This window comes from Callionymus lyra, chromosome 4 (assembly GCF_982586985.1).
Source record: "Callionymus lyra chromosome 4, fCalLyr1.hap1.1, whole genome shotgun sequence".
In the NCBI taxonomy this organism is placed as follows: Eukaryota; Metazoa; Chordata; class Actinopteri; order Syngnathiformes; family Callionymidae; genus Callionymus; species Callionymus lyra.
The window spans coordinates 16,753,615-16,875,510 of NC_141821.1; the positions used below are offsets into that span (position 1 = coordinate 16,753,615).

General features: G+C 38.9%; 1 protein-coding gene across 1 annotated transcript; it reads left to right on the forward strand.

Annotated features, from left to right (window-relative positions):
- Window positions 1-29,505: 29,505 nt before the first annotated feature.
- kcnb2b (potassium voltage-gated channel subfamily B member 2b) lies at window positions 29,506-114,772 on the forward strand. The gene is made up of 2 exons (XM_087788975.1): window positions 29,506-30,165; window positions 112,785-114,772. The coding sequence occupies exons 1-2, from the start codon at window positions 29,569-29,571 to the stop codon at window positions 114,723-114,725; spliced, it is 2,538 nt and encodes an 845-aa protein (XP_087645101.1). The 5' UTR covers window positions 29,506-29,568; the 3' UTR covers window positions 114,726-114,772.
- The last annotated feature ends 7,124 nt before the right edge of the window (window positions 114,773-121,896 follow it).

Sequence of the window (121,896 nt, forward strand, 5' to 3'; positions counted from 1 at the left end):
AAATCTACGTCACCAGGACATACAGGCAGGATCTTAGCTGACCACTGTGACCCAGAACTCCCGCCCGGCAAGAGACTGAGACCAGAACATTCCGGTTCAAGAACTCTATCTACCCATCTGCTGTCCGGATCATGAATATTGTGAAATAAAAATTTTTTTGTTTGTTTTTGTTTTATTTATTTATAAGACGTTTTATGGCTTCTCATTTTAATTAAATTTTATTTGAACAATTTAGTTGTAAAAAGGCCTATTAAAACGTTACAATACAAGTCATGTTCTTGTAAGGGAAAGTTAGCTTGAGTTTTCTGTTTTTTGAATTGTAGAAGAGATTTGTTGAGATTTGAAGAGTTCAACTTTTTACCTGCAGAAGATTTAATTTTCTCTTTCCCTTCTCTTTTTTTTTGCAAACATTGTTTATTTTTCTAAAGTGCAACAATTTTTTTTCTGTGTCTTTTTGTCTGTGAAGTCATCGATGACACACCGAGTTTTTTTGTCTGATTTAATTTTTTTTTTTTTGAAAACTGTTCGTAACTATATAATCAAAGCTAGACATTTTTTTAAATTGATAATCTTTTCTAATTACACATCGGAAATTGTAAAAAGATGGAGTCTTTTATCTTGCGGGTCTCTAGCAGCACAGGGTTAAAAAAAAACAACAACATCTATTTAAGGATGGATTAAAGTATATTAACTTTCGATGTTTGCATGATTTATTTTTGTTTCTTGTTTCAACTTTTGAGGTGAACTCACCAGGGAAAGTAAGGCGATAGATGTAGTCTCAATTTCACTTGTGTGTGACCAAGATGGTCTCAGTAATTGTTTCAACATAATTGCTTCATTTATCAAAGGTTTGGGTGCATTTTGCATTTACAGAATTGCTGTATACTTTCAAAAAGTCACACTTGTTTATACATGAACCTTTTACATATTAAAATAGAACATTTACATGTCTCTGAATTTGCATATTGGATGGAAATCATCCTCGGGCAACACAGACAAAATATTTGTGAATGATTTCACCCTTCAGAGCTGTTAGAGCTATTCTCAGCTCTAGACTAATGCTTGATGACGTGTTGAGGGGAAGGAAAAGTGCAGTCCCATGCAAAGTGCATCAACTTCAGAGCTGCCAGTCACAAGTTCAAGGCAGCCTGAACCTAGTGTGTGTGTGTGTGTGTGTGTGTGTGTGTGTGTGTGTGTGTGTGTGTGTGTGTGTCGCAATGAACGTGTGTGTGTCGCTAAGTAATAATGGTAACATGTGGCAGTGCGCTGGTGTTTCATCATTTATGAGTGTGTTTGCTTCCTGACAGCCTCAGAATAGAATAGATGTAAAGTACTTTAAGAAGACACTACTTTTGCATGGAATTTCCCAAAGGAGACCTCCTGAGGGATCAATAAAGTTTTACCTTACCTTTTTACCTTACCTTAATTTCACCATTAAATTAACAACAGCTGTAGCTGAGGCGTGTGTTAAAGCCCAACTAGGTAACTTTTCTTTTTTCTTTTTTTTTTTCAAATTTCCAGTAATTATTGGTTTAATTTTCACTTGTGTAGTAAAACTCTATGGCCCTCATTCTAAGAATGTTTTCGCCAATTTTGGGAAAATAACATAAAGTTAATTTATATTCATTTTTGCTGTAACCCAGTAGTGTAAAGCATTATATAGAAAAACATATATAATATATCAATGGTTAGAACAATAAAGTACATTCTATTTCATAAAAAAAAAAATCAAACAAATTCATCAAGCAAAAGAAGCTATGGAGGATTTAGGGGCCCTAATACATTTAATAAAATTGCTACTAAGATTGAGGACATTCTTTCTAAATATGGCCTGAGCAAAGACAAAGTTACTGCAATGGTTACAGATGAAGTTACTTTGTGAAAGGCTTCAAGAACTTTACGTTTATAGAGTCTAAAGAGTGGGTAAGTAAGTTTCAGCAACCTTGTTAGCTGCGCGTTACATCTGTGACATATAACTTTGATTTCCTTGAAGAACTTTGTGTTCATTTTTGCCTCATTCAAAGATGGCAAATGGTTAATTTAGGTTTTCAGTCTTCCTTTGAAACCAAGGACTAATCTTATATTTTTGATGACGCACTAACTGTCGTTTTGCTTTGAATTCTCTGAAGAGAAAAGGGAAAGTGTAAAAGGTGTTGAATACCTTATTTGAGTACCTTATTATTATTACTCAAGGACTCAAGGACTCATTCATTCCTCGGGCTATTAGATTGTACAATTCTGAGTTCGGGGGCAGGAGTGGAGTGAAAGAATCATCTTGTTCTGATCTATGTTAATCTTTGTATCCTTTGTCTTTGTTATTGTTCTTTGATCTATGTTCTTTATCTCTAGACTTAGATTGTATCATCTTGTTCTTTCTCTTTATTTCTCTTTGTTCTTTTTTTTATGTATAATTGTTGTATTGCTGTGGCTAATTGGAAAAAAACATTTTCCCGAAGGAGACCTCCTGAGGGATCAATAAAGTTCTACCTACCTACCTACCTATTTTGTTTTTTAAGATTTATTTTTCTCTCTATCCTCATTCACACACACCTTCTTATTCAAGTCAGAAATGTTTGAAATAAACAATAATAAAAGGCTGTAGCTGTTGAGTTCATCAAATTGCATATTGTCAAATGAGGTTTCCGTTGCACAAACACGTTTCTGACACTAGGGGGAACCAAAAACGATCTTTTCAATCTTTCATACATGCGTCCTTCATTGGCTTCATGAAGAACTTCTATCTATCTATCCATCCATCCATCCATCCATCCATCCATCCATCCATCCATCCATCCATCCATCCATCCATCCATCCATCCATCCATCCATCCATCCATCCATCCATCCATCCATCCATCCATCCATCCATCCATCCATCCATCCATCCATCCATCCATCCATCCATCCATCCATCCACAATAGTAAGTATCTCATACGTTTCATTCCTGAACTCTTTGGATTCTAAAGGCGTTTTCCAGTCTACATCATTTAATGATTGAAATAAAAACTTTCCATTTCCAGTATTCCATTGCATTAAAACCTCCGATTTGACCTGATGATATTGTTTGTCTGTATCACATACCAACATAATGAGCTCAGTGCTAATGATGAGTAACACAATCTTATTTCTCTCTCTCTCTCTTTTCGCATCATCTCTGGACCTCTGCCTTCCATCTTCTAATAAACAAAAGGAAAACGAAAATGTTTGCAAACCTTTATTGGGGTGATCCTGCACATCTCCACATATTGGTTTTTAACTGACAATTTTTCCATTTCTGGCCAGTAAAAACTGTGAAGGGTTTTTTATATTGAAAGGAGCCGAATCATTGAAATCAGTGTGGGGTGATCTGAGTGATTATTTAATGTTGGTTTAGCTACAATATTTCTCTTGTGTCCGTCGTCCAAAGCTCCATCTGAGCGGATCTAAGCCGAGGTGGGCTCCACTGCCTTGTCTTGAGACTGATGTGGGCATTATGTCGGCTGAAACCACCAGAGGTCTAAATCCCTGATCCTGGCGCTGGTGATTATCTGCCTGGACTCACACAGGTCACACTAGAAAAAACAATCATGAAATCATGAGCTGCACAAGCTGCTGATGTCCGGATCACTTTGAGCTCTTCCTGGCTGCACCATCTGCTCTGACGCAAGGGTCGAAGCCTTTCACTCTTTTTTCTTTACTCCTTGTTAAGATGTACTCTCTGTTCTGGTATTGACCTGTGCAGAATAAAACTGTGAGAAGGACAGCCACTTGTGTGCCACGATAAATCAGCCTTCAGTGCATGATACAAGTATATTTAGTGACATCTAGTGTTGCAATTGTGCACTTTTTAATTTAGTATTACTCACATTATTCTTATAATTAACGATTTTAACAAATTAAATTAAGTAAAAAAAAAAAAAACCTGGGTTACAAAACAGCAACACACACATTTGTATTCCAGAAATATTTAATTTAGAATGAATAACTCTTTGATCTGATGTAGCTGCTTGAGTTTCATCTCGAATATCAGCTTTTATTTCATCTCCTCTGCTGCATTTAACGTTCCTTTTTTATGTATCCTCGGCTACCACGGGATATAAAAAAAAAGAAAAAAAAGCCTCCTTGTGTAAGTGAGGTGTCTCTGCATCGATTCCACCATCACTCGTCTTCTTGATTTACCTGAGGTCCTCGTCCCCTGAGCAATAATCTCAACCATCTCCTCACCCCTTCTTGTTCAACCTTTGACCTGCTTACTGATTTCTTACTTTATTCATATATATATACAATTGCAAAGTGAATCAACTGAAATACATGAATAGAATCCAAACATTGACAGAATGTCACTGCAGTGTGATGAAGGTGTCGCTGGGTTTCGATCTTGATAAAAGATTTCTATGGAGCTGAAATTGAAAAATGAAAGGTAAATCCTCTCTATGATTGATCTTAAGTGCACACACCTTCTGAAATCTTTTTAGAGCCATGTTTGCCATTGAGTTACACAGAGACTGCACTGACATGAGAGACGTGTGAACAAAGTATTAGGAGGTGGATGATCTTCTCTAGAAAGGAACTGATGAGACGAAGCTTTTAAAAAGGTTCAATGGAGTGTTATTGAGAATGATAGCATTAAAAAATGTCTGGGTTTTCTGTGTTGGGTTAATTCATCAATCTTACGACGTTGACTTGACGCTGTCGGTATTTAAGTGATGCATTTTTAACCCGCCAATGGTGTACCCTCCCTCTCACCCTAGCTAGCTGGGTTTAGATGCAGACCAGATGGATAGAGATCAACAAAATGACTGAAGAATGTGTTTCACTTACATGCAGGCCAGTTGTTATTCATTTATAATCATATATTTCTCAACAATTACTACAATTGAACATTTAAACACTTATTTAGTCAAAGTTTCCACAAGCGAACAGAATTTTTTAAAACTTATTTATCAATAGCAAAAATAATTCTGATTCTGATTCTTACAGGTGAAAAAATAATTCAACTTAAGTCCAAATTATAACCAATAAATAACCAAATTATGACCTGATAAAAAACCTATTTTCACAAACAATTTACTGCTGGTCAGACAAGATGATTTTTTAATTCAAAAAGTGCAGAGAGATAACAGTACTTTTGATTTCTGCACATTATTCATACTTTTCTATTTCATTGGACATATTATTAACTTCAGAATTTGTTGATGTCTTTATATGAAGTCCCCTTCTCAATAATAGATGATCAATCCTTTACAAATAAATCAGCAGCTTGTTTCATCAAAGATGTGAAAATCTTTCCCTCAACACAATTGCTTTTCTGCCTCCGGGTCACCTTGACCCAGAGATAACACATCCAAGATAGCAAAATTACATGATGGTTACTTTTGATATGATATATATATGACAACAAAAAAACAGTGTTAGATTTTCAATCAATTCAGAAACAATATTATAATCAACATTGAATCAATGTTGTTTCAACTATGTTATTATCAACATTGAAACAACATTGAATTCATAACCAATTCTAACAATAACACAACATGTCATTATATAAAGGACATTTTAACATTTTCATTCATCCTCTGTATGATTCTAATATTCCTTAACTAAAAATATTGTTTACACTATTCAAGCTTTAGTTAAACGAGCAGCGAGCCAAACTAGTCAGTGACTAAGTGATCTCACTACCATCTGCCTAACAGACAAGTTCAGAGCCATCCTAACATATTACAACAAAATACACACAACCACCAAAGCTGTTTTACTTCATGGTACATGAAAATACATTATTCGTTTAGTTATTTACTAAGTATTTAGACAAAATATTATTCTGAATAATTGTTAATACTTCATTTTTATGAAGCTGATGAGAAAATGATACTTGCCTTGCTGCAGAACAATATAATGAACTTTTATAAGAACAACAACTCTAGACAACACATATCCATAAGCCTAAAATGCAAGAACGAAAATGTTATAACTTGGATGACACACCTAGGAAGTGAAGTGACTCACTAACCATTATAATGCTGGCCAAAGTGCGGAGCACTTTCTGAGCACTTTCCGTAGGCTAAAGAAAGACATAAAAACTGTAAATGCTTTTAAATTATACTAATTGTATACATGTACTTGAATCAGGGATTGGAACTTTGTTTGACACTCCAAGTACTGCAATAACAAGTAGGCATTAATACAAAAGTAAGCGTAGCAGTTAAGGTCACTAACTGACAGTGTCACCACTGTACCTGTAAGGTAAGGTAAGGTAAAACTTTATTGATCCCTCAGGATCAATATCAGTATTAATACAAAAGTAAGTGTAGCAGTTAAGGTCACTAACTGACAGTGTCACCACTGTACCTGTAAAATAAATACCTGGCAAATCGTCTCTTTGCAGTACTGGATTCTGACTCCTCTTCTGACTCCAAGTACACAGGATTTGGCCTTGTGAATAAAAATGTAATGTTATTATTACATTTTTAAGTATCTATTTATTTATAAAATCGTGTCACTTTTGGTCTTCTATATTATTCAAGTCAAATAATCAACTTTTTTTTTTTTGGTGCTCTTGGTCTTTTTGTTTCTGATTTCGATGGTCAACTGTGATCATTTAGAGGAACTTTTATAGTCAAAACGTGCCACAACTCAAGAAGAAATAAAGGAAAGATGCTATAATAATGAGCTGTTTTAGCTAACATGTTATTGGATAGTGATGCTATCAAGCTAAACCTAAGAAAATATGAATTCACGGTACAGTAAAATGCAAGTTATGAGTAGAATAAAAGTACTAGAGGATAGTAATAAATATTTTACATAAATATAACAATAAATAATATGTTAAAAAGGACTTACCAGTTGCTCTCCCTCTTGGATAAAATGTCCGCCGATCGCAACTTGCCACAGATATCCAAATTCCCGCCACAATTTTCAATGTTAAAATGGTGACAGTAATTGTATCAACAATGATTGATCAACGTCAAACAAAAACAACCAATCTGACTAAAATGTAACATTGAATCAATAAAGTTTGCTATCTGGGATGGAGTTAACAAGAAGGAGTCACTCTCTAGGTGGTTTATAATAAGTGGGATGAGATAATAAGAATAGAAAATAAATCAAATGTTTGAGTGGACATGACTTTTATACAGATCTTTGTATTTTATTCTTGGTGTGGAATTATTATTTTACTTATTTTTGCATGTATTTTGTTGCGATAGAACCATAAACAGAGATACTTGCAGATGATTTGACGAACATGAGACGTAGAACATGTTCCTTCCACCTCACTCGCTCAGCTAATGAACCTGACACCACCTTGTGGAGACGACACACATTTCTGACTCATGCAAACAATTCGGAGAGAGTCGCTGCACAACAGACTTCACTTGACAAATATGGAGCTGGGACTCCGAAGGAAGCTGACTTCTCGACAACATGTCGCAGCCCAGAGCCTCGAGAAAATGCGGTGAATCGTGCCTCAACGCTGCTGGTTCAGCAACATGGCTTTGAAAAGTGGATCAGTTTAGTGTGACTGAGTCGACCCTCATTTAAACAGACACGTCCCTTCCTCCGATCATAAGCGATGGAATTTGAAATTGATGGCAAATCTTTATGAGACACTGACACGGGTGATGACTGCCACTGACGAATGAGAGGGTGATGAGAAAGGGGGTGGGGGGGGGGGGCGAGAGGATGAGCCAACAGGGATCTAAAGATACTCGATTTATGACTTCTAGCTCGGAGCAAAGTGCTGAAACAGACTCATAAATGTTTTTGATGGTTCGTTGATAAATAACTCAACCTAGTTTGTCTGCTCAGCACCGAATAAATATTCGGTGAAGCTCAATCAACAGTCACGGTAGCAGGCCGCAGGTGCTCGCTGATGGTTTGAGTCATCAGTGGTTTTGACTGTAGTTTATAGATGCATGGCTTCGTGACACACCATGGCTCCCGGCAGGTCAATCAGTTCCTTACATTTGCTCAATATAGACGGATGTTGGGAGTGTGTTTTACTTATCGATTTAAAATTGTAATGAGTTTTCACGAGAGAATAGCACAACGTTAAGAATCAGCAACAAGTGTGACCACGTGTACGAATAATAACACACATCCACCTACACATATTTTGTGTAAAGGTAAAACCTATATTCTCATACATGTTTTTGGATAAACAACTACACATGCATGTAAACTTTTCTTAAACTTAAATTTTGTGTTCACAAGAAAAGCTCTCAGAAGGTGCAGAACTATTATATAACTACTTTTTAATTTTTTTTTATTTTTAAATATATGTATAGATGTTTTTAGTTTAAATCATTGCAGTAATAAAAACTTCAGCTGCCTATGTGTGGTTTGAAGTAATTTAACATGATTTATTGTATACCCCAAAAAAGCATTTAATTAATAGTGAATTCATATAATTTTGAAGGCAACATTTATCTTATGCTGTAATAGTTTTGCTCCACACTTCAATTATACTTCGGGTGCTCATTCAATACACGTTCGTAACTGTTTAAAATGTATTGAGAGTTTAGTACATCTTGAATCAAAGTAACGTAATTTAATAATACTAAGCATACTTGAAGTTTTGCTATTTCAGTACATATACATACACTAAATATATTCAGAATCAGAATCAGAATCCTTAATTTGTCCCGCGAGGGGAAATTCGGTTTAAACAGCAATATACAAAAAATAAAAAACACCCAGAAATAAAAATAAAATGAAAAAAAATCTAAATAGAATAGAATAAAAATCTGCCCTATATTATATATATACAGTAACATATATACAAAAATAACAAGAAGAAAAGGTGCTGTTAAATATTATCTTGGTGTGTTCTTGTTGTGGAGTCTGATGGCAGCAGGAAGGAAGGACCTGCGGTACCTCTCCCTCACACACCTGGGATGGAGCATCCTTTCACTGATGGAGCTCCTCAATGCCCTCAGTGTGTGCTGGAGAGGGTGAGACAAGTTATTCCTCATGGAGGCCAGCTTGCTCTGTATCCTCCTCCCAGACACTTCCTCCCCAGTATCCAGGGGGCGCCCTAGGACGTAACCGGCCTTCTTAATAAGGCTGTCCAGTTTAGCCCTATCCTTTGCTGTCATGCTGCTCTCCCAGCAGACCACACCGTTATTATAAAGAGCAGCAGTGTTATCCACCCAGTCCAGGCGGTTGTTGAGGTGAACACCCAGGAACTTGTAAGACGTGACAATCTCAATGTCCTGTCCCTGGATGTTCAGTGGTGAGGGGGAGATGGAGGGACACCGCCGGAAATCCACAATCAACTCCTTAGTTTTGCTGGAGTTGATCTGGAGGTGGTTTTCCAGGCACCAGTCAACAAAGTCCTGGACAAGTCCCCGGTACGACCCGTCATCCCCGTCCTTAATGAGGCCGACGATGGCGTCGTCCGAGAACTTTTGCAGGTGACTGGTGGGAGACAGGTGTTGGAAGTCTGCAGTGTACAGTGAATAAAGGAACGGTGCCAACACTGTTCCCTGGGGGACCCCTACACTGCACAGTACAGTCTTCGAAACACCATCCCGGGTCAAATAGTTCAAGTACAAGTGTGCTTTAGGTACTTAAAGGGCAATTGAATAGATGTTAGACTCTATTGTACTCATCAGTATGTGTCTGTTTGTACAAAACTCTCTTTTCATTTAAATAATTACATAAGAAAATGTGCTTAAGTCCTGTCTACTAAAAACAATTTGTTTTTCTGGAGATGAAATCCTGTTTACCATAACCACACCCATTCTGCTGTAATAGGTCCAACATTGAGGTTTGTCACCATGTGTCATTAATCCTGGAAGTCTCCACCTCCAAGGGACTCGTTGTATAAACGAAGCAGGAGGTGATTACAGCTGGCTGGACTCTCGTAACCTCTAGATCGCCCAGATTTCAGACGGAGAAGAACCTAATAAAGTAATAACATTTGAAACATGTGAGTGAGTCAGGGGAGTTTGTTTTTTCACATTAGTTGCACTTCAAAGTTGTTCCAAAGTAATACATTTAATGTAAATGTGAATACACTTTATTCACCAAGGTGGTGAATTGAACCACCCCAGTAAGGTTCTTAAAAGACAGCAGAGTAGTTTGCTTGTGGTGTGAATGTTTAAATAATCGGATTAAATAATATGCAGGATTAAGAGAGAACCCATATGCAGTTACATTTGTCACACTATGCGATGCAGCCCTGACATCTTCTTGCATTCAACTAGCTTTGCAAGGTTGGTATCCCCCCTAACAGGTTATCTTGCAGAAGATATGCTTAGTGGGTGTAGAATATTCATGAATGAATAGGTAATATTTTGAGGGATTTTTCAAATATCTCTCTGATACATTTTGAACAATCATGAATCATGCAGTAGATTTCTCCAGTATTTAAAAAATGCTCCTTTACTTAAATTTTTCTGGGCAACCCGGAGTTTTTAAGTGTCATGTGACCACCAAACTGCTTTATAGCCGTGGGTCAGAGACCTTTTAAAGTTACTACAAAGATAAAACCCAGGAACCGACCCGACAAGGGGCTTTGTCTTGTTGTCACTTTAAAGATATGTTTGGCATGGCAGTTACATCTTCTGACTGGTGGGGGCGACAGAAACAATATTTTTATTTTGCGTATTGTTGCTTTAACAACAGTTAAACGCCCTGTCAAAACCAGACAGTTGAATTAATGTAAAAATATTTATCTGACCTTTTTGTCCACACAAAACAGCTGTTCATTTTTAGACGAAGTGAAAGGTCTTCAGATCATGTTGAACCTGCAAATGTCACTTTTTCAGTTACTGAAACAGCAACCTTTAGAAAGTTCAGCATCTTCAGCTGCAAACAAATACAACTTTTTTTGGACTACAATGTGTCAGCTGTGTATCTTTTTTCTTTCAAGCCACATCGTCCCTTCACAACATAAAATGTGGATTAAAGTAGCGCTTACAAAAAATATCAACACACAATCTTGTGTTAATCATTCGTTATAATAAACAAAAAAGACTGATTGTCTGAGAGTAAAGTATTTTTAAATCTTGAAATATCGGTATCTTGTGATATTCTTATCTCGTCACACTCGTATCTCATGATATTTACATCTCAACCTTTCAAGTGGTTCATGTTAATAACTGTAGTTATTCAAGTCAGCCACTAGGTGAGGTCGAGTTTTGTTTTATATTTAAAGAAAATGTTGCTCTTCTTTCAATAATGACGACAGCGGTTCTCCAGGTGTCAATATCTTATCTTATCTTATCAAAAATTATTAAATATGTATGGCTCTTCTCTTCCTCTTTGCTGCTACTTTAAAAGTCTTCTACCAACAGAGTCATCTCCTTCTCTGTACACCCAACTACTACCACCTACAGGCAAAGATTATTATCACCGTTTATGTTAATACGATAAAAGAAGAACAAATATTTATGACTATTTAATGAAATAAAAGGAAAGGCTGCCACAAAAATGCTGATAAACATATCTATTAATGAGGTTAGTGGTACTTGGAAGATGCATGAACATATATATTATTATCTATAACAGATCCAATACGAATATCTCAAGATACTGAAAACCCATGATTTTTCAAAATGACATTCATCTCACCTCCGAGGCTTCATAAACTTGTGCGCCTTCCAGAGGATATAAAAGTCTTTACATGTTGAGACAGCGAAACTTATATTGCTCTTTTGGGCCACATAAAAGGATTCAGCCTCCAGTTTGACAGACAAGCAAAATAACAGCTTGTTGTTTTGTGTTTTGTTAGGGCACCTGTAAAAACCCAATTTTTTTTCTTTTTTTTTTAAATTGAATGAAGGAGATTAGATAAGGTCGAAAACGCAACATGGCCATAAATGTTGGGGAAATCTCTGTTGTAAAAGAAAGAAATAGTGTCATAAATACCTCCAGGACTTACATCTGAGGGGGAGGAACTAAACTGCAAAACATAACTGTCATCTTTTCATTCATGCCATTGTACTGGCTGCGTGAATATGATCATGTTTACCATGATTTTGGGGGGCACTTGTGGACCGCTGTGCTGTGGTTTCAGAGTATCTGCTGAGGGCCATTTTGTAAATAAATGTTTCTGATTTTAAATATGCTCAAAGTTGTCAATCAAACAAGATATCTGCTTGAGGCTGGAAGATATTTATTCTGAGGCTGATGTTGTAAGCGTGTAGAAACTGACATCCATGGTGTGTGCTCTGGTGTTTGTCCAGGTCTCCCATGAGTAGAGAACGAGCCTCGCTGACCTTGCGGTAAAGAAAGACAATGTATTCCTCGTCATGCACACATTTTCTTTATCGTCAAGTAGATGTTTATTTTGTGTCTCAGCTGTTTCAAATTTTACTTTGACACAGATCAATGATTTTCATTGTTTTCCATCACAAATGTTTATATTGGGATCATTGTAGATGATGAGGTCCATCTAGTTTTATCGTGTTGCTTCACCTCGATGCATCTTTTAATTAAAGGGCTCGAGGATTCACTAATCTTGCTGGTTTGTGTATTTTCTTACCCCGGAGCTTAATCTGGCTGTAAAAAAATGTCTCTTATCGGGACAGTGTCCAGCTGGCAGAGTCCAACAGATGGCTTTAAACCCTCAAGGCTTTTCATTCAGAATGAATGAGTCCAATAAAATACCAAGAGGGCACTTCAGAAGCAGACAATGAAACACCTCGCCCAGGACACAGTCGCAGTATTTCAAACATCTGAAGGTGTAAACTGAAGAATGCAGCCGTTAATAAGATGGATTTTTATACCGTTTCCTTAATGGGCAGTAAACACACTTCAGCATGAGACAGAACGAACATTCATTTCACCAAGATGAGCTTTAATATTTTCAATATAATCTGGAAAACATTCTATTTTTTCAACACTCTCCACCTCAGTCTCCAACTTCTTAAGTCATTCTCTTTTTTTTTAATGTGAGAGCGAGTCCTCAGATCGCTACCACCTGCTGTGCCATTGAGCAAATAAAAATTTGACTAATGATATTGGTAAGATTAAAAAAAAAAGGAGCTTAATAAATTGATAAAATCTAAATAAACGGAATTCATTTTGGTTTTACTATAACTGGTCATTTCCCGTTGACTCCCTTTCTCTCCCCAGGAACTGATGGCACACAACTGGAGCTCGACAATAAATTGCAGTACATCTACCACCAGAATGTCATGTGTTTGGTAATTAGCTGCACTACCTCTGGTTATATTCCGTGTTTTTCCTTTAATTCAGCATTTTGCCTTCCTGAACCGGGGCCTTCACATCGTTGTTTATTACTTTTGCAATGGTTTTGGACATTCCCTGACAAATTGGACTCTTTCCTATTTTCATGAGATATTGGACTCTTTATTGTTAATGAGATTGTGGGCTGAGATTGTACGACTTGTTCGACTTGTCTTTATTAAATTGTATTTATGTTCTGTTATATTAAACTCTCGCTTGGATTTCGCACCATTACCGTGACATATTTGGAAGTTAAGCAAACTAAAATATAAACATTAATTATTATAGCAGGGCCTTTATAACAAAATTGAAATAAAATGTGTTTCCAAGCCAACTGTACACAACAACACCATTGAAACATGCTGGTCTAAAAGGTATTTTGGCACATTTAAATCACACTTCTCTGACACTGCAGATCCCAGTCAGTAACTGAGACCCTCAATAAAAGATTAATTGATTCCCACTTGGCATAATTAATCTGTATTAACTTAATTACTTCTTCTTCTGTCACAGTAATTAAATAGATTGAGTTCAGCCGAGTGGTAACCTTCCCCTCAGGTGTGAATTACAGAGCACTCTGGAGAGTTTGGTTATGGCCCCGGACTTCACACAGAAGTCTCTCTATCCTGTGGTCCAATGGGTTTTTTTTCTTTGCCCCTGAAGAAGCCAGAGATGATTCGTAAAATACCCACAGGAGAAGCGGAGAATGTATTCTTAGCTCGAAGACAAAGATCTCTCGCGAAAACAATCTCATACCTGATGTGTTGTCTCAAAGGTTAATGTGGAGCAATGATCCAAGGACCACCATCTGTCCTCGTCACCCGTATGTTGAGAGCAATAACTCATTTTGGTACTTGTCATCATCGCATGGCTCGTGGAGGAGAGGTCCGACCCGTGCCATGTGGCGAGGGGGAACCAGTCATGTGCAGGGCCACATCGTAAGCTCTGAAACAAGAGGGACATTTGTCATCGAACAAACCCTCCTGCCAGCACCTTCACAGTCATCATCACATGTTTATTAGTGCTGTTGACCAGATCTGACACACACTGTGTCCAAACCTCAGCCACATATGAACTAAAATGAATATATATTTTAAAAGGGCATGGCATTGTGGAACAACTGAGTCCGGCTGGTGAAGATTTAAACTTTATTTACATCAATATTTACATCATCTCTCTGGAATTTGGAATCAAATATGTGACTATTATGAGAAAGCATATAAACGAAACACCCAAGAAGATACTAGCCTCGCCAATATCAGATACTCTCAACAGTCCATAAAGATCCCGTCATTGATCCAACAGGCCCTTACAAAAGAACGACTGCTGCCAAAAAGCTGATCCTGACTGTTTCAACATTGGCTGACTGGAATCCCAGCTGTCATGCAGCTGCACAAATGGATTCAACAGATACAACATCACCTTTTTATCTAAAAAGAACCTGATCATTCACGCTGTACCTGGTAACGTTGAGCACTATTCTACGTTCCATTCATTTTCTTTGTTTTATACGCTGGTCTGTTTTGTTGTTTCTCTTTGTTTCTTTATCTAAAAACACCTTAGTAACTAAAAAGTGTTGCCATTTAACAACTTTTGGCACCCTCTATTGATTCTATTATTTTATTTTTAATGATACATAGTACTGGCAAGATATTTTGACAGAAGATTTATAGCATAAATTCCTTGTAAGATTTTGGCTCTGGTTTGTGAGCTTGCATAATAGCGAGAGAATAGAACGTCTTAAAAAAAAAACACCGTTGACAGCTGCGGTGTATCTTCATAACTGAAGCGTATCCTGAACTATTAAAACATGCTATTAAAGAAAGTGGATATTGAAGACCGCTGCAACAGTTGCAGAACTCCATCAGCTTAATACCTATTGACTTTTTTTATAAGCAACTTTTAGGAATGTCAATTTAGCACCTCCTTATTAGAGGAATAGAAAACGATGAACCCCCCTGGTGGCCATTTAAATTATACTAGCACTAACCAGAGACCACTGAGGTGTCTTGTGTGTGAATTTCCGCAGCTCTGCATGTTCTCTGCTCCGACATGAGGTGTCAAGGACGCAACCTTTTTCATAGAGGGGTATAAATTAAACGCTGCCTCGGGTCATAAACCAGAGTACATTGCAAACCTTGACATCTGCTGCTTGTAGCATTATCGTTAAGGCGCAATATCTACGTCGAAGGACACATTCCAAATGATGCCATATCACTAGTGGACATTGATGTTGATAAGTATCAATCTCTCAAACAAATCAACAGTGTGTGTTGTGCTGATGCATCGGCGGTGGCGGTAACAGGTTTGCCGTGGCAAACATCCAAGGTTATCTGTCACAACTTGATTTGACTGACAGCCATTCAGATCTCAGTTCGGAGGTTCTTCATTGTTTGTCCTTCAGGGCTGGGATCTGGGGTAAGCCTGTGTAGCATAACAGGTTCCTGCACATAGTATCTAATCTTGCACTGACATCATATGCCCACACTCTCCTCGGCAGTCAGTTCAGGGCAAGGAAAAAAAAGACCAGCTTGAAAGTGCATTGTCACTGAGAATCACCCATAGAATATTTAGGAAGTAGCCTTCAGCTTTTTAAGCTCAATACCTTCTATTTGCCACAAAGTGACACAATGATCAGTTCAGTATCTTCCAATTGCTTGTTCTCTTACTATTGTTTTTGTTCTATAGTAAAAGTTGCTTGTGCTTTATACATATAATTGTATCTCGACCCAAGACCAAACAGGTTCATGAGTCATCTTTAAATGCACATGGTCTGGTAGGGTTATGGGTTGATGGGGCTGATTTGGTTTCATGATACAGTTTCCTCATAGCAAGGCCACTGAAAAAAACACAAATCTTTGGCTCTGAATCATTCAAAACCTTAGCCCATAGACCTTCACCACAACTAAACTCTCCAATGTCGCCCTATTCTGGGTCCTCTTTTCTACAAGCTTGTACCTACTTTGTGCACTCTGTCTGCAAACGTGTCTATATGTCCCGCTGATAAACTGATTTCTGATCTTTTCCTTCCTGGTCACTCCCAATGAAAATCTTAGTATCTTCAACTCTGACTCTAATAACTCTACTTCCTCCTTCCATGTCAGTCTCTAAACCATACATCATGGAAGGTCTCATTAGTGTCCAATAGGTCTTGTCACCTATCACAGATCACTCTTTGTCCCCACCCATGCAATCCTGCCTCCACTCGCCTCCTCACCCCCCTTGACCTCTCTCCTTGACTATGTAGAGCGGTGAAATCATAGCTTCATTCATTTCATTTATTGTAAGATAAACATTTAAATGGATCACATGAACTTTTATTGTAATTTTATTCATACATTTTCTGCCGCATATTCCCAGTTTCTTCAGGAAAGAGGCGGGGGACACCCTGGACAGGATGCCAGTCTGTCCCAGGACACATAAAGACACACAAACATTCACATACACACTCATACCTACAGTCAATTTCCCCAAATTCCCAATAAATAGGAAACCAGAGTGCACAGAGTTATACCCAAGCAACAGTGGGAGAACATACAAATTCACAAGTTGCCTTCCTCGGGACCTGGAAGTGAACCTGCAACCTTTCTAGCTGTGAGGCGCCACCGTGCGCCCTCGTAATTTCACCGATCAGCATGAAGGGGGATAGACCTAACCTGACCTCAGACCTGGATCAGTATCAGGGAAAAGAAGGATATACAGAATGTGTAATGCTCGACCTGAGAAGAAACTTCCCTATAAGCTGTTAAATCATAGTAAAACAAAGTAGATCATCGCAGCAAGCCAAGAAAGTTTCCACCGAGAGATGACATTAGCATAAGTGCACTTTCAAGTACTTCTCAAGGATATTTCACCTTAATATAACGTTTGCCCCATTTTTTTTTTTCTAAGATCTTGTTCCATTCACTGCTGATTTTATTAACCAGACATTTAATCCAATAATTGTTGGGAAATATCAAAACTATTTCTGGCATTTACAGCACTATTTGATTTCTTTAACATCTCTTTTTTAGTTCCTGTCAAAATGATAAATCTCTCATATTATTTTGGAAAACCGCCTGTGTGGACCCAATTATACAAGCAGCAGCGGCTCCAGTGTGAGCTTCAAAATGACAACAGTAAGTTTGGGTTATGGTTTTAAGTGACTCACAGAATTCCTTTGCACATCTTGTGGCGTCTTGAGATTGTCAGGCACTTTAAGAGACAAATATCTCACTATGCCGAGACTATTGCCTTGTAGTATCCTTTTTTAAAGAAAATGACTGAAGTTCTTCATTTTTGAAACAATGGTACCATTAAATGAAGGTGAAATCTGGATGTTGCTTATCAGAAAACGTGTTTATACAACGACTAGCACCGTCATCGCTGAAACATGAGAGAAAGAAGCTTCTATAAAATACCGTATTTGCTTTTTGGAAACACCGATATGAAGAAATATAACATTTGAGGGTTCTGCTCTGGTGATTGGGAAGATATACTAACTTAATAATCAACCAAGTCAGACTGGTACTTTCTTTTCCAAATAGATGAGGACAATTATAATCACAGGATGGTTCCGCCCAAAACCACTTTGACTTTAGCAATTTGACTCAATTAGAACACGACACTATCACTTTACATCTCCGTGTGACTCCAGGTTTCTATAACTGACCTTAAGTAAAAGCAGTAGGGATAAAACGAACCCTTTTAATTTACTTCTGGCTGACTTTATTATAGGACCTGAGTGGAAGGACTGTACCATGATCAATCACTCGCTGCTAAGTAGAAAGTGCTTTGACCAAAGTTCTTCACAACATGTAATGCAGATATTATTTATTTATGACTCTCTCAGGGTCTTTTCTGTCTTGCTTTCAATGAAAGTGCCTAATCGAAATTACAGCAATAAGGAGGCATGAGTGAGCTCACTTTTCTAGACAATCTCAGTAACCATTAATGTATATGTTTAGATTGACTTGTTTGAAGATGGAAACACTCCTAATGCGGAGTGACTTTTAGCGTATTTAGCTTGTGATGTTTGTCTGTTGAGGTGAGCTGAGCTAATAGCGTAAGCTCTCGATTTACCATCTTATCCTCATCTGTGGTCTAGTACGGACAAGAGTCGTTCTTAAAAAACTGGCTTAATGTCCATATCCATTGTAAGCTATTTTTAGGATATTCAGAGTAGGTAACACAAATGTACACAACTTCTAAAAAGATCCCTCACAGGCATACACACCTATAATACTATAATAATTAAAGTTTACATTTCCCTTAATTCATCTTTACCACCTCATAACGAAAGAAATTCATCGTATTTTACACTTGCATGCATGTCATTTTAAATTAAATTGATAAAAAAAAAAAAAATCTTATCATAAAATACGTCTTTAACTCTTGATTTTAGAAATCATGTTTATTTATGATGAACAGCATTTTGACTTTAATCAGTGTAAGAGTGGAAAATATACTGCGTTGAAAAGTACCTGAAACCAGATGCGACAGTTCCAGGAAAAGTTTTGTCTACACTTTCAAACATCCAAAAAATGTTCCGACATGTAGTTTGTCATATCGTCAAAAAGAGGTTTAAAATGCAGACAAAGACCAAAATAACCTTTCCTTATAAGGTACCACCGGGAAAAAACAATTGGCGACTCGAAGAGAACTATAAGTACCGTGACTTTGAGGAACTCTTCCGTCTGTCATTACGCACAGAGGTACACTCTGTACCTCTGAGGACGGACCTTGATCCGTTCTTGAACTTTGTAACTTCTGATCAATTACCAAATACACTTTTTTTTAGCTTTTTCATGCTGCCTCCGTTTGTATTTTATTTGAATCTCATCTCAGAAAAGTACCTGAAGAAATATTTAAATTAAATATTATTTTAATACAACAAAAAGTTTTTTACAGTTAATTTCAAATACAACATTCAGAATAAATTGAATTTCTGCCTGATTTGAGTCATTTGCTGTCATTCAGAGAAACAGTGTCTTTGTATCAGGCTGAAATGTGTAGTGTAACAGGATGGTACTGTTTTTATTACAATTGTATTAACCCTTGTGTTATCTCTGGATCAAGATGACCCGAAGGCCCAAAAACAAATGTGTTTGTGGTATCCCTCGTGTTGTCTCTGGGTCAAGGTGACCCGGTGATCTTAAAACAAATGTGTTTGTACTATCCCTTGTGTTGTCCCTGGGTCAAGATGACCCAATGGCCCTAAAATAAATGTGTTTGTAGTATACCTTGTGTTGTCTCTGGGTCAAAGTGACCCGGAGGTCCTCGAACAAATGTGTTTGTTTTATCCCTTGTGTTGTGTCTGGGTCAAGGTAAACAACCTCCACCCCTGCATATGTATTTATGGAAGCCAGAGAGGTCTTTCATCCAGACACAGAGACAACACAAGGGATACCACAAACATATTTGTTTTCAGGCCTTGGGTCACCTTGACCCTGAGATAACACAAGGGTAAAGGATTTTTTTAATTTGACTGAATTCTTTATCAATTTTTTTAATTCTTAATTAATTATCTTTCCTTGTTATGGTTAGGCTGGTTTGAGCTACAGGTGAGGGTACCTGGGATGGACCCAGGGCTTGTTATCGTTTTAATTCTGTCTGGAAATGACTCGTAGGATGAGGTAAATTATAGGGAAGCCTAGGTTAGAGTGCTTCCTCTACTAGCCAGCCAAAGATTAATGGAGGAAAATGGATCGATTCATGCGAAAAATTGGATTTTTTTAAGCTATTTTAACATAAATATTGCCGATAATATTGTTTGTTGACACCTTTACAAGGAATAATCCATCAGGGTCGTCCTTTTGCTTCTGGTCTGGAGCTTCCAACTCCATCTGAATCCTCGCTGTTTTTTGCAAAGACAGATGGAGGGTTATATGTTGTAAATAGTTTTGATAAATCGCTTCCGCACCACAGAGATAAATACTTCCTGCATCTCTGAAATCTGGCTACACATTTTGTGTGTTGTCTTCTTGACAGGATTGTCATTGTTGGCAGTATCAGAGGTGAACAGGTGTGTTTTGTGAGATGAAGAGGGAGATTAATGACTCTGGTCAGCGGCAGACCATTATATCGAAGGCCATTGTGGGCGGGTAGATGTTCGGACCTTGACAAGGCCAGCCGCTAAAAATAGCCAAAGGAGAAAATAAACAAGCTGCTGCGATGGTTGTGTTTCCTCCCTTTTTTTTTCTTCTTTTTTTTTATATATACGACACACACAAGACGTACCAAACACACACTTCGATGTAATGTCCCAGATATCAAGCTCACAGTTTGGACCACCCATGGACTTTCCCCAAATTTGACTCCCTTGGAATAATAAATTACGGCTTTAAAAAGCGACGTTGTGCCGACGCGGTGAGAGTGTGCAGCAGGCAGAAGTCTTTGTTGCTCAGCCGAGCTCTCTGACAATAGAAAAGCACTGACGTTGACTGAGCGGTTATTATTGCAATTCCACTGAATATGACTGTTGATCTCTTTCTCCTGCTGCGCTTCACCATTGAATTACAGCCATTCACATCCCTGTGTGTGAGTGTGTGTGTGTGTGTGCGTGTGTGTCTGTGTGTGTGTGTGTGCGTGTGCGTGTGTGTTACGTTTTATTCATTACTTCCCATTTCAGAACAACATCATCTTTTCAGTGTTAGTCAGGAAATGTAAAGCACTCTCTGGGCTCCGGCTGTCGAGGAAAATGGTCAGAGGAAGCAGTATTCCCTTCAGAGTGTGCGATACGGTCTAATTTTAGCGACTGGTATTGGCTAACTCTTCAATAATTCAGCGAACAGGCAGGTGGTTTTTAATATCTTCATAATTAATATCACACTTTCATTGACGTCCCAAAAACCTCACATTCGCAGTTTTCTCCACTCAGTCTGCTGCCCCCTGTGGACAGAAATAACATGACGTGAATGCCGTCCCAGATTTATGTTGTCAATTTAGGCTTTTTTAATCACATAGTTTGGATTGTTGTGTATCCCACGGTGGTCAGGTTCGGGCAACACCACTTCCTCATGACATGACACCCTTCACATTCTTGCATCTGAAGATTAAAAATTAACAAATGTCTAATTTATCGAAAATTGCTCTTTCTCTTATGATCGAGCGCAGGGGTGTCCAAACTTTTTTCTAACAGGGCCACATTTGAAAAGAAATTCAACAGCGGCCAAATGTTAATGGAGACGTCTCAAGTCCAAAATCCTACATTTGTTACAGTTCAAAACCACATTGAAACAGAGGTGAAACATTTTAAGTATTTAGAAAAAGCATCAACACTAAGGAGCTTCATTTTTTTAACTCATAAAAAGCGTGTTTCGTCGTGACATAAATATATATATATATATATGTATGTGTGTTCAAATATTTATCATCTGGTTAAATATAGTTCGAAATGTAGCCTGCGGGCCGCATGGAAGCTGCTTGAGGGCCGCAAACGGCCCCCGGGCCTGACTGAAGACGCCGGATTTAGAGAGTGTGTTGTTGAACACTTTGATCTTATCTCTTAGCTTTCCTTTGAAGAATAAAAATACAATTTTTAAACAGCTGGTTAGCATGAACGTCGCTACAGGGCTATTTCAATATGTGAGTACACGGTTTGTAACACATGTTGTAAATATAGCCGTAACAGTAGAAGTATTTGTTGTTGTTGTTTTTTTTAAATCTGACTCAAACATCCACCTTTCAACTGAGCTGCTTGGGGGACGTCTGTGCTCTCTAAGTGCTTTTATTTCTGTCAGGTGTACGATAAAAAGCAGTGAGCGATAGAGCCAGTGAAAGATATGACCTCTATTGTGACCTCAGGACATATTTGAGTCAACACGAGTCAAATCATCCAAGTGGAGTGACCACTCAACACCGTCAGTCGGAGGAAAGCCTCCGACTCGCAACTCTATCTGGCTCCATGGCTGCAAGTGTTTCCTCAGCACGATGCTACAATTTGGGTTCCTATGGTAACCGCCCACACAATTGCACTTCCCCACAGAGGACAGAGAAATATAAATAATAGTAATAAAAGAAGCGCATTACCACTTCGCTGTAAACAGCCCTCAGTAAGAGAAATGTATTTGGAGAGGAAAATTGCATTCGTGGCCTGCAGCGATCAGAAACTCTTATTATTTCATTACAGATATCCAACTTGTGTTGCCGCCCACGTGCTGGGATGGCGGCGGCTGAACACTCCCCTGAGTGCAGGCGATCGCAGGTGCGCAGTTTAAACACCGGAATCCTCCATCCGACGAGACTTTGAATGCACGAGCTGCGGCGTCTTGATCATCCGCCGTGACCTCGCTCTTCCCCGAGAGATGGACCCGATGATTGGCTGTCAATTTGATGATAGTTAATGAAGTCACCAGCAAATGACCTTGATCATTTCCCTTCACCTCTGTCAATCAAACGCCGAGTCGTCGGACGTCGCTTGTCATCAGAGGAACAATTTACATCAGTCACCGCGGCACAGTGTTCTGTCCGACATCAGCGTGGATCCAGTCGACTCAGCAAAACTATTCCTAAATTCTCCTCGAGACCCGATTCAAATGCTTTTTTTTTCCGTCTTGCAGATCAAATTAGGATGTTAAACGAGAGACCGCCTGTGGACCGCAGCAAAGTCTGTGTTTCATGCTCTCATTTAATATTAATGCAGACATGAAAATTTGAAAATGTGATCTTACAGATCTTATCATAATGTATGTTTAATGTGATGTAGCTGCAAAACGCTAGTATCGTTTTGAAGTTTCGGGTTTTTAAATGTATAGCATGAATGTAAATGTAAAGATGTAAAGATGAACTAATGTGAAACTCCGACTCTCCTGACTCACTCACTGCATCTTGGAGAGGAAGATTTCAACATTTGAAATATGTAAGTCCCTCATCATGACCATGTTTTATAGTTATGACTTTTTGAGTTAATCTCAATTAATGGGCTTCACTCCTCCTTCAGCCAGCTGTAATCACACCCCGCTTTGTTTATACAATGAGTCCCTGGGAGGTGGAGACTTCCAGAATTGATAATGGGCCATTAGTTTCCGTATCGCAATTTCATAATATGTCGGAAATGTATATACGAAAAAAAGCAGAAACTAGCACTTTGGCTTTTACCACAGATAGTGAGAGATTCTTAAAACTCCACCAAATACCACAAGAATTTCAACAATTGCTTTTTGTTCCATTGTCATTATTTACTTAACCTGTAATTAAATTCTATTGGCTTTTGTTTTGTTTATTCTCTTTCACTAGATAAACATGTGCAATCAATTGTAACAATGAAGCTGGCAAAGTAATCAATACTTCCAAAAAATGAAAATATTTGTTTGAATTTACAAGAAATATGAATTTAAATGTTGCAGAGTGCAGCTCATGCTGTATTATCATGTGACATCCTCACTGTGGCAAAGCCTTTGACCTCCAAACAAGACAGTCAAGACGGTACACAAGCACGCAGAGGCCCGGCTTAGTCAATGCAACATTATTGATCAACTGTCCCTGAGAGGAAGGGACATGGCACAGAAATCAATGACACACGCACTGTATAATCAAATTTCAGCAAAAGTGCTTGGCTAAGGGTAAACATTCATCAGACACATAAGCATCCCGTGCCGAGCGTATCATGGTGGTATTGAACAATATTTGTGGAGGACGGAAGGGGCCGACTTGGGGTGAGAGTGTGAGGTAAGTTGAAAGAAAGGGATAAAACATTTACAGACTCTTTTGAAACAGCGGATGTTAATGAAAGGCAAATCAGGTTTTGATTACCTGGGATTGTATTTGTCTCCCGATGTCAAGAGAGTCCGATCATTATCCTATTTCCCTACGATCAGATTACCTTGCGAGGGTCAAATATCACATCTCAGATGGTCGTTTACTGCATTAACAGTTTCCTTTCAAATGTTTAGGCTGTGGACGTCGACATGGCAGGACACGCCGCTGACATTCACCGTCCTTTAAGACGGATATTCCCGACACAATGAAGTGGAGCGCAGCAAACCTAGTGGAAGATTACACACTTGTGTAACTCAAAGTGCTGATGACAGCAGAAAAGGACCCACGAGAATATCTCCTACAGATCCGGAATGAGAAGTTGGCCAGTACCGTGCCAGGAGACTCGACAATCCGTCATCTTATACCGAGCAATGATGCTGTTTGAGATAGGAGAAGAAAAGAGAGACAAAAATCTGAAGTAAAAATAATACAAACGAAAAAAGAAACGAAGGTGTTTCATTATCATGACCTCACAAGATTTTGTAGCAGGTACTTTAAATAGTTAAAGTGATAATTCTTTTTACTCACTCTTTTCTACTCACCCTCATGTCGACTAAGGGTTTTCAGAGTAATCTGTTCTTTTTCGTTATAGACAAAATTGTTCATTTATTTTAATGTAGCAACTGGAGCTCAGTTGTCTTCGTCTTTATCTTTGTCCAAAAGACACTTAAAAACATCCAAATACCTCCATACAGTTCGTCTGTAACGTACATCTTGTATTCAACAAAGTGTTCCAAAAAAAGTGTAACTCCATGAAGTATATATTTACAAGTATAGATTACTTTAAGAAGACGCTGATTGGCTAGCAGCCTTAGCCTAAGACACAATGTGTTTCGATGAGGAAATACTTCAGGCAGGAGCAACAAGACTCTGATCTTCGGCTATAAACAAACTAAAAATATACAGAAGTTTATTTATAACAGTTCCTCATGTGGAGAAACTATAAACCTTAAGAAGTTGAGATTGCTCAGCAAGTCTTGTTGAAATATGTCTAAACGTCTGACTCTCACTTTCGTGAGCCTTCTGATGCTGCAACAAAGCAAAATGCAAAACTTTTTCTTTTTTTTTTATATGACAAGCTCTGCATCTCTCAGGAGAACAACATCAGTGATATCTATAGGTGCTGGAGCCAGACGGCGATTCATCCATTACTTTTATTGCCCACTAAAAAGCCGTGGTCCTTGTTAATTCCAAAGCTGGGAAGACAATGTTGTCAGGCTACTTTTAGTCATTTCAGTAATGACTTCATGTTTTGAGTTACGATTCCGTCTGACGCACTACTGGGAAATTAACTGTACTGCACTTGCTGGCACCAGCACTAAAATGTATGTTGTAGTATAATAATGTAAAAATATTTATTATCTTTGCTGACTCCTTAGTAGTCCAGGGAAAGTCCAAAATTGAACAAGAGTCTTAGAATAAGCCTGACCTCAACATTAATATTTAATTAACGCAAATGTTTTTTCTTAATTTTACTACATTGTTAGCACATCTGAGCTTGTTGCTGAGCTCTAGCAGCAAAACAACTCCTTCTTTTGAAGCTTTCAGATCAGTTAGAAAACACAGTATTATGGTCATGACTTCTTTTTATTGATATCGTTTGACACACATTTTAGCATTTGAAATATTGTTGATGGCAATAATGGGACAGCAGGTGGCAGTAACGTTCCAGAACTTGCTCGCACATGACACACTGAACGTACAAACCTTTGCTGAAGCTCCTTTTGAACAACACAGAGGGACAAATCCTTAAAAAAAATTGTGGAACCAGATGGTAATACTGAACACCAACCAATTAAAAAAACAGTAGCATTTATTTTACCTTTATTTCCAGGAAAACGTTCATTCTACGGTCATTTTACCAACATACAGACCAACGTTGATGTAGTCTACTTTGTGTGGTCTACCGGGGGGCGATTTATTTTCCTAACACTTGTGTTAGCTCAGGGTCAAGATGACCCGAAGGCCAAAAAAACAAATATGTTTGTAGTATCCCTTGTGTTATCTCTGGCTCAAGGTGAACAACATCCACCATTAGACGTTTATGGAATCCACTGAGGTCGTTTACCTTGACCCAGAAGCAACACTAGGGATAATACAAATTAAATTAGTTTTTGGGCCTTCAGGTCACCTTGACCCTGAGATAACACAAGGGTTAAGGGGCCACATAATATATAGTGACTATTTCAAGGATCCAACAACAAGTGGAACAAATAATACCTTTAATAGGTTTGTAAAATGTGACTGCACGAAATAATAATGATAAAAAAAAGTATTTAATATAATCATAATGTAACTATTTTATAGATATTGGATACGGATTTTCAGTTATATTTTCATTTTTTAAAAAAAAGGAAAAAAAAACAATAAGTGAAATGGGAAATGTGGAAATAAAAATAAGCTTAGTTAAAAAAAATGTCTATTTTGAAAGAGAAAGGCCAAATCCTTACTTTGACCATATTATTTACAATTGAATGTGTAATAATATATGATAACAATATCAGGATCGTAGCTGAGACCCTCTCACCCGGAACACCCCCATGTTCCAACTGCTCCCATCCGACAGTTGACTGAGATCAATACGGACCAGAACGTTCCAGTTCAATAACTCTTGTCTACTTGTCTGGTGTCCGGATCATGAATATTGTTTAATGAAATGGATTTTTTTCAGTTTTCTTTTCTTTTTAGTTATATTTTTTTTATTATTTATATGTAACTTTATGTTGCCAAAACAAAAGTGTTGTGTTAACAACACTGCCAATCAAAGTCTGATTCTGATTCATAATACATATTAAATAATAAATAATTAATAATAATTACCCGGAAGTAAAAATAATACAAACGAAAAAAGAAACAAAGGTGTTTCATTATCATGACCTAACTAGATTTTGTAGCAGGTACTTATATATACTTAAATAGTGAAAGTAAAAGTGATATTGATTTTTTTCTCACTCTTTTCTACTCAACCTCATGTCAACTAAGGGTTTTCACAAAATTGTTTATTTATTTTAATGTAGAAACTGGAGCTCTATACTGCTCGTCTGTAACGTCCGTCTTGTATTAAACAAATTTTTCCAAAAAAAGTGCAACTCCATGACGTATATATTTACAAGTATAGATTACTTTAAGCGGACGCTGATTGGCTAGCAGCCTTAGCCTAAGACACAATGTGTTTCGATGAGGAAATACTTCAGGAAGGGGCAACAAGACTGTGATCTTCGGATATAAACAAACTAAAAATATACAGATTTATATAAGTTTATTCGAAACAGTTCCTCATGTAAATAATAAATAATAAATAATAAATAATAAATAATAAATAATAAATAATAAAATGTGTGACATTGTAAGAATTGTTCTTTAAGTAAGACCTTTACACTTTCAGAATCATAAAAATGTATGAATGCCATTATTAGTGCAGACGATAACCTATTGAACATAAATACAAGTACAATTTATAATTTAGCTATTTATATAGTGCAATTACAATTAAAGAAGTGTGGATGTTTTACCAATTAAGGTCTGTTCAAGGTAGAGCCATGAAACAATGAAAGACAAAGTCTCAAAGTTTTTTCTCCCAGAGGAGAGGAGAGGGATATTTCAGTGGAGAAGAAATGTCTGGCCCTCTTCATTCTGGCTGCTGCCCCTGCAACCCAACCTCGGGGAATTAGCAGAAGACGGATGGAAGAAATAACCAATACCCCCTGACAAGGGTCAATTGCGCATCCAGACTAAATCCCATATTTGATGGATGTTTTTTGGAAGAGTGTCCTGGACGAACACAAATCCCTGTCAGCAGAGGAGTGGAGTCCCTGCCTTGAGGAGTCATGACTCTTAGGTTAATGTAAAGGAGTGTGTGTGCGTGTGTGTGCGCGCGCGTGTGTGTGTGTGTGTGCAGCGCACTATATTTAAATCAATCTCTTATCAAGTGCTTCCACACTCTCAGTGAGTTTTTTTCTCCCCAGTCACAAATCCAGGAGCACGTCATGCAGCGGCTGCTCGTGTTGTTTGGAAACGTGATCCTGTGGCCAGAGAGCTCCGTGCCTCGGATGTGGTGCAGCCCGAGTGCGCCCCTCCGCCGCTCCTCGTGGATCCAGCGGGACACTCCGCAGTATCCCGCCGCCTTTTACGCACGACGTCTGCAGACGAAGCGACCCTCGGTCTCCCGCTCCATCCCCGGACTATTCACCTCCTCTCGCTGACACCGGAGCGGACTTGATTTACAACCCTTTGGCTCTGAGAACTCTTCCCTTCACCGGCTCTTATTTCCGACCAAAATGCGGGAGGCGCGTTTCTTGCGCTTCGCCCGCGGGGAGACCCGTGTGGTGGCCGCTTGACTGGAGGGGGGTCCCCGCGTCTTCTTCTTCTTCAACACCCACTATCCTCCCCCCCACCCCCCTAGAACACATAGTGGAGTTTGGATGCAAAAGGTGGTAAAGCTCGCCACGGTGAGTTTCTTTTTTATATTAACGTCTCCATCAGGAGGAATTAACGGTGGGGATAAAAAAAAAATCCGGTTCCACCAGATTGTTTCTGACAAATTGAACCATAAAGTGTCCTGTCAGTTGAAAACACGCTGTAACAGGTTCGCAGTTGTGCGGGAGACATTGAAGGACTGCGGAACAAAGTCGTAACAAGTGAGCCCAACAGTCCCATAATACCCTTATTCCAGGACTAATCTTGTTTCATTGGCACAGCTGGGTTTCCAAATCCAGTGAACGAATCTGGATTTCATTTAATAATTGAAACTAGTGAGGATTTTTGCTTTTATTGAAATGTTTTAACTCAATAAAATATTCAAAATAGGAATATTGCTCCAAAAACTTTATTCTTCATATAATAAAATAATAATAAAACTAATAAGAATATTATACTCTATCTGTTTGATGTATTTATTTTTAGCATTTAGCACAATAAAAGTCATAAATAAATATATGTAATAGTGTAAAAGGCTACAAAAGCAGCTTTACTCTCCTACAACTTAATTATTTTTTTTAAATCTACTGGACATGTTGGACTTATGCATTTCAATTCTAGTAACTGTAAAAGTTTTTCCATATCAGTCAGTTGTTGAAGCTGAGCTGCACATTTGTTGCGATGGGTATTCATCAGAAAGTATTGCTCCAACACGAGTTCATGATCACAACACTGATGCAGCGTAGCCGCCATATTGACTGTTAAAACAGATTCATTGATTCTGTCTAACACCTTTTTAGAAAAGACATGAGAAGGATCAATCACATGCCTGTTACTATTTTAGATGCCTGACCCGAGGGCAGGCTGCGGCGGTGTACCAATCTGGCGGGTGGGGAAATAAAAATCACGAGGCTACGTCAAGGGAGAACAACATGAAAGTAACACCAGGGCTGAATGAATATTGTTTTATATAGTTTTGTTCTGGTTTATGCTTTTCTTAGATACTTTTTTTTACAACTTTGTCAACTGTATTATCATGAATATTTTCAAGTGGACTTGTTTTTTATCATATTAAACAATGTTCAATGTATCTATTTGTCATTAAAACATTTCCTTTCTACCTCCTCAGTCATGGAGGGACCTGCCTAACGAGGATCCGACCTAACAAAGATTCTTTCGGGACATTTCCTTTCATCAAATTATCGTCGAGTTTCCTCCGGTCATTTCCCTCAACCATGGCGGAGATGTTAGGACCATCTGGGTTCAAGCCCACGACCCCAAACTCTCCCACCAAAACATCCGCCTCGGTTCCCCCAGAGCCTATCGACATCATTCGTACCAAAGCCCGCTCCCGCCGGGTCCGCCTTAACGTAGGGGGTCTGAATCATGAGGTCCTGTGGCGGACTCTGGATCGACTCCCGAGGACGCGGCTTGGCAAGCTCCGAGACTGCAACACTCACGAGTCCCTGATGGAAGTCTGTGACGACTACAGCCTGAACGAGACCGAGTTCTTCTTCGACCGTCACCCGGGGGCTTTCACGTCGATTCTGAACTTCTACCGCACCGGCAAGTTGCATATGATGGAGGAGATGTGCGCTCTGTCCTTCGGGCAGGAGTTGGACTACTGGGGGATTGACGAGATCTACCTGGAGTCTTGCTGCCAAGCCCGCTACCACCAAAAGAAAGAACAGATGAACGAGGAACTTCGAAGGGAAGCGGAGACGTTGAGGGACAGGGAAGGAGAAGGGGAGTTCGACAACACCTGCTGCCCAGACAAGAGGAAGAAGCTATGGGATCTCCTGGAGAAGCCCAGCTCCTCTGTAGCTGCCAAGGTATGAAACCATAACGGGAAGTGTGATCACACCGCCCACGTCTCACATTTCTTGCTCGCAGTCAAAATCAAGCCTCGAATCACAACACTTGTATCAAAGGCTCACTCCCACCTGTAAAAATACCCGTCACGTTGAATCTCACCAGTTTGGTTTTTCTGCTGAGCATAGCAGCCATCTGTCTCATCTCAGGCTCGATAAGTTGGTCAAAGTGAACTGGAGCTTGGGTGAGGAAACATGAGATCCTGTTTGGGGTTTGTATTCTAACAATGGCCAGGTTTACATGGACAGCAATAAGCCGACTGTTGACTCAGGCCAGAATTAGAATGTGGACTTAATATGCCATTCTTAATCCCTTGTTTATATAACTGCATTTAATGAATTTTTGGGAGACTATTATGCAATACTGTCTTATTTTCTTAACTGCACCCACATCGTTGCTGATTATTTTTTAGAATGTACCAGGTCATTCAACAAAACTTTTCATCTCCTGATTCGTGACATAGCTCTGAAAACTGCAACACAAATTATTATTTTAACATAGAATTAACACGTACAATATGAACTTACTTGCTCTGATCAATGGATGAAATCTTGTATACATTTTTTAAAACAAGATTTATATCCAACCCAAAGTTCTTTATACCTGTAACAATTACACATTCTGCTTTTACGAAGATACAATAAAAATACAACATTTCGTAATATTTTATCTTTATTAAAAAATATAGAATCAAAATTGTGATCCAATTAAATGACAAAAGTTTAATTTGTAATACCACACTAAAGACAGGGGGACATGGCAGGATGGTTGCTGGTTCTTTGGTCCTTTTTTGTTCATAAAACGTATGCTTTGGGCCCCGACAGTTTAACAGTTTCTCACTATCTCTGTCAGTTTCCAGCAGACTACATCTAGTTTTAGGTTATGTGTGAGATAATTAAGTTGTAACTCAGGGCCTGCCTTATTTGTAAAGTGTGGCCTTTACCTTCTGTATAAATCACATGACTCTTGCTGCTGTATTAGGGAAGATAAGGTACGTTCATCCCGGACCAATAGATCATGACGATGGCTTTCTTCCCAAAACAACCAGAACGTTCACCCTGATAGCGTTGTTAATACAATTGTATCGCAGCCACTGATATAGTTGTCAATGCTGGGGGTGCTTCAACAGGCCGGCTGCCAGGTGTGTGTCAGCGTCTGCTGTTGCCATTGTAGTCAGCTAGTGTGTCAGCGTACACCAGATCTGTCAATATCTTGTGACAGGACACATCTCTGACAAGCGGCAGTGCAAGTCTCTCCTCTTGTGGTGCTGCTATTATGTGTCAGTCTTACTCACTGGTTGGTTGCACTTCTTAGCAAGTCCTTGTGTGAGTCACAGGGATGATGTCAAAAGTGTGTATGACGTGTAACGGTGCCGCCGTGGACCCTTGAAGTGGCTTTTGTGTATTTTTTTTTGTTGACAAAGACACATTTTGAAAAGTGCTGCATCAGTCATTATGTTTTCGAAGGCAGCGTTTGCAGAAAGAGGATGATTAGAGACCCGGGTCAAGGCTGTCCCCTGTGGAAATGATGACTTCTACTGCGACTCATTCCACACTCACTCTGACTCGCCTCCCAATTAGACTTGTCAACCTTAATGAAATCCAATCACCGGTGCTTTACGTCAAGATTCAGTTCTCCAGTGTCCTGAGCTCATCATCGGGGCCATGCAGTCCTGGATTATATACCATGTCAAAGCTTTATTAACACAGGGTCATGTATTACAAACAACAAGATCTTGTTTGAAAAAAATCCAGCTGTTGATGAAGTTAATCTAAGGAATTGAACATCACATATTGTCTTTATTATCTTCCTATGGAGGCTTTCCTAGAACGGACCACATAGTTCATTCGGCTGGATCATTTCTCTTACGTCCTGTAATTGTTTCACTGAAATATCATTGAGAGATTATGGTTGGCTACCGTGACTCCAGATATGAATCACATTAATCTATGAAAAACCTGTTCCTGACCAAGATTATGTTTCGGGTTAGCGAAGAAGCTAACCTGCTAACATTACATTTATTTTACTTTAGCCATTGCAAAAATATTTGAATCTATGTTCAGTGACATTTAAAAAAAATGAATTAAAAACTTCTCAAATATGACAATATTACTATGAAGAACAATGTTTTACGGAGTGAAATAGTTGGTAAATCAACAAAAAACAAAACATTCACGTCTGAATTATATTCTGTAATGTCTTGAGATTTGTAAGAATCAATTTTGGAACCCAAAGGCAAGGAATATTTTGACACCCGTCACAATTTAGGCGATGCTTTAAAACAACCCAAATCGGCCTCTTATTTCATTGTAGTTTCTCAATACAGACAATAAGTAAGTAAGTAAGTAAGTAATATTTATTTATATAAGTATAGTTATCCTTTCTAGTTTCCCTTAGTCTTGTAACGTTAACGAATATGACGTTTGGTGGATAAAAGAGCATTAAGGACACATACAACACTGAGTTTCAAGCACTTGTGAATGACCTTTTTTTCTGATGCACTAGCTTTTTGGAAGCGACAAGAAAACTCCTCATTCTCAAAATGAAACCCAGCCCTGGTTATATATCACATGAATCGATCATACGGAGGCTGCCAATATCTAATTCATGGCAAACTCAGGTGACAGAAGCAGTATAATATTATCTGCTGAATGATGTTGGAGGTGATTTACTGCAGACGCACCTGCCTCACACGCATGGGACTTACTGCTGACCTGAACAGTATTGGGTGGGGAAGCCTCCCACACATTAATGGCATGTGTAAATAGCAGAAAGAGCCGCTCGCCTGTCAGAGAGCTCTTTCCCGAGGTCGGGGAAGCCTTTAATAGGCTACATGCTGAACTCTTGAAAGCCCTCGAAGAAGGAAATGACTGGATGATTGGTACACAGCACTTTGAAATCTGAGCCCTATGTTCAAAGCAATCATAAAATCACATATTCAATCACACACACATTATCCTCCCTTTCTCTTTTCTTTCAATCCCTGTTATTTCTTTATTTACTTTGACATTAGTTCATTGTGTTATTCTAATACCTCTTATGCCCTTTGTCAAAGGTTAAGCTCGAGATAGCTGACCTTTTTAATGGGTCATTCAGGGAAGGATTATAATAATCAGTCGCACAAGCGACATAAGTGGGAGCCGGCTTGGTCGCGTCAGAGAATGCTAGTAGACAGGTGAGAATGAAAGCATGAAAAGAGGTGATGTTAGATTGCAGGCATGCAAGTAGCGCTTCAGGATGCTGAGCTGGATCTTGGATAAAACCTTCGCCAGTGAATGGTGCGAATGGTTCCAGAGTCAGCAGAGGCTTACGGTGTCACCCAGCTGCCACACGAGGCACTTGCCATAAATTGGACTTCATTTTCCAAAGAGGAAGAACACGTGAAGAAGTTGCTTTATATATATATATATATATATGTGAGTAATGACTGTCCCAGTATTATCTTGATCTTTAAAGTATATACTTTTTTGAGTATTGTTTTGATTGTTTAAGCGCTTTGTGACCCTGGTCTGGAAAAGCGCTATATAAATAAATATTACTTACTTACATACATTTATGACATTTTGTGGAAAATCAGTTTTAACTCTTATGAATACAAGGACATCTGTTGCAGATTTGTAAGTTAGAAAGAAAATTTATTTCGTTAAGAGCCTCACAATCACTGCAGGTTATTATCTCAGGGTCAAGGTGACCCGGAGGCCTGAAAACAAATGTGTTTGAGGTATGCAGTGGTGGAGGTTGGTCACCTTGACCCAGAGATAAAAGGTTTTATTTGTACATAACTTGGGCAGGAATCAAAATTGTATCAACCCGTATTGCGTTCCTGTACAACTGTTGGTGCCTTATAGGGGTGGAAAAAAAACCTACTTAAATATTGCCATGTTTTTTTCCATGATACCGTATTGATATTTAACAGCATTATCTCCATTTTTTTTATTTCCCGCCAATGACTGAGATCTAGAGGATACACTCAACTTAAGCAGCTTTTAAAGCCGATGTTTTGACTCTTGGTTTCAAAACAAATTAAAGCAGTTACGACTTTGTCTAAAGTCTGAAACTTCTGCAACAAAGTGTCTTGACAACACAAACCCCTGGTGCATTAGTCCTTCAATGCTCCTTGAAATTCAAAGTTGTTGGTGTAATACCTCAAAGATCAATTAAGGAGATAAAACACTTGGTTGTCTTTCTCATGAAGCCAATTCACTCCAGACACTCATGGAAAATATTGTCTGAATATTCAGAGCACTTTAAAATGATCAATGTTTCTACTCCACATTTAAATGTTTTGTTTTTTTAAATGCTCTGCTCCCTCTACATCAACTATAGACCTTCTTACTCTGGGCCTCTCACGCCAATGTGGGCCATTACTCTCTGTTTTTATTTAATCAGGCATTGGACGTGAGTGGGGCGGCACATGAGTGATGTCCTCCTACATTTGAGATCAGCTCAGTCCGCCACAGACACTGGTAATGATGGTGCATTAGGCTTGTATCTTCTAATATGTGACCAAGCCATTTAGAAGTTGAAACCATGTGCTCGACTTTTGAAACTGAGCTCACAAACACACCAGGACTTCAAAGGGATATTGAAACAGACAGAGGCTGTAGAATATTAAACGTTGTTGTCCCAACTTTTCTTTATCTTTCAGGATTCAAACCGATCTCTGACGCAGCAAACGTTTAAAACAACCACCCAGTCAACGACAACTTGTTGTGCTACAGTGTAAGCAACATTTCAGTCTGAGGTCGGACAAGCTTTGTGTGTGAGGAAAACTTCAATCTAATTATTTGGGGGGGGAACTTAAACCAAACACGAAACATTTATATTGACAAAAATACATGACTAACGGAATGGTTGCAGGTAACATGTGACCACGCCACTGGTTGACCGAACCTTGTCCCTTCTTCTCTTACGAGTACATCATTCATCTATTCATTTTTCTACCACTTATTCACTTATGGGAGTCACAGGGGGCGCTGGAGCCTATCTCATCCTATCTTAGTTTCACAATTTGCCTCCCCCCCTAACTGGGAAGTGAACCTTCAGCCTTCTTGCTGTGGTCGCGCTAAACACTGTGTCCCCATGCACCCACAAATACATCATTACCTATCAAATTAAAATGTGAGTAATGTATCTGTTTATCCCTATTAGTCAGTTAAAGGTTTATATCACAAGGGAATTATCTAAAGTGAAATACATTTCAGGAAATTAACGGCGTCTTCACATGCATTGTCAGACCAGGAAGTGACTAAACGAACAGATGATCGGAAAGTGATCCATTAAAAAATGTCGTCTGTTAGTCAATATAAATGTTTTATGTGTTGTCGAAAACTTGAAGTTCAAGCAGTTGAAGTTTGGTTCACTCATGACGATGATTTTAAAAAGACGTTTGCAGCAAGTGATTGCAGGAAAATAGTATCAACGACTGAAATTAATGTTGTAACCTCCACCAGCTGCTAATGTCTTTGTCTTTGCTACAGTTTGTTAAGTCGTTTGTCAAGTATTTTGTACCTTTCACAGGTCAAACTTACTATATCTCTTCTGAGTTTACACCAAGAGCCTTTACCTGACCCTGCACTTTTGTCAGATGGTCACTCAGAAGCCGACTTCTATCATTAATGGCTAATCAATGCAGAGAACCTCTTATTCTCCGCGTACCAGCTTCCTCTCCAGGCCATTAAGGGAGTTTAAAGGGTCTAAAGACTTCTGAAGTCAAAGATGAATGGAGGCTTCGGTCAGCATTATCTAAAACTCCCTCGTCCTTCTTATTGTCCTTTTTTTCAGCATGAATTGTGGCCAGGTTGTCAAAGGTGACATCGATTGGCTTGAAATTTTAATGGAGAGAATGTTCTCAGCGTTTATGCCAAATTGATTTCAGCTACTTTTGTTCTTATTTTGTGCCCGGGCCTGTCAACTCCGCACTGACCTTGACTGTTAAAACTCCTTAAAATTAGATTCTGAACAGTGTTGCCGTCCAATTACAGTAAATCTTGTCCGGTTTGCTCTCAAATGATTAGACGGACGAGCATTAGGAGTCATTATACATTATTGTATTCCGCTCTTGGCACTTGATGAAGGACTAACAAGATTGGAACGTATCACTTAGGTAGAGAACACCTTCACCCACCCCGCCCTCACGGGCTCAGTGTTGCGTAAGCCGTCGCGTTCCCCTCCTGTTGGTGCAGACTAGCATTTGGGCATCGGTCCCTAAATCCTCTTTACCCTGCTATGATAATCAGTTTAGACTGAGTCTCCATTTTGGGTGACGTGGGTTCTCCATACATCCGGGAAGAAGCACAATGTTTGACGAAGATGCTAATCTGTTTCTGAATCCGATAACCAAATGCATCATCATAAATAGATGCCTTTTCAAGCGGGTGTTGTGAAGATGTGAGTCTGTGATCAGATTCTTTTGTAGACATTTATTTTTTTTATTAAAAATTGCTCACAAACTTGTGGCTATAATATACTCACTCGTTCATATGAATACGTAAGAAGTCAAAGCTGGATGGATGGATCTGGTGTAAAAACCATATTCAGCAGGTAGAACAGTACATCTAGTGTCTGTCACTCAAAAGCAATTTTGAGGTTCCAATGCAGAAAAAGATCCGGTGTTAGATAATCTCCGTCTGATCAAATGGGCTTTAAAAGCAGGTCATAGTTACAAGATAGACGAGGTTGTGCGTGTTTGAATCCACCTTTCCACCTGCAGACGTTTTAGAAACATTTATCCTTAACTTTTTTTTTTTGCTTTAAGCCATACAAATAGAAAGCGTCTCTTCAATTTCTGTAATGACTGTTGGAAACTTGGGGGAATTAAGAGCCAGATTGCAGCAGAGCCTGTGGCCTGTCTCTCGGCTTGTTGCCTTTGATTGTGCAGTGATTCAGGAGTTAGGACGTTATTCAGGGGAACTCATGAGGCACGACGTATGTCTTAGCGACAATAGAGAGAGAGAGCCTTGACAGGAAATCTCCGGGCAGAACGGACGAACCTGCAGTACTATAGAAGTTTTTATTGTCTCTGGATTTAAATTTCGTTTTTCTATTGCAGCTCTACTTTTTTAGACTTCATTTAGCGACGGTTCATTAAACTTTTTAATTTGCCCAGTCCCTTACTTTTTGCACATTTATTTGTTTTTTAATTTGTTTTTGTGACAATATCATTGTGTCATTAATTCTGTAAATTTGTAAGTTTTCTTCAGGTCGTTTTGTGTACATCATACACATTCATTTCCTAGAACCTTCAACTTTGTTTACATTTGTTCAGCTGTAGTTAATTTAAACTAATGTATTGATTTATGGTTCCCTTAAATATTTCCTGGACTCTATTGTATCATCAGTATGTTTTTGTTTGTACAAAACTCTCTTTCATTTAAATATTTACCTTAGAAAATGTGCTTAAGCCCGGCCCACTGACAACACTGTTTTTCTTGAGATTAAATATTGTTTACCGTAACCACACCCACTCTGCCGTGATTGGTCAGAAATCCATGTTTATCAAAGCACATCACGGAAGTCTCCACCTCCAGGGGAGACGTTGTATAAACAAAGCGGGTGTGATTACAGCTGGCTGTAGAAGGAGTGAAGCGATTATTGCGTCATATTGGACTCGCTCTCGTAACCTTTTGTTCGCCGAGATTTCAGACGGGGGAGAACTTTATAAAGTAATAAGTTCAAAACATGGTCATGATGAGGGACTTACTGCATCTTGGAGAGGAAGACTTCAACATTTGAAACATGTGAGTGAGTCAGGAGAGTTGGGTTTTTACATTAGTTGCCCATTAAAGGTGTAGATTTTACAATCAAATGTTAAAATGAGGCTATTATAGGCTAAAGGTAGGGCAGATGTTCATCAAAACCTTGTGATCAAACTGGATTTTGCAAGAAAGTTTCCCAAGCCAGAGCTTAACATCATTGATGCGCTTCCTTTTCCTCATCACTCTTTCAATGAGCACTGAGACGGGAGGTGGGAAGACGGGACAAACGATTGACATATCACTGTCCACTCATTTTGAAATGCCTCTTAAAATGATTGGAGGATTTTTTTGCAAAAGTGACTTAAAATGTTTCATCCACTGTAAATTATTTGGGTGTTAAGATGATACTATTACGCAATAAAAAGCAAATGCAATATTGTACCCCAACATTAAAACGTGTATAACTATTTAAAAGTATTGCAGCACTACAGTGGACATTTGTATTATAGTGGATTTTTATTTAGATGAGCAGCCTCAAGCATGTCTTTGTTGGCTGTATCGATTCCTCACAGAATCGAAGAGATAAATCCCACCACTGACAGGGTGTGGCGTTGGACCAGCAGCCCTGTCAGCTTGACTGACAATATGGGGGGGAAAAGGCTAATGCCTTCCACCCTCCACGTTTCCTCTCCATGTCCTGCTCGTTGTCTCCAGAGAGGTGTGCCAGCCGTGGAAATGACAGGGATCCGGAGGAAAGTGATCATTCCAACCGAAACACTGGGTCTCTATTACATGCTCGGGTGGGCCTCTGCACACACAGACTCACACAGTGTGTGCGCTTCATCGTTATTCATCCACATCTCGCATGTGCGCTCACAGTCGCAGCACAAACACACAAACAGATGCGCACGTTCACGGCGAGCACACATGGTGGTGCTTCATCTGGGAAGCCTCAAATACTGCACAGCCAGCTTTTCTTGGGAGCCGCAAGTTATTGAAGTCTGTCCCAGCATGTCGTCTCTGTGAAAATCAAAATGGAGAAGATTCATTCATCTTGAGTATGATCTTTTTTTTCTTTTCTTTTTGTCATCTTCCTACCTATGATTCCGTGAAGAAGAGTTTTCATGCTTGTTTATGTCGATAACCTATTTACTAAAGTCTCCATGTGAGTTTTAGGAGTTTCTCCTGAGATATGCTAAACTAAATCAAACTAGTCAAAAATTCATGCAATTCAAAATTTTCAAATTTGCAGTCCATCACTTTTATCAAGCAGAATCTGTTATCGATGTCATCCCCCTGTTAGCATCCTATCTCAAACAATTTACTCAGCTTAATGGCATTTAAGTTTCTCAATTACCATCTGATTCCATAAACATCTTGAAGGATGTGTTACTCTCTGTATAGGAGAGAGACAAACACACTGTGTTTCCACTGCTGGCAAAGTTGAATACCTTATACAATCACAAAACTCAAATATTATAAATTACCGTCAATTATTGTTTATTAGAGAGGATGCATTTAAAGATGAGTGACAAGAGCAACTCAGCAAAGATGTGGAAGCTAATAGAAATTCAGTTATGACTGGCGAAGTGTTTGAACTTTTTCACTCTGCCCTAAAGTTCATTACTTTACTTTTTTTTACTTTGCACTAGTTTGTGTGATTTGTTACTGACGAATACATATCAAAGTTTATTACACCTTATTAGCACGTTTTTGTATGAGATTTTAAAGTAATTGCAGCGAATGTTTACATGTCTTCAAGTTTTAGAGTTTCAGAGGTTTTTTTTACAATTGTAATTGAAGTAACGTGTTCATGTGTTTTTAATTGTTGTATTTTAATGGATGCTTAATTTGCTTTTATCCTAACATTGGCTTCATCACTTTATCTTAACATTCACAAATAAATACATTTAATTGTAATGTGAATTATTCATTGTATTTAAAATAGGAAAATAAAAGAGGACATTGAGAGAATAGTCACATATTTAATCGCATTATTGAGAATAATCGAAACTGAAATATTTTTCATGATCGTGAATCGCTGGTCCGATTGAGTTTCTTTCTAACTATTTTTTTTAGAGTTTAAAAATGCTTTAAATTACTTTGAAACTAGAAGAAGCCACTTGGTGGAATTCCTCAGTTTACTAGTTGACTCTATACTTGTCGCCCCGACTTCTACAAATGTCTCACTGGCAAAGGTCAGACTCAATTCCCCGGCACCTCTCTGCAGCTCTTCGCCTGAACATTGGTATTCAAGGTGGCGTCTGCCTTCACACTTGGCCTGGTATCAATCATGTTTATGATTTAGCATCGTCGGTCAGAGAGGAACTTGCTCAGCTGTCTTTACCTCCAGTGAGCTGCCAGAGACAGAGGTGCCCTCCTGTTGCCTTTACATTCTCTGGCCAATAAACACATCAAGTACCCAGACACCTTGAGGGATGAGCGATGGGGGGAACAGAAATCGCACATTAAGATGAAATAACACAGGAAACCCCTCGTTAGTGAAGCCGCTCGCCGTCTAAATAGAGTAACAAGTAATTATTGTGCTTGTTTCCTCAAAAATGCTACGTTTGTGTTATTCCCATGGTGACCGTGATGTGCCATGGTGACTTATTGACACCCAGAGAGCAATTCATCTCTATAACTGCTATGTGAGAAGACACACAGCTGGTGTGTCAGCCCCCACACATAACCCCAAATTCAAATTGAAGGGAACAGCTCTTCCATTGGCTCACTTGATCTCGCCGTTAGACTGCGCCTTGTTTTCCTTTATGGACGGCATCGAGTGTTTTATGTTTTAATTCGGCTCACTGGAGCGAGAATGGCTGATTGCTGCGCAAGTTGAATGTCATGGTGAGTTCAAATACAATTGGACCTCTGATGTGCGGAGCGATACAAATCCAAAACTTCCATCTGTTTCCTGCCCGAAACCTTTTTTACTCTAAAGAGGTTTCATTTAATTTAAAATATTTATTTACGTCGTGGTAAAGAGAAAATATTTGCCTGCAAGGGAAAAGAAAGTAAAATCATTTAGACTTTGTGACCAGGAAGAGAGTTGACAGCCAGTAAGACAAGAGTCATTTAAGATATAATATATATATATTGACGCACCAAGGTTATTGAGAAAGAAAACTTCCAATAGTAATTCAGTTACTGTCAGATTCTGTCTATTTTAGGTTATTGTCTGCATTTATCCGTCCAGAATTCTGGCAGAAACAATCTTAAAATGAAGTAGATGTTCAAATGATTATTTCCGGAAATGTTGGCCCAGGAACCGAAGATTGAATTTAGTTTTTGACTTTCATTTGGATCCGGTAGAGATTATAGGGATTTTTCTTTGCCTTTTATGGCTTCATGTATCCTGCTTGGTTCAAAACATCACCAAAACATCAGTAAAAAACTTTATTAAACACAAAATACTATCAAATAACAAGAAATAATCAATAATCCAGATCTGTATTGTTCATTTGACGTCTGACTGTGTTCAAGTTCCATCTGGTAACTATATTGTTTTGTGGTGAAACTGTTAAGGGTTTGTGAGAACGTTGATGATTAAAATCTTCACTGACGAAAGATTCATGTCAAGTCGTGAAATGAGCTCCTTGGCAGAGGACTAGAGCTTTTCTGGTCCAGGCTTTTGGATGATTAAAAAACATCAGAACAATAATGGCAAAAGGTAGTAGATTAAAGGTGGAGTTTATGAAACAAAGAATTTAAAGAGATTGGATAGACGTTATGTAACTGGTGTGCGTTCGTGTGTGTCTGGGGTCACATAGAAATGGCTTTCATAGTCTGACTGTTCTTCCTGTCATGCACCGAAACAATGACTGTGTTATCGTGAATAATCCTGTGCACTTTTTCATCACCTTCCCTTCCATCTGTCCTTTCATTGACCAGGAGTTAATGAAAGTTCAGGGCAGTGCGACCGTGTATCATCCTGCTTTAACCTGTCTTGTCTGACACCGAGCCAACACGTGCGGCCATCTTTAGATCAATGTTCTGCTGTGGCTTCGGAAGATTATTTTCCTCCAAAGCACCTACAGCGAGGGTGTTAGCCTTAGTGGTTTATATCCACAGGTCTCCATTTCTCTCTCTCCAGCTGTTTTCTTAGATGAAAAGTACTCAAAAATATATAGTTCAACTTGAAGTAATATTTCTATTATTCTTATTATTTATGATTTACTTATTCAAAAGTTGAATTCAAGTCTAAAATTCTTGTCAAAAGAAAAGTCCTTTGTCTTAAATTCCATTGAGAAGAAATGTGTGTGAAGATTATTTTCTTCAAAGTTTTAATGATTATTGTTGTATCTTGTTAGTTTTCTAAACTTCTTTGTGCGTCACTAAAGTCTTCATCTTCATCTTAAGTTTTCCTTTCATCCTAAACTCCTTCTAGACCAGAACTTTGCCACGTGAGGTCAAAGTCGCTCATGATCCGAGCACAAAATGGATCCGATTGCTAACAAATACAAATATGGTTATTATTATTGTATTAACTATGATATTACTTTCTCAATTCTTTTTCCGATTCTTTTCCCATTTGTCCTTTTTTGGTCACATGTCATGCCTTAAAGTAATTTGAGTGAATATTGAGATTGTTTCTTTTTTCAAGTTGTTCTCCAAATTTCTAAATTCATGCTTATTAATAATACGTTGGCCTATATTTTGTATATTTTTCTATCTTCCTTTTTATTGTATTTAGTTTCTTGCTTTTTGCTTGACGTGCAATAATAACTTAAAAAGAAAATATATATATATATATATATTTATCTTTTGTGATCTAAAATGTATAAAATATACTCAAGTGAAGGAAAAATCACTATCAAGTTATTTTTTGAAATAAACTAAAAAATTGTATTTCTTGCCATCCTTCTTGCTTCTCCATTAACATCCCGCTCTTGCTCCTGCAACATAAACACAGTTGACATTTTGCTTGTATAGCTCAGTCGTTTGATGCCATTGATCCACGTTCGTTGATCCATCACTTCTACTTTTCTTGCTCGCCCCTTGCTTGAATTTCGAGAAGAAAAAAAAATGTAAACTCATTTTGATCCCTGAAGCAAATCTTTTCATTAAGTTGCATGATTTCAAACAGCAGATCCAACACCCGTCACCTCTGCAGGAAGTCTCTCCTCTCCGTGCACTTGCTGCTCTTCTCCTGACACGACGCTGTCAGGATCACAATGGGCTGCGCCACCAGCTGTTCGCTGTCGTCCTGCGCTCCAGGAAGTGACGGCGGAAAAAGATTTTATCTCCTGATTTTTATTTTGACCTCCCGCCTGCTCCGCTGTGCATCAACGGGGACGACGGCTTCTCTGCTTAAAACACCCGATTCATCTTTCATTTACTGGATCTGTTGAAAAAAATGTTATTTTTCAGTATTTGTACTAAAGATTGTGTCGTCTTTTAATCTTTCTTTCATCTGTCTGACTGCAGGATTACACAGTTTTCTTTCAATCGCAGCAAACTTTGTTTGTCTAACATCATTTTATTGGTTTCATCTGCCTCTCCGAAGTCATTCGTCTTCTTCCCGGCTCAGACAGGCGGCGTATTGAAACGCTTGCGTGGCCTTCTAATGTGATTAAGATCAGCTTAGTGTCACTGGAGGCGTGGAGCTGGCAGGTCACTCGCCATGCGACCTGCGCCGGGGTCAAACCATCACCTGAGAGGTGGACCCGGGGCGGCGACTGCTCCGTATCGACTGCGAGGAGCCGTCGTCAAGGCTGCTGTGCGGCGCTCAGACACATTAGCTCGCAGTTTCTCTCGGGCGGCCCGGCCCGAGGTCTTCTGTCTCGCTGCAGGATTCTGAAAGATTTCAGTCTACAGGAAGTTGACGTTGAGCCAAAAACCTCGCTAATCAATTGGATCGCTCTTATCTTGCTCATCGCACTGAAAGGTTTTGTGTTGGATTTTTTTAGTCTGATGTTTTCCCAACAGTATAAGTTTTGTGTTTTTCTGTTCAGCGTTTAAAAGTGTTTTGACTCTTAGTCTGAGTCTTAGTCAGCTTTATTGTCAACATACAGAAGAAACAGGAACAACCGTTAATAAAGCAATATAATGTAAAAATGTAGTAGCACTTTATAGTGCGAAAACAGTCAGTTATAATAATAATAACGTGTAATAATTAGTATATTTAGAAATACTCTTTTTTCTAACTCTTGAAAAATGCTCTTTTTCCATGTTTTGATCTCAGATGTTTGAATCTCTTTCACGCTCGTTCCTCCTATGGTCCGTGGATGACCTCGCACTTGTCAGCTTTACACGTACGTTCGCTCAATCACCGCCACAAAAAGCGCCGTTTGGGATCGTTGATGGTTTGATTAGGACCACAGTTATAGATCAGAAATGTCAAACTCAAGGCCTGCACACATCAGGCTCAGGGAATGAGAACTGTCCATGTGAGGTCCCAGGCATAGTTACTACATGTCAATCATTTAAACGCTCCTGCCAATCAAATGACCCATAATGCACCACAGTTTAAGGCTCAAATTCTATATATGTATTTTGTTTTTATTTAACAAAATAAAAGGCCTTTTTTATATGAGCAAGAAAACGTTTGCATCTTATATTTGTATTTCTTTATTATAAAACTGACTCAGAGCCAGAGGATTGTTACTTCAAACTTCCATGTTTCAACTTAAATGACCAATCGGAGCAGACGGTTGGAACTAAAAGTTGTTGTTCAGCAGCCGAGCATGTGCGCTGTGTGAGTGGTAAAGAGAGACGAGGTGTGGCAACAGATGCAGCGACCACAGCATTTACAACAGCTGAGTTTGTCCGACAGTGGTCGGGAAAGACTTTGATGTTAATCTCTTGTTTACACTCAGGTTTCAGCCCCTAACATTTATATGAGCACACTCTTTGATTTCATTTGTTAGGAACGAACTAGAGGTATTTTCAAGTTAATAAATGAACGTATTACTTTCTTTTTATTGTAACTTTATTACAACTTTTGTACAAACAAATTATAACTTTTATCACATCCTATAATTTTTTTCCCCAGTTTATTTATTTATTACATTTTCTTCCTTTTTCGTTCTAAAACCATCTTCATTTGTGCATCAATTGTATAATTTGGTACAAGAATGTTTAAAAATCTGTTTCCTGTCATGAGAGTAATAGCTATTATTTATACACACCAGTCAAGAATTCATTGTCCAATTAAAAAAGTGTCTCTAGAATTATCTCTTCATTACAACAACAATAATATTCTGCCATTAAAAAGTAGAATTATTTTCCTCCTGGACATTTACTGTATTTCTAATCCCTTAAAGCCCAAAATAATTCTTCTCATATGGGACACAACAGAACTTTATTGACCAAGTTTCATTTTTAACTGTATATTTTTCAAATGATTTTTACACTTTTATATCAGAGCAATCATTGTATTGTAATTTAAACATTTTTATCTTTAATACAAAAATAGCATAATAATATATAGTATATATATAATTTTTTATGTCATTGTACTGCTCTTTGTTTTACCTTTCCTTTCCTATTCAGTGTAACACTTTGTTATGCCTCGGATACCTTTTGAAGATTCTGCCCTAGCTTTTTTAAGTTCTCTCATTTGAGCTTTGCCCTTTAATCTTCCCTCGTTCCCAACTCCTAAAACGCACGTCATGCTCCAGTATTTATTCGCTCCGGGACTGCTTTGGCTTCACTGGTCCTGCCTTTATTTCCAGCACTCCCACAGCAGCGGGCTTGTGTTCCCATAAATCCCCCTTAAGGGCCGAGACAGTATCTAAAGGCCACCTTGCACTCTTAAGCAGCCCCTAAATTTTGCGTCCTGGTTCTCTCTAATGAATCAGGTGGAACCCAATAGGAATACTAATGCTGACGGATGATGTTAATGCACAGTTACCGCAGAGTTTTACACATTGCAACTCATTCTCCACTTGCTATATTTACCCCAAATACCACTTTAAAGACAGCATTAATGTTTATCTAGATCACAGAGAAGCAACAACACACCAGCGAAAGAACTAATTGAAAAAAATAGTAGGTTTCACAAAATAAAAGGTTAAAAAAAAGAGATTTTCTGCTTATTCCCAGGAACTAGTGGTGGAGATTAGGCTGTTTCAAATAAACATATAGCAGCATTGTGAATGAGTAAAAGCGGATTATAATGTGAAGCATTAAATCGGGTAAAGCTGTGATTCACCCAGACTTGGAAGTATGATTCATCCCTTCTGTTATTACTTCAATATGTATTTATTCCCTTTCTTCACATGTCAGTCCTGATGAAACCGTCACTGCTTAATCTCCGTCAAATTTAGCAGACAAAACCAATTTAAGCTCAGTTCAGGGAATCATGTGTGAAGATATACCACGACTGAAACCAAGATACATTTGTAATAATTTGACTGAATGCATTTATGTTTGGAGAAATAATTTAGATCTCTGTCTTTCCTTATCTATGAAGAGAAACAACAAAAGATTTAAAACATATCGAATCAAATGTATGTGGCTCATATTCAGAAGCGGATTTCTTATTTTTTAACTTATTTTCTTTAAATGTATTAACATTTTATTTTCAGCCATTTTTTCGTTTTACTTCATGTTTAACTAAATCTCTACAAAATAGTTTATTTATTATTAATTATTATTATTATTTTCAATCATTGGAAAAACGCCAAATATTTGATAATTTAAAAAATGTATGTATCTTGCGTAGAAAAAAGACGTAAATGTTAAAATAAAGGTTCTAGTTATGTTTCTTGTTTTTGCATTTTATTTTTAGGTACAAACCTATTTAACTCCAGTATAAAAAAAAAATAAAGTTATTTTTTCCATTACTGTTTAAAATACATTTGTTGAGCAACAGAAATAGTTATATATATTTGATTAAAAAGTAGTGATGGGTTGATTCATTTTGAAAGGCCACTAGATGGCACTCTGAGTTGAAAAATGATTATGTCACGTTTCATTTAATTATTAGATAAGAGCCAAACAATATAAAGCATAGAGTGCCATCTAGTGGCCCTTCAAAATTACGACACTGTATCATGATACGTGTCTTCACTTTAATGCTGTATCATGAAGCCTCATCAACCCATCTGTTAAAAAGAATTTTATCGAATATTTTAAATACAATTTCTAACCCAGAATAGTGTTTTTAATCAGTTTTACACAAATCAATTAGGCAATAAAAAACATTCAATTCCACAATTTATTGTTTTCATTTTTGTAGATTTACTATTATGTTTTATATGTTAATTGGTTTGATTTTATTTTAAGTGCTTTAACTTTTACCTCAAACTTCTCTCTTCAGTATTAAATTATCAATAATAGAACTTAACAAGGGAGGTTTGTTTACTCTAGTTTTGCGGTAAACCAGTCTTTCTTGGAAAGAGCTTCTTGTCAGGATTAATCCTGGAGTGGGGAGAAATAAATCCGACCTCCACTCTATTAGACTGACAGCCGGCCACACCCCCAGCCTGATACTTCTCTCCTTTAATCCCGCTCCGGCAACACCAGTAGGACTGAGAACCGAATGGAGCCAGTTACGTAAAGTAACTTGGAATTCCCCACCTGTCGTCCACGCAACCACAAACAAATTGATCGAATAGTGATTTAAGTTAAAATCAGATTAAGACCAGCACTTGTAGTCCACCGTGAGATCTTGCTAAACGAATAAAACAGATGGGGTCCTTGTGAGGATTTTCAGGGTTCAATGCCTAATCTTGTGAAATTGGCTTATCTGTCTCCCAAATGGTGTGTTTGGAAATGAGGTTCTGCATCAGCTTCCTTATAGAAAGTTGTTCTTGAGCAGCACTGGTACATTAGAAACAGTCCGATGGATGTCTAAAATATGGATAGGATGACATGGACTACTTGGGTTCTAGGACCGTCATGGTGACAGCAGATGTCAGTGAGAGTGATGAGTGCTCTCATCACCTTCCTCCTCCATGTTTATGATGCAAAAATACCATGCATAGATTAAGAACATGGTCAAATATTCATGATTGCTTAGAGCTGAAACGTTTCTCTTTACCCATCGACCTTCTACACGTTGATCTCGCTTGTGTCTAAGAGATTCACTTAAAATTAGAATCACATTTTGTGTCTATCATAGACCATCTTGGGGGCGACCATCTTGGAAATGTGTTATTTTGGTTTAGACAGACTCTGGTCAAGGGGTGAATTTAGGGAGCTGTTTTATGATTGGTCGGGGAAACTGTGTCTATTATGTTGACGCTTCCGCGGCTAAAAATTATGGAAAAAGGATTAACGAGAATATCTCAAAGTCCAGTACAGTGTGTAGAATTTGTGTTTAAGACTAAAGCCATTTTTAAAGGGAAACTAATCTGTTGATTTAAGTGTGTCTTAAATAGATCTTGTGTCTATTTGTACAAAACTCTTTTCATTTAAATATTTACATTAGAAAATGAAACTGAAAACACTTAGTTTATCTGGAGATTAAATCTTGTTTACCATAACCACACCCACTCTGCTGGAACTGGTCAAACATTGAGGTTTGTCACCGCACGTCATCTATCCCCGAAGTCTCCACCTCCAAGGGACTCGTTGTATTAAAAAAGCTGGCGTGATTACAGTTGGCTGGAGGAAGAGTGAAGACATTATTATGTCGTAATGGGCTCCGCTCTTGTAACCTCTTGTTCGCTAAGATTTTCCTATGAACACCGTCTTGATGAGCGACTTACTGTATCTTGTAGAATAAGACCTCATCATGTGAGTGAGTCGGGAGATTTGGGTTTTTTACATTAGTTGCCTTTCAACCAGGCTATATATATATATTTTAAAGCTGTCTGCCTCAAGTGGACAGTTGATGAACTGCTGCTTTCTGCACTTCCTCACTTCTCTTCTTATTAGGTTTTTTTTTTGTGGTGATGGAGCAAACACAAGCTTTGTATATGTTTGCCTCTCATTTTTGAGCAATTCTCATTTATTCCGACCTAATTTGTCGACGGAGAAGTTTAAGTAAGTAAGTATACAAGTAATTAGTATTTATAGAGCGCTTTTCTAAGTGACTTAATAGAATTTGCCAAGATGCAAAATTTATCAAATTCATTTTTGTGTTCAGTCTCGAACATTCTCAAAACAGCAGTGAAACAGTAAACAACCTTCCTGTCTTTGTGCACCTGATTACATGAGCGCATGTGTGACGCTTGCATGTTCATGTGTGACGCTTGCATGTGCATGCGTGTGTAGGAGTGCATATGCAGCATGCTGCAGCCACCCGTGTCGAAACACTGCCTGGACGGCATCATGCAAATCACATGTCAAGTGCGCAGCGGCACCGCCCCACACTCGCCGCAGGAAGTTCCGCCTCAACGGCAAATATTAAAGATCTTTACTTCCGTGTATTTGGAGGCAAACCGCCCTTAAGGATCGACGGCTATTTGATCATTTAGCATTATCATAATGGAATATTAAGCTGCAATGATATGGTCTCTGACAAAGCACTCATTTGGATTTGATTGCAGCAGAGGAACTTTATGGAGGAGGACGTTAGAGAGACGCACTATGAAATATTGATACAGTGCATTTAGTTGAATTGTAACCAAAAGCTTTTAGACAGATGAAGTAAACAGTAAGACGAGGGATGACTGGAAAGTGCTGCCGGGTGTAAGCAAGGGTTGTGGTTGATTCAGTTTCAGTAGATGGTAAAGTTTGACGCTCATAAAAGCGTCTTTCATCCAAACACTTTTCAGTTCCTGGTTTGATTGTTCAGCCAGGCATCCTAATGGGATGAAGAGTGAACCTGAAAAGAAGGTGGAATCAATAGCTCTGAACTATTTCTCGGCTTCGACCATTGGCTGGTTGGTCAGAGTCAAATCGATGTTGCTGTCAGAAGAGATGAGGTTGTTTTTAGCCGTTAGCAGGTGACGCCGCCCACTCTCTGCTGGTCACTGCAGATTGGGATAAATGTTTAATGAGCCTATATGTTTTAGTCTTCACAGCAGCGCTCAACGGAAAATATAGTTTATACACAGAGTTTATAAAGTGATGCTGTTTAGAAAGTGATGCTGTTTTCAGTTAAAAACCTGTTCATAAGTCATGATGGTGACTCAACTTACAATGCTTTCAGTGAGGTCACTACTTCCTGTTCCAATGATTTGCTGGTGAACTCATGAGTGTTCTTTTGTTTTTTAATCGATCCACGGACAAGACGCGAAAGTAACTTTTCAATTGCGGGCCACACTTGATCAGCTTTTAATTTAGTGTCATTTTTTTCATCGTATCTCCGGTTTGTTTCAGTATCATCATGTTTTTTGGAACACCTAATCTCACAATTTGTGAGTCCCAAATCGCACCCACTCTGCACATACCTTTTAATATTTTGAGTGTGTCACGATGAGCAGTGTGCGAAAATTAAGTGCACAATAAGCACTCAAATGGCCAGAAATTTGAGTGTGGATCAATTGACACTTTCTGCCCTAAAGGCCGCCATCTTAGTAACGCTAAACAGAAGCTACGTCACTGATGACGCGTCTTCGAAGCAGAGACCGACTTAAATGTCTTGAAAAAACACACATTTTAGCACAAAACAACACAAACAACAAAATGAAATAACTTTGTAACTTGTTTCAATTGGCGAAAGGTGCTGTCAATTGTTGGCGATAGGGTTCCAACGGCCAGCAATCAGCGTTAAAAAGTAGTAGAAGAAGAAGCTGTCGTGTCATTTCCAGTAAGTGTGTAGAGGCCGTGTATTATTTGAGACAGTACAACCCTTTCAAAACTTGCGTACTGCGCATCTTTTGACAGTGCAGAGAGAAACAACAAATTTAACTGTTAACGTGGCCGTACTTGAACAAGAAACAAGAACTTTCTCATCCTTAGAAATCAGTGCCTTGGTTCATTCAGTCATTTGGCAGATTTGCTAATTTTAAGAGAAACATCTAATGACATAAAGACAAAAAATGATCTTGGCAAACACTCAAAATTCAAAGTAGATTTGGTGTTTAATAATGCAAGGAAACATTAAGGAACACTTAAAGTTGTTTAACTATGTCTCACAGTGACATCCAACTTCTCTGATGTCGTCATCCTTCTCTTGGACGTCTATCGAATTGAGAATCTCTTCTCTTTATAAATGCTTCCATGTAATGGTTTTGATTCATCCAACTTATCTTTACTGGAAAGGAACTGCTGTTGTTCACTGGCATTGCTCAGAAAAGAAATGTGATCTTTATCGGTCGTTGTTGTGGCATGAGATGATCTGAGTGCACTGATGTGTTTTCTTTAATGCACACTTCTGACTCAAACATTCTCAAGTTCTTTATTGTGCTGAGCAGCTTCTCTTGATATCAACAAATGGACGAAGGGAAAAGCTGCTCCATCCACAGCTGAAATGTTGAGTGTTGTTACAAAGTGTCATGAGATTTCGCAGGATTAAACAGTGTCGATATCTCTGGTTTGAGTAAAAATATGTGTGCAGTCCCTTCAGACTGTGATTTATCCACACATGTATTTGTGAACAATGGGGGGGTAGTGATCCACATCTGATAAAAACTCATGAAGAAGCATTAAAAGTCAACATTAAAAGATGCCTTAGGTAAAGAGTAAGAGATAAATAGCAATTAAGTGACAAATGATTATTGTTTAAGAAGTAATTTGTATCACACACTTGGACTTAACACATTAGTGTTTAGGAACAAAGCATTTTTTTTAACCAGGTTGTTTTTTTTATTCTTTGAATGTGTTTTTTTGTCTGTCTAGGTGTGTAGTTAACATCTGGTCTTTCTTTACCCTGCCTCTAGTGGACACTTAATGGAATGGAACTTTCCACTTCCTACTTCACTCCCTTTTTAAAACTAGATGTTGGTCCTTGTTACCCCATTTATATGCTTGACATTAACACATTTTTATTACATCATTATATCTGTAGGTGGCCGGTTTGAATTTGCACAGATGCAAAATATTTCAAATACATTTTTGTGTTTAAGCACTTATAAAACCCAATACAAAACACTAATCACTTTCAGTTCTTCCTATTAACACTATAAGTCCCAGCATTTTGCTATTCTACCTAGAATACCCACAAGGCAGCTGATTGGCTGGAAACCCCCTGTGGACACTCATTTTGTTATGTAAATGATGCTATCATTGTCTCACCACAGGAGGGAACATGCTTAGAGAGTGGGCCCAGACAGCCTATGGGGGAGTCGGGGTGGTGGCTGTTCACGTCTAACCTGGCAAGGTAAATCAGGAGGGTGGGGGGGAGTCACGGGCCAGTGCAGGCTGGAACACAGCGTGTAAAAAAAATGATAAAGAAAGGTCAGCTACAAAATTGAAATAAAAAAAAACAGTGGGAGTCCGAGTCTCAATCTGATGAACCAATTGTGTTGTATGGAAACTAAGGTGAGGAGGGGAAGAAATAAGGAGAAAGTGGTTTAAGGAATTATAGTAAGGAATTATAGAAAAAGTGGTCAAGGTAGTGTTGGGACATGAACCTAAATAAGGTTGGGGTTAGGGTTAGGTAAATCAGGGGGAAGAAAGGCACAGGCCAGTGCAGCCTGAGTAAAAAAAAATAAAGAAAGGTCCGTCACAAAATTGAAATAGGAAAACAATACAGGTAAATATTTAAGAAAATAAAATAATAATGAGTGCATATTATTGGAAAAGAAAACTTAGGGTTCAGGCTGGACTTAAACCAGGGATGTAGGGATGCGAGTCTGAGACTCAATCTGGTACAATCTAGACCCTTTCTACTAAAAAAAAATAATTAACTAATTAACCACCTTATCTATTTTCCCATCCCAAACTTACCCTTATTTTAACCACGTTTTCTATGATTACTTACTATAATAAAACACAAGAGCTGCACTAAGAAACAAACAGTAACCAAATTGACTAAAATCACTGTGTATTGCACCTTACTTCAATATCAGGGAACATAATGTATCATTGCAGTTTTCCATAGTTTTCTGTGGTCAAAAATCCCCCAAAAATATCATGTTGGCCTGTGAACCCAATGCTGTGTCTCAAGTCTATTTATGGTCATATTTTATTATTTGTTTCAATTCATTCATTATTTGTTTTCCTGAAGACTGAAACACATCTCCACTCTTTGTGACACGAGTCAGACTCTGATTAAGTAGCAGCAAGAAAAACAATTCTAAGAAGTGCACAATTAAACTTTAATTTCAGAGTTCAAAATATATTGGTTTTGAATTTATGAATGTTCCGTCTCTCCTGAGGGTGACAGTGATAGATTCTACTTAGAGCGTGTTTATAATTCATGTCGTGGCAGACGTCATTTAGCCAAACCCGTCCAAGGTATTGGCTTTGTCTGGAATGTGACCCTGAGTGTGTTCATCAGTCTCCCCTGAGTGGGCCTTAGTGACAAATCCAAATGTTTGCAATCACGTCAACACGGGGCGACGAAGTCAAGGCTGTTAGACAATCGAGACACATTAGCATTAGAGCATGTACGTTATGATCCGGCAAAAGTACGGAGCCTGCTATTTAAAGTGACCCTTCTTCAACAGGACGAGTCAAATTTAGCTCGACCACAGACGTGCTCGGACCTCACTTTATCATCTTGATAACTTAATCCCATCTTAGTGTCGTAACACAGGAGACAGAGATGGAGGGACTGAAGTTAGAGGTTGGACGTGTACGACTGCGTATTATTAAGTTTATAGAAGTCGGAATGTAGCAGAGCAGAAGGGAAACTAACTTTTTCCGGATAACAGGAGGGCGAAGGATTTCTGGAATAACATGATGGATGGAAACCTGTGGTTATTATTCACGGGCTGGCTGAGGTTTTTTTTTTTTCAAATGTTCAGATGGAATGTGAAACGAGTCAGGGGTGAAGTGGACCGGCTTCAAAAAGGTTGCAAGAGGAGAACAGCCTTCAGATAGTGTGATGCCAACACAGTGTTCTCTCTCACCAGCGTCTCTGGAAGTGAAGTAAATACTGAGTTAAATCAACTTCAGCAACAGTGGAATCATCTCGATATTGTCCCTGGACTGTCTCATCTTTTCCATTAATTCTCTTTACACAGACTTGGTGGCTGGAGCCGATCCCAGCTACCCCGGCAACAACGGCCAATTTAGAGTCATCAATTAACCTCCATCATTTTGGACTCCATGAGCTAAACAGTGAAAACCCACTGCAACATTTGATGGAAGTTTGATCTGGCTCAAGCTGGGTTGGAACGTTCTTGCTTTCCATCTTACATTACACTGATTAAATGTATCAATTATATTTGGTCAGATTCAGTTAGTAAAAAAAAAGCCTAAAAAGGATGATAAAATAAATCAAGATACCTCTGAAGCCAAAGGTGGTCAGTGTGTGTCCAAGGGAACTGAAGTTGCTTTAATGTTTCCATCGATTCACTGATGCAAAGAAATAAATCGTAAATGTCAGCATGTAATTTAGAAGCAAGAAAGGCATCAATGGAAGGAAGGAGTTGAAGGATGTGAAAGAGAGATGAGCGAGATGGAAGGTGAAAGAGGGGGGTTAATGTGTCCTTCATGGGGTGAGGCTGGACAGAAATGGCTCAGTGTGGAGCTAAATTGACTCCATTATGGGAGCAGCACACCGGAAAGCATCAATGACATCACCCGTCCATCCCACACCAGCAGTTACAAGTCTCAGAGGTAACACTGGAAGCTGCTCGTGTCCGCCTGTGAAAAGAAGAAGTGGTTTGGGTATGTTAGCCGGTGTCTTACATGGACGTCAATGTTTTGAGTTCTGTATTTTTCCTGACATTATCTTTGGAAAATTAATTTTAGGCTTGAAGACTGTATGTTACAATCCATCTAAATACATTTGACATCTCATCGTTTGTTCTAAAGACCAGCTTTAGTTTCTTTTATGACGTAGGAATTATGGATTTAATCATTAGAGTCTGTTTCTTCCTGCAATATTAGATAAAACCTCCGTTGAATAAAGGTGAATTCTTCATCGAAGTACTCATCTTTCTTATGTTTATTATCAATTGCCACAACATTTAAGCAACCTCATGCTAAATTTAATTAATATTTATAAATGATCTTGTCGTTTTAATAGACTGTGACTAGTCGACTATTCAAATAGTCAGTACTTGCAGCCCTATTATGGAGGATAAATGACAATCATACAATACACTAATGACATTTTTTCTTACTCCTCACACTAACCATCATTTCTGTTGCAAGAGAGGAAACACAAAATCATAAATAACATCAGGGTTTTTCACAAAAGTATAGTTTTCCATGTCCAACCTGGGTCAGATCAGTGATCGCTGCACAAATTTAAAGTGAGTTAGTTAAGTCTTTGCTGTCTTGATAATTGTCAAGTTTTTTTAATATATAAAAAATACTTGACAGAGGTCATTTTCAATAATGTTTGTATGCAAATAGTGCTTGTTTTTGATTGGCTCCTGTGGTTCCTGTCTTATCCTGCCACCGATCTTGTTCATCCTCACCTGCACCAATCCCGGATCATGTCACCTGCCTCACACCTGATATAAATGAGTTGCTAATGGTCGCTGGTATTCAGCGTGAGCGGTCGACGTCCTTTGTATCCTCCCGAGCTTTATTCTGCCTGTCCGTGAGTTAACTTTGGTCATTTTGTTCATAGGTTTTTTTATTGTTAACCTCTAGCCTTTTCCTATTATTGCACTTTTTGTATTTTGTATGTGCCGTTTTTTTTTTAATTTTGAGAATAGCATCCTTCTCCCAGGGTTGTTTCTTATTTGTTTGATCCGACTATGTATTTATCTTCCTTCTTAAACAATAAAACAACGTCATCTGGTTATTTATGTTATTTCCTTTTACCCTAACAAGCTGGAGTCAGAACTGACTTCTATTGCATGTTGTCACCTCTTAGTTTTCTGTACGAAATTAGGGTCTTGATCCTAATGTTGACCCTTAACAGAGTTGGTGCTGGAATATACCTAAGTTACGGGCAATAGAAAACCACTCCGAAGTAAATCATTCCAAGGAGGGTGAACTGACATAGAGTACCCATGATTCACTCCAAGAATGGCCTCAACTTTGTTCTGGATCAGGCTATTCGCTTGTGGGTCACGCTAGCTTTCACAGAGTCCAGAGTTATCCTTTACTCTCTAAATACCTTAACAAACACCTGATATAGAGCTGGTGACGTGGGTTGTTGTGAAAGTTGTGTGTAATACTTAGAAAACAGATGGAGCCATCAACACCTCAAGTAAAAAGTTGGTGACCAAGTACTATTAGAATTCGGTGCTTGATCCTGCCTACTAGTCAGGATCAGCTGCAACTCAACGGAATCCACACAAGTGCTGTTTCAGTGTCGGATTGCTTGTAGCGAGCTTAAGAGAAGGTCAGGGAACGTCACATGCTCTTTATCCATCTTCTTTTGTATGCTTTAAAAAAACAACTCATTACGGTCTAATGAAGTGGCTAAAGACTGTTGTAGTTCTTGGATATCTCAAATGGTCTTCATTCTTTATACTTTCAAGTGCTTCTCTGTGTTCCTTACGTGACTCAAGTGGACCTCCTCTATGTCCAGGCCTTCACACTGTTATTAATAGAGGCAGGAAGGACCAGAGAATAGAACGTAACAAAAGCGCGGTTAGACGCTTTCCCAGAGGAAGAAATAATTCCAAGAACGAATACAATTATCACTCTCGCCTTGTGATGCAGCTGCTTGATTTTTAGAGACAGAAGATGTTAAATATGCTGATTTCGACCAAAACTAGGCAACGTGACCGGCATGTAAACAGACTCCGAGCTCTGATTTTTGAAGCGAGCCGTGGCTTTTGTTTGGATCCACGTTGAGGAAAAGGAACGACAAGCCAGCGAAACACGGCAGAAAGCAGCTGATCAGAGAAGGTTCGAGGAGTAATTAAGTGTCTGTGGTGAACTTAATTAAACAAAACACTTGGTAGATCAGCCAGTCAGACTCAGAGCCTCGGATCATTTGTCCCATTTACGTAAACCTCAACTGTTGTTTCACTGTGATCAATGGTACATTCCTTGGGTAAGTGTTGCCTTCCTGCAACATACAGCCTAATAGACTCGGATCCCATTAAGCACTAAGTTGGAACATCTTTCACTGGATTTCCTCTCTCAACGCAGCAGCTCAGTGTAACAATCATCAGCTCATGTGGTGAAAGAACGGCAGCTAAAGTACACCTGTGTGCGATAAACGGAACTAAATGGAAATCCATGACACTTTCACGGAACTTGTTCCAATCTTAAACCCTTAAATAAACCCTAAACAGAATGGAAAAATATGACAAAGGTCGCTTTATTTCTATGCATCAAGTGTTGTGTAGGTATTCTTGCAGCCAAACTCAGCTTCTATAAACATCAAATGTTGTTCAGCATAAAGATCACAGCCCATTATGACCCATCCATTACTGAATCCACTGGTGATGTGCAGATTAAAACATAAAAAATGAACCATAATTCTACAAAATCTGCCTTAGTAGCTAATGCTAATAAACATTAAACTGTGACCAGAACCAAAGAACAATCAACAATGTCTTTACTGGCCTTTATCTAAGCCAATTTAAAAACATGATTGACTACTTGTTTAGTTTCTGAATGAGTTGCTAGTATTTGGATGAAGCTAAAGAGCCAAAACAGTGTCTCAAAAGGTAAGTAAGTAAGTAAAGGTTATAATGTTACTACACTTTGTTCTACTGTTAAGTGTCTTGTTTCTGTCACTGCTCTCCTTTCTTACTCTGACATTATTCCGGTGGTCCTGAAGAGCAACAGTGAGGCTCTTTGTATTTGAGACATCTTCCTTTCAGCACGGAAATGTCAGTAGTAAAGCGGACACGATTTGTTGAATACTCATTAGCTCTACAATGGAGGACATGCTTGTCACTTCACTCATCCTCCGTTATCACCGCCGTTTGGATCTCCTGGCTCCTCCAAGTGGAGTAATTACCAAACCAAGACCCGAGACGCGACACTGAAGCACAATATTTGGTGAGGCCAGGAATCTGTTATCGTAGCTCATTAATTAGACACGTCTTCCATCAGCGTGTGATGACGGCGCTGACTCAGCAAAAGAGAGCGATTTATACTTCTGCGAGTGGCTCCTTGGTTAACGTTCGCCTGGTCCCCCTCCAGAAAATACAAACAAAAGCAGCGGAAAAATCTAGGTTGTAATAGAGTAAGTGTGTGTTTGCCGATAAATCTATGCGACACTTTACAGACATGGATAAATAGACGACTTAATGAATTAAAAATTAATTAATGATTATAGTTATTTTCAAACATGCTTTTTGTAATTAATAAATTGCATTTTATTTTTAAAAACAGGCCAGACGTCCACTACATTAAGCCCTTGATTCTGGGCTAAATTAAAAATGATATTTAATTTATGTCATATTGATTATTATTGTCTAAATGGTGATTTTCTCTGAAGAAACATTAGCCTGTGATTCATCAAGACTCGGTCAAGTTTATTTAATAAATAGCTAGCAGAAGTGAGTCAACCATCATGTTGCAGAGAACCCCAGAGCTCCTGCTGATTCAGCAATATATATATATATATATTATACTGTATATGATCAAATACCACCAATTAAGTATGGCTACTCTCGCTTCCCTTCATTTGCTAATGGCGCCACGGCGCTGATGGTAAGTGCCTCAGTTTCACGACAGGGATACTTTCTATCACCACAATTAAAGCGTTGAATTCAGGTTCACAGGTCTTTGTTGCGGCAGAAGGTGAAACGAAAGTCACGTGACGCGGTAAAAGCGGTTCATGGGAAGCGTGACACTGGCTTGAGGGATGATCTGTCCTCTCCGTCGTCTCCACAGTGTTACATTGGTAGTACTTGTGCTGTGACAGAAGAACACGTGGCCTAATGAGAAAAAGGAGGGAAGATCAATCTTAGATGGTTGAGGACAATAGATGACAAGAGAGACACTTGGATTCAGTTTGGCTTGAAGGAAATGGCCTTTTTTTTTCTAGGTGCACAACAAGCAGACTGGGACATTTTTCAGCCCCCTCCCAGAAAAGACCACAGATAACAGAACCGTGGGATGGACCAACTGTTTGCTCTGCAGTCTCATTTGAATCAGTTGAACATTAATGCTTGTTGAGAGGAAATTAGTTCTTGCATACATTACTATAATGAAGTGGAATCAGTGGAGATTTAAGTTTCAACAAATGCAAATCCTTTCTTTCTGTTTGCCTCGACAAGAAAACACAATCAAAGAAAAATGATTTTGCATATTCTCAATGAACACTTTCCTGGAACCAAAGGTAACGCTGACTTCCAACTAAGCAGTTTTTCCTTCTTTGCCTGCTTGATCAGTGCTTGACTGTATTGATCTTCTTGAGAAGTTCGATAATTTACAATCAATTAAAAGAATGTTGAATCTTCCTCTCCAAGATGCAGTAAGTCCCTCATCATGACCATGTTTTGATTCATTTATAAAGTTCTCCCCAGTCTGAAATTGAGGTTAGATATTATAGATATGTATTTTTTTTATTTTGATCATGTTGCAAATTGGATTTTTGGGACTATCTTTTGTCATGACCGCTCCTTGTAACAGCATGACTACATGCACACAACCACACATACTCTCTATGGATGGATGGATAGATTTTAATTTTTAACTTTATTGATCCCTCTGGTGGTCTCCTTCGGGAAATTGGATTTCCAGTTCACAGCAAACAATATAAAGTTACCGAAAGTTTCATAAAAACAAGAACAAAGCGCAAACAAAGTAGAAAGACCATGGATCAAAGGAAATAACGCAAAGAAGAGGATACAAAGATTGACATAGAACCCATCATCCTTCAACTCTGCTCCTGCCCCCAAATTCAGAATGATTATCTCCCATATCATGAGGAATGAATGAGTCCCTGAGTCTATTGCTGTTGCATCTGGGGAAGAGCATTCGTTCACTCCATCTGCTTCTCCCTCAAAATATTTTTTGTTCGTCTAAAACTTCCGTCAAGGGTTGACAAGGCAAATGAGCTTCTCCGCCCTCACCTACTGTATCTTGTGCTTCTTCTAGTTATGCCTAGAATTACGTCCTCGTTCATCCCATCTATAATCCTCAAATATTGTCTCCATCTTGTTTCCTCCGTCCTCTACTCATCCCTGTCTGACCTCCCCAGCTTCATTTAAAATATTTGTACAGACAGACAATATTTGTGAATACAGGTCTCATCCCTGCCAGTAGTCTTTACTATTCACCGCTCCATCCCGGCTGCACTCTCTTCTTCACCTCTCCCCTTCATCTGCGTCCATTACCTCCTACGTCTTCAGCCTCCCTGTCATATAAATACATAGTACTGTTCACTGTACAACCTTTAAATCCAACAAAATAAACATATCCACTTGAATCTTTCATGTATTTTCAGTTGTGACCTGTGGAATCCTCACATCTCCACCATCAAACTCACCTCAGTGGCCTTTAGTAGCTCGATAAAGCACTTAGACTCCCTTTCATCCTGACCCTACCCCGCATCATAGCAAGTAGACACCGCCGTTGAAACATTTCCATACATCAAAAAGTACTTGGCTACAATAGGAAAAGAGACATTTTTGTGCAGTGAATATGAAGCGCGACCAGGAAGAGTCACACAAGGGAGTCAGGTTGGGAAGGTACTGAGAGATTCAGAAAGTTTAAATATAGACGGCAATGTTATGACAGGATAGACGGCTGAGTCACTCAGCTCTGTCTGCATGATCAGATATTGTTATTCGTGTGGAGCCGGCTGCCACAGGCCACGTGCGAAAAGCAGAATGACTGCAAAGAAAAGCAAACGACAAGTTAATGGATGTCTGTGGGAGTCCGAGGAAACACTACGAGAAATGCCACGCAGACGTGTGACATTTGCAGCATCACTATTATACTCTCTCTCTCTCTCTCTCTGGCTTTGCATGTTGCGAAGAGACGGGAGGAAAAGATTATTATTTCAGTCTGACAAAGAGAGCCTTTGCTTTGATGGTGTTGGCCAATGGAAAAAGCAATTTATCTTAGATTAGTCAACTGTCTCCTGCTTACTTCTAAGAACACAATAAGTCTAATGACGTGACCAGCAGCTCTACATTCTTTTATACACACTGCAGACCCCAGCGGCCTGTTTATGTAACGTAAATGCCCTAATTTCCTTTAATGTTCTCCTTCATCTTTATGTACGACACGGCATCGTAATGTGGGCCCGACCTCATTAAACCTGATCATATCCTGACGTTTCATCTGTAACCCACAGGAAGTGCAGAAGTTGTGAGGCATGTGTGAAGCTGCAGTCTCGCTTTCTCGTCCAATTCCAAGAGCAATCTGTCTGCTGTTTCTGTGTCCCCCCCCCCACCCCCTGTGTCTCTCCCCTAACATAACACCACCCAAGACTCCCGATAACCCGCTAATATTCATCCCGCGCAGATAACGCTGCTGATACTTTTATGAGATTCTTTTAACAGATTGTTTTTTGTGGTGAAGCAAACACCCACTTATGGCGGCCTGGAGCTGTAAATGATAGAATGACTCCAGCAGGCACTTTATTTCTGCCCTCACTGAATGAAGGAATAAATTGAATGTTATATTTTCACTATGCTTCTCTATGCTTGGCCGAAAATGGTAAAGTAGCAATTAAAATGATAAAAAATATATTACATTTATTAAATATCTTCTTCTCACTGATTACCTTTTTAAAAAACTTTTTTGGGAAGAACCAGCGCAGTTTCATTGTCAGTGTCACACTTGGTTTTACTTGGGTCAGTCTGTCAAACTGAGCCTGAGAAACCTGGGTGTTGTATTGGACAAAGACATGTCTCTAGTTCAACACTGCAGAAAACTGACCAGAAACTGTTTCGTACAACTGAGAAAAATCTCTAAATTTAGAAAAATGTTTCAAGACATAATCTGGAGTTTGTAATCCATGCGTTTGTGTCAGTCAATACAAAACTCTGCAGCAAGAATTCTGACTCGCTCTAGTAGAAGAACTCACATTTCCCTGAAACCCTTCACTGGCTGCCAGTTTCTTTCAGGATCAAGTTTAAAATTCTGGTTCTTACTTTCAGATCTATTCATGGTCAGGCTCCTCCTTACATCACTGATCTTATCCAGATGTAACAAACTGCATTCAAAATAATAGATTATAGTCACAGTAAGCTGCATGTGCCGTCAAAGGCTTCTCTAATAATTAGTGAAGAACAATGTAAACGATGTCCTGGCCACAGGTATGTGCTCGTCAGCTGACATTTTGTCAAATATAAATATTGTTTTCTTTGGGTTTTGATTCATTCTAGGCAGTGACAACACATTTATGAGGAGTTTCAGATCCACATGATTAATTTCTTTATACATAAGAATGACGGAAAATGTTATTGCATTTTTATGTCCTGTAAATTATCCTTTCGATTCCTTCTGGGCCGCTCCCAAAATATCTATCACCAGGTGGAAACAGGTTGTACAGTATGTTAGTTTGTTTTTCAACCTCCAGCGACGACGTACAAACATAGTTCAATCAATGTCAGATGTATGCTGAAAGTCTTTTGGCGGAGCTTGTTTCGAGGTTTCGTAACTTGTAACGCACTCGTCTGATCCTTTCACAACGACCGGTTGTGACCGAGGGTGCAGCAAACCCTCTCAGAGGACGCCAGAAGCTGGCACTAATTTGATATCAGCTAATTGAGGATGGATGACGGAGGCATGAAGTGTGAAGGAAACGCTATCCCACATTTTCTCTTCTCGTGCTTCATCTGTCACAGAAGCGTTGCCATACAGCTCCTCTGATTAATGAATGCAACATACCTCGGATTCGTCTTTCACCACCTGCCAGGTCCTTCTTCTCAGCATTTTCAGGCACATTGGACTAAAGACAATCAGGGAGCGGAACTACCAGATGTATATAAGAATGGAAGGGCGGAGACTAATGGCATAGTACCAACATTTACATGGATCAGTGTTCCCAATTTTCTCTGATGAGCACATTTGAAAATCCTACAACTTGGCCGTTTTGCCACACTGACCATCTGTCAACGAAGTGTTGGACCTCCTAATGACCTGGAAACTAGAGGGGATGAGAGGACGGTTGACCGTAATTAGTCACCCTTTGAAGATTAGAATGACCCCTGCCTCGACCTCATTTGAGGGGAGTTGATTGTGTGTCGCAGCGGCTCACCTGACTGACTGGCTTTAGCGGACGCAGTGCTTTAGAAAACATGAATGGACTGACTCTTAATGGAGTCCAACAAAATTGTTATTTCTCTCGTTCTCGAGGGGAAATCCAAAGTTAATATTATTTTATTCATTGTGCTTATCAATTTACACTTTTCTTTAAAAACATTTTTTTTTTATTGATTTTCAGGCATTGATACAGACATTTTTAAGAAAAAAGTAAAATACAAAGAAAGATGTTACCCTCCACCCCTGTAAGAAAACATCCACAAGGTCATGGAAATCCAGCCCCCCACCCAAACCTCCCCCTCTTCACTTTCAGGGCTTGAATAAATGGAATATAAAAATGGTAAAACATTCTTATAATGTATACATACACATAAAACAAATTAACAATAAATTTATAAATATAAAATAATTTATTGATAAGACATTTTTACCAACAAAAATATTCCAAACAAGTGACGGTTAAAAAACTTATAGGTCACCTTATACTATAGTTGTTTTTCTTAATTTTTGAGTTGAAACTTTTCTCCCTATCTTATTAAAGCGGGCGCAATCCATGGTCAAGCCCCCTACAGTAAATCCATGCAGTGCTCAACAGCTGAGATAAACTGTTTTTAACTAAATTTAGATTACAAATTCAAACTCATTCATCTTTTTTAATGTGTCACCTTTATACGAAAGTTTTTTATTTTTATTTGAAACTTATATCTTTATCTGATAAAAGCAGGCACAACAGAGGGTTCAGCCCGCTGCAGTAAATCACCCTCTAAATTAGGTTTAGACGCCACAAATAACATAAATATTTTGCATACGCACTGCAACTTTTTCCCACATCTTTGTAGATACAGTAAATCTCTTGAATGAGCTGTTTAACATGCTGATCGTCCACACATAATTTAATTTAGAACTAATATTCTTCACACACTAATAGTAGTGAACGTGGTGGCACATGTACTGTAGCGACAATCCCTGTTTAATAATGTAATTTTCTGTCTTGTTGATGTTTTTTCCACTGCTTGTGCATAAGTTATTTGTCCTTATATCCTCTGTATTTGCATAGCTTGGTCTCGTCGTGAGGCTGAACGTGTCCCATCACTTTGCCCCGGGAAATATTGACTATATTAGCAACCGAGCATTCGCTCCACCCATAACCTGATAACCATCAGCTGCATCAGCCACCAGTCTCACCTCATTAACAATTCCATTAGGAATGACGTTGGCCATAAAGATTGGAGCGAGACCAAGTATGGATGTGTGCATGTGGGGTCTGTAGAAGAGAGGGGTGTAGGGGTGGGCAGGGGCCCGGCTATTTCCCGTGGTTGACTACATTTGTGAAGCATTGTTATATTGTTTTTGTGTATCTCGTGGTGTTGCAGCAGAGTCGACTCACGGACCTGCAGATGTGATGCAGCATGGAGGTATGTGGGGAGAGAGATGAGAGTTTATTGTTCCTGCATGATGAAGGCTACTCCAGAAAACCACCAAATGAATTGAAGCATTGAATCTGGGGGGTAACCCAAGGAGTGGAGAAGTGAGGGATGGTTACAGAAGCTTATTGTAGACGTGCTTGTCTGAGACATACGTCTGCAATCGATTTGGCTTTTGGACGGCAGAACTTTTGATCCATAATTTAATATCTGTTTGTTTATTCCATCTTTAAGGAAGAATAGTTAAAGTGGTAGAGCTGATGCTAACCTAGCATGTTGGTAACCATGGATACAGTTCTAACAAAGCTTCTAATTACTACTCCAGCCAAGAATAGAATTCAGGTTCCTTCAGGGGAAAAAAACCTTGTGTTGTAATGGACGATACAATGTTGAACGTGACTCACAGTATATGAATGACAATTAACCGTCAACACCTGGTTTCTAAATAGTGAAGCCTACATATAGAAACAATAAGTGGCAGTTTGATTGGCTGCCTGCAGTAACGACAGATATCGCATACACACCAAGCCAGAAAAATATACTTTTATGACACAAACTGTACGGAGAATGAAATGGACACTGTTTCATCACCAAAAGATAACTGAGCCGCCAGATCTCCACCTCTTGACCATATTCTGGATAAGCTGAGATGGCTGCCACCTTCAAAAAGGTTTCAAAACTGTGGCTCAATAACTGACATCTGACATTTTATACACATATAACAATTCACTCATGTTTAAAGTAGGCTTGTCTCGATCCTAAAATCTTCAAATTGATACCGAATTATTCTATACATGGAACCATTTTCAATACCACGAGGATTTAAAAAAATAAATATTTGTATTTCCAAGAAAAATGCAAAAGTTTTTGTTGTCAATGCTTTTTTGAGTTGCAATACTTTTGACAACAATATTATTAAGCCATACTGTTTAAGTTGTTGGTCAATCAATATTTGTGTTTACCAGAATCCCAAATCATGTATTTTGATCCCTAAAGACCACATTTAGAAAATGATTAGAAAGCTTTAAATACTACTATTTTAAAGATTTGTTTTCTTCTTCCTTCCTTCTATTCTTGCTACATCAATATCCCTGTTTTAGGACGTTGATCCACGATGTCTACACTCGCTAATGAGTCCCTTCTGAAGATAAAGCTCATAATAGTTAATCAATGACATTTCTGTTGCTGTTTAATATGGTGAAGTCCACATTAAGTGACTTTGAGGGTCAAGACTTGTCGCCCTGAACAGATGTTGCTGGGATAGTTGTGGGATGCGAGCGCTGCTAGCTGTGCGTCAAACGGAATGTGATGTTCTGCAGTCGACCCGGAGGTACACGGCTGGTGCCAGAACAGTGTGTTTCCTGAGCCGATGATGAAGTTTTGTTCTGTACCTGCTGCAAGAGCGGGCGAAGAGGCTCTAAGTGCGTCACGTATTTTCGGTCGACTGCTGCCAACTTGGGAGCACAGAACAATGACAGTGATTAAAAGGCTCTCTGACGCCCTCTATGTAGCAGCAAACGGAGATTTACCTCGCGAGGCATCAGCGTTAGCTGAGCACAAATCCAAACAAAGTCACCCCCTGGATTTAGTGAGTCAGCGAGAAACACGTTACAGACTCATTCACAGAAATGAGTTGTTTAATTACATGGAAGGGAATCCAGGGTGTTCCCCCGCCAGACGTATTGAATCCTTGTTTACGTGTGATGTCGACCGAGCCACAGCATCAGAGACGACTCGCAACCTCTGTGAGTCACGACTTTACATTCACCATTTGAGTCGGGTTCCCTCCCCTGAAGTGTACAGTGTGTACTGGTGTGGGTTCAGAGAGTGTGTACTGTACCAAGTGTGTGGATAACAGTGGCCGAATCAAGGAGAGAAGACTGAGCTTGCTGGTGTGCACACACTCACAGATTTGGGTGTGAGCTTGTTCTAAATAAAGAATTAATCATTCGCACTCAGGGGTCGACACTGATGCACAGATCACAAGTGGCCCCTGAAGTGTGTAATTATATTGGTTTAAGGTTTTTAACATTCATTAAAAGCCCCTTTCTTGTCCACCGGTCCACCGAAAACTGTTGGTCCGGACCACAGATAAGACCATTTTAAGATGAGCAGCACATCTAAACCCCAACACTTGCAGCAGAACCTTAGCAATAAGACATGATGTCACAGTGAGCTCAGCACATCGGAGTCCCTGCTTGGGTGAGGAGATGCCTCCTAATAAAACATCTCTTATTACAGCATTATGACCTGTCAACTACTACCAGCTGGAATTGAACCTGTGACCTTTAGTACAAATTACCACTTTTCCTTCCCCGAACAACAGGTGGATCATGCTATGAAAGAATCTTTTGAAAATCCTCCAGGACAAGACATTTAGGTTTAAATGATGTGGAACACAAAAGGAAGTAATCACTGCATATTTTCCTTTTTGCTGAAAAAATCATCTCCACCACCCAGTAATACACGTAGGATATTTGAGACTCATTTTTGTTTAAATACATCCACATCCACGTCTATGCTTTTTCTTTCACTTCCTGTTTTCTTTTAATGATCCTTCCATTTCTTATATAACATTTCACTGTATGTCTAAACAAAATTCAGAATTTAAAATATGTTCTTCTAATCACATTACAGTTAATAATCCCTATTCATGAAAAATTGCCTGTGTGGAAAATGTGGCATATACATTTCTTTATTGTCATTTAAAGAAACTGTGTCTTTGCAATAGCAATTACAGGTAAAAATCAGCGTTACGGTTTGGTGTGTATAATCCCGAGATGGAAATAAACCTTATCAGAAATCAAAGCTTAACTTAAAAAATAAAAATAGACAAAGTATACAAGTTGTGCTTATTGAGAAGACAAAGTTTGTCTTCTTGGTAAATAAAAAAGACTGAAAATTGTAGATTGATATATACAATGACCATTCATTTCCAATCGCTACAAGGTGGTGGTAAGGATAAATTGAATATTAATCTTTAAAAAAAAATAGATTATAATTTATACGATTGCAGTCCAATAAACGACAACATTAAATGTAGCCTGAAAACAAACTTTTCCAAAAGTGCTTGAATACTTCAACATGTTTTACACTAGGGCTGAAAACTTTTGTCTCTTAAAAAGTGTATACAGCTGAATTTGAATCATCTCTCCTTGAGAGTTTATTTATCTTGAAGTTATTTTATCTTGTTTATCTTCCTCCCGATGCACACTGTCCTCGGGCCAGCAGAATGTATTTGGGGTGGTACTGCACACACAACATACACAGCATTTGGACCAAACAACTACATTTGCATCCCAAATCGCAAGTGCAAGCATTTTTTGGGGGGTTGAATAACAAGAATAAGAAAACCAACACTCCTAAACGAATGTACTCGGCGGTGGCAGGGGATCTGTGTTACATTTTCAGCTTTGATTAAGGCTATTTGTGGCGTGTGTGCAGGAATAAGGTAATGAAGATATTTCTGGGTGCCAGTAAACACAGAGCCTAATTTTCTGTTCCCTCAGAACTTTTGCACGGCTCTAATCTGATGTCTCATAAGGGATTACCCCCCCCCCTATAAAAATCTGACTATATTATCCAGAGCAGGCACGTCACGCCGCAGATTAAGGTTTGGCCTGTATGGTATAATCGTATAGTCTGCTAAACCCAATTAAATTAAGGAAGAATGGAAACCCCGGGTGTATTCTAATTGCTATTGAGTCAGTGGCTTGTTGGCAAAGTCTCAAGGATGTTTTCTTGTGTTTTTCGGGAAAATTACCCGACCACACTGTAAGCATGGATCGTACAGGAAGTTTTGAGTGCAATGAGAAATGCCCGCATGGATTGAATTACGCTGCCATTACTGGCCACTTAACAGGAGACGCAGCACTCACACATTGGATTCAGGCTTTCAAAGCCCTGGTTAGGGACTCTGTCTCTCCCATTTCTGAGACCCCTAGAGGTTGAAGAAGGAAACGTTTAAAACCAGGAATTGAGATATACTTATTGTAAAACACATTTTCCCATAATCACTTTCTATGGGAAAAAAAAACCTTCTAAAGTCTGTTGGGGATTGTATTCCGTATGGCAGCAACATAGGCTGAGATAACATCACTCCATCCAGGAGGAGAATGAAGGTTAACTGACGGAGGTGATCAGTGTTGCCCACTGATAAGAGGTAACCATGGTAACGACATGTCGCAAACACAATTGTTGCTGCTTCAAGGTGAGAAACGTGGACTAAAGTACACACAACGGAAGGCAGGTGTCGTTAGAGCAGAGAGGTACACAACTGTGTCGTCAGCCAACAGGTGATTCAAGTGGTGGTGGTTTTATCAGATACATTTAGAAAAAGGAGAAATCATTTATAAATAGGTTTAAAACCACGTAATGTAATCTTAAATTAAATGACATTACAGTAGATTTAGATCAGACCTGGGAAAAGTCAGAGGGGCCTTATACAGACCCCAACCCCTCACAAGACCATAGAACTAATCATTTGATCGTGTCGAAATTAAAACTGACACTATTCATTTTTTTTACTTTCTATTAGTACATACAAGTTGGTTCAAGTAATACTTAATTTGTCTTTTTTTTTTACTTTGAATGATTTGTTTCAGGAATTTTCCCCTTAAATAATCACGACAAATTTGGAAAATAAAAGCTTATTGTTAAAATGATTACACTTGGAGGTATTGCTTTTTTATGTTGTTACTTAAATATACTTTTTCTTTATATTTAATTAGGATATTTAACTGCCCAGCCTTAATTGAGATGATCAAACCACGAGAGGTTATTATTTTGCAGTTATGAGTGATGTTGCATCAAACTTAAGGATTTTACAATGTATGAAATGCTATTATATAATGCTCAGTTTCATACTAATAAGCGTTAAAGAACACGATCATTACAGGAAGTCCAGCCATCTCATTCAAGTTAAACCCCATTGTCGTTGAACTTCCTGTCTTCTTCTGCCCGTTTCCTCATCCAGGACATCTGGAAACTAAGTTGTCATCAGATTGCTGCTGAGTCAGTGGGGTTTTCTGTGGGTGTGTAGAAAGTCCCAACTCCTCAAATAATCCATTTGTTTGTTCATATCCCAGTGCATTAAAGATTGATGGCTGTACTTTACTTATTTTTGTACGCCGCTTTCTTGGCAGAAGCCGAGGGCCCGATCAGTTCTCCCAAAAGAGGAATATCATCTGGCAAACTTGGACGTGAACAGTAGTAACATTATATTATGATGGATCTCCGATACAGACGGACGGGGAAACACCACAATCTTGTTTGTGCGAGATAATTCCTATCAAGGGCAAAACAACGTCGTCCTCTGTCGCTCTTTTTCGTGCGTTTGTTGCCGTTTGCTCGCTCATAAAAGTAAACAGCATTTTCATTCCTGGTGAAGTGAACCTGCTTCGCTCATCATGTATTCATTAATGAGCTGCATCATGGCGCTCTAGCCGCGCACTTGTTAGCAACTGAGCGCGATATCATCTGTTTCGAGTGGGCCAACGCCGATGACCTCTCGCTCGCTGCGCAGATGGCGGTTTGCTCGGCGCCTGCTGCACAACATTGTTGTGTTGGTCGAGGGTCGGTGGGGAGACACTTGTGTTGTATCAGTTATATAAGTGCTGGGTTTTGGAGAATGAATATTTGATTGGGGCCTGAAATGCAGAGTGAGCATTCAGATGAGGAGGCGGTCAGTAGGCGGAGAGCAGCGAGCCGCATCGCATTTTTTTTTTTCCCAGGATGGCAGCGAGCCAAGACCGAGGAGAGCTTTTACTGTACCCACTCTTCAACTCTCTGCTCTACTCTCCAACAATTTATTCTACTTCTTTCTTCCTCTCCTCTCCAGCTAAAGCTTACATTTACTTTAACATCTCATCCCTCTTGATTCAATTTCCGTTGGTGGTGTCTGTCTGCTGCTCCGTCGGTTTGGTTCACGCTTCAGATTCAAGGAACTCTTCCATGATTTCCAGGATATAAGGTTTAGGTTTCCATGCTCAGCTTGAGAGTATCCCGTGTCACGTATAAAGAGGAGCCAGACACGTATATCAGACGCACAAAAATACAACCTGGATTCCTTCGAAAGTGTTGAAACTACTTCAGAGACTAGGTCAGTATTTTGCCTTAACCTTAAGAAACTTAAACCCCATGTTGACATCTTTCCTTATCCAAATCAAAATCTTATTATGGACTGTCTAGAGCAGACCCTGCTCTTACTGGAAGTCTAAAAAGAATGGGATCCGAGTCTCGTAATGCTTGAATCCTAATATGAGCATGAAGTATTTCTGTTTTTAGTCGTACAATGCATTTATTCTCATTCTTTAGCTCCCTCTTCACCTCATAACACTAGAACGACAGCTCTTCAAGGATTATAGAATTACTAGCTGAAGTACCCGGCATTTCCGGATGATTTACATTTTAAAAAAATCCAAAAAATATTTTTAATGACAAATGCAAGGGCCATGAGATTTTAAATAATTTCTTGCCCCTTTAACATGCTTGCCAGGGCTCAAAGGGTTGCTAGGATAATGTTTTTGGCCGATTCTGTAAAATGACGTGGAAACTGCTAAAACAAAGCCAGAAATGTTGGACAAGTTGTGACCTTTAAAAGGCTGTAACTTGCTTATTGTTTGAGGAAGAAGTAAATGAGCCGATTCATGGCATTGTAGCACAATAATAAGGAGTAGTTACCTCACAAATGTGTTTAGTTTCTTTGGCCTTTGTAGACAATTAAGTAAGTTGACTCATGTGCCCTTTATAAATAGATTAACATTTTAAGATCTTAACTTAATTAAGTTAGTTAAGCCTAATCTATGTGTCATGATAATAACATGTAGTCAAGGTTTAAAGCCCTTTAAATGTATTTTCGATTAATCTTTCACCCAAATGTATGGATTTTAATTGGATGACAAAATAAGTTGGCGGTCTGAATTTGACATCTTGATAGAATAAAAACGACCAATACTGGGAGGCTGTTACATCCTGAGTGAGAGACTTGTTAACGACTATTTAAAAGAGGATAGGCTACAAAAACACATTCAATCTGGTTGAATGTGGGCAAAGTAGTAAGCACTACCAACTAAACAACAGAAGGTTGTATGTTTTGAGTGGGTTTACTTCAGGTACTCCGGTTTCCAAAACCATAAATAGGTGAGAAAGAGAAAATTAATGATGAATGAATGAACACAAGATATCACCTTGATCACGTATGTATTTGTAAACAATTGTAAAGTAAAAAGTGCCTTCAGGTCTTTTGTGGCCATGAATTAGCTCGCGGTGCTAATTCAAAGCACGTGCACGGGAAATAAGTAAACCCTATGAGCCGGGACAGTTCTGCTGTTGTCCCGGAGCCGCCATCAGAAAGTCAAAGCGATCAAATAGTTGCGAGGCCAACTTTGTTAAATTACAACGGGTGAGTCGACACAGAGGAGCTTTCTCCTATAATTGTCTTCTGATACCTTCTAAATCTGTCCCAACCCGCGAGCCGAGCCACGCACAGAATGGCAATGAGTGGGATAGTAAATATCTTCTTACCTTCTTGTGATGAAGTGATTTGCACTTCCAATCACCTCAGTGGATGTTGCAACAATTCACGGGCTGATGTGCCGCGGCATCATCTTCTTAATGTGCCGGAGCTGTGAGCACCGTGTAACTGCTAATGTCCTGTTTGTATTGCTTCACCTGCAGTTCACTCACTCACTCGCGACAACTTTTGGAGATGATTTCAGAAACATCTTGCGACTCAAATGAAGTCACAAGAGACTGAAGACTGTTAATACATTTTCACTCGCTTGACTTTTTACCCGCCACCTTGGAAAACAATTGGGACACATTGGCAACGAGTCGTTGTTTCTCCATAATACTTCATTCTCTCTTCATTTTTTTTTTAGAGGTTATTCTTTGTGCTTCTAGCTTTTTTCGACACACCTCTCCGTCCGTTGTGTCCGCACTTTTCCCCCCGGAGAGAGGTCGTGGAGAGTTTGGTGCATTAGACTAATGCCTCCCTAATTGTCCCTTCTAGGTGAGTGAGGGAATGACGGCAGAGGTTCGGGTCGGAACTTTGATGTCACTTCTAATACAAAGGCTAATGATAGAACAGGCGTCCAAGCAGGGACAAGGTGGAGACGGTGAAGTTGCCGGTTCACATCCGCAACACGGAAGAAGGTTTTATGGAAAGTTACTCTTCAAAGCATGAAGATACACTAGATAACACCAGGAATAATGTACGTGTGACCTGTTCCGTGAGCTCATTTCAACTTCGGTGAAGTTCTTCTATTCTTTCCTGTAGTCTTTTTACACACCCAACATGTCCACTTTTTTCTGTTTTCATCACCTCATTTGTTTTTAGATTATGTCCTCTTAATATTCCATAGAACTGAACCATAGAAACCTGTCAAGACGGCAAAGGCAGAATCATGAATGGGTTCTAATTTCTTTATTGACATACTTAAGTTCAAGGAAATACACTTTATTGATGGATTTGTTGAACTGTTTGTAGTATAATTTAATATATCAAAATGTTTTTGTTGTATTAACTTGTTGTTGTTATATATTTATTACTATATTATTAGACGGTAAGTTATTTCACCAAAGCCATATTCAACTGCAAGATTTTATTTTCAACAGTTTATCTTATTTATCAATATATCTTATCTTGCTTTAGATTGTTATTATATATTTTTCATAATACAATTAATTTAATTTATGTTTCTTTAATCTAAAACCAATATTCACTTTGAGTAGGTATGTTTGTGTGTGTGTCTTTGTTTGTGTAGGTGTGCTGTGCGTGTTGAGTGAACTACAGCTGAATGCTTGTCCAATTTCATCCTCCAGGAATCTACGATATTTGCTTTCTGATCTCATAATCAGGAGATGATTGATCCTCTCCCCGACTGTTGTTAACTTTATTCGGAGGAGCTCATTATGCAAATCTAAATAACAGCTTCTTCATTAAATTGAACTGAGCGTGAGAGGAAAGACTCATTAACTGTAACTGCAAAGATTTCTTGTGAAAAATTCATCTCCCACCTTTTCCTCAAAACCAAAAAAAAAGTTATTCTTGGATGCGCTAGCTCCAGGCAACACGGTTGCTACGGGTACATGCTTGTTTGCGCTTCATTTTTTTTCTTCTTTTACTCCAGTGTTAAGTCCGACGCTAGATATCCGTTCGTTGTTGACGAGAATTGAATTGTTCCTGAGGAGTTGATGGTTAAGTATGTTGCTTATAAAAGATTTTTCTTTTGTCGTCTTATTTCAAAACCAACATTTTCTTTGCACGTCGAGAAAGGAATAAGAGGATGACTTTGAGCCTGCGGTGGGCAGATGTTTGTGGAAAGCTCGCTCATATAAACATTTGCAATACCTTAAGCTTCTTATAGACTTATATGCACTAGCTGTGATTGACCTGCATGGCATTAATTTACTCCCATTCCCTTCCCTATTAGACCGCAAGAAACCAGGCAAACATGCATCGTACTAAATATTGAGCGAGCGTTGATTATAAATCCAATTGATGTGTACAGATATGGATGTATTAATGGGTCGATTCGTCTCCGGGTCTGTCCTGTGGGCACATTAGGTGGCCGTTCATCATCATGACAGATCTAATATGAAACCCATTAAAGATCAGTAATGTCCAATAGAATCTTTTAATAGGAGCAGATCACAGGAGTGAGACGTGAGCTACGTGAGCAACAATATGCATTGAAATTGCGGCAGGAGTGTTGATGAGTTCAGCACACCGTCTAAAGAGAGGCTTTTCAATTCAAGCACTGAACTCTGGGTCACGAATAAAGGCCACTTGAATAGGTTTTTCCTCGACTAGTGTATTGTGTTTCTCAGAGATAAGGAGAAGAGATTGTCGAGACACTGAAAAAGATAATTATAGAGTTTGATACTTGACCCCCTATTTGGTTATTTCTACATCAATATACTAAGACTGCTTTTATGTAGTTTACTTTCAAGAGCGGTGATCTGAGATGATAGGTGTGATGAGTCTTCTGGATCAAGACCAGGTCTCTCTTGTAGCCCGCGGGCTGTTTGCATCCTGTGGGTTTAAATTATGCGGGTGCTCCATTTGATAGTATTTATCAGCCGAGGCCGATAAATACAATGGACTCCGTCTTTATACAATGTCACATTGTTGAGGAATTAAAAGTTTCCCATCAGAGTTTATCTTTTTATAGCTTTGATTTATTAAAAAAGTTACAAGTTTACTGTCAAACCACACAGAAATCCACAGAACAACAAGTATGTATTGTTTGGTTGGTCTGTGAAAGGTGAAAGCACTTACTTACAAAGACAGGAAAGAAATTTTAAAAAAAAGATCAAAGACCCCCCAGCCCGCGGACCAGCCTCAACAATAATTTACTTTTTATGCCCCCCTCATATGCCCGGTAACCCCTGACCAAATCACTCTTTTGTTCATGTTGTTTTTTATATGACTTGGTTATCATTGGTGCATTTAGGGGCCTCCATCGCAGGCATCTTCATCACAGGCGTTTTTTTGGAAGGCAAATTGTGTTAATCTGTCTCTTCTGTTATTCTGTGTGGATCAGTCATTAAAACGGTTTTATATTTTGAATTTACAAGCGCAACTTTTATCAGTCATTTACTTTTATAACTAATTTCTTGCCTGAACAATCCTATTAACTTTGGCAACGCTGGGCAGATAAAATAGAAACATTCTATTTCAGCTCACTCCCTTTTCTTGTGAATAAACTGATGGATTTGCATTATTATTATGTTCCTGGCAGCAAAAATAAAGTTGGTCCACTTTTGGAGGTCACAGTGTTGCCCCCAATTTATACCAACCAGTATATTTTTATTATTTAAAGATTAAGAGTGAAGTGATTATAAAAGTCAAACATGTAACTGCAAAATAAAAACAATAACATCCCTGACATTGAAGACGACAGTATTGATTTAAGAATAGATCCTGGTCAGTGGTGTGTCAGGATTAAGGTGCAGACACTCTGAAAGATGCTGCGTTTAACAAGGCCCGCTGCACATTCATGTTTCCTGTAATTGAATCTGGTTAAGTTACTGAGGTTCCTTTCGTGTTCGATCTGTAACGTATCTGGGAAATTCAACTCAAAACAGGATGTGTCGTGAATCTGATACTGCGTCTCTCATCACGTTTCAAACTATCGTTTTTTTTTTCGATGTGGATTGTGATCGGCGCGGCTCACTCCCGTCCTCTAAAACTCTGACCGTTGTGTGAATGGACTGTTGCAGACTTCTGTCCACGTCTCTCACGAATACTTGACTGGCCACACATCGGAGAAGAGTTCTGAGTACGACAACTCCCACGAGTGATCTGCTCAGGTGTTGTCGTCGACAAGGTTATAGGTGTCATGAACAACCCTGTTGGTCAGATGTACCAAGTGTTTGTGTGTGTGTGTGTCTCTGCTGCAAAGGTAAGCACAACAGATTGAATTTCCTCAGCTTTACTTCATCTACACATGGATTTAGCTCAAGCAACTGCTAAGCTGGAATTCTTAGCTCTGCGTGTAGTTGTGTGAATGTGTTTGTGTGTCATTCAGCTTCTATAGTTGCATCTGTTCAACTGTTCTACTGTTCGTTTACATTCAGAGTTTTAGCAGCTTTCCTCTTGTCCTGTGGAATATTTTCTTCTTTTTGTTTTAGGGGAAACAGCTGGTTGTAAAAGTTAAAAAAATGTATTGGCACTATTTCCCACAAAATAAATGTCAGTTCGCCAGAGTCAATAAAAATCTGAATGTTGTAATCTTCATGGGGATAATTTTATTAAATGTTGTTAAAATTGTTCAACTAGAATAAATTAAAACGTTTTATGGCCTTTTCTTTGTTATTGTTAGATTTCTGTTGCTGGCTGCTGTTTTTGTTCACCTGCAACAATAAACATGAACCACACAAGCAAACCATTCCCTGCAGGATCCTATCTAGAAAAAGCCGGATCCTGCAGAATGGATAGATCAACAGGAGTCCGTTTCACGCCCACTGCAAGGGAAAAAAAAGGAAATGCTGCTTTCAGTTTTATTTCCTCGGACTTCAAAGTGACATTTCGAAGCAGAATTTGTTTCCTGCAGAAACAGCCAACAATCGTCTCTCCGTTTCTCACTCTGCATGTGACAAACGTTTTGCCGAAAAGGTTTATGCAGCATTTTATTTAAATCAAGCTGCACCGTGTCTCCGTTCTGTTTATGTTGCTGTTTTTTTCTTCAGATTTACGACCTCACTTATCGCTTTTGATTTAAACTGAAGACGTTAAACGCCAAATAGTAGAGAGACAGCCTCACAGAGCTCCTGGTGTTCACAACAGTTGTCGTTTATGTGCTGTGTGTGAGTTAAATGATCATCCAGATATATGCAGGTAATAAACTTTATGTCTCTTGGAACTTACAGTGATGCTCCACAAATCATTTTCCAAATGATGCTCTTGTGATTCAAACGTGTAACATTCAGGACGGTGATGAGATTGAACCTGACCACCCTCGTGTTTGAAATCAAAAAGCTTGTTCCATCGGTTTTGATTTCCTCTCCAAATACATGTCGCTGAAATCTGAGCGATTCTGGCATGCTATCAGAACCGCATCATCAGCATGTCGCTGAAGTGCCTCTCTGTCTAGGACCACACCCTGAAATGTTACCCAGGAAATGTGTGGCCGGTCGACTGCTTGACCCAAATCACGCCATCAGTCACAGTGTGGCCCAGAAGAAAAAGTACAAGCAGCAAATGGAATAATGTTCAAAGATTTTTTTGACCGTTTTAAAAAACAAATTTGATATAAACCTGAGAACTTGAGCTGCTGAACCGTTTCTCTGCTTTTTGTTGGTGAGCAACGATATACGACTCTCTCAGGTCTATCTATCTTTCTTTTAATGAATGAAATGTCGGTCCTGGAGAAACTGTTCTTGTGGTGGGTAGTTTAAGTCCTGAGGGTTTTGTAGCACCTGCCTGAGGGGACGGAACTAAAGATGGAAAATCCAGGGTATCTTTGATGATGTTCCCTGCTGTGTTCTGGTCTCACACAGTTCCTAGATAAATGCGAGGGGGCCTCCAATAACCCTCTTGGCAGTCCTCACAATCCGTCTCTTTCTGTCCTGTTGTGTGGCTGCTGCAAACCACACGGTGATGGATGGAGGGCAATATTACATATGAATTTATGCCATTTCAAAATTATTTTTGTTGTTCGCATACCTCTGCCAAGGATCTCGTGTTTACAAACAAACAGCATTCCCTAAAACAATAAGAAATAACTTTTTGCCAACAGAAAAGTTTCCATAATTCAGAAGTTTAGCTTTTTATTCAGCCGTTGAGACTTAGATTTAGCACGTTGCAAGGATAAAAGTCAATGGGCCAAAAGAGATGGGGAGCGATGCGAGAGCGCCCCCGTAACTCTCCAAACTGATCAGGCAGGAGGAGCCAGAGACACTTAAACCAGGGCTGAGATATTGTCCTCTTATTTTAATTTGTAATGTGGAAATAAAAAAAACAGAAGGATTAAGGAGGTGGAAAAAATAAAACCTCTCAGCCTAATAGAGTGGGTGACCTCATGGACGCTGATTCCCTGTCAGCAGCATGATGTAGGACAAGGCAATAGAAACAAGACCATATAAAGAAATATGACTGTCTCGGCCCATTTTCTAGCTGCTTGGTCAGGCTGTAATGCCTCGTTGTTCCCACAAGTTTGTGAAGTGAAATAGATTTTACTGCTGTGCTCTGGACATCCTATCATTCCATTTGTAGCAGAAGTGCATAAAAAACTCCACGAGTGCTCACACCTTCATGAAAGGAAAGCTTTAGAGTTCCAAAATTTACACACACCGTTATGACTGCAATAAAAAAAAAGAGGTTGAAGGAAGAAGGTTTTTGGCACTGGTTTTCAACAGGATTTGGACACATATATTGGATTATGTGTTGCTTTGACATCGTTAGACTTTGATGTTACTCTGAAGAATTGTTCTTTAAAAGCACATCAGTGGGACGTTGTTTTTCTTCTCTTGCAGTATCATTTCTTTTGGACTTAAGTGTGGAAAATCCAATACACCCACTTTGTCATTGCTCCTGGAATAGATGTGGCAGTATTGATTATAGTATTCCTCAGGATTTTTGGCAAGAACAACTATAGTCTTTCCCGTCGGACACTTGAGCTCTCAAACCTCTTTCTCTCCAAAATAAACCACCCAGCAAGCTTCACTCTGTACATCCACAAAAAAAGGTATTTTGTACAGGAACTTGTTAGCCAACAATAAAACCACCAGATAGTTTGTTTTTAGATTTGTTTCGTCTGTTGAGGGATTTGTTGGTGGAAGTAGAAGTGGTGTATTAATCCTGTGTGATGTGTTTGATGAAACAAAGAAGCTTCACAAACACAGCTTGTCATCACTTGGACACAATCGCTCGAACTGCAGAAGCTTCTATTCGTCCTTCTATTGACAAAATGTCGCCACTATACTGAGACTTCTTTAACTTTTTTCCAGCCCTAGGGGAGACTATGTCCCAGGTCTGCCCGAGGACATCCTGCCTCCTGCTCACAGATACGTGTTCAGGGAAGCGGTTTGTTGTTAGACTAGATGGATCCAAGACCCTGCGCCTCGGTCAGGCTGCAGCTGCCAACTCATTCAAGACAATTCACTGAAGATCTCTTGTTCACAGTGTCAGCAGATTCTTGGCAAACACCAGCGGGAATACACACCAGTTTGGGAGGGAAAATAAGTTCATCGGTGTTGTTTTTTTTAATTGGCAGAATCTATTAAAGATTCAGTTTTGACCGGCCAGGAGAGTCCCTGAACGAGGGTAAATATTTAAAGTGAATGTGCAGGGAAATTAAGAACCTATTGGGACCTTAAGCCCTAAATTTGTCAGGAACCATAGCACAGCCTGTATCTAATGTCAGTTTATTAATAGTTCTGATCAACACTGCAGTACAGTGAACTGATACACCCTAATGACATACAATATTTAATTTCAAACTTCATATAAATAAAACAATATTGTATACTGGATATACTCAATACTGTATTACATCTAATGGAACGACAGCTTCTTTATTTATTATTTATTATTTCTTCTGAGGGATCAATAAAGTTCTACCTACCTTTATGATTATGTTAGTGTGTTGTAACAGCCTAAATTCTACTCTTTAAAACAATTCTCCAGGTTATTGAAGATATAATCAGGAGTAAATATGTGACAAATATGGGAAATATATTGTTTGTTAACCAACCAGTGGTTGCAGATTGGCCGTATTGACAACGTGTCGCGCTAAAGTTAAATGTCAGGCTATTTTTCTTCGGCCGTTCCGATCGATTTCCGACCCTATTAATCATTCAGAGTATTGGATCGGATCATCCCTCTGAAAAATCTTTTGTTCTACGCTGACATCTTTGTCACTTATGAGACATCTTTGTGTGTTTGTTTGTTTAGATCGACTGGATGTAGAAAAAGTTAAAAAATCATTGAAGATTAGTTATTAACTGACACCTCTTTTTTTTCCTCTCTCTAACCATCATTTTGTTTCACGCCATCACAGAAGTGAGACGAATATCACTCTCCTCATCCTATCTTTAAGAAAGACCTCAACCAACCTGCGGAAAACATATTGATGAATGATCTTGTTCTTTTTACCCACCTTTCCTGACCATTGGTGAGGGAATCAACCGGTATATCGACAACTCTGCATTTTCTTTTCACCACCACAAATCCCCGCTGTGTTCTCATTTTTTTCTAACGCCACGCCCAATCCAATCCCGAATGTACCCCGAAATCCACCTAACTCAACTTAATGTTTATATTATAGTTCATTTAAATGAATACCAACTTGGTAGTTCCATATGTGGTCATTTTGCTGTTAATTCAAAGCATACCATAAACCCTGGTATTGGATCGGTTTCGGTCAATACCAGGGTTCGAATTTCACCGCAGCAACCACGACACTTGCCGTGACCGCCTTCGACACTTGTTATGCCCTGAAAAATGTACCCGTGTTTACGGCAACAACTCGCTGTGACCGCCCTTGGCTCTTAATTTGTTAATAAATAATGGTAGCGTAATTGGTTCGTCAAATGAACATAATAAAATCATCCCAACTTGACGGTAAAATGTAAACATCATGGGTGCAGCCAATTTGGAAGCTTGTGTCAAAGGTTAACTGATGACAGAAAGAGCCAAGCAGTTCTGAGTGATAAACTCATTACATCACATTATATAAATATAAATGGCTTACTTACCTTCTTACATTGGTGCCTAAAATGTTTGCTCTTCTTTAAGGCAACCCTTGCCTTGACCTTTAAACGCTTAAATTCGAAGCCTGCAATACTCAACAGGTGTCGTTATTGGGGCTATCAAGAGGTGCATCGGTGCATCCCCATTGTTAACCTCTCCAGTCAAAAGTATCTAAATTATTTAACGCTAGGCTGACCAATGCCGACCCGGACAGTTGGCCAGCTACCACTAGCCTAGAGAGTTTTTCATTTCAAACCCAGATTTAAGTCTATTGATGAATACGATAAAATTAGAAGATAATAAAATATAATATTTTAATCTCTCAATATCAGTTCAATTTTCTTCTGAATGCATCACTGACATGATTCACAGCTGGCCTCTTAGAAAAGTCCTTCTAGTTAAAGTTCTTTTTATTTCACCAGGCAGTAGGAAATTAAGTTGGAGATGGAGATGAATGGAAGTTGAGGAAATGTCATTATATTAGCCATTACACTAATAAGCCGCGTCCTTTACTCTAATATTCCCGCATGAAACTTTAAATTCCGGTTTAAAATGGGCCTTAAGATGCATGGCTTGGTGCGATTGTGCGACGCCTTGACAGCAATCTCTCCTACAGACAGTTTTGTTTCTGCTACAGATGCATTTTCACTTGCTCACACTGTGGCCTGCATGTTAATGACAGACGCTTTACTGAAGAATAAAAACTTGTGATTACAATGCTATTTGGAGAATATGTCATCTTTTAAAACACAAATTAAATAGAAAAAGAGTAGGACACCTTTTGTTGGACACACTGTACACACAAGATCTACTTTATGGTTCAATAATGTTCTAGAGTCCCTGGAAAGATGTGTGAATCAAATACTTTATCCTTTCTAAATAGGCAGAAGGAACAAATCTGCTATTATGATTTAATAGCCTCCCCGGCGCTCGGAATTGTTAGTGGAAAATATGGTGCACTCTGACATTTTGAGCAGATTTCTCAAATCCCAAACAACGCTGCGTCGAATAAACCGCACATCTCTCGGTGCAGGTTTCCACGCTGGAGGAATAAAACCTTTAAAATAGAAATGTCAATATAAATAAGCCATATGGTCAAAAGTAAATGCAAGTAAGACGGGAGAAAGGTGAGGACGGTGCCCTCCCTCCTAGCAGTCTGGCTAATGATGAAACTTTATGCTCGGTGTTGTCAGGGATGTTGTGTGAACAAGCTGTTTTGCAGAGTCGGAACACGATGTCATGCTGAGCTCATTGGGAGCTGTTTTAGCTCAATTCTGCATTTCTACACTTTTGCTTGCATATTATAAAAAGTGCACTTGAAACCCGAAGTGGAGAGAAAAACACTTTTCAGCAAATCTTTTTCAGGTACTGGTAAACGATCAGGATTGATTTGAATTTGTTTAAAAGTTTGGTGTAGAAATTAAACGATATGGTTTCATAACATAAATAACTTTTTGATCAAAGAGGCTGCAGGGTCAAAACTCAACCACTAACTAGCTGTGGGTGTTGTGAACAGATGAAGATGATATTAATACTTTCATTATGAAGTACTTGCTTGTACACACCCATGGGCCACATGTGGTAAGTTAACAATCAAACACTGATGTTATTTGATTCTAACTAACGAAGACCTTTTTTTATAACGTGTTATTGTGTGATTATATTATATTATTATTATATCACATTTGTATTACTTTACATTTATTTCATCATATTTTTTCATACTATTGAGAAAATTAAAAAATACAATATGAATGAAATAATAGATATGATTTAATGAAGCTTAGTTTTGTACATTTTATACGTTTTCTTTGTTAATTTGGCTTAAAGGCCCTTCACAACATTCACAGTATTTCTATGTGGCTGGATAGTTAATTTATTTAGAAATTCATTAACCAAGAGAAACGATAACTCACAACAACACAAAATATGTCGCCAAAAGAAGAGAGAAAACAGGTGCAACAGTGTTTTAAGGGCCAGGGACCCATTTTAACCAAATAAAATGGGTTAAAATGGGTCACATTGACTATTAAATTCTCACACAGGCAACATAGTCTCGTTGACAAAAAGACACACTGAGCCAACACATATTCTTCTGCAGTGTATTGTACCACACTGAAGTATGAGCCACTAAAGCGAGGGTCACCTTGTGTCCGGCCCCTGCTGATAAGCCTTAATGTCGTCTTTTATGTGATGCCACGCTCTCCAAGGACCCACTGCGGCACCGACGACTAATCGATACATTAAATTGGACAGGCTCATTACGGCACCCGTGTGAGTGTGAACAAGTTTGTGTAGTACTCTATGTTTCGGATAGATTTTTTTTTTTTATCCGCCCTCTGGTAGATGACGACTTGGGAGATAAATGAACATTTTTGCATGGTTTTAGTCGAGGTTTGTGCTTTTTATTGCCGTTCTCCATTAACGATGCAATTATTTGCCCGTTCGGTGACTCGTGAAGAACACCAACGCATCAGAGGAGATTCAAGTCTCCAGTTGGCTTCCCCTCCCATGACATTTCCCGACATTCCGATATGTTAATTCAGACCGAAATTCTACAGCAAAATGTCATTTTTATAGGGCAGACAGCTTCTTCAAATCAATTCTCTCTCTTCATCAGCAAATTTGAGAGAATTCTTCTAATGAGAAATGAAAGCAATCAATTGATATGTCAGCAAACAGCTTGACCTTTTTCCCCGGAATAATTTCCTGTGGGTTTGCCGCCATGTTCGCACACGTGCATTAACTCACGGGACTATTCGCGAGCGGTAATAATGAAGTTCAAGTGGAACTTGACTACAGCCTACTTCCTTCTCTCTTTGTTGTTTTTTTTATTAATCCGGGAATATATCAGGAGTAAATATGGGACATACTAAATGCTAAAGTTAAATGTCAGTCTAATTTTTCTGACCGTTCTGATCGATATCCAACCCTATTAATCATTCCGAGTATTGGATCGGATCATCGCTCTGAAATATCTTGTTATACGCTGAAATCTTTGTCACTTATGCAACATCTTTGTGATGGTCTGATGAAGCTTCAGTTGTTTAGAGTCCAGTAGGTGGCGCCAACAGTTTAAAAATGTGATGTTTCATTGGAACAGTTGTTCAAAACAAAGGAAAATGGTGCAGAGACCGCCATCTAGTGGACTCTGAAAATAATGACACTGCTTCATAAAGCTTCATAAGACGATCACTAGTGTTTATATTGAGCGCCACTGTATGTAAAAGAAGTGCAAAAAATAATTAGCAGTTTTTACCCGACACCCCTTTTTTATCGTCTTTATAACCATCATTTTGTTTCACACCATTACACAAGTGAGAGGAAATATCCAAATCGACATAAATATGTTTTCTAACAAAGAACCTTTTGACATTGCTTCAGGGTTTCTTCAACTCTGATTGAGCCGACATTACGAGGTGATTTGGGTGTGTGGGAAAAGATCGAGCGCTTGCAGAGGAGGCAGGGGGAATGGTGGGGGGGTCGGAGGAGGAGGAGGAGGAGGAGGAGGAGGAGGAGGAGGAGGAGGAGGAGGAGGAGGGTGTCTTGGTCATCTTGCCAGCTAAAGAGAATGAAGAGGAATCCAAATCTTTCAATTAATCTCCTTAGTTCCTCCGTGGGCAGATGTCGGAGAGAGCGGAGCAGGGTCAGGAAAATAAACAGACAGGGGGATTGAAGAAGAGAAAAAAAAAAGAAAAGGAAACGTCATCACTCTCTCAGCAATGTCACCGATCACTAGTAGATCTCAACATAATCTCCTCTGCCCTTACCGCCACCTTGACTACTCTTCTTTATTTCAACCCACACTAAAACATCTGGATCTTGGGGAATCCAAAGTCATTCTACTTATGTCTGGAAGAATTATACTGACCTCCTTATCACGACTTACACTATAACTAAGATCACTTTGGAAGTTGCCAGCTGCCGGCAGCACAGAAAGTCTCTGCTTCATGAATGACGTGCAAAAGTGGTGACGAAAATCATGAACCGGAAGAAAGACTGCTACAAGTCCATTACGCTGTGCAGGATTTGAAGCATTTATAGGCATTAAATGTTTGAATTAGATTCAGGTTAAGGCTGTAAGGCCTGCTGGATAATAACTACCATTTACCTTCTAAGTAACTAAAATAGAAAAGCCATTTTTTTCAACTACCTGGTGAGGTGAAGGTTTGCTGATGTAATCCACTGATGAGCTGCAAACTGATTTTTATCCAAGGCACTGTGTAATTTAGCAGCACTCACAGCTCTTAGGTTTCAAGGGACGACTCGCTCTTTGCCAAGACTCAACAGTTCGACTAAAGTGTTGAGATCTTACTTGTCGGTTATGTCTCATTCTTGGCTGTCGGGCCGAGCTCGCTGTTGTTGATTCATTAAGTGCCAACCGTGTCATCAGATAGTAAAAGCATCGTCGAAGAATGGATCGTAAAGGGAGAAAGACAAGAGACGCACATACCTCATCAACTCTGAGGAGTTTCTGTCCAGCAAGTCTTGACGGACGCTGCCAAAGAGGATCTAATTCACTGATAAAACATACTCACAGATTGGCCACCAACTAATTGAAAGGGAATTCACTGTCTTTCCTCTACCAAGACGTCTATGCTAACTAAATACATTTTCAGGAAATATTAAGAAAGAACTGATTATTACATTTTAATTACTTCCAACTGTTGTCCCAGTGAGATCATTGCTGCCAATGCTATTTTATTATGTAAAAAAAAGTATCCAATTATTGAGACAAAGGAAAAGTAGGGTTTTGTATTAAGTTTTAATGTGGGTGTAAAAGAGCTGCTTGGTAGAAGTTCTCGAGTGTGTCTGTACATCCCCAGCTGCGCCTTTGTGTTCACATAGATATTTTAAAAGAGGATTCATTTATGTACGACTTATTAACTACAGTTGGTCCGTCACTTGTCTGACTCTAACTTTTAGTAGTGCCACAGCTGTTGTTCTCTTGTTGTGTCTCATTATCGTCATTGTGGGCAATTACTTGTGTTTGAGACAAACATATTATACAAGTGTGTCTTAGTATTGTATGTAGGTGAACACAAAACTCCATCCATCCACCTTCATTTAAAATCTTCTATCGCCCACTCCTTTAAATTACATTACAACAATACATTCATCATGTTGCCAGCATCATCATTCACCCCTCAACACATTTTTAATGTCCATCAATTCTGTCCATCCATTCATTCAACCATCCATCCATTTTACCCATCCATCCATCAATCCATTCATTCATAGAGGTCTTCATCCATCTATTTAACCATCAGTAAATTAAGCCATACCGCAATACATTCATCCATTCACCTACCCATCCCCTTATCCATCCAATTATCCTTCTGTCTATCCTTCTATTCATTCAACAATCCATTCATCCAACCATCCATATATAAGGTAAGGTAAAACTTTATTGATCCCTCAGGAGGTCTCCTTTGGGAAATTGTTTAGTTGGAGGATATACAGCCATTCATCCACCTATTTAACCATAAATCAATTCATCCATACAGCAATACATTCATTCACTCACCCACCCATCCAGTCATCCACCCGTCTATCCATTCGTCCATCTGTCTATGATTCCATTCATTCAACAATCCATCCCTTAACCCAGCCATCCATCTGTCTACTCCTCCATTTACTCATTCACCACCTCCGGTATCTACCAACCTACATCACATGCTCTATTTTGCACATATCTGATTAATTAAAGGGATTTACTTATTCTTATTCACTTATTCTTATAAAACAAAACACTGAAAAGGTCTGTGAAGCTCTGTTTTGTGTTATTTTCTCGACTTTAGTGCCAGAATCTTGTGCTCAAACATTGGATAAAGCGGGCTCCCCATAGTTCTTCCTGATAGCTGTGTATACAGCATAGGGGTCTCTGCGCTTTCATTCCATCAGCAGTTAATGTGATAGGTCTATGGGATGTATTTTCCTCAGGCATTTATCTGTTGAAAACATCCATATATGGATTATCTCTTCTTCAACACACGGCTGTAATACCTTTTCTGTGCGGTGGTCTAGGTAGGAGCTCTGCTATTCCTTTAGCAGTAAATATTCATGAATGTCTTTTCATCGCGAGCAAACCACACTGAGGCTTAGAAGAAAATTCACAGGAAAGAGCTTCCGGAAAGAAAGAGTACGAATCGTCTTGTTGTATTGAAGCTCCATTTGGCTTTTTTTCTAAAGTTTTTCCGCCTGTCTGTGTTTCTGTAACTCTTTGAGTTCTGAATGCATTTATATTACATTTACAGGAAATGTTGATAATGGGACCGCATAGGGATGTCACAAAACCAAAATATTAGTATTAGTATTAGTTCAATACGAATACCAGTTAAATGTTCGATTCCTCGATACTTTTTGATACCATCGTTAAAAAAAGGAAGCTTTTACTTGAATAACACACCTTTATTAAATAAAAAAAAAAAAAAGAAATCAATCATTTGACATTCAGAATCTGAAACTTTTTATTGCCAGTGTTGCATTGGATGTTTTTGTGGTGGAAAATTGTGATGGCAACATTTAATTTCATATAGGTGCAACAGTATTATAAAATCAGTGTCGAGCAACCTTTAAGCATAATATATAACAACCCAAAAGATTCATAAATGTGTAAATAAGTAGGACAATCCAATGGTATTATGTGGTGATGAGCAGAAATTAAAAAACATTTCTGTCTTATAAGTGTGTAAATAAATTACAAAACCTACCACTATTAGTAATCCAGACGGTGGTGATGAACAGAATTCAAGTATAAAAACAAAACTTTTTTACATTTTCTTTGCCTCTCAAATATTTCTGAGTCTTGGCTGCAGTCTCCCTCTCTTGCTTCTGGTCAGTGTCATGTGGCTGATACTGTGAAGGAAAAGGGATTAATGAAGTTTTATTTTAAATAACATGAGCTCAGCAACACTGAGAAAGCATCTCATAATCCTACATGATGTAACAGTATCGTCACGTTAAGTTAACGTAATGTAAAGTGTTATAAACGTTGACTTCTGCAGTAAATCTTGCTTCAGTGAAATTATTAAATAATTAATTGCCTTAAAATCCAAAGTATTTCCGAATGACAGTCTGACTGGTAGGTTTATCAATAGGACGAGTCGTCTTGTTTACAATCAAAATAGCAGAAGTAATTTTTGAATATAATTTTTTTTTTTTTTTATGCGTGCTGGTTCCGAATTGTTACAGAAGTATCGGCTCTTGTCACAGTACCAGGACAGGGTAAAATATTTTGGGAATGTTCTATAATGCCATCTGGATTTAGGAAAGTGTTGAAGGATTCGTCATTTACATGAATGGCTAACACCAACTGCTGCTAATGTTGCTTTATTCTCAAACAAAGCCAGCCAAGGAATTTATTTCAAAATAAAAAATTAATTGTTTACAGGACATCATATCGACTTTTCTTCAATAGATTCTTCATGTATCCCTGCTTTAACACTGGTAAGAATTTAAAAGAAAACTAACCCTAGTGAAACAGAATATTCCCATATATATATATGAATACATATCTGGCGTTTAATTCATTTTTATTTCAATGTAAGCTTTGGGCACACATGTAAAACACCTGGTACTTGTAGTTTTCCTACCCACTTGACTACGAGCCATGGGTAGCAACACAAGTGTGTTTGACCTTGTTGTTACTACTAGCACCATAACTTGCGTTCTTATTAGCGGCGACTATTTTGTTCCTGACACTAATTACAGTTCCCAGTAAGCTGTGCAGTCGGCAGACGATTGAAGGGCAGCAATCTCCACGTCAACGTTAACAAAGACGGTCCCCGGGAAAGGGGGAGGCAATTATAGACCCTCTTCATGCTGCTGGGTTAAAAGTGGACGACTTAAATAAAGGGTATGAGGGAGGAGAAGAGTAGTAAGGTCAAATAAATGAACTTCATTCTGTTTGTACTCAGGACTCTTGGATATTTAGAGAGGGTTCTTTGACCCACGCCATGCGCAGAATGCGTCCTCCCTTCGCCACCGGACCGTACATTTCCTTTGTTCCCTGCGTCCCTGATGTCCGTCTAATGTGTGATTCTTCTGGGTGGATGAGACCGGATTACATTCCCTGCTAAAGGTCTCCTGCAAATTATACATCAACGTCTGAGTTTCAAGAAAGAGCCCCGGCCAGTGACTATCCCAGTATCTAAAAGGGGATCAGTTCACAGATGTCAAGTTACTCGCAGCACTCCAAACATCCTCTGTGAGGGCTTACGCTGGCAGGATTTTGGCATCCGTAATGGACTCACGCACCGGATTTATAACTTTAGAAGAGTCAAGATGCAGCCGATGATGAGGAAGGTGCGTGGGCGGCCGCAGTACTTCCACTGCAGATCAGAGGAGGCAAGCAGGAAGAAAACACACGTGCAGATTCTACTTCATCATCTGCTTCCTCAGGGTGTATTACTGTGTTGTCAGGGACTTTAGATCATTATAGCTCAGACTGGGCTTGTTTTTGGGACCAAAGAAGACGTGAAGCAGCCGGTGTAACGCTGTTCACATTTTCTACTGAAAACTGTTTATTCTGTGGAGAAGGTTGTTTGGTTTGTTTGGGCTGATTCATACCAAACAGGTGGAAAGTGTCAAACATCTGAACTTTAGTTTAGTCTCTTGCTAAAGAAGTCCTTCATGCGATTTTCATGGACTTCAGTAAAAGATAACCAATATATATTTTTGGATTCTTATTTTATTGAAGGTTTACTGAATGAACATGTTAACACACTGGACAGAAATGCTGAAGCACCAAATAAGGAGCTGATGAATCTCAGGGAAATTCCTCCCACATGTGCTTCCAGCTTGAAGATATTGCAGTTATGTGTTGACTCCTCGGTGCTGCAAACGTAAGTACAGTTGAGCAAACTGTGTCCTTACTATCGATTCTCATCTCAATTTGGCTTCCTTTATAGTATATTTCCAAATTTCTAATATACACTAAGAAGAAAATAAGGTTTTTTGACACATATTCTTTGTCAAAAGGTCGACCCCTGGTGCAAGAAATATGAACAGTCTTTGTAAATACGGACAAACGGGGATATAATCAAACTACCTTATACATCTTTTGTAACGCCTTAGTAGATGACACTATTAAGGAAACAACATTTTTTTACATAAATCTTAGTATATCATTTGCATAGATATATGTACCACTTTAGCTATTAAAGTTGTGTCTTTTCGTTTGTTTTATTCTGATGTCACTAATCATTTGTCATCTACACTGATCTACAGAGATGCTTGTATCCAAAAAGTCTTAATTTGCAATGGGACACTCACAGCTGACGTCGGTGTGGCCATTAAACCAAAGTGATGGCACTTTCGGGGCGGAAGCATCTGTTTCTAGTCAAATTAATAATGAAAAAGATTGATTACTGAGTCATGACTGCTTCTGCATCTCCACCATGTATTCCCTTTTAATTGGTCATTTGTCGCACATAATCACTGTCTGGCCCTTTAAAGGTCCTCCAGGGTTGAACCTGCGATCATTATATGAAAGGAGAACAGAAGCTACAAGGCTAATTAGAGCCGAGCTGAAGAAAATGTGTTTCAGTGTATTTACTGGACTTGCATGTGAGCGTGCTTCACTGCTCATGTGTTTGCACCTACATACAGCATATAGACTCGTTTTGAGTGCTGCCACCATTTCCCCCGAAGGCATCCACATGTTCACATGTTTCTCGTTCTCAGCCTGGCCACGGACTTGAGAGAGGAATATAACTGGTCTATCGAACAGCCCATAGTGAAGCCAGATACAGTACATGCTATCATCCATATCTGCCTCATTGCTGCTAATAAACCTGCCACGAGGAGGGATTCGGTCGGCCTGTCAGTCGGTGTTATGCTCGACTTTTCTGCAGACGCTTCAGAGTCTCGTATCTTCTCTTGTAGTCAACAGAGACGGGAGAGAAAACAAAAGACTCGTCACAGCTTGTTGATTTTTCAATGAGTCTCTCGGTCAATACAGATGATGCATTACTTGAATGGCTGTCAGAGACATTGATGATATCTTTAGCTGATTCATTGAATATGGAGGTGCAGTGAAGGAACAGATGCAGATAGAAGAATGTATATTATTTTCACAGGCATCGTCGTGGAATCAGAGACATTTTACCGTTTGTGTTTATTTCTGCCAGAAATCGTGATAAATGCAGATCATTGGATGGATGAAGGGGATGGATGGTTGGTAATTGGACAGTTGGAAGGTTGGATGAATGTAAGGGTATGGCTGGTTGGTTGGATGAATGGAGGGTATGGTTGGTTGTTGAATGGTTAAATGGATGGATGACTAGTTTTTTGGATGGATGATTGTTTGTTTGGGTGGATGAATGATTGGATGTCTGTTTGATGGGGGGTTGTTGGATGGTTAAATGGATAGTTGTTTAGGCGGATTGGTGGATAGTTTGGTTAGATTGATGAATGGTTGGATGGATGGTTGTTTTGATAGATGGATGGTAAGTAAGAAAATTGGATGGTTGATTGAATGGATGGCTGGTTGGTTGTTTAGATGGATAGTTAACTGTTTTGTTGGTTGGTAGGTTTGGTGATTGGTAGTTTGGTTGGTTGGTGGGATGGACTGTGGATGGTTGCTGTGTGGTTGTTGGATGGTTGGTTTGATTGTTTTGATGGATTGATTGATGGCTAGATGGTGGGATGGATGGATGTATTGATCGTTACATGGTGGGATGGATGGATGGATTTATGGTTAGATTGTAGGATGGTTTATGGTTAGATGGTGGGATTGATGGATGTATTGACGGTTGGATGGATGGATGGATGGATAGTGGGATGGAAGGATGGATGGGTTGATGGTTAGATGGTGGGATGGATGAACGGTTTATGGTTAGATGGTGGGATTGATAGTTGGATGGATGGATGGATGCTTTGTTTGTTGGGTGAATTTCTTGTCTTAATGTAATGACACGGCGGTAATTAAGTGTGGTAGCCTTATTTATACCGAGCTAGATGACTATGAACAAGTAGATGGTTGGATGGATGATTGACACTTGGTGATGAAGTTTTTCTTTGGCACTTGAACATTCATTGATGATAGAATCCTGAATATACATTAAATAAAGACTCATCAGCCAAAATGAAATATCTCCTTCCTTCATGTCTCTGCCTTAAAGCTTCAACCCCCCCTCACCCCTCCCCAAAGTCAACGCTAGGTCCTGCCAAGTCTGTGACCCGAACGACTGGCTCACTGGCAGCCAAGCCGGCAATATGGCGAGAAGCCGAGTCAACACTGATATTTAAAACAAATTGAAAAGCAAAAGCACTGCACAAAACCAAACAACATTAGGGCAAGTTATATATACTGTAGATAAAGTCGGATATCATAAGCTTTAAAGCACAACAAAAAAAAATGTAATCATTATTATCATGAGAACTTTGAGGCATTCCAGTACTAGTTAGTGTTGCGTCAGTTTTTAGTTTTTTAGATGAATACTAATATTTGTTTGACTGGAACCAGAAACTTAGCACAAAAAAGCATTGAGACATCACATACCTCCCCCAATGAGCACATTTATAGAAGTCAGCATAATATCAATATGTGTATTGGCAAAGAATCTGAAGATACGATACGTGTCACGATACATGTGTGACGATACGTTATGTTGCGATACTTTAGTAACAACGATATATTGTTTCTTTTAAAGAAATGAGCAAATACTTTCTCTAATCAAAGGTGAAAGTGCTTGTAGGAAAGTGCTTCTAAAAATATTAACATAAAATTCAAACTTATATTAATGGTCTCCAACAACCTGGGGCGACATGCAATATTCAATATCTGTCAGTGTTTAATTTTTTTTTACTTTTTAAACTTTGTTTTAAAGCCAAAATGAGTCCAAACATCAGATCTAAAAGCTGCTGAAGTCTGGTGTATCCTTTCTTTTTCAGTCATTGGCGCCATTTCGCCATTTTTGTTGTTACTTTGGCACAGAGGAAATGACGAATGTTGCCAACTTGTGGCCGGAGGTTTAATTGCAGTACTCAAAAAAAAAGCATTATATGATTATAACTTTGAATTAAAATAAATGTTTATTTTAAGGTAATTTCAGGTGAAAAAATATATTATTTTATTAACATCGATACAGTGGTATTTAACATGGTTACGGTATTAAGAATAAAAATATCGCAATATATCATTATATCTATATTTTCTTACGCCCCTATTCAGAACACAATGTTAAAATTATATTTTCTAAAGATACTATGTAAGAACAATTGGAGTTATTCGTCAACAAAAACAGAAAGGAGTCAGAAACTATAGAGGATGTTATAAATAGACTATGTGGCTTCATGGTTTTTTAACTTCAAGTGAGAAGACGAGGTTCGGGGTCACAGTTTGCTGAATTCATCTCCAGCTGACATTTGGCGACAGATATTGTGGTGAAGTCGATCACAGAATAGACGACACACACACATGCTTCAGCGGGGCGTTCACTGTCCCGACACCATGTTTGAGTCTGTTCCTCAACTCGCATAAACACTGCTGTTTGAAAAAGTATACACAAAATGTGTCAACACAAAATGAGTCACTTGGATAATGAAACTGTGATTCAGAATATTGTGTCAAAAGAAGTATTTTTTCATCAAATGCCTCAGAACCTCTTACTACGCAGAGATAAAAAAAGGGAACATGTTTTTTAATCAGAAAGTTTTGAGTTCAGAAAGCATTTCATAAGTTTACATAAAATAACTGTATCTTCACATTAAGTTCACGTAATGTAAAGTATTATAAACAGACGTCTGTGTTTCTATATCTCAAATAACAGAAGTGTTTTCTCCGTTAGTTTTCAAACTTTAGACACATCCATGTGTTAATAAATACTCTACATTTATCCACATTGAATCTTAAGTATTTCCAAACTTGACTCGAATGGTAGGTTTATCAATAAAGGAGGTGTCTAGTTTTTTTCACTTAAAAAACGCACAAGTCATTGAAGACAGTAGAGGATCAGTTCTGCCAAAAACACATGTATTCGGTTCTTACAGTACCAACAAAAAGAAGCATCGGTTCTTGTGACAACCCTAGTTCTGGGTATCAAACTGTGGTTCTTTATTGGCACAGTCCGAAATCCTATGGTAGTACCGAACATAGAAATATGTTTTATCTTTCAGTTTTAATACGAGTGTGTGATCGGAACTTGGAGTTTAAGTAAGTAAATAAGTGAAAAACTTATTAACTTAGTTTTTATCTGCAAAAACACTGCTTGGAGTTGAATGATACCAAAGATGAAACATTTACCTCAAGATTTGTAATATGTAAAATGTCATTTTTCTTAGAGTTAATGAAATTGGTATGAAAAAGATTATTCAGGAACCTGTATTGGAGTTAAGTTATCGGTGAAGATAATCGAACATTTCCGATCAACACCCAGCCCTAATACTGTGTATGATGGTGGATTCCAGAGACTTCTTCCAGGCATCTGAGGTGTGGTCCGATGGACGTCAGAGCTGAGGTGATGGTCTGGGTGGATTGCACCAACACATCGCTATGTCATCTGGAAGCTCCGACTTAAAACCGCTGGTGCTCAAGTGTCAACTGTTCTCGGCCCCCAGTGGCATCCGAGGAGCTGTTGTTGTCCCTGCTACTAAATTGGGCTCAAGCATTGGCAACTGTGGGCTCCACTGTTCCCGCTTGTCAAGCACAAAGCACAAGCGCCAGTCATGACATCACTGTCCTCGTCCACACAAAAAGCTTTTAAACCGGAGGCACGTACACACACACTCACATGCACACCCTCGGCGCACTGGCATTCAGTATCCCATCAGGAATATCATTTTCAAATGCTACAAATACAATCTGTTATTTGTGTCACACTGGTGTCGCATCTCAGCTCTGCCTCTTATCTTTCTGTGTACTGGAGTGTGTGACAATAGAAACAAAAGATGGTTTAAAATCAAAGATTTCATCTCCAAAATATCAGAATAAAAGGCTCATCTTGCCACTGAGTAATCCTCTTTTCATTTGCTCAAAATGTTCTCAAGATTTTCAGAGGACAATCTGTGAAGTGGAACAGCTTTAGCCAAGACTTAATCAAAGTCAGTCAATTCCTGACATTGATTGTGGGATTTCTGCGGATACATTTTGGCCTCAGTGGAATGTTCCTGCAACGTTCATGCTAAATCTTAACTGAGGTTTAAGGGAGATGGTGAGAGGTCAAGAAATTCTTCCAATCAGAACAAAACAATACATCTGTAATAATTAATTGTAACTAAATAAAGCACAGCGTACAATTCTCAATTAACTATTTGCAAGGTAGCTAATGCTATTGCTAGAATTTTAACAACTTGGGAAACTGCTAATTTCGCTAATGGTCTAATGGTTAGGACTAAAAGTCATATATGTACTGTATATCAGTGGTGTGATTTGGCAATAATCTGGTGATATGATACGTATTATGTTACAGGGACAACGATACCATACATTGTGATACTGTACGAGGAAGGATATACAGTATTTGTAGTATTGTCCAAGTACTTGACTGAATTTACACATGATTCTTGACAAAGTCGTAACTGCTCTCATTTGTTTTGAAACCAAAATAGGTCCAAATATAACCTTAAAAGCTGCTGTAGTCGACTGTATCCTCTAGATCTCAGTCATGGCCAGGCTCTTGCAGGATTTCAATGTTCATCGTTCATTCGATACAGTGCTGCTGAATATCGTATCGTTGAAAAGAATATCAAGATATATTGCCATATTGATTTACAGAATATTTACTAAACCAGAAATGAGGAGTTTAATATTTCAGAATCAGAATCAGAAATAACTTTATTGCCAGTGATGTCAAAACAAAAAAAAGGATTTTTGTAAAAAACAAACCAGGAATTTATCGTGAAACAGTTGAAAAAAAGTGAAATAATACTGTCAGAATGTAACTCTTTCTAACTGAATGTAGACACAAATAATACAAATGGAACCCAATTCACAGAATTTAAGGGTCAGAACTGATTGAATAAAAGCAAAGGAATTGTAGCCTTAACATTTACAAATGACTGGTTTGACAACATTATTGGATAAAACATCAACAACACCCACTACTAACAGATCTGCATACATTTGTTCTGGTATGTTACACTAATTTAAGACTCATACAAAGTGCAGCAAATATATTTCTTTAATGAGACAAAACAGGTAAGTGATGCAAGTGTTTGCAAGTATGGTATGTGTGTATATGGTATATATTACGTACCCTATACGTAAGAAAAGAAGGACGACTAGTTTTCACCAGGATTGAAAAGATTTGGCTGAAGAGCATCCATCATGATAAGTGTCGCGTGAGGCCCTTGTGTTTGTTTGCTCAGCCAAGAATCACTTTATGAGGCGTTAGCTCGACGTGCATCACTGCCAGGGCGAGACAGAGGGGACTTGTGTATCTTGTATTCCACTTTAAATTATGGAGAAAAAGCATTCCCCTGCTGTTTGAGGGGAATATAATAAATTGTTTACCTGCCGCAGCAGAGGCAGCGGAGCAGGAGGAGGAAGCAAGGCAATGAAGAGGCTGCCAATTATCTTGACTGGGAGTTTCTGCTGCTAGCGGGTGATGAGTGGCGTCCCAGAGTGAAATGTTGCTGTGTTTGCTGAGCAGACGAGATAAACTTAAGTTTAATAGATGGCCAATTACTGCCGGCTCTCAAGTTTTAGATTTACGCGGAAACCTTTTTGGAAGACTGAGCGGACACTGAGTCCAAACCAGTTAAATGGCTGTAACTTACCTCACAAACTTCAAAGCAGGGAACACGATTCAATCGATACTGAGGATAATATTTGAATAGAACAGTGATTAAACTAGCGCAGGGTTTGACTGCTTGTATATTCAACTCATTTGTTGGTCTGTTTTGTCACACCTTATAAATAAAACAACTTAAAAAAAAAAACATTTGTATAGTATAAAATAGTCTTAATCAAAAGACACATCACCATACAAATAATACTACGTCAGATATTAAAAAAAAAAAGTCTTACAGATCATTATTGTGTTGGTGCACAAACCTAATATAATAGACATTTTTGTAAATATAAATGGAACCTTGTCAGGGAATTAAATGCATATTTCACTTTCTATGAAAGATGTCGCTGACTGAAGATGTTTGAGTTTTTTCAGTGCTTAAATTCTTTCCAAATTATAATTTTTTATTACGATGATAAGGATTATTGTATTGTATTATATATGGGGGTGTAAGTGACAAGCTTAAGTTTGTATTGGATTGAATCGCACACAATTTTGTCTTTGTCTGGATCTTATTCAATGATTCATTTTTTTAGGCATCCTTGACCTTCAAAGAACAGGCTTAATGTCTAACAAAATTTGTAATTAATTGAAAAAAAATGAAGCTGTTACAAACACTGATTTAAAGTCACTGCACATGGATTGGTTAATCCTGTGTCTTTCCCAAAAAGCTGACCTGTTCCATCGTAAAAATGATTACTCGTAATTCCCCTTCATGGAATCTCAGGGTGTATCAGACCGAGTTTGAACGCGGATCAGAATCAGAAACTTTTATTGTATCCGCCGTGTTCCTGAGACATTAAAGTGTAGAGAACTGTAGTCAAAGTCAGATGTTTGCGATGCAGGACGGATTGCTAGGACTATGATTGATCCTGTTCACATGCAGGCGGGAAGATAAGAGCATTTCTATAATTGAAAATGTCAAGTATCAGTACCTGGAGGTTTGTTGATAAGTTTCCTCCCCAATCTCATTTGTTTTTGTTGTGTTCTCAATATCATTTTTACTGAAAATGTAGCGTGTACTCTATAGACTCGCTCCTTTGAGAATTATTCTTGATGTAATGGCCATTCTGTACCTGATTTTTGTATGTTATTACTTGTTGTCAAGGAAGAAAATTGGTTTATTTTTTGTGTTTATGTGATTTTGTGGGTGTTACTGTGTTTTAAGTGTGTCTTCATTAAAGGAAAATCTCACATGAAGCATGTGGGCGTCCTGATCTGCCCTTCTCAAGGACAAGCAACCTATCAATAATACCCAAGACTCCAACGCAACCATTGCTACCACCCACTCGGACAAACACACACTAACACACACACACACTCAGGAGTGCACCCTTTCTCTAACGCCATGGAAACAGTCATCCAGTGCCGCTCCCAAGCCTTCTGATCATCACACTCATTTGGTGAAGAACAAAGGCAGTGAAATTCGGTCTCTTATTACGACTCCCTTATCTGTGTTCCCCGCGCGCCATGAGCCGCTAAGCAGCACTCGGCTCATTTGTTCAGCCATTCATGAAGGATTTTTTTTTTATTCGGTGTTATTCATATGACAGTTTTTTTCACGGCCACATTACTATTGTCGTCTGTTTGCTTTTCTTTTTTATTACAAAGCTTAATTCAGCGCGAGTCAATACTACAGCAAACACAAAGGCGCGTTTTCAGGGAGACAAAGCCTTGGGTTTTGTTTTCTACACAAGGGGTCACTGCAGTTAAAATCATTACTCAGATCCCACAACAAGCTATTTACAAACCTTTTGACAAAAATAGCACATTGGCCTCTTGCATAGGTGGCCCACACATTTTGGGGTTAAAGAAAACTTGTTTTTTTTATATATATATATATTTTTTTTCTTTTGATTTTGAAAAATTGTTTCAATGTTGTTTCCCAATTAGGTTAATTAAACTTTTTTTTTTAAGTTGGTTGTTCGTTGTGGTCGGTAACATCTTCAATTTTTTCACAAAACAGTTTTCCTGGGAGACCATGTGACCATGTGTGCTTTACGGCAGTGGTTCAAAGAGGTGGAGTCTGTTCTAAAGGACTAAACAAAAGGCTGTCTTGTTTTCTGAACAGATGTAGAATGTGCGGTCGAGGCTGGAGACCCTTCAGTTTTCACGACACTTTGCAGTTACACTCTAGTCGGGCAAGAAACATTTGATTAAAAAAAAATACTCTACCTTGAGAGCTAGCACTTTCACTTTTTAGACGCATTATTTTTGGCGTGTGTAAAATAGACCTAATGAAAACCCCCTGATTTTATGGGACTCCTGTGTTTGTCTTATGTGTCTTTAATAAGTTTATTAATAAGTTGTAAAGGTTGGCGGGCAATGATTTCTGAGTAACACAAAAGTACTTAAATGGTTAAACTTCAAACTTGAAAAACTGCACATATTTCTTTAAAACATGATCCTAATAATTAGGTTGTATCTAAAATATATACGTACTTTGCTGGATCAAAAGGGACTACTAATCCAGAAGGTAAATATGTAATCATATAAAACTGCTTCTTCTTAAAATACCGGCGCTTGTTGCTGTGTCTTCTACTGATCTGTTAAAATATGTAACGCTAAAAAATAATGTTCCAAAAAGCTTTAAAAATATGTTACACATATTGTAGACGTCAGAAAATGTGCTCCACTCCACGATCTTAGACTTGAAATCTGGGCATTTCACTTGCAGGTTTCTATGGTTACTGACTAGGAACCCGGCATACTGTTGACACGGCTGTAGGCTCATGGTGTCTCCAGTGGCGAACTGCACTCTCAAGGTGTTACTTGGTAATTAGTTTAAAATTGACTCGTCTGAAAATAGGACTGAGGAGACATATTCTCGCGTAAACAACACAACAGTCACATTTTGGATGAAGTTTTCTGTGCTCTGTGACTCGTGTTGCCACAGTTGCGTATATTACTGACACTGGAGCTGAAAAGTTGTTTGAGAGTCTGAGAGAAAAAAAAAACATTTCTATACCTTTGCAAACCCTGTCAGAACTGAAGGGTGTGCGTGGATGTTGGAGGGGGAAGAGTTAAAGATGAGGACACAGGTCTGTCCTTGGCATTAGAGCTGAATAATAATACCTAAAGGTTGCATTGAATGCTTTCTCTGGGCGTGCAAATCAAGAGAAAGAGATTGTATAATGGAGACTGCCAAAATTTGCACATCTGAAGCCGAGAGTTGCACAGTCATGTGGGGTTGGATTTTGGATTTGCAATGGAGCCGGATGCTGACATCATCGGGAATATTAATACAGGTCTTGACGTTTTCATCTTCCTTCATCCTCGCCTCGCCTTTGTTGACACTGTGGCGACCACCGGCCTTTCTGTGGCCCCTAAGGAAAACGGAAATGTGTCGGTGCAAGTGTTTTTCACCTTCAAACGAAGGACGAGAAGAATAGCCAAAGGATTAACTTCACAAGTGAAGAGCTTTGAAGTGAAAATGAACTCTGGGGCTGCTTTTTTCGTCGACTTGATCAATGCATGGATCAACTGGTGCGGAGACACAAAGACTTTCTGAAAACACACTATCATATCACCGAGAACACTTTCATCGGTCGAGCATTTTGTTCTGCGAACTTTCACAACTCGAGTAATAACAGTTTTATAAGCACTGCACCACCGGGGATGGTAGAAATAGTCTCGTTATGTCTACCAACTCTTTACATCGCTACCTTATATTGTTGAAATGAACAATTACAAGACAGTTTATCACCACAAACACTTTAAAGTTTATTCATTTTGTTTAGTCCATCGTGTTCCTTTTTTTGGTCGTCATACAAGTAAATAAAGGAACCTTAAAAACCTAACTCCACATGAAACTGCAGAAAAGTCTAAACACTTCTAAATGAGCCAGTTTATAACAAACTCAAAATGTTTTATTAAACTCGACTTTCTTGAGTTAGGCTGTTGACAAGGCAACTTTTTTAGGTAAAAACAATTAACTAGAAAAGCTTATTTAAACCCTTATTGTGTTGTTTTTTTTACTCAAAATGATTGCGATAGCTTTGTTTATTGATATTTATATATCATTTTTAAATGTTCTAAACTGATTTAATTAATACTTTTATCTGTTCCTTCATGATCCACATTTGCAAATAATTTCTATGTAAAGTTACACTCTACTAGTTTTAAAAAGCAACATAAGTTAATTTAACAACACCGGTGCCAAACCTGTCATTATAAAGTCGTGCCAGAATCAGTGCTTAAAGAAAGCGAAACACCAACTTTGTTTCTATAAACTTTGGTCATTATAAAAGTGATATTTTTTCACCATTTTATCTTTGGTTGTTTGAACATAGTTACACATTGTATCTGTGATACGTCATAATTTTCATCACCCAAACACCTTAAAAAACATGTGTCAGGCGTGTTCAAAACTATTCTTTTGAAAGTGACATCAAACTAAGACTTTTCGCCGTCAGAACTTTAATATAAAAGCTTTATATCTTGAACGGCTCGAAACAATATAGAGAACTATTTGCAGGACAGACAGGAATCTTTGTGGAACAAACACTCCTCACGACTCAACAACAAGTTTCCTCACTAACCCTATTTTCTGAAAATTCAGCGGTACCGTTTCATTAGACCTGTTGTCTCTGCTGAAATCTCTTTCTCTTAGCACAGCTGAACGGTAAAACACCACCTGGGAAAAAAAAACAAAAACAAATGGTGGAGTCACGAGTCTGTTTGACTCGCATTAGCAGTGGAGGCATCGCTATGGTAACAGAGTTGGACTTAGACAGCAGGTCATTGAAACAATAAGAATGAATTAACTTTCGCTTTTGATAGTCGAGGGTCGTAGTTATTCTGCTGAGCTCGGCTGAATGTTGAAGTTTGAACAGGAGATAGTTTACAAGCATTTAAAGTGTGTATATTTGTTGCTTATCCAAGGTTTTCTTATCGGTGAAAGAAGAGAATGCTGGAGATGTAAATGCGGGGGAATTGCCTTGTACGTCTTTTCTCGAACTCCCGTCCATTCTCAGCGCCGGAGCGGAGATGGATTGTGTTATCGGGACACTCAGGGGTGGAGAGAGGAGCTTGTAAGTTGTCATTATCTACATGGACACAGACGAGGTTGCAGCAAAGCGCTGGCTAGTTATTTGCTGCACAGAGGGCATCATGAATATTAACTCTTACACGGAGGCGGGTTGATTCTTCTTCCTTCCTTCGGGCCGAGCCAGAGGAAGTCATTACAACACCCTGTACCAACGATTCACCGGGCGAGCCCACTTAGCGCTGATTACCCTCAGTCGCGTCACCGTTGGCTTCCCTGCTGGTTTTTGTTGTCACGGATGCAGCGAGATCAAAGAGTATACATACGATAAACATGGGAACGTTCTACAATATTCTTGTTTGTTTGTGCAACAGTCATTGATATTTTATTTATGGTTCGTATGTCAATGCACAGCTTTTTGTGTGTGTGTTTGTGTGGGAGGGTCTGTGTGTGTCTCCTTGTGTTTCATTATACTTTTCATTCACAGCAGCTTTCTTTTCATTTTATTTTATGTTGAATTAAATCATCTAAAAACCTAATTTTATAGGTTGGATTAAAGTTGAAAATGGTGTGTAGGCGTATGATAATGTTGTGAATTGTAGCATTGTTTGTCTATATGTAGGAGGAGAGGATAAGATAAACAATAAACACTAACAAATAAAAATCAACAAATAAGATAAGGAATCGGTGCACGTTCTCTTGAGACATCATGTATATATTCATTTAAAACATTCCAATGTCATTTTCAGTTTTTTTTGTCAGGAAAAATGTCCTCAGTTTGATATTAGATATTCTATGTTTGCTATTTAACTGCACATTTTCAAAATTTGAGTCTAATCATCAATATATACAAACACACAAAGTGTTATTCGGTAGTAAATTTCACCTCAGAATGAGCCTGCACTGCTACAAGCTATAGCTAGAAAACCATTCAGTTAAACATGTCATTCATTTTCAATTACATTAACATTGAAAAGTCCTGTGCAATGAACAGATTACTTCATTTTGGTTCTGAAATGTGGATCCAGGAATCTTTTAAAGTTCTTGCTCAGAACTGTGTTGTTAAAGCTAATTACTGCCACCTACTGGCTAATTAAATGAATACTGGGTTAATCAGAATCACTTTTTGTGTGTAAATGAGTGATTTGGAAGAGAGTGATTTTCTAGTTTCTAGAAGCCGGAAAGGTGGTTAGAATTCTATTTTCTACAGAGACAGTTTAGCCTCTTTTTACCTTTGTCCAGAGTCCCTTTTTATTCCCCTGACATTTTGGCTTTGAAGGTCAACCGGACGTTAAAGAGGACAGTGATAGACAGATTACCGAGGGAGGACAGGAAAGGTTTTGCAAAATTGGTGCAATTAGAAGTTTTGCCAGAAGTCAAGCGAAGAATGTCACAGAGAATCCGTCTTCCGCAGAAAACTCTCAGTTACAGCCTTTAAAAAGCCAGTGTGACGCATTGTGTTGCATGACTTTCGCTACTGTCCTTCCTGGGGGGGGTCGGCCTCAGCGGGAACCACTTTCACGTCCAACACTTAATTCCCAAATCTGCTGAGTTGGCCAATGGAAATAGCATCACCACAGTGGGGGATTTTTTTTTTTTTTCAGCAAAGTGATGATGTTGAGCCATAATCATATCTCTCCGGAGATCCAGGCGTTGAAATGTGATCGTGTGCCGAGGGATGTGTTACAGGATATACCGTCGGACATGACGAGAGAGGATCTATTTTAAGAAGTGACAGACTCAAGGACCCGTCGCTATTAAAGAATCCTTCAATAGTTGTGATTGTCTTCCAAGAGCGAGTCCGTAAATAACCAGGCCGCCTTTGTGAAGTAAAATGATGAAAACGCTCCTGTGAATAATTGTTCCTTTGTTGTGTTGTCGCTCTCATAAATGTTTGATTTTACCTGAGTGCTATTTTTGCTGTGTTGCATTGTTGCCTTAAACCACAGTCAGCAAACTTGAGGTCACGCACTCAGTTCATTACTTACTTAAGATGATGAGGCACGATGCTGACGTGGTGGACGAGGCCTCGTGATACAGCATTGTAGCAAAGACACTGTGTCATGATACATTGTCTTACTCTCGAAATGCCACGAAGGCAAATTTGAAAATAATTCCAATTTTCATTGAATTAGCAGATTAAAGACAAACATTATAAAGCAGCAGAGTGCCATCTAGTGGCCAAAATTAAAACCCTGTATCATGATACAGTGTCTCCACTACATTCTGTATCATGAGGCCTCATCAACAATTTAGGTAAAAGTAAATAAAACAATGTTGGATGGCAAATATATATTATCAATCTATATTTGGGAAGGTTTAAAGTACTTTTTAATAACTTGTGTGGCGGTTCTTGAAAACTGCTTGCTTTGTGATCACTACGCCACACTTTTAGGAGTTACATTCCTATTCATATAACTTTTTGTGTCAACTGAGTCGTTGTATATAGTTGATTTTAAAGTACACGTTTTCACGTACAATGGGCTCCTTGGCAGAGGAATGTGTCCTCTCTGTGCTTTTCTAGTTATTCTGTTTGTTACATTTTCTGTTACTTAACACAAAAACAACTGTTACATGTTTAGTTGTTTCTTTTTGTTGTGAGTGCTTAAACAATTGCAGTACATTATGGGAAGGAATATATAACTTCCAGACCAGAATAATCATAATATATCATTCAATTTAAACAATTTTAAAAAAGGACTTTGTTTAAATATACAGTCAGAATCAATTATTCAACTAACAGGAAATAAATAAAGTATTAATCTTATCTATTAGATGCAGACAATCAATTAATATGTTGAAAATAAATCCTTATACAAAAATGATAATAGTGAGGAATAAAAGGGTTTGAGTCAGATGCTTACAAGTCAAAAGATGAGTTGCTTTGTTAACTCGGACAGAAGCTCCTGCAGCCGAACTCAATCACTGTCAGACATTTTCATTAACCAAAGTCAACAATATCATGGGATGCATTCAAATATTGAAGCAATAGTCTGATGTTGTTTTAATATTTAACTGACGTGTTTGTTGTTGACATGTCCGTCCTGTGTGAGGGATCCCTCTCCTGTCTTTCAGCGGAAGTGCAATTAGTAACCTATGTCTTTTCTTATCTTGTATAGATCTGGTAGATCTCTAAGTCTCACAATATATTTGCAGAAATACTGCATAGAAATGATGAAATTTTAGAGTTTAATTCATGCAGAATGATGGAAAGGTCATGTTTTTTCTCCCCAACTTTAAACATTGCATGAAAAATCAATCCTTTCGTTATCGCTAAACATCACTGCAAACATGTTTATTTAAATGCTTTGAAGTTCTGAATTAGATCACTCTCTGCTGCAAGCTGATACAAAGTAAACGAGCAAAGAACAATGTTGATGTAGTTATCGTGGCGCACAGCCTGTGTCACTGTCTGCGCACGTCTGCAGCATCACAAATCAAGTCTTGTGCACTGTCTACTTTCTCCTTATATTTTCCTCACATTCCCAAGTCATTTTAGTGTCTCTAGATATTTACAGTTTTTGTTGGATTATAACTCAGGTTGATTCAAGTTTATTATTTAATGAACTACTGTCGGCTTTATCCGTCTGGAACCTTAATGAACATGTCACTGATCTAAGAAAAAAGGAGGGACTTCTGATTCCTAAATACTAGTGATGGGCCGATGACGCTTCATGAAACAGTGCCATGTTTATTAGATGTCAGTAGGTGGCGCCATCAGTTTAAAAATGATGTCATTTTCATTAGAACAGTTGTTTAAAACAAAGGAAAATGGCGCAGAAACCGCCATCTAGTGGACTCAGAAAATAATGACACTGCTTCATGAAGCTTCATCAGACCATCACTACTAAACACTAGAACAACCGTCTTTGTATGTGTTCTTGCTCACGCCGACCTTGATTCCTCTCCTCTACACTACAGCTCAAACTGTCACTCCAGATCCTCTTCTTCACCCAGCATACTGATCAGATTTGCTAAAAGAAAAAGAAAAAGGGACTTTATATCCTTAAAGGTTGTTGCCCACGGCAATGTTAAAGCGGTGTGAAGTCAAACAGATGTAATGAGACAGTGATAGTCGTGGAGCCACTTGAGTTACTGACAACACAACAAGGTTCGTCACATACACACGAGCGGCTCAATAGTTTTTAACTTGGAATCGTACCCTGACAGTTAAGTGCTAAACTCCCACAGGACTTACAAAGACATTTAGCCAGATGGTCTCTGCTGAAGTTTTTCTTTTTTTTTGTTGTTGTTGAAAGAAGAGGAAGAAGAAAGCTAGAGGCACATTTTCAGCCCAAAACAAAATTTGCTCTTTTTCATTTTTTCATTACTGCCAACTCTCCAGTATATCCTAAATGTGTGCAAAAATAAATAAAAATAAATAAAATGTTTGCAGTGAATGACCATAGAACATATTAGTGATGGGTTGATGAGGCCTCACGATACAGCATTGTAGTGAAGACACTGCATCATTATACAGTTACTTGATTATAAATGGCCACTAGATGGCACTCTGTTTTATACTGTTTGGCTTTAATCTACTAATTCAATGAAACTTGACATTATTCTCGAAATGAGAGTGTCATTTAAATATAAATATTAAATATAATTAATAATAGAAATTACATAGACTTCATAGGACACAGTTATTTATACACTGAGCCTTGTGATAACCTGCATATAAATATATATATATATATATATTTATTAATTTTTAAGGAACATTTAAAATGTATATATTGATGTGACAACAAGAATGTACAGTAAAATTAATATTAAGCGATGCAATTTCTGCCATTACTTTCTGTGAAAGATACAGTTTATTTGTTTGTTTATACAAAATTATACAAGACATAAAAGAAAAACATTAACAAAAAATAAAATATCCGCCAAAAAGTAAGAAACTTTAATCAAAATATGCCAAATCCAAGTTCCACCCTCCTCATATCCGTGCTTACTTCACAGCCCACTAATATCTCCTAAATAAAGTGAATGTTTTGTTGTGATCTGTTCGAGCGTTTCACTGTGTAGTTTTGGGAAAGTGGCCACAGAAAACTCAGCAGGACACAGCAAGAGTGGGAGGGAAAATGTCTCTTGTGTTTGATAAATGTTGCGCTCTCTCAGGCGGCATGAGTCCACGTCAAATACTCTCATCCCTCCATCTCATAAATCAGTGCAAGAGCGTCTGTGCATGGGTGTTTAAGGATGCTGCTTCTCATCTTTACACGCTATTTTTCTAATCTAGTGAGAGTGGATGCTATCGAAAAGGAGGATTTTTGCATTTGCTATTGTAGCACACGCAAGTCAAAAAAATCACAAAGCCCTTGAACAATCTAAAGCAATACACAGTTAAAAATACCTACCGATTAAAAAACTCCAAAAGGCCAAGACAACATAAGACAAACACAAGAGTCCCAGAAAATCAGGGAAAAGCATCCACAAATAAAAATTTCCTGAAAGAAACTGGCAGCCAATGCCGAGTTTTAAGGATCAGAGAAATTTGAGTTCTTCTACTAGAGCGGGTCAGAATTCTCGCTGTAGAGTTTTGTATTAACTGCAGGCGAGACAGCTCCTTCCTCAATGGTTGAGTTTCACTAGAATCCTCACTTAAAAGTATCACTATACAGTGTCTAATATTTATAAAGGCCATTAAATGGCAGAGAGTGCCATCTAGTGGCCATTCAGAATTAAGCTGTGTATCATGAAACAGTGTCTTCACTACAATGCTGTATCATGAGGCCTCATCAACCCATCACTTCTTAATAGCATATCAATCAAAACTGAAGGATGTGACAGTAAAGATAAGCACTAACTGAAAAAATCTCATGGAAGTTTCACAAAGTACTTTTGGAGCTCCAAAGGCTTGAATTATTCATCCTAAGAGAATAAGAATTCTGTTGTTCTGCTCGTTTTATACAACTTTGTAAATCACATTTCCCACTTAATACTGACTTTTCAACACCACACGGCAGAAACTCATAACATAAATTCTCCCGTGGGTTTCCTTTGCCCTTCAAACAATGTCAAACATCCGTCTGCTGAGAGGTGTCTATACTGGAGATTAAAGTTTGAATATCACTAAACTAAGTTCCTAAGTTCGTTTGAAACATTACGGTTTTATACATAACTCTGAAGTTGCTGAAGACAAATGAGGAAAAATCTTCCAAATATTGTCAAGCAGACCTGCACACCTGAGGGCCCAGACATAAAGACATGGAGATGTGAGATGGGTCCAGCTGTTCTTGATTTCACATCTGCCCTACATAAACCCATATTACACTTTTGTCTGTCATCGGATCTTTTCATCACTCTCTGAAGATTTTTTTTAATGATTCATCTGACAATCCACGGCTTAAAAATAAGAACTAAAAACCTATAGTCATGTGCTGAGTATTCCAAACATGGCGCTGAGTCACGACTCACATAACAAAGATCAATCCACATGGATTTTTCGCCACAATAATTATCACATGTGAGGAACAGCTCAGTCTGTGAACTGGACGGGGTAAAGGTCAGAAGAGGTATATTTGGGAGGTGGATCATGGGCCGTAAGAGGTGTTAGTAGGTAGATCAATACCATCCCACCGGACTTGGCTTAGTGCTCGCATCGTCATGTGGATAAAATCGATGGTCTTACACAAGCTCGCGGTTCCTGTGGAGGGTTATTTTTTCCTTTAACCTGGGTTGTCACATGGTGGAACAGGAAAGGGTTAGTGATGCATGAGAAGTGGGCGTTTGCCATCGCGAGGCTGTCGGTGATAAGCGATGTCAGCCTCAGTATTGACAAATTCCCGTGTTGGCAGAGCAAAGGTGGTTCTTGGGGTTTCAAGAGTACTGTTTGAAATGACAGATTGTGAAGCCGGAGAGGCTCAGAGGAGCTTTTTTGAGTGAGCACTTAATTCACCGTCTCCTCTCCTTGACCAGCAACGACTTCACACTCTCTGTTGGAGTCTCCCGGAGGATGTGGTGCAATCATAGAATGCAACTCTTATTATGCGACTGAAGGGACTCTCTAGAACAGTAACTCAGGTTGCCATTGAAACTAAAATAACGCTTTTATTAAGAAGTGGCTGAGACTCCAGGGCAGGCACAAAGGTGCTCGCTGTAAAAGCTGCTTTTGTTGGAAAATAGTCACAGACGAGCATTGGTGTGTGTGTGTGTTTATTATCGTCTCTTCAGTGTCTCTCAGTGGGAGCCCAAAGTCATCCTCAATGAGGGTATTCGATATGTTGTTGTGTTATTCTTATCTTTATTACTTTAGTAATAACTTTATTACTTTAGTAATAAAGTGTTATTTCACCCAAAACCCTTTATTTATCTTCATGTTGAGGCTTCAATAAAAGATGGACGTTACAGACGAGCACCATGGAGGTGTTTTTATGTTTTTAAGTGAGTAATGTCCAGTCACTACATTAAAATTAACATATATTTTTTTCTATAACTCTAAAAAGGAACAGATTATCAGATTTCACATTCTGAAAATAATCCAAAACTTTAGTCGACACGAGTGTGAGTAGAAAATAGCTTTTTGAAAAACCTTCTTTGTTGTGAGGTCATATCTACTCCAAGCTAGAAGGGTTGTCACTAGAAATATGGTCAATTATTTATTTCTACAAATGGACTATTAGAGTTTATAGAAGGGGACAAATCTAACACTATAAAAAAAAATAGAAAAGGTTTTTCGGTGCGGGTTTGAGCACGACTAGGTTTCTCAGTCACGCTATCACGTTCTGCAAGGTTTCCCTCCAATAGGTCAACAGGTTTTATGACTGGCTTGACTGTGACCTTATATTATTAAAGGCTTGTACTTCCATATAATGAACATAACATTTTACCTACGTTGAGCCTTGCAAATACTTAATGTGATTTCCCAATGGTATTAATAGGATTACTTCCATGTTTCTTTTTTTATCATGACATGTATCAAGGCCCAGCAAATGCAAACGGGCAGAGATAACTAAGTCCAAACAGTTGATCCTCTTCAGTACTCCTACTCCATTACATCGGTTAATGCAAGCCACCTCCGAATTGCTCATTCTCTCACTCAAATGCCATTTGCTGATGACCGTGAGCAAGGGATGATTGTGTGTGTGGGAAGGTGAGATCACACGAGTGAGGGTCAGCGAATCCATTACTCACTCTCAGCATGTGTATGCACGTGCACGCTCGCGCATTCATTCAGTTGCTCTCTTCTTTCAAAGGACATTTTTTGTTCTGAGCGACGCGGCTAATTAATTGTTTCCCTATTAAACTAAACACTGTTGATCTCCATTGAAACGAGCTGAATTTCAAACAAGACTTTACCCCAAACTTACATCATCGTCTACAGAGGGTCGTTACGGAATGAGCTGCGTTGTGTTTATTTTATGTTTGACGGTTGCTGTTTAAACACAACATTTTAATTAACAGAAACAAAAGGCTATTGATAGCTCCTCCCTAATTGAACCTTTCACGCTGCTCTAATATGGTTGTTTAGCTACACTGGTTTTGACCTTATGATGCTTTTTCTTTTCTAAAGTATACATATTTGTTCATTTTACTTGTTTGTTTTGTCAAGTTTATTATCTCGTCTTTTGTGTGACAATGAATTAAAGGTTTTGATACATGAGCAACATCAACTCTTCAGGCAGGAAGTGGATGAATGGGGAGGACTTTTTTAGAATTAGGTGGAAACATCAGTGAAGAACTCAGTATTGGTTGTTATACCTCATTTCATTGACTCCTACCATGAATCAAAATGGGGGGGTATGGAGTCCTTGATCATATTCCAGGCTCGGGACAAGCAGCGCTTTACTGCGATGGCCTGAATGGAGGGAAGAGTGCTCACGTTTTTCCAGTCCGAGGCGCAGCAGCTACCACCCCACACCGAGATGCAGCTGGTCATGATACTCTCTATGGTGCTCCTATGGAAAGTGATGAGGGTGGGTTGGGGCAGACGGGCTCTCCTCATCCTCTGCAGGAAGTACAGATGCTTCTTAGCCCGCTTGACCAGTGATGTGGTGTTCCCATACCAGGTGAGGGCGTCCGAGATCTGTATCCCAAGGAACTTTGGTGTTTTTGACCACCTCGATGGCTGTGGTGTCGATGAGAAGAGGGGCGTGGCTATGCTGGATCTTCGTGAAGTCGACAATCATTTCCTTTGTTTTATCAACATTCAGGATCCACTTGCTGCCTCACTTCCTCTTTTTAATCTTATCATCCCCTGATGAGACCCACCACCGTTGTATCATCCGCGAACTTCATGATATGGTTGGAGGCATACCTGGGAACACAGTCATGGGTCATTAAAGTGAATAGTGGGGGGCTCAGGACACAGGCTTGAGGGGAGCCAGTGCTGAGGGTGATTGTGCTGGAGGTATGTTTTCGGACCCGCACTGTTTATGGTCTGTCGGTTAGACAGTCAAGCAGCCAATTACACAGGGAGGAGCCGAAGCCCAGAGGTTCCAGTCTACGTACCAGGCGTTGTGGGATGATGGTGCTAAAAGCAGAACTAAAAACAAGGAACAACATCCTCACATGGGAGTTCTTCTTCTCCAGTTGTTCAACGTTCAAGAGGAGATTGGAGGAGATAGTATCCTCGGAGGACCGATTTGATTGGTTGGCAAACTGGAAAGGGTCAAACATGGAAGGGAGTCTGGAGATGATATGGTCTTTCATCAACCTCTCAAAGCACTTCATCATGATGGGAGTCAGTGCCACAGGTAGTTATTCAGTGATGCGATGGGAGGTTTTTTTGGCACTGGGATGATGAAAGCAGTCTTGAAGCAGGATGGCACTATGGCTTGGTTCAGCGAGGTGTTAAAGATGTTAGTACACATGCCAGCTGATCTGCACATTCCCTGAGCACCTGCCCAGGTATGTTATCTGGGCCTGGGGCCTTCTGAGAGTTGACTCTTCTCAAAAGTCTTTCGTACGTCAGCAGTGTTAAGACAAGTGACCAGCATAAGTGCCTTTTCAACCTGATAGGGAACAGTTTTAGTCGCCAGAGTGTCATTTAGTTCCTCAAACCTCCCAAAGAAGTTATTTAATTTATTGAGTCCATATCAACATCACCCACAAGAGGGGGGGAGGGTGTCTTGAAGTTGGTAATAGCCCGTCTGCCTCGCCACATATTTCTGGTGTCAGTAGCTTCCTGGAACAAGCTGTCGGCCCGCTTTCTTAGTCTTATGGCACAGTTCAAGCTCTTGTTGTCCTCAGAGCGTTTTTATCCCCAGACTTGAAGGCAGAGTTCCGCGCTTTTAGAATTCTGCGTACTTTTACAGTCATCCAGACTTTCTGGTTAGCATGGGTAATGATGTTTCTCGTGGTGATGATGTCCTCAGTCGATTTGTGAATGTAGGCTGACACAGACATGGCATACTCCTCGATGTTAATTGCATGTGGCCGCTACTTTAAACATGTCCCAATCCGTGCACAAAAAATACAGTCTTGTAGTGCCTCCATCACACCCTCGGACCACATCCTCACCTGCCTAATTTTAGATTTCTCTCTGATCAGCAGGGGCTTGTAAGCAGGAATCAGCCTGACCGATAAGTGGTCAGAAGAGCCCATACGGGGGCGGTGAGCTGCTCTGAATGCGTCCTTAATATTTGAGAAAGCCATGTCTAAAATGTTTCCTACCCTGGTTGCAAAATCCACATACTGGTGAAAATATGGGAGAACTGGAGAACTTCATGTTAGCCTGGTTAAAATCCACCGCCACAATAAATTCAATACAGACCAATACAGAACACTCATGGCTTCCCTTTTATTTGCGCTGGGGGGCACATACACAGCACTGATGGTGAAAATGCTGAACTCCCTGGGCAGAGAAAAGAGGTCTGCAGTTTACAGTCAAGAGTTCGATGTCTGGTGAGCAGTAACTTGAGACTATTTTAGCATAAATGGTTACTATGTTATTATTTGCATAGCATTTCTGCTATCAACACTTGATAAACACTCAGAGAGCTTTACACTAAGTCACCCATGCAGGCACACACTCACACACGGATGAAACATCAGCAACATCTCACCATAGAGAGCAATCAGGGTTCAAGGACGCAAACACAAATTGTAACCTAAGCTTGGATTTGGAGTAATTCTTACATGTTGTTGTTGTTTTTGACTGAAACATTTCAACCCTTACCATCATCTCTTCACATATTTTTAGTCAATGTACTTATTTAGATCAAATAATGTGTTGATTTGTTATCGATGTTGACTAGTGAGCCACTGTGTGAATGGATGACCCAACCTAGGCTTGACATGTTTTACCTATTATTGACCAGAACCTATTTTACTTAGTCTCACTTTTTATAAACTATTCATTTAAATGTTAAATATTTCTGCTTTTATTTTAAAGTTTCTAAATACAAATTCTCCTTTTAATACAATGTTGCTTTTCCAGTTACGCACATATGTATATGCACCTATGAAAACCACACATTTTAAGGACTATTTGACGTTATACTAATGTTGCTTCGTTCTTTCTTCTCTCTTTCTCTTCTCAGTTTTTGGCCATTATCTCCATCCTCTTCATTGTGCTGTCCACCATTGCTCTGTCGCTCAACACCTTACCCGATCTTCAGGTCATCGATGAGTTCGGACAGGCGAACGACAACCCCCAGCTGGCGCATGTGGAGGCCGTGTGCATCGCTTGGTTCACCATGGAGTACCTTCTCCGCTTCCTTTCATCCCCAAATAAGTGGAAGTTCTTCAAAGGGCCACTGAATGTCATAGACTTGTTGGCCATCCTTCCCTACTATGTTACCATCTTCCTAACAGAGTCCAACAAGAGTGTGCTGCAGTTCCAAAATGTGCGGCGAGTTGTACAGATATTCAGGATCATGCGAATATTGAGGATCCTAAAGTTGGCCCGTCACTCAACGGGGCTTCAGTCCCTTGGGTTCACCTTGCGAAGAAGCTACAATGAACTGGGACTACTTATCTTATTTCTCGCCATGGGAATCATGATTTTCTCTAGCTTGGTTTTCTTTGCCGAGAAAGATGAAGATGCCACAAAGTTCACCAGTATCCCCGCCTCATTTTGGTGGGCCACCATTACCATGACTACTGTGGGATACGGTGACATTTATCCACAGACTTTGCTCGGGAAAATAGTGGGTGGTCTCTGCTGCATTGCTGGAGTGCTCGTCATTGCTCTACCGATCCCCATTATTGTAAACAACTTCTCTGAGTTCTACAAGGAGCAGAAAAGGCAGGAAAAAGCCATCAAGAGGAGGGAGGCCCTGGAGAGGGCAAAGAGAAACGGCAGTATTGTGTCAATGAATCTCAAGGATGCCTTCGCCCGGAGCATGGAACTGATGGATGTAATGGTGGACAAAGATGAAGACAAGACTTCCCTTGACAACCATTTGTCTCCTGGCCACTGGTCTGGCTCACCGAGACACATACACGTGGACGCCAACCTCAGATCCCCGGAGAAAAGACATTTGGAATCCCTGCCTCAAGAGTCCCCTCACCACATAACAGTCACTAAGACTGGAAATCCTCACTGGACCAGCAGAACCCCACAGCACCTGAATGTTCAGAATCTCGAGGAGATGTACAGCCAGATGACAAAGTCACAGTCCTTCACAAATCTCAACACAACTAGCTCAATGAGCACATTAAGCACAAATGTGACTGCCACAACCTCGCCGAAGAAATCTTGCAGCCAAGAGTCCACACTGAAGGAGGAGGTGGAGCTGGAAATGAAGGCAGTCCAGCCCTCGTCAGCAGCTTACCTTGCCTGTTCCTCGGTAGATTTTTTACAGAACGACCCATACTCAGGTGGGCAAAATTCTAGTCCATGTAAAAGCCAACATCCTGGTGCTCCACCAACCCTCAATTTTAATAAACCTGCAAACCCAGTTCTAGCTTCTCTGGATACCATGCTCAAGGATCAGTTTGAAGCTGACGGTTTTATGGACGCTGCTGACAATATGCAAAGCCCTTCAAGGAAAAATAAACCTCTCAAAATAAAAGGGTTGAAGGTAAACTTCAGCCAAGATGCAGCTGAAGACCCACTCACTCCACCAAGCACTACCTCTCCTGGAGACATCAGCTCCAGCAACCTGGAAGATGAGTCCCCGGAAGCAGAGACCTCCCCACTTCTCCCCAGATCCGGCAAGCTTCTCCACGCCATCGGCGATAACGAATCCTGCGCCAGGTCCCCCAAGCGTTTGATGGTGGACACGCCGCCCGGAGACGAGGATCTGTCGCCAGAAAACCATGACGAGAAACACCTATTGGAAGCGGCGGGAGCCGGACCAGTGTCGCCGGAGACGGCCGGGCAGAACTGCTCGCAAGGCGTGGTTCCAGCTGGAGAGGACACGTCGGCAGACAGCAACCAAAGTGGACTCAAAGTGGAAAACCACGTGTTTACATCAGATACTCACCTGATACTAGGGGAGGGCAGTGTTTCTCCAACCTGCGAAACCAGCATGTGAAAGTCAGAGAAGCTGACAAGATGAGAGACAACACTGCTACTTGTGAAGGAGAACTGAGAGATGAGAGGTATTTTTGCATGGCATGAGAAGTCACTTTTATTGTGTCCTTGTTTTTGCTGAAAAAGAAACTGCAGACTGTGGATCCCGGACAGAGAGAGAAATCGACAGATGGGGAAAGTCTGAGTCCGACACATGTACATACTACAGACAGCATTTTTTTCTGTCAGAAGAAGGAAATGCACAGAGCAACTGTAAAAAGCATGCATTTTAAAAAAGTGACCAATATTTTATGGTGCTTAGTTTGCTAAAAGCACTTCCCTGTAAATAATAGGACTCCATGGCAATGACAATGCACAGGATGGTCAAGGACAACTGTCACTTAAAGTACAATTATTTGCAATGACGTTGGGGTGGGATGAACTAAGCGCCCTCTAAATGGGCGATGCATCGTAGCGACCTATAAAGAAACATATCATTACTTTTTGTGGAAATGCAAAGTGTTCCCATGGCAACCTTCTTTTTTTGTGTGAGAACTGTACTGTTGAAAAAAACTTTTGAGTTTTATTTCATTGTTCTAATTGAGGGTCTGGTGTACAGTTGTAGGTGCAAAAGTCAATCTTGCACTACACGACTTTCCTGCAAGTTGTTGCAAATCAAAGTTTCTTTTTGACCTTAATTTAAAGGTCATTTAACGGAACCGATGCCATTTTCTGAAAAAGTTCCCACCTCAGGAATAAATACTTATTATTATTAAATAAATGTATGATTTTATTGTGACACGGGAATTCATTAAACAGATTAACCTATAATGAAGATGATTTTAGACGTAATGTTTACGTAATTTAATCCAAAACAGCTCCAGCAACAGAGTCTTAAATATAGATCCAAATGACTCAATCTAGCACTGCTGTCAACTAGTTAACAAGTATGCCATTCCGTTTAAAATCTCCTTAAAAAAATACTGAACTCTGGCATTAGTTCTGGGATGTTACTTAAAATAACAGTGTCTTGTCATAGACAGAACATGTAAAAAGTACAAGGTGCTAGTCATCTAACACATCATTTTAACACTGTCATGAAAATTGGTTATAAATAATATTATGTTCCTAATAAGAAAAGACTGAAAGTGTAGATTCATATTAACACACTTTGCAATTCACAACTGTTACTTTATAAGTTTGAATACAAGTCGGATAGTGTAAGTAAGTCAGTAAATAAATAATGGTTATGTCTAAAGGGCCTTTCTAGACCAGGGTCACAAAGCGCTTTAACAATCACAAACAATACACAGTTAAAATATATACTTAAAAGATGGAAAGAACAGTCCCAGAAAATCAGGGAAAAGCTGGCACAGATAAGAATGTCATAAGATGTTTCTTGAAGATCGTTTGGTGTCGAGTGATAAAATGGAGATAGATCAATTACATTTTTAATTATATATAATACCATTACTATTACCCAGGAATTCCAGCAACTTTAAACTTCACTATTGTGGCAGATCAAAAGGTTGGTTAATAATATAAAAGCTGGTTTATTAAAGTAATTTGTTGTTTTTAACAGATAGAGTTTTCGTTTACATTCTGCTCTATTTAAGTCACAAGTATTTGCTGCCACTTTTAGTTTCCACCAGCAGGGGGGGCTAAATATGATCGTGTTCCTCGGTCTAAGTCAGAATTAAAAAATCAAAATGATCAGGTCGATATGAATTGGTTTAAAATATCATATTTTAAATGTCCAAAGTTACATTTTCAGAATCAAAAACCCCTAAAACCACCTAGAATGACATGTTAGCAGCTTTAATGGATAGAGGCAGGTCATGGATAGTGATGAAGCTTCTGGTTAAAAAGAGAATAAGTCTGAAGGGACATGAACAGCAGCGTCATGACAGCAAACACTAGTTTTTCTCTGAACACACTGAAAGTTAGGAAACCTTTTTGAACTTTGAAACTGGACTTCTAAGATAATTCGTAAAGATACGAGATCAGAGGGAATCCCAGCTATGTAATGCATCGCAATATTAAGAGTCGTAATTATTTGGTATTTACATCTGCTGGCTGTTTTGACAGCTCAGCAATTAATTTCAAGAATCTCAGAGGGTTATATCAGGTTTGATAAGCAAAAAAAAAATCACCAACTACTTTGACTTTTCAGGAACATTTCATTTAAAAAAAATGTATTTCTAGTAAATCCATGTCAGTGTTTCGCAATATTTTCAAATAAAAACAGCCAAAATTATTGTCAATGGGAAATCTTTGAAGTAAAAAAATATTAACTAGGGTTTTTTATATACTGTACTTAAAATTGTTAAAATCTGGAGTCATTTTACAATAAACTGTTCCCATGTTCTTCTTTCATTGATGAAGAATTGTACCTTCTTAACAATAGTCAGCATCTTTCCTTTGAGGCATGGAACAAATCCCATAATTAATTGAATAAATAACATTTAAAGATAAGATAATAGAGCAGTGACTTGAGAAATAAAAATCTTCCACTGTTGCTGCAGGAGGAGGTTAAACCTGCAGATGTCGTGTAGTGTATGATTCACAATCATCTACAAGTAGCAGGAATATCACATATTGCAACTAAATACTCAAGATTCAAGGTTGGGACAAGGTTAAGGAAGCTGTTTTTTTTGTTAACTTACCCGATCAAAGAATGACATCATATTTACTCTCCAACTTATATACATAAGAACTGAGAAAATGTTACATTTGTAGCGAGTAGATCAGTTGTAGGAAAGTGTTTCTACAAGTTAGAATAAAATGTATAAATTAACCACAAGAGATCTGTTAACAACCACTCATGTATGCTTTACACTGTATTTATCTAGTTTGACGAGTTTTTTTTTCTGATATTAATGGACCAAAACAAGCACACTGAAGAGCTCTTGCATATTAGATCAGTTATATTAACATTTTCTTTTCTTTTTTTATGCATTTCTTGTCCTGGATTGTGTCCATCCTCAGTGCCCCGTTGCCATCGTAGACATTTCGTTCTGAGCTACTGTTCCTGCTGATAAAATGAAGTCATATTTTTTGTACATCTGTACTGTGTTGGATGGTAATTTATTGATGTTTTTTTTTTTTTGTGATCAAGATACTTTTCAATCAATACTTAAACCCAAAGGGAGTTTTCTGTTTTCTCTATTGTGTGTTTTTTTTTGTTGTTCACTGACTGATAATTATGTGTTTCTGTTGCCTTGGATTATTATTTTTTTTTTTGGCTGGAATATTTTTTATTGTGTAATCCTTCTGCGAAAAAAGTACATGAGTTCAATTCTATCGTCTTCTTGTTTTTGCGTATTTATTTATGTTCTCAGAGAGAAGAGTTGAATGTGCAATACCACAAACTGCAAATCTATGCAGGCCAAGAATTGTGGCACTTTATTTTCTGTCTATGGAGTTTGTAAGTGTACAGGCAGAATCTACTTGTATTTTCAAATGTTATATCTTTAATATCCACTAAAGCAGTATTACGACGACAACAATCTCACAACAAAGCAAAAGAAGACTTTTGCTTTTGAATATATGACGGCGTGCATATGTCGTGAGGCACTTTGATGCCAGGTATAAATGGACCTCTAATTGGATTATCTACGGGGAAGCATTATCCAAATTGACCACTCTAGCCTTTTTTTCCCACAATTGTTGGATCCAACCAATGTCTGCATAAGATCATTTAATGGCCACTCGCAAATAATTTTCCGTTGTGTGAATAAACGTTGAGATGGATTCTATTTTTTCTAATCCAAAATGAAGCACGACCACGACTTTCCTGCCATATATGGTGGTTGAAGTGACTCGGGGGCTTTTCGCAACACTCGTGTCTGTGAGAAGCTCACGGGTCATTTTGCTTTGTTCATACAGCACTGTACAGAAAAGTCTAATTTTATAGGAGAAATCAGGTCTTTATGTAATAGATACAAGTAATGCTATTGAGTTCTCAGGTTTTCTACAACTCTCTGATGTTCTGATTGGATAGATTCGCTTGATTTCCTTTTCAAACTCAATGTCTACAAGTCACTTCTGTACTTTTTAAAAAAGTGATGTTGTCAAATTCACGTCGATGTCTTGACTCTCCTGGAGTGAGGAGCTGCAATATTTCCCTCCGTCCTCCTGAGGGATCCGTGTACCACATTCAGTAGCCACTCCATCAGTCTTCAGCGAGGCAGAGGGATGAACCGAGCGAGAGAAGTTTCAGGAAAAGATTTAGACGAGAGGTCAAAGGGAGTGAAAGAGTAAGTACAAGGGCATTTGCAGATCTCTGCTGTCACTGTGCTGAGCCATCTGGTTAACCCCCCAGTGCTGACACCACAAAGTCCTCCAATCCCAGCAGCTTCAGAGGATCCAACCCCTCAGCGTTCCCTCAGGAAAAGTCATCATCCGGAAAAGCTGAAGGGGGAACTTTGATCTCAACAGAAATATAAGCACAGCAATTCTGTTTTTCTGTTTCAGGAGTGAACGATTTATTAAATGAGCACCTGTTCTGTCAACCATCCTCATGGCTTATCCAATTTAATAATGCATGTGTTAGCGTGTGTTATTGTAGCTCTTATTCTGAAGTGAAGCCACTTGGACTTGGAAGAAACTATGAGCTCCCTGAGAAAGTTTAAACTGAATTTCCCCTCGCGGGACAAATAAAGGATTTCTGATTCTGAAAGACTTTGCTGAGGTTCAAGCAAAGTGAGATCATTCCTGCTGTGACCTCATTGCCCTGCAAGATAAATAAATGACTACCTTTCCCTTGAATAAAACCAAGCCTTGGAAGTAATAGCAGGCCTTCACGTGGATGACAAAACTATAGTTTTTCGGAATGCCTACACACAAAGGATGAACAGTATTCAATTGTTGTATTGGGGATCTATTCATTATGTTTTTGACAGATTCAAATAATAGGAAACCTTTATATCAAGCACAAGGTCAACTCAACACGGAAGCCTTTGTTGTTGGTTATGTCGAAATTAAAAATATATATCAAAAGGTTAAAAAAAAAGTTCAAATTTAAACAGATTCATTTTTCCTTCTGTCCATTTTTCTTTGCCCTAAAGTCACGATATAATTGATCAAATTGATGCTAACTGTACTTACTTACTAACTCACTAACAATAACCAGTGCTCTTAGGTTATCAACTAGTTTGGGTTTGAATTCTTCCGTCTTTGTTTCTGTGTAAATAGATTTTGTTGAAAAAACAAACATCTCCCTTTGTGTATTTCTGGTGATCATTTCATAGGCTTTCATTTTGACAGCTAGGATAGATTCGAAGGTCAAAAAGTGTTCCCTTGGTGTCAATATTAGAAACTCTCTTCGCTAAAAACGGAATGGACTGCGCTCTGTCTCACATTTACATTCTCATCCATGCTTTCAACAGACTGTCTTTTTTCTCCGAGATAGTGGCGTTTGACTTATCCACGGATCCTACTTCCCAAACTCTGCTCCCTAGAACACATGAAGCCACAATTTTCTCCGACGTCTTTATTGTACTCTGCCCCTTATTTTCTGTTTTGCTTTGAGAAATCTCGTCATTAGACACTATTTGAGACTGTTTGTGTAAGAGGCAACATCTTTGTATGCATGTAGTAGAACAATTATGTGACCACAAAACACTTTGTAATGATACATGTATGTCAACATTTCTGTAGAACGTTGTTCCCCATTACGTCTATTAGCATATGCAGAATAACAAATAAATGTGTATATAACTCCTGTCTGGTTAATGTTCCATCACTTTTAGGCTCATGAATGCAACATTTGGTTAAGCAAGTTAGTGTATTGCCTAAATTAAGCCATATTGGGGGGAAATGACTTTGAATTTCTATTTTTTTATTTTTTTAATTGAAAGTCTTGGCATGATACAAAAAACACATGAACAAACAAAGTCCAAAATAAGTCAAATACAAGGAAATAAACAAATCATTAATAAGAGAAAAGCAGGTCAAACTTCAAGAGAGTTTTTCTATCAAAAACGCTCAAATGGAGAGAAAACACACAAAAAAAAAATGATGATACAGTGTCCTAATTTTGACCGACCACTAGATGGCACTCTAAGTTTGGAAATGATGCGCGGTTTCATTGAATTAGTAGATTAGAGCCAAACAATATAAAGAGTGACATCCAGTGGCAACTCAAAATTAAGACAGTGTTTCATGATACAGTGCTTTCACTAAAATGCTGTATCACGAAGCCTCATCAGACTGTTACTAATAATAATGTACCCAAAATAAAACAAAAGTAAAATGTTAAATGATAAAGTGAGTGGAGAGGGATTAGACAAAGATGCATAATTATGAGATTAAAAAAAACATAATAAAGATACTTTTATTATCACTTCTGAAACACCTGTTTTGTGTCGGCCTATCTTCATTTCATCTCCATCTCTATTATTCTTTAGCCAGAATATCCATGTTTCTTCTTGGTTTCTTATCCACACATCTTCTCCTCAATATTTTTATCTTTGCCACGGCTATCTGTGCTTCCTGTATAGTCGGTTCTCGCTACTATAAATCCTATAAACCTTCCATGGACCAGATCCTACCTTTTCGCCTATTCTGCCGTGTCTGCACTCTTCTCTTCACCCACCCTGATGATCCCTTACTCTTCAATTACCCTTAACTCATCTTACCTGTTTACCTCATGCTTCTTTACTGTTCTCCCCATAACAAACATGTTTTCTGTCTTTCTTCCTCTGACTTTCATCACAATTGATTTCCTTTTTCCTTCTCCTGACTCCCCTTCTTGTTTCAATGAATCTCTCCTTTTGGAAACAGCGATGAAAAGGATGATTTTATTATATTCCTGAATGTACAGTACGTTGAAAAGAAGACCCAAAAAGACACTGGGACACAAAGAGGAGGAGTAAACCAGGCCTAAATGTTGGTTATTTTCCAAGATGAGCTCATGAATAACAGGATTCTCAAGGCAGCTGGCAGACCAGAAGCCCTCATACAAGACCAGATTCAATCACCATTAGAGAAGTCTATGAAAATAGAAAGAAACGAGAGGCAATTAAAATGGAATTCTAACTCATCTTCTTACCTCGAAAGAGTTCAGTTCAGAAACTGACAAACATAAGCAGCTAGTGATGGGTTGACGAGGCCTCGTGAATCAACTTCATTTAAAGAGGCCACTAGATGGCACTCTTAGATTCAAGATTATGACAGGATTTATTAAATAA

What these genes read in the sequence shown, in the direction of transcription:
- kcnb2b (XM_087788975.1), top strand. Translation starts at nt 29,569, where the DNA reads ATGGCGGAGATGTTAGGACCATCTGGGTTCAAGCCCACGACCCCAAAC. An exon ending in GCTCCTCTGTAGCTGCCAAG is followed by an intron (nt 30,166 to 112,784) that starts GTATGAAACCAT and finishes TTCTCTTCTCAG; the next exon opens with TTTTTGGCCATTATCTCCAT.